The 112978-nt window shown below is 33.6% G+C and overlaps 11 protein-coding genes, 1 long non-coding RNA gene and 1 pseudogene across 13 annotated transcripts; 7 read left to right on the top strand and 6 right to left on the bottom strand.

Moving 5' to 3' along the window:
- Window positions 1–2806: 2806 nt before the first annotated feature.
- Window positions 2807–3900, bottom strand: LOC132307359 (UPF0496 protein 1-like). The gene has a single exon (XM_059805087.1). It carries the CDS (start codon window positions 3897–3899, stop codon window positions 3243–3245), a length of 657 nt encoding a protein of 218 aa, XP_059661070.1. The 5' UTR covers window position 3900; the 3' UTR covers window positions 2807–3242.
- Window positions 3901–7276: 3376 nt separating this feature from the next.
- On the top strand, window positions 7277–12914 carry LOC132310312 (protein DETOXIFICATION 40-like; annotated as a pseudogene).
- Window positions 12915–16851: 3937 nt separating this feature from the next.
- Window positions 16852–17601, bottom strand: LOC132309618 (uncharacterized). The gene is made up of 3 exons (XM_059807909.1): window positions 17370–17601; window positions 17082–17195; window positions 16852–16973 (listed from the first exon to the last, which is right to left on the bottom strand). The coding sequence occupies exons 1-3, from the start codon at window positions 17599–17601 to the stop codon at window positions 16852–16854; spliced, it is 468 nt and encodes a 155-aa protein (XP_059663892.1).
- A 7100-nt stretch (window positions 17602–24701) lies between these two features.
- On the top strand, window positions 24702–30140 carry LOC132307357 (protein DETOXIFICATION 40-like). The gene is made up of 7 exons (XM_059805085.1): window positions 24702–25403; window positions 26885–27516; window positions 28055–28111; window positions 28433–28671; window positions 28959–29077; window positions 29252–29338; window positions 29711–30140. The coding sequence occupies exons 1-7, from the start codon at window positions 25068–25070 to the stop codon at window positions 29777–29779; spliced, it is 1539 nt and encodes a 512-aa protein (XP_059661068.1). The 5' UTR covers window positions 24702–25067; the 3' UTR covers window positions 29780–30140.
- A 1944-nt stretch (window positions 30141–32084) lies between these two features.
- LOC132307358 (HMG1/2-like protein) lies at window positions 32085–34149 on the top strand. The gene is made up of 7 exons (XM_059805086.1): window positions 32085–32215; window positions 32344–32448; window positions 32551–32608; window positions 32959–33003; window positions 33262–33339; window positions 33472–33558; window positions 33862–34149. The coding sequence occupies exons 1-6, from the start codon at window positions 32166–32168 to the stop codon at window positions 33556–33558; spliced, it is 423 nt and encodes a 140-aa protein (XP_059661069.1). The 5' UTR covers window positions 32085–32165; the 3' UTR covers window positions 33862–34149.
- Window positions 34150–34911: 762 nt separating this feature from the next.
- On the top strand, window positions 34912–36475 carry LOC132310311 (uncharacterized). The gene is made up of 2 exons (XM_059808495.1): window positions 34912–35134; window positions 35707–36475. Exon 2 carries the CDS (start codon window positions 35716–35718, stop codon window positions 36193–36195), a length of 480 nt encoding a protein of 159 aa, XP_059664478.1. The 5' UTR covers window positions 34912–35134; window positions 35707–35715; the 3' UTR covers window positions 36196–36475.
- A 633-nt stretch (window positions 36476–37108) lies between these two features.
- Window positions 37109–40417, bottom strand: LOC132307356 (large ribosomal subunit protein uL6c). The gene is made up of 3 exons (XM_059805084.1): window positions 40268–40417; window positions 38967–39275; window positions 37109–37598 (listed from the first exon to the last, which is right to left on the bottom strand). The coding sequence occupies exons 1-3, from the start codon at window positions 40378–40380 to the stop codon at window positions 37262–37264; spliced, it is 759 nt and encodes a 252-aa protein (XP_059661067.1). The 5' UTR covers window positions 40381–40417; the 3' UTR covers window positions 37109–37261.
- Window positions 40418–54819: 14402 nt separating this feature from the next.
- Window positions 54820–61344, top strand: LOC132307355 (glutamate receptor 3.4-like). 2 transcript variants are annotated; one of them, XM_059805083.1, is made up of 8 exons: window positions 54820–55058; window positions 55231–55334; window positions 55620–55986; window positions 57189–58528; window positions 58858–59135; window positions 59700–59731; window positions 59863–60272; window positions 60628–61344. In XM_059805083.1, exons 3-8 carry the CDS (start codon window positions 55692–55694, stop codon window positions 61087–61089), a joined length of 2817 nt encoding a protein of 938 aa, XP_059661066.1. In that variant the 5' UTR covers window positions 54820–55058; window positions 55231–55334; window positions 55620–55691; the 3' UTR covers window positions 61090–61344. The 2 variants fall into 2 exon arrangements, with proteins under 2 accessions (XP_059661066.1, XP_059661065.1); XM_059805082.1 differs by lacking the exon at window positions 55231–55334.
- Window positions 61345–63523: 2179 nt separating this feature from the next.
- Window positions 63524–65891, top strand: LOC132307353 (septum-promoting GTP-binding protein 1-like). The gene is made up of 6 exons (XM_059805080.1): window positions 63524–64053; window positions 64192–64312; window positions 64445–64541; window positions 64652–64691; window positions 64800–64883; window positions 65409–65891. Exons 1-6 carry the CDS (start codon window positions 63697–63699, stop codon window positions 65571–65573), a joined length of 864 nt encoding a protein of 287 aa, XP_059661063.1. The 5' UTR covers window positions 63524–63696; the 3' UTR covers window positions 65574–65891.
- Window positions 65892–66036: 145 nt separating this feature from the next.
- LOC132307354 (uncharacterized) lies at window positions 66037–68378 on the bottom strand. Its single transcript, XR_009482216.1, has 3 exons — window positions 68036–68378; window positions 67625–67721; window positions 66037–67463 (listed from the first exon to the last, which is right to left on the bottom strand). It is a non-coding gene; the product is annotated as an uncharacterized LOC132307354 (long non-coding RNA).
- Window positions 68379–69097: 719 nt separating this feature from the next.
- Window positions 69098–76518, top strand: LOC132307352 (uncharacterized). The gene is made up of 2 exons (XM_059805079.1): window positions 69098–69517; window positions 76116–76518. Exons 1-2 carry the CDS (start codon window positions 69194–69196, stop codon window positions 76290–76292), a joined length of 501 nt encoding a protein of 166 aa, XP_059661062.1. The 5' UTR covers window positions 69098–69193; the 3' UTR covers window positions 76293–76518.
- Window positions 76519–79637: 3119 nt separating this feature from the next.
- LOC132307351 (glucose-6-phosphate/phosphate translocator 2, chloroplastic-like) lies at window positions 79638–81817 on the bottom strand. The gene is made up of 5 exons (XM_059805078.1): window positions 81231–81817; window positions 80772–80997; window positions 80442–80664; window positions 80090–80303; window positions 79638–79913 (listed from the first exon to the last, which is right to left on the bottom strand). The coding sequence occupies exons 1-5, from the start codon at window positions 81753–81755 to the stop codon at window positions 79902–79904; spliced, it is 1200 nt and encodes a 399-aa protein (XP_059661061.1). The 5' UTR covers window positions 81756–81817; the 3' UTR covers window positions 79638–79901.
- Window positions 81818–86118: 4301 nt separating this feature from the next.
- On the bottom strand, window positions 86119–92600 carry LOC132307348 (homeobox-leucine zipper protein HDG2-like). The gene is made up of 12 exons (XM_059805077.1): window positions 92273–92600; window positions 90669–90911; window positions 90229–90346; window positions 89839–90027; window positions 89260–89703; window positions 89066–89167; window positions 88661–88861; window positions 88373–88553; window positions 87998–88269; window positions 87530–87625; window positions 87030–87422; window positions 86119–86632 (listed from the first exon to the last, which is right to left on the bottom strand). The coding sequence occupies exons 2-11, from the start codon at window positions 90890–90892 to the stop codon at window positions 87057–87059; spliced, it is 2193 nt and encodes a 730-aa protein (XP_059661060.1). The 5' UTR covers window positions 90893–90911; window positions 92273–92600; the 3' UTR covers window positions 86119–86632; window positions 87030–87056.
- Between the last annotated feature and the right edge of the window lie 20378 nt (window positions 92601–112978).

Raw genomic sequence — 112978 nt, 5'->3', positions numbered from 1 at the left:
ATTTTGTAATAACTTGATATCACATTATCATGGTTATGTCTGGATTGTTTGATGTATTTCTTTAATTATTACATCAATTGTTGGATTGTGTGGTTTAATGCACCGGTATGAGACTGTGGCATTTTAGGGATAGATTAACCAAAGAAGTTAAGTCCTACCTATTTTATATAAGGGAATAGATTAACTAAAATGTTAAGTCATTCTTATTTTCAAGTCAGGTCAACTAAACAAGTTGAATGACTTATAGAGGATTACTGTAGATGATTAATTTTATTGGATATGATGGTTACTAGATTATATATATATATATAATTATGGTGCCATGATATGAACTTGAGTCTCAGGGTCAGTGGTTATGGCGTGTATATCGCTAGGGATGTATAGCTGGATATAGTGTAGTTGTGTGCCCCGTTAGGTCTAGGTACTCGTGCCCACTATATGTGCGTTTTGCATGATGCCTACTATTCAGGTTAAGGCAACCCTATAGTCTAGTGAGATTCCTTTAGTGTGTATTTATATATATATACATACTACTAGTTATTGTTGGATTGACTAGAATGTATACGTGTATCGAATCTCTGATTGGACTGTAATAGAGTAGAACTTGTTTGTGGGCCTGACTCACCATTATTGTTTTTTAGGTATTCGTCAAGAATAGAGATTGTTCGTGCTAAGCAGGGATCAGTTTACTTCACTTTTCCGGATTTTCTACATAAGAGTTTCTTTTACGTTTCAGTTTTCTAATGTAGACAATTATTGCTATCAGTTGTTCGGATGACATTTTTTAGGGGTCCACATAGTATGGATTCTCGAATTGTATATTTTGGAGGATCAGTTGTATCAGAAGAGTTTATTAACTAATGAAAATTTATTCTGAGGTTTTATTATTGGATTATCATTTTAGTTTCTTTTAAGCATTTTTTATTTATTCTTTTGTACTCTGTGTTCGTTTATTACCAATTTATTTTAATATCCTCGGGTATTCGGGCGTGGGACTGACCAACCCGCATTCAAAAATTCAGAGGTATCACATAAAACGCCCTATCCACATAGGTCGGTAAAACTCGGGCTTTTCATCTGAGGACATAGTCCCAAAGAATTATTTACATTCAAAGAGTGTTGAACCTTAAACCTCACACTTTATAAGGCATAAAAAGTCCAAGTATCTATCCACATAAATTATTTGTTTCATATAATATAATAATAATTCAAGGTATATATGTGCTCACATGTCAATGTTGTCAGTGTTGGTACTGCCTTCATTGGAGGTAGAGAAAAACCTAATTTTTGGAGTTCTTTTACCTAATTTTTATCTTCATTTTTATTTTTGAGGAATGTATGTCATGATCCTTTTTATAATTGTATTTTTCAAGCATTTCTGGAATGACAAACACAAAATACCGTATTATGGGATTAAGTTAAGTAACACCTCAAGTATTACCATAAAAGAAATTTCAAGAACACAAGGAAATAATAGGATCCAAGTCAATTCAAACATGAAAGCCACTAACTAACACATTGGGTAATTAACAAACTTGTGAATTAAGAAAAAAAAAAGAAAGAAAAAAAAGACAAACAAGGACAAGATTCTCTTCAGTACAAGAGAGGTTCAGCACAAAATTCAATGATTAAGATTACATCATTATTAGTGAATTTCACTAATAATCAATTCAATTTCAACCATTAAATTTAATATTGAACATCTTCTATGCTGAAAAGGATCTTTGTTCTTTCATTGATGGAAATGGAAACATGTTGAACCTTCTTGATCATGTAGATCATCATCAAAGTAATCCTTTTCGTTTTGGCAATATATTAATCATGAAAAATTACGTCTTCGATCTGGATTCTATGGAATTTAAAATGTTAGAATAATAAAATAATATATTAGGACAGAAAACTTTAAATTCCACTTGTATACCATCTTCTATAAAAAGGGAGGAGGTGGGGAATGCTCCTCTTATCTTTTTTTAATATAATTCATTTTTAAGAAAAAGAAAAAAGAAAAAGAAAGAAAACCTGAATTTTGCCGAGTCTTTCTCACTTGGACTTTTTTCTCTAATAATTATTGATAAAAATATTTTTCTTTGAATTAACTTAAAAAAAAAAAAAAAGACTAAAAACAAAATCTGTCTCTGGTGAGTGGGGAGTTGGGTGCAAAGAGCACCACGTAGGGGTGTAAGATTTACCTTTTCTAAAATACTTTATGAAAGAATGTGAATTTTGTCTCTTCAATTATTGATATGTTTTTAGGTGGGCGGTATTGTCAGGGTCAAATCTTAAGTTCCTCACCTTATGTCCCTTATGTTCAAATCCCTTTCTTCTTAATCTTCATTAACTCCTAAGTCTTTACGGATTCGATCCGTGGGATCAGTGACGGGTTAAGATTTGTCTATTTGTTGGCAGCGAATCCTAATCCGATTTGATCCGTGGCCACGCCTAATAGTAATTTAGAAAACATGGTTAAAAAATTAAAGAATCAAACAAGTCATAAAAATTTTAATTTTTATATTTATTATTTTATTTAAAAAATTATCTTCAAATTTTTTTTTTTTTCTTCCCTCTCAAAAAAAATTTCTGAGTCCTCACTGATGACACGGACACCCCCTACCTATATTTCTAACCCAGTCTCTCAAATTTCCATTTAGGCCAACAACAACAATGGGTGGTGATTCTAGCAAACTAAAGCAACAGCATCGATATTCAGACATCGCGCCTGAACTGATGGCCTACGGGGACGCGTGTCGACCCGGCTCAGTTCTTCGGTCATTCGATTCCATCCTCCAACAACGCTTCACCGGAGTCATCTACAACCTGATCAGGATTATAACTCTTAATTTTTTAGTTCTATAAAACATATACCATTTCAACTTCCAAAGAAAAAAAAAAAATGTAAATATATATATATACACATATATAGTTTACTTAATTACCTTTTTCCCTCCAGAAAAGGTTGCCCAAGAATATTATAGTAAAGTGCATATATGGTTTACCAATTAATCATTCTTGAATCAACCAACTAACAAAGTTAACAACTTCCAAATTTAGTGTAACACTCAGCAATAGTTCGATTAAATGAAGCATGCGAAATCAGTCTACTAAAGCTAGCAAATAATGATATTTTCATATAAAGGGGAAATTTAGAATCTGCATAGCCTAGCTCACAATAAAACTCATCCTATAAATTAATCTCAGTAAAAGATAAATATTTAGTAAATGGACCAAGTAATACATACCTAGGTTCACTTCTTGTAATTTCTGATAATCACCATGATCTTGTTCTTCCCCATCTCTATATCACCGCGACATTTATCAATATGTTTTCTCAAATCCTCAATGGAGTTCTTAAACACACGCAGCTTCCCCTGGATCTCATCTATAATCGGCGTCAAATTTTTCTCTTTTTCACAATAAAATTCACGTGTATGTAACAGTGACTTAACCTTAATTTCCAATTCATCCACAAGTACTCGAATGCTGTCCAACTCACATTTCCCAATGGAAGTCCCATAAACTACTGAACTCGTTTTCATCTTGCTCTGTCCTTCCACCTCATTCTCATACTTCTTCCAAAGGGAATTAATCCATCCACCCATTGACGCCAAATTCGACCCAGCCGCAGCCACAGCCGCCAACGCCGTCACAACCAGTGGTGAAGTAAGCGCGGTCGCCACAACAGAACATATCAGCACAGAGGCAGAAGTGACCCCAAAAAATACATTGTATACCATCCTCCAAGCCTTTATTTTGTTCGACTTCTTATCAAGCCTAATCTTCATAGCTTGCAAATTCTTTAGCATAGAACTTTGCCTTTGATAAACTTTGTTTAACAAGGAGGACAACCCCCCTTGCGTAAATGGGTCACCTGCAGTCTTGAAATCCCCCAGCTTCTTTAGCATCCCAGATGCCTCTTGTACTGATTTGATAATTATGATTCTCTCTCACATATTTTGATATTTCTATTCAATTTTTAAAAATACCCATTATATATATTTTTACGTTTTAAATTCAAAAAAAAGTAAATAAATAGACTTTCTTATTTTTTTTCATCCCACGTACACATCCATGGTAATTAAGGGTGTGTATATAATCCGTGAATCAGCGAAATCAATTAGATTTGTGCGGATCGGATTGCTATACTTACGAATTAGTGGCGAATTCAAAAAAATCGAATATATAACTCATGGATTGAGCCGTCAAAATCCGTGAGTCCGATCCATAAAATTTATATATATATTTTCAAAGAATATATTAATTAATTTAATTAGTTAATTATAATTTAATAGACTCAAAGATGTATTACTTAATAATTATTTAAATATATAAACTAATATTAAATTAAAATTTTATCCACTGTGTTATAGTTAGAAGATAAATAAATAATATTAATTATAAAAATAATAATAAATAATTTAGATAAAACATAATCTGTGAATTTGATCCGATTCATTGTCAAGTAAAAATAAAATAAAATAAAATAAATGCCAATTACTAACACGTTTTTTCAATGCAGGGTTATGATTTTGAGAAGACTTAGAATTTTCAAAGATATGCTTTGAAAAAGAGGATATATTATTAAAGCACATACTTCAATAGTTTTATATAGTTTTAATTACTTATATAAGAGAATGGTATTATTATTAGGCAAGTAATGCTCTTAAAAATTCTTTTTACAAGGAGAGTCACGTGCTCTCTCTCTATTAATTATTAGATGAAATAATTTTTTGAGACGTGTGAAAAATTAAATCAATTATTTAATTAATCTTAAGTAAAAAAATAAAATAAAAAAAAGAATTTATGACTATTCTCATGAGTTGGAACAGACCTAAGATATTATATGAGGGGGTAATAATGAATATTTTAAATAATTTTAGTAGCATACACCAATACCAAAAAGGAAGGTAGTCTTTTTGTACTTTCGAAGGCAATTATTTTTTTAATTCAAGTTCACACAAATCGGGAGCAAATTTAAGAGTGAATGTACAAAAATGACAAAATTAAATGACGTTAGAGCGAGAGCCCGGAACATAAAAATGATATTGTTACCAAGAATTTTGTGATTTAAATATCATCTTAATTTTAAAAATTAATTAAATAAATTAAAAACGTCTCCATCATTTGAAAAACCTGACAATACAAGGTACACAAACACACTGGATTATACTAGTTCAAGTTGACCAAACGTAGAACTGAAAATCAATAATTGAAATTCCACTCCACAAGACAGCTGTCCATATTCGTATAACCTTTTAACAAAGTGCGATTGCATACGTCATCTTATCTCTCGTGTCATATACATATACATACACATAACACAAAGGAATTCAAATACCACAAAGCCTGGGGGAATTGATGAAACTGACCGCTTGGATAATTAATAGGTGGAAAAGAATGCCAACCCACTCAGTCCAATCTAAAAACTTTTACACACCCGACCAATTTGGACTTCAGCATATAAAGCTTTTTCTCCTATCTAATTCTGTTTCAGTCAATAATGGAGAGCAATCCAAAATAAAAGGTAACACATCGCACGTAAAAGGGACCCACACAGTGAGAGATTTCTCAATCCCAATCAAAATACATTTATCAAAAGTAAATAAATAAAAAAGTTACCGGTATATTTACAAAGTAATTTTTCACATTTTAGCGTGAACAAATTGCGTGCGTGAATTTCAATAAATAAATAAAATCAATAGGTTTTACCCTTAATTTTTATGCTTTAGAAACTCATTAAATAATAGTCCCTCTACTTTAAAATAAATATCTTTTTTTTTTTAAATTTAATATTTTAAGAGAATAATTTTTATTATTTTTTTATTGTGTTAGTAGTGAATGAATTACTAAAGTGGAGTGTGAATTACTAAATTTTGAAATCAATGCATGAAATTACATAAATTTATTATTTTGACAAAACAAAAAATTATTTTGACAAAACAAAAATTAATTGAATAAATTTTTTTTTTTTACAGGACCAAGAAATAAAAATTTATGTTGAATAAATTGATTCTTTTGATCGAACTGAAAAAATAAAAAGTAATCATTAAAAAAATTATTTCTTTTAACATGAAAAAAAAAATCCCGAAAAAAAATATTTATTGAAGAAATTATATTTTTTGTCAACATCCCCAAAAGAAAAGAAAACAATTATGAAAAGAAGAGGATTATATATATTTTTTCTAAATTGAATAAATTATCTCTTTTGATAAGACCCCAAAAAAAAAAAGGTTATTTTTCTCTAATAAATTATTTCTTTTGACATACCCATAAAAAATTATCCAAAAAAAAAAAAAGTTACCTCTTTTGACTGAAAAAAAGTTAACTTTGTTGAATAATATCCCTTTCAATTGCGCAAAAAAAAAAAAAAAAAAAAAAAAAGAATAAATTATTTCTTTTGACCGTCAAAAATTAAATTATTTGTATGAAATAAATTATTTTCTTTGAAAAGACCTTCGAAAAAACAAATAGAAAGAAAAAAATAATAATAAATAAAATAAAGAAGGTAAAAAAAATGTTAAAGATGTATAAAGGGTAGTTATGATATTATAAATTAAGGGATAGTGCATTAATGAATTCAAGGACTTTCTTGTCATTTTCTTTATAAAAAAAAGAAGAAGATAAATGTAGTGCAACTGGAGAAAAGTGAAATGCGAATATATCTCCCTAAATTTAAAAGGAAAAAGAATCCCAATATACTACATACATCATCATATATAAGTGCAAAAACAAGAATTTGAGAAACACGGGGGAAAAAAAATGAAAAGATAAAATGATAGAACTGTAAAGGGAAAACAAAATTAGGATTTGATTGAAGAAGCATAATGTAACCATTTTTATTTTCAAGGAAATTTAAGGAAGGAATTTGAAGATTTAAAAAAAGAGTAGGAGATAATTTTAACAATTGAAAATTTTAGGGGCATATTATAAATTTATATACAAATATGAAAATATAACCCAAAAATAAATAAATAAATAAAATCGGACCATGGGTCCTGAACCAAACACTAGCTAACACACAAGTAAAAATGACAATTTTGTTTCAGTTTTATTCATATTTTTACTTACGTGCCAGTTAGTGATTAATCGGAAGTAATAATTCTTTTAATAATTTCTTATGTCTCCTGTTGAAAACCATAAACACCTCTTTATATAGAAGTAAAATTGCACCGTTTGACCCTCCCTAGAAGACCACGCAATGATGGGAGCTTGGTGCACGCTAGCCCTTCTATGCATATGAGTTTCATCAGCTTGTTTCTTGCATTATGATCAACAGCTAGGTATGGGAAGTGCAGTGGAGACTCTATGTGGACAAGCATATGGAGCTCACAGATACGAAATGCTAGGCATTTGTCTCCAAATATCAACAATCCTCCTAACTGCAACTGTTGTCCTACTAACTTTGCTCTACATTTTCTCCAAGCCCCTCTTGATATTACTCGGCCAGGCACTGACATTGCCTCGGCCTCGGCCTCGGCCTTGGCCTTGTACGTCTACGGCCTCATTCCTAAAATACACGCATACGCCATAAAGTTCCCAATACAGAAATTTCTACAAGCTCAGAGCATAGTAGCACCAAGTGCTTACATCTCAGCTGCCACAACAGCTCTACATCTGCTGTTGAGTTGGCTTGTGGTGTTGAAGATTGGGCTTGGATTGTTGGGCTCATCTCTGGTGTTGAGCTTGTCATGGTGAGGTGTTGTGGTGGGCCAAATTGTATATATAGTGAAGAGCGAGAGGTGCAAGTACACATGGGCTGGGTTTAGTGTACAGGCCTTCTCTGGGCTTTGGGGCTTCTTTAAATTGTCGTCTGCATCGGCTGTGATGCTGTGCTTAGAGACGTGGTACTTTCAGATTCTGATTTTGCTGGCTGGTTTGCTCGAGAATCCTGAAGTGGCTTTGGATTCCATTGATATTTGGTAAGAAAAATATATTTCTTTATTTTTGAGTTGAGTTATTTATTTAAGAATATTGAAAAATTCAATTGTCATCAAGAAAAACAAAATTTTGGTCGATAAGTCGATTCATTTCAAGTCTAAATATCACATTGGCTATTTTGTGTGAAATTATGTTTATGTTATGTTTGTGAGTCTGGAATTGTCAGTTTGAAATTAAAAGAAATTTAATTAAAACTCCTCTCATCCCAAATTAAATTTGCCCCGATTCAGTACTTTCAAATATAACATTACTCGTCTTAGAGCAACTCCAATGCTCTCTCATTTGGGCCTCTCAAACTCAAAATATGAGAGTTGGGTAAAAAAAGGCCTCTCCAATATGCTCTTATTTAAGCTCTCAAAATTTGAGATTCTCAAATTTCTTCTCATATATGGCAGCTGCCAAATTTTTTTGGCAAGCCTCTCATTTCCCAAAACGGTGCCGTTTCTTACCCATCATCACTCACTCGCATCTCTATATGTATATTATATATATAATATACATATATATTATATATAATATATATAAATTTCTAAAAAAGAAATTATATAAAAAAAATTAATTCACAAATAGTGGTAAAAAAATTATAAATAATTTGTTTTTTTTTTTTTTTTGGTCCTTTTTTGACCAGATATTTTAGATTTGTACTTCTTTTTAATTATGTTTAATTTTAGTTTCCTTCTAATGTCTATAACTTGACTTGGAATGTGCCTAATATTAATATTACTGATGCAAATATAAATGGTGGGAATGATAGTTGAAAAAAAATAATGGTTGTGTTAAAAAATAACATTTTGCATGAAATGTATCATTGGAGCATAATTGCTAAAATGTAACATTTTGGCACTGTAGCACCTGTCAAAATATAAATTTGGCATGCGAAAATAGGTTTTAGCATTGGAGATGCGCTTACAACATGCAATAAGTGATCACAAATGATGTCCTTAATGTTTTCTAATTGATATTAATTTCATTGTTGTAATTGCAGCAATACTATTTGGGGATGGGTATTTATGATCTCAGTTGAGTTCAATGCAGCTACAAGGTCAGTCTCTTACTCTATTTTTATTTTTTATTTTTATTATTATTATTATTATTATTATTATTATTTATTTTATTTTTTTGGGAAAGTGCCGTATAGATATCTTGTATTGAAATGATATGTTGACAATGTTGGAACCGGGGGTATTAAAAACATAAACTTTGGATGAGATTTGAAATAGATTCCGCTAATAATTTTTTACGGATCTCTAGACAAGCGCGTTTCTCTCCGCAAGAAGATAAATGTGGTATATTTACTTTCTGAAATCCGTTTCCGGATGAATGAAAAATTAGCTCCAAAGTGTGGTGTTTTGATAAGCCTAAATGGGTATGCAAAATGTGGGAAGTGTTTGTCCCACATGGAAAAAACGTTGAAACAAATTGAAATTTAAATAAGTTGAGTTTAGGATTTGGGCTTGGGCTTGGGCCTAATTGTAAAGTCCAGATTATTCTTTTTCGGAATTTTGGATTGGTCCTAATTTTGGGTTGGGCTTATTTAAATGGATTTCACAAATGAGTGGGTTTTTTGGGTGGTTGATTTTTTGAATTAAAAAAACTACTTTTTAGTTTTTCTAAAAGGTTACACTTTTTAAATTAAAAAACCATATTTTAGTTTTTCTAAAGGGTTACACCTTTTAAATTAAAAAATCACTTTTAGTTTTTTCAAAGGGTTACACCTTTTTCCGAACCATCATAACCCATGGTTGCATCCACTCGAAAAGGCACATTGCAACCTATTGGAATGGATGGGTTTATTGGTGAACAGACACCATGTGAACCATTGCAACCTATTGGAATAGATGTGTCTAGTAGTGAACAGACACCATATGAACCATTGCAACTTATTGCAATGGTTGTATCCAATAATGAAGAGATACACCCAATCCGAAAAGGCATTTTTGTTTCTATAAATACCCCCCTTTGGATCATTTGCAAGTGGTTCAATTTTCATTTTCTTCTTTCTCCCTCTCTAGATCTAGACTTGAACCCAACCCAAGTGAGTTCAAACCATATGTTAAGTGGTCCGAACCACTTAGACCCTAATCCAATTTTATCAAGCCATATTAAGATTAGTCCGAACCATTTGGTTCGGATTGCACCAAATTCAATATTTATATAGCATAGATGCATTTTTGAGTCAGAGAGAGTATTACACGGAGAAGGTTCGCCGTATCCATGAGTTTGTAGTGCTGCTACTGGTGGATGTAGACCGTTATAGCCTGAGAGATAGACGTCACTGAGTCCGTTAGCATCATAGCGGGGCGAATCTGTCTTAAGGACATAGTATCCAATATTAGCCTCAGTCCAGGTTCTTTATTTATTATTATTATTTTATTAATTTATCTTGCATATTTAATTAAATATAGAGTTGCATATTTAATTAATGATTTCTTAGCATATTGTTAATTATCTCATGACATATTAGTATAAGGTTTGTTATATCTTAAATGTCACATGAAGCATATATTTTACCAACAGATAATGATCATGACATATTGTATTTATGATCTTATGTTTGGTAGCATTAAAATGGTGGTTTGGATTTGGAATTGCAAGAAATTTAGCTAAAACTTTGAAGTAAAATTTCTTCAATTTCAAATTCAAGATGTTAATTCAGTGCTCCCAAATACAAAATTTGGGTATTCTGTTAAATTCACTGTGGCCCTAAAATTATTAGGGATGTCAATTTTTACCGCCCCGTCCCGCCCTTTTAATAACCGATATGAGAACACTTTTTATATCGTTGGGGCGGGTATGGATACAAATTTTGTACCCGTCACGGGTCACGGGGCAGGTAAGGGTTCAGTATACATATCCTAGGGGCCCCGCCCCGCCCCGCCCCACCCCGCTAAGCATATAACTATATTTAATATAAATATAAATATATATATATATATATATATATATATATATATATATATTTAATAACTTATTTTAATAGCTTACCCAGTTACCCATCTCTTACAATCTTAATTTGGGATGTAAACTTGGTATTAAATTTACTTTTGTTTTGGTTATGGTGGAAGTTGGAGCTTAAAATTTCTTGTGATTTGGTTGTATGAAACTTTTATTTTTGTTTATTATGTTCTCTGAATTATATTATGTGCATGTTATTTTTTTATTTTTATTGGGATACATAATTTCATTTATGTTGTGCCATTCCCAGGCTTTCCACATTTAAATAACAGTTCCAAAAAATGGGAGAAAAAAATTTGTTAGTGGGGCGGGCATGAGGGTACAGTATTTCCTAACGAGGCGAGGCTGGACATGAAAATCCAACCCGTTGAGGGTCTCAGGGCGGGTATGGACTTGACAAAAATTAAAAAGGGCGGGACGGGATTTAGGAAAACTCGCTCCAAACCCGCCCCATTGCCATCCCTAAAAATTATACTATATACTAATGGGATTTAAATTAATTGATGAAATGATGAGCAGTGTGAGAGTGAGCAATGAGCTTGAAGCTGGGCATCCAAAATCAGCTGCATTTTCTTTAGTAGCAGTGAATTTGATCTCCTTTATCATCTCTGTGATCGCGGCAATAACTGTGCTCTGGTTGCGCGATGTAATCAGCTATGCATTCAGAGAAGGTGAAATTGTGGCTAAAGCTGTCTCAGATCTCTGTCCACTTCTAAGCATTTCTCTCATTCTCAATGGAACCCGTCTTGTCCGGTATGTATTAGTATTGCTTACAAATTACTAATATGAACTTAATTATATGAAAGTGTATGTGGATTGGAGTATATTTCTTGGGTTGATGTGATATACTGTAAATGTTAACCATGAAGGTGGATGCGGATGGCAAGCTTTTGTTGCATAAGTGAACGTGGGCTGCTACTATGTGATTGGCGTCCCATTGGGTGCATTACTTGGCTTTTACTTCAATCTCGGTTCCAAGGTAAACTAAATCCTAACTAATGTCTGTGTGCGTGTGTGTATATATATATATACATTTTCTTTTTTTTTTGATGTATGGTTAATTTGTGATTTTGCTACAATTTGAAGTTTTTGATGGAAAATGTATTTATGTACCCTAATAGGAGTCATTTAAAAAAAAAATAAAAAGACTAATTATTTATGTATTTTGTAGGGAATATGGTGGGGGATGATAGGCGGCATACTTATGCAAACTATCATATTGATATGGGTCACTTATCTGACAAATTGAAACAAAGAGGTGACTTTATTTATTAATTGTGGTCATTCTTGTAATTATGGATCGCAAATTTCTTTAAACCATGTTCTACTGCAATTTCATACAGTTAAATATAACTTTAGCACATAGCTCAATTAATTCTTATCGTCTCGGTACACCAATAAGTAGAGTGGTATTAGATAGAATTTTTATATGATCTGTATTAGGATAAAAAAATGGTAGCGCTTCATATTGGTCCCCAGTTTACTTATTTATTTATTAAATGTGTTTAATTCTTGTTAATTAAATATCACATAAATTGAATTGCCGGTGGAAGAAGCTTTGAAGAGGTTGAATAAGTGGGATGTTGACAAGAAAGTACCGCTTTTAAAGGACTACTAGAAGAAGAAGCTTCCGTAACCAAAAGTAGCCCAGCATTGAAAATAGGCTTGAATATTGTTTTACTTTTATTTTTACAAGTACACCATATAAATTATAAATATGTTTTGTCTGCGTGTTACAATTTTTTTTTTATTTTTTTTATTGACAAAAAACACACACCATAATGCGGTGTGATAATTCATTGGTAGAGCATGTGATGATTATGGCCAAAGGTTCAGGATCAAATTTGCATTCCATCAACAGTTACTTTAATTTCAAAAATAAAAATAAAAATAAAAAACACACACACACACCCAATTTACATTTGGATTGGGAGATTTGGAGGGACTGGTAAATTGCGCCACTAAAGGGAGACGTGGCCGAGACAGAGATAAATCATAACAATTGAAAAAAATGAAAAAATTTATACGGCGGCAACAATCTAATATTTAATGAAAAGAAAAAGAAAAAAAAAAGAATAATTTTCTTTTCTGCAAAAACTTTCAATGTGGATTTTTTTTCAATACAATTTTATTTAATTTTATGTCAGACAATACTACTATGAGACTCTCATAGACTTACAATTTTTTATTTTCAATTTTATAATTATTGTGTCATAATGCTTGCATATCACGCACTTTCTTTTCTTTTTATTTCTATTTCTATTTTGAATAAGTTATGTCGTTTTCATTATTTATGATAAGTCAGATGTGGCCTGAGTCCCAAAACACATGCTAATTCAATTAATGGATGAACTTTGGCTGCGAGGATTAGATAAGTTACGCACTTATGAAAAATAAAGAAAGGAAAAGGAAAAACAAAAAAGTAAGCGTTTTCTTTTTCTGGAAACATGTTGAACCTACTTAATCAATCATGTAGATGTAGAATCATGAAGTAGTACAATTTGGATTTGGATTCCATTGCCATCATGGTTGAGTAGTGGTACTTGTCTCGCCTCAACAGCCCCACCTAAAATGTCATTTGAGTGGTTAGCAGTTGCTCTCAATTTAATAGAATATATATATTTATTTGGACAACAAACTTTAATTTCCGTTTGTATACCATCTCCTAGAAATTTTATGTTTTTTTTATTTTTAGTCGTTTTCACTTGGTCATCTTATCTAGGTACCAATGATTGGAAATCTTTTTCTTTTAAATTGATTTTTAAATGAGCGCACATAGTTTTGACTCAAAAATTAAGCCATTAAATGACTCAGGGACGAAATTATTAATGAATTAACCATTTAAGCCATTAAATGACTCAGGGACGAAATTATTAATGGATTAATCTGGGTTATAACTTAGGTACAATTTAAAAATAAAATAGTATTACTGTTCTTATAAGTCCAATTCATATATACTCAGTTATTAATACTACTCTGCCTCTTCCTATCAATCCAAATGTTGTCGTGTTTATCTGGACTATATGCTGCTACTACCCTTTTTTTTTGAACTCTTCCTGTGTTTATCTTTGATTTTTTTTCATAAATTATATTAATTAAAAACCACAATTGAAAAAGTTTACAACCGGTAGAAAGTAAAAAAAACATCAAATTTTTCATTTAAATTAGGACATAAACACATATTTCCTAGAATATGGGCAGTCTTATTTCAAAATCTGAGCACCTTTATCAATTAATAATTGAATGGATGTTAAAGATTCAATTGGATAATTTTTTTTTTTTTTTTAATCCGAAAAACGAATTTCAATAGGTACTTTGATGGTGGATAACAAAAATGTTCTTATACCTGATTTTAAGTTGAGATCTAAACTTGATAAATTAGGTCTCTAAATCCTCTCAAATCGGATTTTCAGTAAAAAATGATCCATTCCATGATTTTGTTGCTTGAACATAGAACTAAGACCATATTAAACACAGTATGCCTTTACCATATCTCACTTTTACAAGAAAATTGTCTAGTATTTCACAACTTTTATTGTGTTCATTTTCAAATTTTCATATCTTTAGCCCCACACTTTACAATCCTAACTCCGCCCCTATAGATGAGGCTAACTAATGATGGGATATTTTTTTTCTTTGAATTGATTTTAAAAAAAAAAAAAATGATATCTCCCACTTGAATTTGTAACGTTCACGTTGTGGTCGGGCTAACCTATCTATTCAGGTGGGCTCACTCGGACGCTTTTGAACCGAACACTTGACATGACACCAGATCAAGAATGAACTGAGTTTGACTCCGATACCTATTGTAATGGACATTTACAATCCAACCTAAAAACTTAAATTATGAGATACCACTAATATCTAATTCATATATATCTATTTTACTTTGCATCTTAATTCGATTTAAAACAAGGCACCCTTCCTAACATTTAGGCCTATTTGTTACTTACTCTCAACCTGAGTGAGATTGAGGAATGTAAGATTTACTCTCACTAACTTATGAAGAATGTGAATTTTGTCTCAATTACAAAAACTTTTTTCAACACAATGGTTTTGTGGGAATGGACATTGAGACTCCCTTCCCATTTTTATTTAAATTAATAAATAACTCTCACAACGATTTTAGAAAAATTTAAACTTTTGAAAAAAAGAGATATTATTAAAGCACATACTTTAATGGTATCATACCTTTTTAATTACTTGTTTAAAAAAATAGTGTTGCTTGGTAATCATATTCAATACTTAATTTTAAACTAATTAATTATGTTTAACACAATTAGAATCGAACTTTAATAGAATAATTGTTACTTAAAAATCATTTCATTTAACTCATCTCAAACTTATTTGTTTCTCATCACCCCAATTTAAGAATCAGCAAATAAATGCAATAAATTTCCACGAATGAAGGTTTTTTTTTTCTCTCATTCACATACATTTTTAAACCTTTTAGTTAAACCTGTTTTATTAAAATTAAATATCGTTAAACAAAAAACAAAGAAAGATAAAATAAGAAAAAGGAAGAGGGTGAGGGTGAGGGTGAGGGTGAGGAATGGCGAGAAGGCAAAAGCAAAGGTGAGCCACATAATAGTCAACTCACTCCAAAACCCCTATTATGTTTTAAATTCCAAAAACGTCATGGTTGTTTCTCCAGTTGGTTACAACCGAGAAGGGACTGCGGGGCCCACAAACAACGGTGGCCCCAGTAAGCCCATCATTTCGAGAAGGGATTGCGGGGCCCACAAACAACGGTGGCCCCACTTTTCTGCAGTACGAGTGAAAGTGTCAACTCTTCTCGTCATCTTTTGATAAACTATGAATCTGATCTACACCTTGTGTGAATATATATGATCCCATATATTAGCTCTTCGTAGGAAAAAAAATGCAAGTTTTACGCTGCAAATTTTAAAATATATATATATATTGGAAATACGGAGTATTATTTTTAATTATTACTTAAAAATTAAAACAGATTTTAAATTTTTCAATACTTAATTTTTAGTATATCAAACAACACTTCTTGTCAAACCCCATCTTAGTTTATTTTTTTTATTTTTTTGAGTAAATTAAAAACATCTACATATTATGAATATAATAGAAAATATACAAGAGAAATCAGCAATATAAAAAACAGAAAGATCTTACGAAATAATAGAGTAAGCACTCTTAATAAAATACGATCATGACAATCATATTTAATGATCATAATGAATGTAATTTCTTGAATGCAAGTTAAGGAATAATTTGATAACAAGGAATTAAGTTTGAAAATTCTATAAATAAAGATGGGTTGAGAGATGTAAAGAAAAAAGAAAGATGTCACGGGTTTAAGGGTGAGTGTTACGAAGAAATTGGAGAGTTGAATTTAGAGATGTAGTCTTAATCAACAAGTGAGTGAAATTTTGATATCTGATTGCACATTTTTTTTTTTTTTGATTCATACTGGTTAGAAATTTCTATTCATAAGCGTAACCTTAAAAATTGGTGAACCATATAAAATATTGTATTATGAGTAGATATGTATGATTGTTATCTCCCTGTGAGTGCATATGTATAATTGTTATCTCCATGTGAGTGAATATGTATGACGGTTATCTTTTTATAACTTTTGTTAATGCCATGTAACGATGTTTTTTCTATGTAATGAAAGAGGAATCTAATTTTCAATTAAACCGACATTTTATTAATATGATGTAAAAATGTTTTTTCTATGTAATGAAAGTGGAATCTAACTATCCACTAATGTAGTGTTTGCTGTACAGGAATGAAATGGAATGTAATTGAATGCCCATTCCAACCATTTCTTTATTTGGTATGCAATTAAAAGTGAGAATGACCATTCCATTGAAATGAAAATCCATTCCATAACTAAACATATGAAATAACCATTCCATTCCCAAGTTAATTTATTTAAAAAAATCAACTTCCCAAAAAACCCTCATGTTCCAAATTCAAAAACTACCACTACCACTGCTTTCCACTGCAGCCGCCGCCACTGACTTTCACCATTGCCCACCGCTTTCCACCACCACCTTTCACCACTGACACCGCCTTGCCGCAACCGCCGCCACCGCCTTTCACCACCACTACTGCCAATGCCTTTCACCACCACTACTGTCTTCCACGACCACCACCGTCATCACCTTTTACCACTGCCACCACCTTCCACCACTACCACCGTCATCGCCTTTTACCACTGCCACCACTACCACCATCATCATCACTTTTCACCACCCCCACCACTACCACCGTTATCACCTTCCACCACCGCCACCACTTTCCACCACCACCGCCGCTCACCACATGCACTGCTTTCCACCACCAGCCACCGTTATCACCTTTTACTACTGCCACCACCTTCCACCACTACAACCGTCATCGCCTTTTACCACTGCCACCACTACCACCATCATCATCACTTTTCACTACCCCCACCACTACCACCGTTATCACCTTCCACCACTACCGCCGCCGCCGCTCACCACATGTACCACTTTCCACAACCAGCCACCGTCTTTCACCACCACTACCGCCTTTCACCCCCACTACCCCTCTACCGCCTTCCATCGCCACTGCCTTCCACCACCACCGCCTTCCACCGCCGTCACCACCTCCATTGCCTTCCACCACCACCACCACCGCAATCGCCTTCCACCGCCTTCCATCATCGCCATTGCCACACCCTTCCACCACTACCACTACCGCCACCTCCATTATCTTCCACCACCACCACAGTCACCTCCATTGGCTTCCACCACTGCCTTCTTACACCACTACTGCTTTTCACCTCCATCATTATTGTCACCACCATCCACCACCGCCACTGCCACCATTTATTTTAAAATATATATTTTAATTAATTTAATTTATTTATTACTAAGAAGGATATTTTGGATAATTTAATTTGAAATTTATTACATTCTAAATTTTAAATTGGTCCAACCAAACACTAAAATGGTTATTATCTTTTCATTTTTACATATTTCATATTTATTACCAAACAATAGAATAAGAATGGTCATTCTATTTTCACTTGCATTATATTCTATTCTCATTTATATTTCATTCTTGCACACCAAACACAGCACAAGTAAATTACAGTGAGTTACTAATATATTAATTTATATTTTTTCTTACTTCCCAATACACACACACACACACACACACATATATATAAGGCCATCTGCAGCGGGCTAGCTGTAGCCCAAATCCAGTGAGCTTCAGCACTGTAGGCCCTCTAATACCGCGAGCCGGCCCATTAATACCGCGAGCCGGCCCGCAATCGCTGATTTTTTTTTTCTTTTCCTAATGCAAAACGGCTCCATTTTGCATTAGGCAGTTTTGTTTTTTTAACCAAACAGTGCTGTACAGTAGCCAAATAGTGCCTTGCAGAATTTTTTTTTTATTTAAAAAAAACCTAAAAATAGGTTATTTAGAGCTTTTTTTTTGGGAATAAAATAAAATAAAATTCATTAAATAAAAAATATATTGTTTAGGCATTGTTTGTCCAAAAAAAAAAAAAATTTTGGGCCAAAAATAAATTAAAAAACCTATTTTTTTTCCCTTAAAATTTGTTTTTATTTTTTTTATTTTTTTTGCTTTAAATTTTAAATGTGTAGGCCAAATAGTGTATTTGGCCGTTAAGGCACTATTTTTACAGTACCAAACAGTGCTTTAACGGCTATAATTTTAAAAAAAAAATTTAAAATTCAAATTTTACCTTTTTTTTTCCCTTAAATTTTGGTTTTTTATTAAATCTTTTTGTAATCCTTGGTCTGCTCCAAAGTTTTCATAGGATTTTGTAATTCTTGGTCTATTTATTTTTTTATTCCAATTTAGAATATTGTATTGTTTAAGTTATTTTTAATTATTCTGTTTAATTTGTTTTTTTTTTTTTTTTTATAATTCATAATGGATAATGTATTGTTTCAAGTTCTAATATTAATCGTAGTTTTTTTAATAATTTACAAAAATATTGTTTGATTGAAAAATATTGCCGTGGAGAAAATATAATCGTTTCGAAAAAGTTAAAAAATAATAATAATAATTTTAATTTATTATTATTATTTTTTTAAGAGCGAAAATTCGGAGAGTCTGATAAAATGCATATTTTTGGAGAGCGAAAAATATCGACTTAACTTTTAAAATTACTGATGTAATTTAAAAAAAAAAAAAAAAAAGTTGATGTAGCATTTTTAAAAAGTTAAAATTCGGCGAGACTGATGCAAATGACCTACAGATAGAGATTAGGAAGAGCCTTTGCACCAATCAGACACACTGACAATTTTCCACCTTGAGTAAATACGGCACCCCCACAGGCAATCAGCACACTGCTCAGAAGTACATTAATTTAAATCTGCTACATTAAAAGTTAGTGGACTCATTTTTGTCATTTAATTCATGAGGTGGACCCACCTCTGTGACACACCCATCATTTGAAACCCCGGTGGTCAGTACATGAGTTCACAAACACACGGCTTCGTCTAACATACTATTAGTAATTAATTAAAGTTAAACAAACGTGTCAAATTTGCATACTCAAAACCAATAATTGAAATCCACTTTACAATATTCATCATCCACCTTTGAACAAAAAGTGTGGATTGAATTCTCTTTTTCCAAATCGTGGGACATGCTTAACACAAAATTACAAGGGATACTACAATGACAAAAGTTCTTGCCTTACAACTTGTTCAAATTATTTTTAATAATTGTTGGGTTCATACCACGGAAGAACTGTATGTGTTGATGTTTGAAATGCTTTAAAATACTCCGACATAATTGGACAAAATATATATTTCATTCGTCTCATAATAAATATTTATATTTATATTTTTAATTATTTTAAAATAATTGTTTGCATTTCAAATTTAATATACTTTTCTTTTTTAACATTCTTATTTTATTCTTCTTATCTCTGAGTTATAAAAACAGTTAAAGTTTATGTAGACTCATTATATAATGGTATATTTAAAATTTATTTTCTGTCACTATAATTAAAGAATTATAATAAGCAATTCGAAACTCAAATTTATCCGATTGTTTTATGATATTTCCAAACTAACATAATTTTAATTGGATGTGTTCGACTCTCGAACCTTATATCATTACTCTAAATAAAAATAAAAATAAAAAAATATCAAGATTATCTTCTTTCTAGAAAGTTCAATTTCAAAAAGGAAGAATGGACTATTTATATATAGGTAAATTACACAAACCTTTCCGGTGTGTTCTCATAAATTACATAGATTTCTTTTATCTTTTTCAAAATTACACGGACCTCCCCTATCTTTTTTAAAATTACACGAACCACTCCTAGAAACGAAGCGTTGTTACACGGATCTCCCCTTCAAGTGACGAACAGTCAAATGACCAAACAAAATTGTGTAATTTATTAAACTATCCTCAAGTGGCGTTGGGAAATGACTGAACTACTCATGCCATATTGTGTGTTATTGTGCACTTTAGTGAAACTCAGTGAAAGGGTATAAAAACCCTTTTGTCCATCAAATGCGGTTTCTCTTCTTTCACTTTTTCTGGGGTTAAGTGTAAAAAACTTCCCTTTACTATCGATATAGTATAAATGTAACGACCCTAAACTGATACCTTTTTTTTGTTTTTTTTTTTTTTTTTTAAAAAAAAAAAAAAAATTTGGCATGATCTCCCCTAAAAAAGGAATTACAACCACCTGCTCAAATAAAAAAAATAAAAAAAATGCAATGGCCCTTCCTAGCCTTTCAAAACATCTCCAACCTGTTCCAATACATAATAAAATTAATATACTCCAACATCTCATCCATCCGTTCATTATACCTCAACATGGCTCATTTCATGGTAGAACATTTACATACCGTTTAATCCAAATTATCATAATTACAGTCCCAAAATATAGTTACAATAACAAGAGTTCACAAATCTCTATACCAAATATAACAAACTAAGATTTTACAAAAATATGGGACTTAATACAAAAATAGCAAAAAGAAGTCTTCTAATCCAAATTAGGCCTGTGGTGGAAAGTCATCCGCCACTTCTTTCCCGTTTTCTAAAAAAAATTATTAAATAATAGGGTGAGCATAAAGCTCAGTAGGTAGCACTTAAGACACGCATCTTGTGTCTATGTGAATCCATACAAAGAATAGATCAATAGGAATGGGGATCATACAATGTTGGGATAATACAACATTTCAACCAAACTTAATTGCAAGCAATGCAATGCCATGGAATGCAAATGCATACCGATGTCGCTCCCCATTTTCACATTTCAAAACCATCACTTTCAAACTGTTAATACAACCCGCCCTTTGGTGACTTAGTAGTGGCACGAGAGGAGGATTGGCTAGTGTTCCTGACCCTTGGTACCCCCGCGGCGTCATTATAGGGCCCAGCTAGCTCAACCACACTAAGGCGACTCTCTAGTCCCCTCTAGGCTATATTAACACTCCGACCCTTTGGTAACCCCGCGGCGACCGGGTTTTCATAAAACCATTTCGTAAAAACTCTTTTCCCAAAATTTCCCTTTTTGTTTCAAGCAAATTCTCCCATTTTCATGCAAACACAATGGTATGTACATGTATACATGTCCCATGCTTTCAATATTATGGCATTTAGAATTTTACACCACACAATTAATCATACATCATATTTAACATCTCTAAATGAAATATCAACACATTAAACACAACAAGACAACACAAAATTTTACACCACAAAATTAAGCATACATCATGTTTAACATCTCTAAATGAATTATTAACACATTAAACACAACAAGACAACCTCTAAGCATGCTTTTCTACTCATATTCATAATCATAAATTTTCCTAAACATTATTTATATAATCATTGAAACAATTAAGTTCCAAATTAAACATGTTTGTCATAACAAGAGAGATATAATTCACAATAGAGCAAGAAAAACATTGATTAAGAGCCCCTACCTCTAAATTGAACGAAACTCTTGAAAGTGGGTCTCTAAACTCGAATGCACAAATGAGCACCAACACTGAAATTGTTGGTACAACCGCGTAGAGCTCGTTGCGGGCTTCATTTTGCCTCAAATGGCACTTAAAAACACTAAGAGATGAGGGACTAATCAAAAGTTGAAGGTTGTAAAAGAAAAAAAGAAAACAAGCAGCGGGAGAGAGAACTGCCGAGAGAGAAAACTGGTTAAGGAAAAAAGATGGGTTTATAAATGCCTTTTTGTCACATGTGATAGTAATTGACAAGAGTGGGTCCACCAACTTTTACAAAATGTATAATTTAATCAACATTATATATATATATATATATATATATATATATATATATATATATATAACATGCCATAAATGTTATAGTAAAAAAGTCCATATGTAGTATAAAACCCCCATATATTATCAATTTGGTGTAATTACCCCTCTATTTGCATAAAAAGACATTAATACCCTTTTGTCAATAAAATAAAATAATATTAAAAAAATCAGGCAATGTAAAATTACCATTTTAAACAATTCCCTCCGTTTCACTGTGTCCAGAGCAGAGCCTAAAGCCACAGCCTAAACCCATTTTTTTTTATTATCCGCCGCATCTCCTCCATCTTTCCATCTCAATGGAGGTGCTCCGATCGTCACTACCGCGCTGGATAGCCACACCAACCAGTCAACCCGCGACAGACATCCACCATCCTCATCTCAACGACGATCGTCCTCGTCACTGAAGAAGCCTTTTCACTTGCTTCATCTTCGTCATCTGCATTTCAGGAACACACGTTTCCATCATCTCACAAATCTCGGTCATCATTGGCTTTACCATTTTCATCTTCTGGCAAAACGGTACCGTGGTTGTCATTGCATTGACCTAACCAGTCTCAACATTTTTGTGCGTAGATCTAACACGTATACACGCGCTGCACGTGCTTATCACTCTGATCTCTGGTGGCTGATACCCTTCACCGTTGGCAACCATAACCTGCTGCACTCCCTTCCCCATCTTTTTCAATGTTGGCAACTATAAGCCTGAAATGATTTCTAAGCCATGGTCGCCAAAGCTTTATAATCTCGCCGGCTTCGTTTACAGGTAATCAACAAATCCACTACCGGCACAATCATCGTTAGAGGCGCTGACTTATACCTCCGCTGAATGCACCGTGGAGTATTAGGTACGAAAGCTCTCCGGTAAAATCAAAGGCAATCTGAAATTCTTTTACAAGTTGGGTGAAAAATTTGCTGCACCAGCAGTGACATATCCTGTGGCGGTGACTTATCTGATGGCGTCTGTTTATCCACCAGGGTTGCAGGCGGCGGTGACGGTGGTGGTGGGGTTAGGGATGGTGGTTATGGCTGTAATGTGGTGAGGGGTGTAGGAGAGAAGCAGTCCCTTAGAAAAAGGTAGAATAAGAAGAGAAAAGGGCAAATTAGGGTTTTTAAATTTACTTTATGTCAATTTTGACCAAAAAGTGGTCCGAGATGTTTATTTGTACATTTTTACGAATTTTATGGATTAAAATGCACATTTTCAAAAAGAATGGACTATTTGTGCAAAAAACCTATATTAGAGAGATTTTTTTTTTTTACACTATCTCTCCCCAATGTCTCTTTCAGCCTTTCAATATTTTGACGATCTTATTCCGATGAGATATCGGAGCTCATCAATTTCAAAATCTTCCAAGCATTTCTCTATCTTTTCTTTTTCTTTCTTTTTATTTTTTTATTATTTTTTTAAGCTTAGTTGAAAACAGATGCTGATGGCTAGGGTTTCTCTATAAATTAAACCTATAATTCAAGGAATTTGTTAATGGATCGCAAATCCTTGGCAAATCAAGCCCTAATTGAATCCCAAATACCACCGTGGACTTTGAACACACGATTTTCTTCTTCCTCCTGAACTTTTAAGATCACTGCATTAAAGAACTTGAGAGAATCAGTAAAGTGAGTGTCATGGATGTGCAAAGACCATGTAAAGGCTTTACGTTACAAGTGGAACTTGTCCCACATCGGATTTGGATGGGGGTTGAAGGGGGCATAAATGGGTGGATATGTAGCACTACTCAAAGTTCGAGTTTTTGTGTAAATGGGCAAGCACCCACCCATTACAGTTGGTGTCAGACTCAGACCCAGTCCCTAATCCGGTGTTACGCCAAGCGTCTGGCCCGGAGTGCCTCCGGGTCTGTCCCCTGGTAGACAGGGTAGTCCGACCATAACTAGGGCGTTGCGCGAGTTCGGATGAGGGAGAATGTTACAAGTGGAACTTGTCTCACATCAAATTTGGATGGGGCTAAAGAGGGTATAAATGGGTGGGTATGCAACACTATTTAATAGTTTAAACTTTTGGATAAATGACAAACGCCCACTTGTTACACTCTGTTAGGAAAGGTGAAGGTTCTTTTGTAATTGCACATTACTTTAAAAGGTTTTTCACATCAGTAAAGGGTAATATTGGAATTCTACACATATTACGAATGTGGCATCAACAATTTCAGTCATTAAATAATGTAGAGCGTTAAAAAGGGAGATTTGTATCATTAGCTTTGCTAATCAAGAAAAGTTAAAGTAATTGTAAAAATTATAAAAGAGATTATGTAATTATGACAAATTTGTAATTTATACGGAGTATACATTAGCGTAACAAAAAAGAATTCAATTCGAGAAGCTTCGGCAGATAATTGATTAAACACGTACACTTTTTCCTTCCGCGGATAATTGATTAAACGGCCACGTGCAATTTAATATGTGGAAAAGTAATGCCAACTACTCAACCATCTTAAACTTTTACACAACAAACCAATTTGGACTTTTGTACATCAAGGCTCATTACCAATCCTACTAATACTATTGAGTAAAATTAAAAACGTTGAATGCCACGTCATTTTTATTCTCATTCAATCAAATAATGATGGAGCAACGCAAAATAAAAATGTTACACGGCAAGTGAGAGATTTTTAAATTCAATATATAATATATTAAAAAATAAATTAAAAAATACCGACATCCACAGCAAAATGACACGGGACGAATTCGTATTTATATATTAAAGTTATTCAAGTACCATCCACAAATGCCTCTTTAAATAGCTACATTGTTGAGTTTCTCTCATAAGTGAGAGAACTTTCATTTCCACAACCATCTCCGCCACCGCCTCAGCTGGCATCACTACCACCACCGCAACCACTCGCTAGCAACTGATTTCCACAACCATCTAAAATGCCTCCTCTAAAAGAAGGTGATTATCAACCAATACTAGAAAACAACCCACCACCTCTATCTGCCCATTCATCAGAGAGAAACATCGAATCAAGCAATCAGCTAGAGAGCATACTCTCCGACACAACCTTACCGTACTTGCAGCGTCTCCGACCGGCCGTATGGATCGAAATCAAGTTCCTCTTCCACCTCGCTGCCCCTGCTGTCATCGTTTACATGATTAACTATCTCATGTCCATGTCCACTCAGATCTTCGCCGGCCACCTCGGAAATCTTGAGCTCGCCGCCTCCTCCCTCGGCAACAATGGCGTCCAAGTCTTCGCTTACGGTCTCATGGTATTTCTTACTCTCTCTCTATCTCATCTCTTAGCCTGTACAAGTATTTGCACACATTTATTTAAATTGTCTACTCTGTATGTGTACGAATTTCCTGAAGTAAAAAAAAAAAAAAAAAATGTATGGATATGTAAGCTTATCGTCCTCATCCTCAGGCTGTCCAGAGAAACAGCAGCAGGATTGGGGCCACAACCAGGCTCTTAGAGAAATTATTATATGTTCCTAAATCTTCGATCTTGGGTCACTAGACATGCACGCAAATGTATCAATTTTGAGTCAAACATTTACTTGCACTTTAATTCCAAAATCATGTAATAATTTCTAATAACAGTAAAGTAACTTTAGTTTGGGACTATAACTCACTTTATTTTTAGATACCATCAATGAGAATAAACATTAATGCCATGCAGGTTATATGCACCCAAAAGTTATTTTTTTTTATTTTTATTTTTTTTGTCGGGAATTTAATATGTACCCAAAGGTTGCCAAAATAACAAAGTTCAATTGCTGTTTTCAATGTAAAAGTACATGTTTGCATTAATCGATGAAAAACTTTGAATTTGTGGACTATTTTATTTTGTGCTATATTATTGTCATTGCATGTCAAAAGTTATTTATTTTTATTTTTATTTTTTTTGTCGGGAATTTAATATGTACCCAAAGGTTGCCAAAATAACAAAGTTCAATTGCTGTTTTCAATGTAAAAATACATGTTTGCATTAATCGATGAAAAACTTTGAATTTGTGGACTATTTTATTTTGTGCTAAATTATTATCATTGCATGTCAGGGACACAGTTCTTGAATTGAATGAAAAATCATTAAAAAAGAAACAGACCATTATTTAAAGATCGACATTATAGAAGTTTATTATATTTGTCACTCTGTAGATCCACTAAAATCATACTATTATTATTATATATGTATATATATTATAGATTGAAAGTTCTGACAAAACATCCTTTACGTTGACTTTAGATGGATCTGTAAATCTGTATACGTTGTCTGTATATAAGAAAGAGGTCTGTAGCTCCATTTTAACAAAAACAGCAGCACAGAGTATTACATGGTTTCTTTGGCAAAATTATAGTTTCGTACATCCATATGTTAGGTTGGGTCTTGAGAAACTATTATATGGTTATGAACAATTGGTTTTGGGTCGATCACTAGTTGACATGCAAATAAATGTGTTAATTTTGTGTTAAAACAAATCAGGTTAATTAGTGATGGATCGAAACCAATGAACAGAGTAAAGTAACATGATGTCACGTGATTTAAAACTAAAAATGTCCATCACTAGTTGACATGCAAATAAATATGTCAATTTTATATTTAAACAAATCAGGTTAACTAGCAATTGATAGAAATCAATAAACACAGTAAAGTAACACGATGTCACGTGATTTGAAACTAAAAACTTACCTTTTTATGCAAAAAGTAAAATTGCATAGCTTGTTTTAACTTTTGCATTATGATCAACAGCTAGGTATGGGAAGTGCAGTGGAGACTCTATGTGGACAGGCATATGGAGCCCACAGAAAGGAAATGCTAGGCATTTATCTCCAAAGATCAACAATCCTCCTAACTGCAACTGGTGTCCTACTAACTTTGCTCTACATTTTCTCCAAGCCCCTCTTGATATTAATTGGCCAGGCACCGGACATTGCATCGGCCTCGGCCTTGTACATCTACGGCCTCATTCCCCAATTATTCGCATATGCCATAAACTTCCCGATACAGAAATTTCTACAAGCTCAGAGCATAGTGGCACCAAGTGCATACATATCAGCTGCCACAATAGTTCTACATCTCCTATTGAGTTGGCTTGTGGTGTACAAGATTGGGCTTGGGTTGTTGGGCTCATCACTGGTGTTGAGCTTGTCGTGGTGGGTTGTTGTGGTGGGCCAGTTTGTATATATAGTGAAGAGCGAGAAGTGTAAGTATACATGGACTGGGTTTAGTGTACAGGCCTTCTCTGGGCTTTGGAGCTTCTTTAAATTGTCGGCTGCATCGGCTGTGATGCTGTGCTTGGAGACGTGGTACTTTCAGATTCTGGTCTTGCTGGCTGGTTTGCTCGAGAATCCTGAGGTCGCTTTGGATTCCATTGCTATTTGGTAAGAAAAATGGAATTAATTTCTTGGCTTTTATTTATTTATTTATTTTAGAATAATTCAAAATTTAACTGTAATTAATGAAAACAAAATTCAGGTTGATTGATTTCAAGTAAGAGTACTACTACCTTTCAAAAAAAAAAAAAAAATGTCTTGAGTACGGCTATTTTGTGTGAAATTATATTTAATGGCATCTGTTTTACATTTCAAAAGTCAGTATTACAAAGGATATTAGATTTTTCTTTTTTGTTTACTTCTCTGAAAATCATATTAAAATAGATGGATTTGTTGCTTGATGTGGTCTAACTTTTGTTTGTCATGAAAACGTTTATGTTTTGTTTGGAATTGGCGCTTTTGAATTAGAATGGAAATTGAATTTAAATTAATTTTTTTTCAATTTTAAATTCAAGTCGTTAATTTGGTACTCCCAAACATATAGAGCAGCATTACTTACATTACAACAAGCGACAAGTGATTACAAATGATGTCCTTCTTAATATTTTCTAATTGATGTTAATTTCATGGTTGCTTATAATTGCAGCAATACTATTTCGGGATGGGTATTTATGATCTCAGTTGGGTTCAATGCAGCTGCAAGGTCAGTTTTTTTTCTTTTCTTCTCTTTATTTATTTTTCCGCGAAAGTGCTTCACATATAGAAATCTTGTAAAATGATATATTGATCATGACATATTGAATTCAATATGACCATATATTGTAGTTTCTTTTTAAGTGATTTCAAGTCAATTTTTTTTATTTTTTTATCTTCCCTACAGATATGTATCAAAACAACATGGTTTTGTGAATACAATACTCACTACCTTGAAAAAGTGGGACATATATCCAAGATGGATCGATTAATATTGTCCCTAAAATTATATATTACTGTGACTTTAATTTGTTGCTGATTCGAATTGCAGCGTGAGAGTGAGCAATGAGCTTGGAGCTGGACATCCAAAGTCAGCTGCATTTTCTGTGGTAGCGGTGAATTTGATCTCTTTTATCGTCTCTGTGATCGCGGCAATAACTGTGCTCTCACTGCGCGATGTAATCAGCTATGCCTTCACAGAAGGTGAAGTCGTGGCTAAAGCTGTCTCCGATCTCTGTCCACTTCTAAGCATTACTCTCATTCTCAATGGAATCCAACCCGTCTTGTCCGGTATGCATTGCTTACAAAATACTAATTGAGGTGTTTATTTACATGGTTGCAGCTTAGGCGGAACCTAGTTCAAATTTTCATGAGTTTGGACACTAATTTTCATGGGGGATGACAACTAATCCCTACCCAATCTGTGATTATTAATCCAACCAAAGTCTAATATGAACTTCATTTGAATTTCTAATCCAATTTCATAACTCAAAAACGTACTCTCGCATTTGCATATGAATGTGTATGGATTGGAGTACATTTCTTGGCTTGATGTGTTGTATATGTTGACCATGAAGGTGTGGCGGTTGGATGCGGATGGCAAGCTTTTGTTGCATACGTGAACGTGGGCTGTTACTATGTGGTTGGCGTCCCATTGGGTGCATTACTTGGTTTCTACTTCAATCTCGGTACTAAGGTAACTCAACTAAATCCAAGTACATATAGATATGGTCAATTTGTGATTTTGCTAAGCCAATTTGGCCAGGTCGACCACTCATGAAACCCCACAGTGTGGTGGGTCTCACATGAAAAATTAATAATAATAGTAATAATAAATTATAGTAGGACTAATTGTTTGTGTTGCTTGCAGGGAATATGGTCGGGGATGATAGGCGGCACACTGATGCAGACCCTCATATTGATATGGGCAACTTATCGGACAGATTGGAACAAAGAGGTGAGTTCGTCTAGTTGTTAATATTATTATTGTTTTTCTCGTTTATCTGGATTAATTTTTTTATTCATGTTCCGTTTGGGAGTACCGAAATCGGAATTCCAAATCCAAACTACAGATTCAGAGCTCCCAAACATAGCATTAGTACATTGCTAGTTAGGTTGATTCTAAATTTCTAATTGTCTCATGCACCAACAATATGGTGTACCAGAGAGAAATTTTATCCCACTGGTATTAAGATGGTGAAAAATTATAGTCTGTGCTTCATACCGGCCCCCCAAATAACTACTATTAGAGTAGAACATTAATTATCCTAGTAATTACCTTAATCTGTTTAATTCTTGTTAACTAAATATCACATAAATTGAATTGCAGGTGGAAGAAGCTAAGAAGAGGTTGAATAAGTGGGATGATGACAAGAAAAAGCCGCTTTTGGAGGGCTAAAAGAAAGCTTCCATGGGCGAAAGTATGCCTGCATTAATCATGGACATGCCAACGGAACCAAGATCCTCTGCTGTACAATAACTCTGGAATGTGATTGAAACAACGGATCATTGGTGGCCTTGGGAACAAAAGGTGGAACGGTCAAGTCTCCGTAAGAATAAACGAGCACTATGTATTATATAACAAAAGATTTTTTTATTTTTTTTTGATAAATAAGCGAGCACTATGGCATTGGAGGAGGAAAATCCTTCGAAAACCTATTTGTGTGGGCCTTTTTGTTTAGAATTAAATGTGACGGACAAAGAAAACTATGTTTAAGCTGGATAAGTGGAAAAATAGAGTTGGAAATCTTGAGCTACAATTGCTATTTCTCTCTCTCACACACACACTCATAAACATGCACATGCCAAAATAAGAATGATGACTATCAACATACTACTAATACTATGGCTAGTTTGCAACCAAAGTTTCTTTGTGTTTTTGCTTTGGTTTAGAGCAGAAACAATGTTTTTGTGTTCAAGTGTATTTAATATAATTTGGGAGTATGGTTTTGATAAAATATATTTATTTTGAAAAATTAAATTAAAAATGTAATTTTAGAGTTTTTTTTTTTTCAACAGTACTTTGTTACTATACGGAAGTAACTGGAAAAATCAATTTGGTGCTTCTGATTTTGATCTCTTTTCGAAAGCGCTCCGGTAATGCTCAAATCGCAACAAATTTTGATTCACACCACCAGCATAAGCCAAAAAATATGAAATATGATTGCCAAACATATCCTATATTTGTCAGTTTTAAAATAAATGCACACATATATAAATATACAAATATGAGTTATTGACAAGATTATGGCATGAGATTGAATAAGTTACTTGACTTTTATCAAGCACTAGTCTTGTTTATTTTTTAACTTAATTTGGGATTTATTGACGAGCATGTACAAGCTTAATTCTGTAGAAATTTGAATAACTTTATTATACTCCTATTAATGAACAAGCACGAGCAACACTAGTATATACCATGCTAGCTGAAAATAACCGGTAGTATATAATTAATGGAACAGTACTAAGTCAATAAAATGACATCTATTTTCTTAACTAACTATGTAATAATAGTATAATGTTCAAATACAAGCACCAATACTAAGAATGTCTTGGATTTGAGCTCCTAAAGTATGATAAAAATTTTGTTTGGCTTTAAATTTTTTGAAAATTATGTAAAATTGTTTTGTATAATAAATCTGAAGTACATTAATAATGCTAACATATCATGACACCTAAAAGAATTTATGTAAGATATTAATAAACCTCAACGAAGATAAGTGGAATTTACCCTTAAGTTATGTTAGGGAGTGTCAAATCGACTGTTTGAATTTAGAACCGAAAGAAATTTAGACTATATTTGATACAGTGGAAACAAAAAGAAAAGAAAGAAAAAGAAAGGAAAGGAGAGGACCGTGTGAACCACTTGTCCAGCTTGGTTAGCTAAGAAAAGAAAGAATAGTAATTTTGTTTAGGGGAAGAAAACTATTTTAACAAATTTATTTATTGTAATCCTACAAATCTTTCTAGTCCCTTTCTCTTGCTTCCAAAATTTTCAACCAAACACAAAAAACCATCTCCTTTCAATTCCTTTCTTTTCTCTCCATCCAAACTAAGCCTTTATTCAAACTTTGAACAAAATTTTCTCTAATTTCATATCTAAAACATCAATTCAGTGCTCTCAATATTAATTTTTTTTTTTATTTTGTTGCATTTATAAAAAGTTAATGTTGGAATAGAAAAATTATTTTAAGTATCCAATAAAATTTCCTATTTTACATGCTAAAAAGCCTAAAAGCCACTGCATTTAATTGAGAGGACAAATGGGCGAAGGCTATTAGTGGTCATTTAACCAAGTAGGAGCCATTTTCCATCACCCTTTGCACGTTAACCACGATCAAGTTCACGGAGTAACAGACAGTTTCAGAATGGCGTATACTCCGTATTATATATATATATATATCATACTCGCAGATGGAGAGTAAAAACACACTCTCCTAGCAAGTCAGCATTAGCCGCGCCATTTAATTCAATACGTGTCATCACTACCTGGCGAGTCATTCCACTACGACGGGTACGTTTATCGTGGATCTCCCTCAGTAACCACCATGCCTTCCAGGCTTCCATTGCTCCTTCCCGCCAAAACCAAATTAGCATCTAAATTTCAATTTCATTTCATTTCGTTTAAGTACGGCATGTACTGTTCTTCTATAAATACCCTGTACTCGTCGCTCATCTCTCATATCTCAACGCTTGCTGAGTTTGAAATTTTGAAGCTCTCTCTCTCTCGCTCTAGTTATTCACTCTCTCTCTCTTGATCTCGAGTCTCGGTTCCAGAAGACGCCATGAAAGGACTGAAAACAGCCTCTGTTGCTAACAAGAAGCTTGATGGAGAGTACGATCTGTGTTCTGATTGCGTTTCTACCGGTTTTTTGTTTCCGTTTTGCTTCATTTCTCGGATGTGCTTTGAAGTTTGAACTGCGATTTGTGTTTTTGTTGTCTGTTTTGATTTGTGTTATGAAGGATAATGAAGAAACGTAAGGCTGATTCAACCACGAAGAAGGAGAAAGCGAGCAAGAAGAACTCTGGTGCTCCGAAGCGTCCTGCCAGTGCTTTCCTCGTCTTCATGTGAGATTGCTTTTAGTGATTAATTCACGTTTCGTATGAGATGCTATTGATGTTGTTTGGTTGTTTTGTATACTGATTTTTGTCTGTTGATGTTGAATTTAGGGAGGATTTCAGGAAGTCATTCAAAGAGAATTTTCCTGACAACAAATCGCTTCCAGCTGTGAGTATTGAATTTCGATTCATCAGTCTCAGTTGATCATTTTGCTGCATTCGATTATTGAATTCTTTTATATGTTTTTCGTTTGGTTACTGAGAAACGGAGGAAAGAAAAGAAAAGATCTAGCAACTAACATTTTTTATTGTTTTGCTCTCGAAAATGTTGAAAACTCGAAACTAGTCTCTGTTGCTTAGAATCAGTATGACTGTTTAATAGAATTTTTTTTTTCCTGGACTTGCTATAGTTTTTATCACAAGAAGGATTTGGAACTTTTTCCATGTATTTCTTAGCTAGCAAAGCGGAAGTGTCCTGTCCACTGTTAGTGAATTGATTCCTGGATCTGTGCTTTTCAGGTTGGAAAAGCTGGTGGTTTGAAATGGAAATCCATGACCGACTCTGTAAGATCATGTAGTTTTAGATTTAATTAAAGCAATTGCATTGCAAAATCGTGAACAGAATCACGAAAAACAAGTTCTCTGAGTCAGAACGATCTATTTCAATTTCAAGTTACTTCACGCAGAGGCGACGAGTCAGTTTCAATGAAAATGTTAAACGTTTTCTTTTCCGTTGATAGTCTTCAGAAACTGATTTCTCTGTTTTTGCTGCATTTCTTCAAATCAATACTCTGAGTAACTGTAACTTCACGTTGTGTTTAGGAGAAAGCTCCTCACATTGCAAAGGCTGCCAAGAAGAAGGCAGAGTATGATAAAGCTATGGAGGAGTACAAGAAATCCGTAAATACTTTTATCACTATCTTATTTCTTCATTCCTCATCATTTTATTTCAATTTATGTTTCTCCAACCTGTGATACACTGGTACTGATTATGATTCTCTGTTTCTTTTTTCTTTTCTTCTGAATTATTAGTGTGTGAATGGAGAAGAAAAGCCAGAGGAATCTGAGAAGTCATGCTCTGATGTCCACGACGAGGTTGAACAAGAAGCCAGCTCTTAGGTATGGCTAGTTTTCATCATTGTTCAGATAACTTTTGTATGATTGTATTTCCAATTACTAATTTATATGCTTAGCTTGTGGATATGCTATATCACTCGTATAACTGTTGTATGATTGTATCTGAATTAGGGTCATATACATATACATATATATATATGTATGTATGTATGTATATGTATGTATGTATGTATGTAATTTTTAATCAAGGAAACTAGTTTAATTGGTTGAACTGCGGAACTTGAAACCAGTGTTTTACTATATCTCTACTTGATACTCTACAGTTTTATGGTTCTGATATTTCAGGTATAGGAAGGGTAAAGAGGTTGGTGAACAGGGATGGATGGATATGATGGTATAGAAGTATAAATAAATGTGGATATCTCTTTGTAAGGTTTTGGTTATAGTCATTGTAGCTTATTGAGTACAGTGGTTGTAATTTTTAGTGGCGTTGCTTTGAGAACTGTGTATGTTAGTTGCATTTTGTTCTATTTTCCATTGCCCATTACTTTAGAGGCAATTCTACTGAAGAAATTTACCAGTTTGGTGTATTGACTGTGATCCACATGTTAATATCTCTGCTTATTTGGTGTTTGATGATGGCATATATATTTGGAATCGGTAGATGAATTCTGAATTTTTCATTCCTCAATTAATATATAAAATTATTATTTTTTGTTTGGGTTACCTTCACAAGATTGGGGTTGTCCATCAAGTTTATTCTTTATGGCAGTTGGCTAAAAGGCTAAATGGTCTGTAGCACATAAGTAAGGCCACATTGTTCTTGGGCCAGCATGGTGTTTTGAAGCGAAACCTTTTATTGCGACTAAGTTTTGAACAAATTTTCAAGTCAAAAAAACTTATCTAAATATTGCAAATTACCTCTTTCCTCACATCGTTGCTCAAATTGCTACTATTGTCCATATGAGATTCTTGAAATATCCTCCTCTTTTCTTTTTTCTGTTTTTTTTTTTTTTTTTCTTTTTTTTGGATTTAACAAAAAGTATGAAATAAATATATATTTTTTTCCTTAAATAGTCCCTTGTATAGGAGTATTAAGTTTTTGCCGTTAAAATTTGAACTAGTTTTATGTAGGCTGTTGAATTATTAATAGTGGAGGGAGGCATCATGTAAGATCTTTTAAAAATTAAAGGAATTGTGATCTAAAAGCATCTTATTTGTGTAGTGCATTTTTATAACTGAATTTACTGACCAAATCACAAGGTTTTTGTGATGCATTAAGTGGGACCCAAGTGGGCTCCATTTGATGCATTTTCAGTGTGGGTTAGGCATATCCTCTTTAATTTATTTGACTGCCTTGTCCGTCGGATTCTGTTGATATGCATCGCCCAATTGCCCGCCAGTTCCGCCACTATAAAAGCCACCCACCAAAATATATATATATATATATAATTCAATAGGACAGTAACTGATTGTAGAGAATTAATATAAAAAGGGCAGTAATTGCATAACGATTCATGTTTATAGTCTCCAACCACCGTCGAGTTTCATAATAGTCTGGCAAATTCTCTAGCATTGTGTTACCTCATTATTACGATTTTGTTTGGTATCATTTATGGTATGTACTCAATCTGCCCTCTTTTCATTCCCTCTTGTTGTTTCATCTGTGTTCTTCATTTGATCTTAACTCACTTTTCTGTATATAAATCTGAAGATTACAAGAAACATCTGAAGCTGACGACTTCTTACAGGTTTAATGACTTCTGTTGGGACATAAAAAAACCAAATATTGTCCCTTTATTTCTTATTTTTACTAATTAGATATCTGGGTTCATGTCAATTTATACTTTTTTGGGCTAACACTCTAATTCCTCAATTTTGATGATTGACTTGTCAAAACTAAATCTCTGATGTTAAAGGCTTGTGAAATTGGGTGATCTATCTATGTTTGCTTGGATATTTGGCACTAGAATTCCATTTACATGGTGATCTGACTAACATAGCTTACCTATTTTCTAATAAATTCATGCTTTTGAGTGCTTATTGGTTATAAAATGGTTACTAGTTCTTAAAGAATTGGAACCCAGAAACTATCTTACAGTACTAAATATGCGTGTTATAGTTTCTCATCTTCTATATATTTTATTTTTGTTTGTGAGAAAAATCTAATCAGATGTTTGATTGGAACAGTAATAGAAAATGGTTCGCACCCTGGAAGACATGAGGGGTGTTGAAGGCTCCTCCGTCAGGGTTGGGGCCACTGGCACGGTCAGCACCCTCATGACACGGGAACTAGACTCCATGAAATGCACATCACAGAAAACCTCTTTATCTTGTAAAAGAAAACCCCCAACTGCCCCAGTTTCAGTCTCTTGTGGTGTGTGTAGTATTAAAAGGTCACAAGCAACAAGAATTTCATCTAACAATGCAACAACAAAAGGCAGCATGAGCCATACTAATCATACAAGGCCAGGAAGCAGCAGCACCCAGAGAAGAAGATGCAATGCGAGGCGTGCTGTTCATCGCTTTCCTTTGCTCGGTTCATCGGACAATTCTTTAGGTACAACTCCTGAGAGAGGCAAACCTGGGAAGAGAGGGTCTCATATTGTTGAAATTGTGGACTTGGACTGTGGGATATTCAATAGAGCTCGGTATCGTCCTATTACCAACAAACTCTAGAAGTTCAGGACTTGCATGGTTCAGTATTCTGAGTACAAAAATCTTAAGTTTTTTGTATTATGTTTTAGACATGAATATTGTAAGTTGGAGGATTCAATGCTGATATGCTCAGCAAATATGTTCTATATATATATATATATATATATATATATATATTTTAACAGCAACACTTGATGTTATAGACTTGGATTGAAGCATCCAATTCTCATAAAACATTAGAATTGGATGATTTGCATTTTTCTCAAGACTCCTTTCAGAAAAGATCTGATTCCTCTTATGTTTTTGACGAGAAATTGCTAATTGTGCCCACAGAGGTGGTTGGTCCGTGTCGCCAATGGCTGTAAGCTGTACGCTGCTCGTTCATCATTGTGCTTTGGAGTAACACAGATTACATATCCATTGAGAATCCATTTAGGTGGTTATGCATTATGAGGGCTTAGCTTTGGTTATACTTTTATCAAACACCTACTGGGCAACACCTAATAATTACCTGGGTTGGGTGTGAATGATCATAATCAATAATCAAATGGTTGGTGGATTCACATGCAATATGATTTATTAGTAAGATCAGTGTTGGCAATGAAATTGGCAAGATGATGATGAGCCAAAGCCATATAATCTAATTAATAACAAGAGTATAAAAGTATCTTCAATTCTAAGTTTAATAGTAGTCATTTTGTGCAGCCAACATTAATAAAAACACACACACACACAGTAAGCTTGTCCAATATCTATATTTCCAGGTTTGAGTTCATTGCATTTTATTTGTAGAAGTCAACTGAAGTTGCTACTGGCTAATAGCTTGAGGCTTAGGTGTGCTTCCTGTCCTAGGCTGTGGGAGCATATGGCAATATATTTAAACAAAGTCAACCATACTAATTGATCAATTAATATGTTCTCTTACCAAAAAATGTAATCAATTATAGACAAAATGATCTACCTGTTAAATGTATTGATAGTTTGATACACTTTGTGGTCATCAGTACATCTGATACTGCCAATGCAAATTAGGGTGCATCTGAATGAGTGGACAAAATAAATGTAACAACCACAAGAAAAATGTCTATTACTTCTTCTTTCCAGCTTTGCCCTCCTTTCTTCTTACTATTTCATCAGCATATTTCACACCTTTACCCTTGTAAGGTTCTGGGGGTCTCCACTTCCTAATCGACGCAGCAAATTCACCAATGGAACATTTATCGTATCCGCTTACAACAATTCTGGTGTTGTCTTCCACCTTTACTTGCAGGCCATCTGGGATTGCCATCCTAACTGGATGAGAGAACCCAAGATTCAGTACCAAGTCTTTTCCTTCTAGCATTGCACGGTACCCTACACCAATCAGTTGGAGTCTTTTCTCAAATCCTTTTGATACACCCACCACCATGTTGTCAGTAAGAGTCCTAAGCATAAAAATAACATCAAGAGGGTTAACAAAGGGTGTAGAAAACCCTATGACAAGGGTTTTTCATCATTTTGCATCTAACCTTCTCTAGTATTAGTGATAATGGAAAGTTTTACATTGTATGTGAGTCAACATACAATTCTTACAGACATCTATAGTGGATTCTCTATGAGTAAAGTACTTTCATCCCCTTGACTCTGCATTTAACTTTTTCCTATTATCGATTATAAAAGAAGTTCTACATTGAACCTCAAGGTTTTCAGCCCACCCAAAAGAGTACGAAGGGGAAAAGCATTGCTGACAGAAGATAGATCCCACTACCAATTATACCAAATCATGGAACAACAAAGAACTGCTATACTTTCATTCTTTCTTTTGTTTGTTACATTCATGCATGTCTTAAAAAATAAAAATGAATATTTCAAACAAGTATGAGGTTATGAGCATAATTGAAAGTTAGTCTAAACTCTGAAGAATATCCACACGGACCAATTTAAAAAAAACTAAAGTATGTGTGTATCTTTAATAATGATATAATCATAGAGATCCAGGAGTCCTGAATTATGTTCAACAAAGCACCTGAACTTCTGAAATATTCCATCAGTGCAATATGAAAGAAAAAGAAAAAACCAACGGGCAAATGGCCCAACGGTATCAAGCCCTACTTTTCAAAGGAAGGTCAGGGGTTCAAGCCTTTAGTGAAGGCATATATGGGTGTGTGAGTACCAACTAAGGGAAAAAAAAAAAAAACGAAAGAAAAAAAAAAAATCGTGCCAAATGAATAGGGTAACAATTAAGATAGACCACCTCAGACACTTCAACTTTCTTTCCTAATGAAAAATAAAAAAATCCAGTGCAAACTCAGTTGCAATGATAAAGTGACCTACTATACCCGGCCCACCCTTATTTGAAACCCTCAAAAAAGAGGGAAAAGAAGAAAGAAAGTGGAAACGTTCTCCACTGAATAGCAATATTCCGTGAGCATGAACTGTATTCTGAATGGGAAATTTTATAGTTCTCTAGTGTTTGGTTACAGTTTAAAGTTTCACAAATCGCGTAATTTGACAGAACAGAACAAAGATATAAAGCAACAACCAACTTACACTTAATAAAGAGTATGTTGCCTTGACCATTACTTTAGAAATTTCAAATATATAACCACCAATGGACCAATTGCGGGAATGAGGTCAGATATTTACATGGATACAATTATGACCATGTTTTGTCTGCAAAATTTCTTAACCTTAATTTTTGTTGTTTTGTAGAAGATCTTAAAGAAGATCTAAAATACAAAATACGGAGTAAAAAAATATGTATATGAAATTGCAGAACTGGTAGGCAAGCAAAAAATAAAGCTTGAGGGCACCTGAATAGACCATGCATTTGGTTGGCTCTTCTTGTTTCCACTGCTTTTTTTACCTTTAGGATCCCTGAGTCCTCCCTCTCAAGCTTCACTTCTCGTGGATAAGATATTGAAAGCTCTCCTAGAGGACCCTTTACTTTCAAATCCTGTCCTTCCAATGTGAGTGTCACATTTGCTGGAACTTCAATTGGTTGTTTCCCAATTCTCGATTCCTTGCATTCCACAGTCTTCCTCATACAACCAACACGAGTGACAGGAACACTGGAAACACGGATTCCATTTCTATTGCCCAGGAAAACAGATCTCAAGTTGCTGTCATGAAAGGAAAAAAATTATCTCAAAATTCTAGGGGGAAAAAAAGAAAAAATAAATCACTTTTGCAGTGTCATACGAAGATAGCACTTCTAGTAGTTCTACACTAGTTTCCAAGACACAAGACCCTTGTTAGAGAACAATCATCAAATAAACTTTGGTCCTCCTCTATCCGTAATGGCGTAATTAACTCCAGAAAGAGAATAATAGATGGAAACCATGCCATACGAGAGCATGCTAGATCGAAAAACTATGCCATGTGTACATCTACTATACCACTATCAGTGACTATAGAAGTCAAAACTTGAAAGTCGATAACGCCCATGAAATTCTTGACCCTGACTATTCTAACACTATCTGGAAGTCAAGAGAAAAAATGCAATGCACCATGTATACACCTTTCAACTATGCCATAATTTCTTATAACTGTGCCATTGTAACAAATAATAATCCTAATAAACCAACAAAGACAAACCCGCTTAAAGATTTCTCAGCCGTTTTCATTTTTTCACCATAAGAAACTCAACCCTAAAAAAAACCCTTCTTCAATAAAATACATCCATCTATTAAGCAGAAACACATAATATTTTGCTAAAAGAGGTAAGCATACCACAGTTCTGAGATCTCAGAACATTCAGTATCATATATAATGTCAATATAAATGGATTATAATAAAATTTGACATTTATTGACCAATACCAATCACAAATTTCTTCCCATTTTTCATATATCCAATCAGTAACAATTTTATCCAGGACGGGAATATCTCATAAAAGCCCCATATCTCATGCTTCTAGGCAATCAAAATCTTTATAAACTTGCAAAACATAAAAAAGGATTCAAGTACAACTCAAGCAAAGTTTTAATTGTGACTCGGATAATGGAATACCTCCGGTATACATATCAAAAAAATATTTTATCTATACACATAAATACATTTGTATATATGTTTATATACATATGTATAGTGAAATGAGGAATTGAGTACTCACCTGGTTTGGAAAGAAGTGGTGATTGAAGACGACATTGCTAATGGGTTCTGAGCATCAATCAGCTCCAATGTCGAAAGTGAATTCTTCAGTATTTTGGTGATGGGGCTATCCATATGGACTGTTATCCGCTGCGACAACCTTCAAAGTGACGTAATTACCCTCCAATAGAATCAAATTTCCAATGTACCCTTTTATTTATTGTTTTTATTATGGGACAATTGGGTAACACTTTTACCACTTATTTGAAAAAATGTGCAAAAAATATCCTTAATTTTTTCATATTGTGCACAAATATTCCTTAATTAAAATCTGACATAAATTAGTGTTGTTATACTCCAATTGCCCTTTTAATTTTCTGAAAATGCCTAAAGAGTATATATGTTACTAATATCATAATATATGGGTGTTATGTGCACATTACCTTATAATTTTTAAAATAAAATAAAAACATTTTTCTCTATTTATATATCTAAACTTTTTTTTAAAAAAAAACTTTGAGAATTTGTAGAATAAGGATTTGAATTTTTTGAGATTTCTATTTACTGTTTTTATTTTCTTTTTTTCGTACCAACACTGTTAAAAAAAATTCTCAATATTAGTGTGCACTGATTTTCGGAGTTTGAAGCAGATTTGTTTTTTTTAGTTTGCACTTTATTTTTGTTTTTTATTTTTTATTTTTATCTTTATTTTTATTTTTATTTTATATTTTTATCTTTACTTGTCCATTGTCTCCTCCAATAGTGTCATTTTTTGTCATTTTATTAAATTATTTATTTTTATATATTTTATAAAGTGGTTCAGTAAAGATAATTTAGTCAATTTAGGATTTAAATTTGTCTGAGGACCTATTTGTGCCAAATTGAAATTTTAAAAGTATTTTTTATATGTGAGGATGTAATATACACTGTAAGTATATTTTAGAAATATTTTTTATAATTAATATTTTTTATTATATGTATATATATATATATATATATTCAGTAATATTCTAGGTTCAAATTTTCTTAGGCCCCAGCCCCCAGCAAATCATTGAAACTAAGGATATGTGAACCATGTATTTTCAAGTCAACAAATTGAGCTACAAAGTGATAACTTTCTGAAACACTAGGTTTATTGACCAACTCTTACTTCTAATAAAAATGTACAAAGAAGAAGAAAATGCTTTTGAATGTGTGGAAAACAAAAAAAAAAATACATATTGCATGTCATTTGACTTGTACATATGGATCCTCAAATCATATTATTGAATTTGAACAAATATCATGGAACAAAAAAAAAAAACGCCCATATGTTTTGAATGTGTGAAAAGTTATGATTTCTGAGAAAAACGAATGTCATATGGATCTCAAGTCTCATGGAACTTTTAAAAGAATACCATATTGCATGTCATTTGAGTAATGATTTTGGACTATATTTTCTCATTAAATTTCATCTTATACTACTAAATCAGGATTTAGGAGGTATTATTATTATTATTATTATTATTATTGTGAAAAGTGAAAAATCCATACAAGTCAGTGTGAAGATGCAAGATTGAATACAAGAACTGTAATTTGGCACAATTAATGTTAATTAAGGATGCATTCAAACGGATTAATGATGTATATATATATACATGTTATGTCTTTTAGTTAAAAACCTTCTTCTTCTTTTTTCAAAATTTTCATGATAATTAAAAAAGCATCTACAAAGTAAAGAAAATATGTGGTTATGATTTTTAAATATTTGTCAATGTTGATTTTTGAGTGAATAGTATTCCGATGTGGCATCTCGATTTAAAAGCAAATGTGGTATATAATAAGTAATTATAATGGTGTTCATTTGTTGGCCCAATTTTACTCTCAATTTCTTTAATCCATCCATATTTATTAGACCATCTCCAATGCAAAATGTCATTTTTGCATGTCAAATCTATATTTTGAGTGGAGCTATTTTTGTGAGTGTTTATATTTTATTTTGCTCGTTTGCCTTGTTAAAAATAAATAAATAAATTTGAATCATAAAATCCATGTTTGTGTGTGGGTGACCTGAATAAATAAAAATTGAAACCAATATATGCTAACACAAATATAAAATGAAGTTCTTTCTGCAACAAGACGAAGTCGCAGAACGTACATCATAGCCCTATATCTAGATTAAGCACTGAAATCTCAATAGAAGTTGCTTTGGGGGTTATTCACGAGTTACACAACTTTAAAGTTCAAACAACTCTTTAATGATCTGAGCAGATCAATCCTAGCAATACTAATCTTAGAAACCAGAGATGTATAAGCTTCATGAGGTTGCACTGTCTTCATCATCATCTCCATCACCTTCAGAGTCCTTTGATTGGTCAGTGTTGTCTGACTTCTTCGATGTCAAATGGCGTCCAGTCATAGAATCTATTGGATGGGTGTCTCGTGGCCCTCATTTGCGTCCCATTGCCAGCATTGGTGGAGGGGGTAGCAACCCTGCTTTGAAAAGTAGGCGTTTGACAGGGTTCGAAGGCTAGGCACCAACTGATAACCAATATCTGCAGAAAGATGAAAAACATCACAGCGGAATTAAAAAGGAGAACAGGGGAAAACAACTTTTGGAGTAATTAGAGTTTTGCTTTAAATTAATACAACTGAGATCTAGGTATCAGTCTCCATTGGTATCATGAATGAATTTGTTACAAAGTAAAGTACGAAAACGGAGGAACGTTTTCAAAAGCTAGGTTTATTCTTTAAGGCCAAGTTTGGTGTGATGGAATGGGGGTGGAATGGAATGACCATTCCACTTTCTCATTCCTTTCTCTTGTTTGGTGTGCCACTTTGAAAGTGGAATGATTATTCCCTTGTGTTATACCCCTAGTTTTAAAAATGATAAAATTGGAATTTCAATTATTTTTATTGCATTTTTACGTGACTAGTTGCTTAGGTGTTTAATTGTTTTATTTGATTTAAATTGTTAATTGTGTATTTAAATGTTAAATTAAATGTGTTGTTTTATTTTTAAACGAACCTGGACTTGGATAGGATTAACGGACTGTTTGGATGGAATAAATGGGTACAGTTTTTACCCATGGAAGTATATACATGTATATATGGGTATATACGTATATAGGGTTAGTTTTCATTATTGGTATTTATTAATAATCATAATTTGATATATATTATAATTTTAGGGTTACGTATATTCTGTTGTATCGTATAGGCCGACTAGGTTTTAAAGAGGTTTTCAGTTTATGATTTTAATTAGGTTTTAGGTTTAGGGTTTTATTGACTTAGGATTTGGAATTAGTTATAAATATATAACTTATACGTCTCTAGGGTTTGAGAACCCTATTCACAACACAGTGAAGGTAGAACATCATAACAGAGACTTGTGAGAAAACTGAACGTGAGAAAATTGAGCGATAGCAGTTAGGGTTTTGGCCAAGGATTATAGGCCGGACCAAGGAGGAAGGTTGAGGGATGTTTGTGGGTTAAACCAAGAGTGACAGAGAAGGGTCAATGGAACTAAGGTCGCCGGAAAAACCTAGGAAGAAAACGGTGAAAGGTTTCAAATCAAAACCTTTAAAGAGGCAAGTTCTTCTCATGAGTTAGTCTCTAGGGTTTAATCAATTAATAACTGGAATTTATATGTTTATTATATGCTTATTTGACGATCTGGTTGTGTTGAAATCATATTTGTTGTAACTCATGCATGTATGTTTTCGGTTCTGTTTTCTTAAGGCATGTGAATTATGTTGTAATTTCAGTTACTGTTTTTGCTTTCAATTACTGTAAATGAACCATGAGATTTTTACTGGGATTGGATAAGACTCCTAAGATCAGTTTGTGAAGAGGAACAGAGGGGTTGTGATAGAACTGTTGTTGCAAAAATAGTTTCAGTTGTGTTCCTAACGCGTGTTAGTTCAGTAGCAAATTTAATCTCTGTAATTGATTTTAATTGTTGGTATCAAACCATTGGGATGCTACTGGGTATTAATAAAACACCTAAAATCAGTTTTAGAAACCAACGGAATGATAGAAATAGGTCGAAGATGAAGCAGAAGGTCGTAATCGGAGAAGAAACTGGACTGGAGGCTCTCAAGGGGAAGAGAGCCGGCTCTGGAAAGCCAAGAGCCGGTTCTCCTTCAGCAAGAACCGGCTCTAAGGGTGTTTGGAGCCGGCTCTAAGTGGGAAAGAGCCTGCTCTTTTATTTTAGAGCAGGCTCCAACATTTTTGTGCGTTCTGTGAATGGGTTTTACGAACTGTTTGATATTGTGGGCACTGTTTGAGCTTTTGAATGGTTCTAGTGGGTTGTGGGGACTTCACAGAGGGTCTAAATGGTTAACTCTAAGTGTTATTAAACTCATTGTTGCATGGTTTAAGTCTCTATGATAAAGGATGAAGCAGTGTAAAAATATACAACTGTGCATGCTATTAACAGAAGAAAGGAACAGAATAGCTTGATTAAATTTCAGAAATTTAATGAGACTTCACAGAGAGATTAAATAGTTAATTTTGGGTGTGATTAAAACCTTGAAATGATTTAAGTTGATTTTTTAAATCAATGGGACAAACAGTATAAAATTAATAAATTTTCTACGCTGTTAACGGATGGAAGACAGATTAATTGCTTAATTAAATTTTAGCAATTTAATGGAATCCAATATTTTAATAAAACTTGTTTTTAAATGCATGATAAGGTTTTATATTGGTTTTGATCTATGTATATTTTGGATGCTAGTTGTTGAACTGTTAAATAATACATGGTTTAACTCTTGGATTTAGATTGCTGAAACTTAAAACACTTTTCTGCAATGATATGGATATTTGGTTTTGGATTGTAAATTACTTACTTATTATTTATATATTGTAATTTACATGGATATGGAGGATTGTATGCACCGGTATGGGACGGTGACATATTAGGTATGGTTAGCTCAAAACGCTAATTCCTACCTTATGGATTTTAATTGGTGAACAGTTTTACCTGTTCGATCAATTATATGAATTTTGTAGATTGTATGCACCGGTATGGGACGGTGGCATACTAGGGACAGACTGATTCAAAATACTCAGTCCTACCTATTTTGGAATAAGGGTATGAATTATAAAAAAAAACATAATTCTCCTTATATTTAAGTCTGTGCAGTTGAATAAGCTGAACGACTTACTGGATCTCTTATATAAGTCTGTGCAGTTGAATAAGCTGAACGATTTATTGGAGTTCCTATGGATGGATATGAATGGATTTTAAATATATGATTATGGTATCACGAGATGAGCTTGAGTCTCAGACTTGTTGGTTAGAGTGCGTATATGCAGTGGATGCGTAGCTGGCTATAGTAGGTTGATGTGTACCTTGTTAGATCTAGGTACTCATGCCCACCTTTGGGTGCGTTTTCGCATGTTACCTTCTATTCAGGTTGAGACCCCTACTGTAGTTCAGTGAATATCCCTTAGTGTGGATATATATATATATGTATGGACTAGAGAGCTATTGTTGAGATATCTAGGGTGTATCTGCGTCTCGAGTCACTGTTTGGATTGTAGTTAGAGAAGAATTTGCATGTGCGCCTGACTCACTCTTTTTTTTACAGGTGTTCGTTAGTTCCAGTCTTAGAGCTGGATCATGCTGAGCAGATATAGTCATTCACTCCACCGATGCTGTAGGACTTTGTTTCATATTTTAGGCTTTGGTTTTATTTCCAGTCATTTTGAGTTCAGTGGGATATTTTAGGGGTCCACTAGATAGATTCTTGAGTTGTATAATTTGGAGAACGATTTGTATTCGTGGAGGATCAGTTGTAATAGAATAGTTTATTTATCAATGGAATTATTTATTCTGAAGTTTCAATTATTGAATTATCATTTTAGTTTTCATTTCAGCAAATTTTATTTATCTCATTTGTTTTAATTGTATTCTGTATTCGATTATTGCTAATTGGTTTGATATCCTCGGGTAATCAGGAATGGGCCTGGCCAACCCGCATCCTGAAATCTGGGGGTATCACACCTTGGAATGCTCATTCCAGCTTTTAGGTGAAATGACCATTCCTCTTTTGGACTCATGGAATGGCCATTCTATTCACACTAAATTAAAGTAATAAAATGCAAAGACCAAAAAAACCCATATGCATTCTTCGCATTTTCTCTCTATACTCTCTACTCTCTCTCCTCTTTCTCTCTTCATATCTGTACACCCCCTCTCTCTCTCTCTCTCTTCATATATACATATCTGTACACCCTCTTTCTCCCTCTCTCTCCTCTTTCTCTCTTCACACTTCACTGTATACCATGGAATATATATATATATATATATATATATATATATATATATATATATATATATAGCTCTTTATTTGCCTTTTTCGCTCTGCAATTTGTTCTCACCGAAACCGTCTTGCCATGGGATGAAAAAAAAAAAAAAAAAAGTGGAGGGTTCGGAGAATGGAATAGATGAAAAACAAAAAAATAGAAAAGAATAAAAGAGGTTCGCCGGCGTTTGGTCACTGGATTATGCCGTCTGCACTGTTGCTAGTTGCTCTCTTTCTTTATGGATTTTTTTTTTTTTTTTGTTCCGCTCCACCCACTGATTCACTTGCAGATATATATATATATATATATATATATATATATATATATATATATATATACAGTATATAAACATATACTTCGTATATCAATTTAAATACACACACACACACACACACATATATAAACTCCTATAACATCACCCACCAACTGTCCCATAACATCACCCACCAACTGTCCCATACCATTTTTGGTCAATGGCCCAAGCATCTATTGGTATAATTTAGTCTTATTATATGATAAGAATATGTTTTAAGATAATTGGTATATTACAAGCAAGGAAATTTTGAATAAACTAATTTACAAATCATTCCATTCTAGCTTTTTATTTGATCTAACCAAACACAGCAATGAGAATGGTTATTCCATTCTTTATTTGCATCCAAACAGTGGAATGAGAATGATCATTCCATTCTTACATCATTCTCATTCCATTCCCACTTGCATTCTATTCATGCGCACCAAACTAGGCCTAAGAGTGATAAGTTGATTATGCGATGCCTTGTGCATGTTTCACAACATGGCCGGGAATCTAATATGATACCCAAAAATATATTTATAATAATAACAATAATAAAAACAAAATTGAGAACATAGGATACTTATATAGTTTATGTATGATTTAGACATCCAAGTAATATTAGGTTGAACTTCTGGACCACATAATTTCCAGTACGAGAAGTAGACTTGAGAGAGATGCAAGAAATGGAAACAAGACATGAGTCTATCCATTTCTACTCTATAGAATCTATGCCAACAAAATTCAGCGTGTTTCTTATCAACTCCATCATAACTGGCAGACTGAACCAATCCATGAACACTACACGCATGTTTCCCTCAAAACACTTATCTTCTTTGCAGAATGGGTTTCCTGGTCATCGTTATGCACCATTTCCACAAAATCCTTTATAAAAAATGCACGACAGTGCAGATGAAACATAAATTGAGAAATGAAGCTTTCATTTCCAGGCAATTATCCAAGCAAATCTTTGAATTTAGGGTGCGGCTGGAAGGGCCAAACAACCATAAAGAGAAAAATAATATCTGGAGTAACAAATTTAAAAATGTGACTACAGAAGAAAATAAAAGCTAAGACTTCATACTTCATAAACCATGAAAAAGAAAATCATACATCATTGAGAATTCTAAGAAGCAGAAGGACCTCGTGAAGTGATTGCAATTTTGAGAAAGATAGAGATTTCAAAAACAGGCTGCTTATGGAGAGAACAAATAATTCAGTAGTGGTGGCATACCTCACACTTGAAAATCCATATAATTACTTGAATTGAGCATTAGATTAAACAGCTACTAAAGGAATCAATGTTGGAGTTAATGGATCCTTAGCTAGTCATTCAAGAATTGGTCATTGAGGGGCTTTGAAGAGCAAAAAACTTAGTATGGTTGGCCAGTTAAGTGGTTGTGAGGTTATTCTTACTTCAGCCTATGAAAAATATTACATGAACTTCTATTGAATAACTCATAAGCTATGACATATATAGGAAGCTTGTTTCTAGATAGAAGTCCATTTAGTATCTTAATTTTAGTAGGATTAAATAATGCCAGTGATCAAATGGGTAAAGTTTAGAAGGCAAATAACTTGCAAAAGGAAAATTTTCTAGTACAATTTCAACACAATTTATTCTATCACTAATTATACAACGGTTCAGATCAATTTGACGAATAGATCGATGGAAACCTAACATTTGCTATGATGAGAGAAGTAACTAAACTTCATGCTAATAAAAAAAAACTCTTTACTTCAATGGTTTGACTCAACTTATCTGGGTTGGTTCACTCCTTGCTATGGTACTTAAAAAATTAAATTAAATTAAAACCAATTCTAAAATTAATTCAAGTAAAACTCTGAAACAAATATGCTAGGTATGACGGATTGCAAAATTTATGGTCTTTTCTGGTAACCATTTCTGTAGTAACAAAAAAGTTATACTCTGTAGATCAATTACAAATAATTTGATAATAAAAAACAACAGGAGTATCATTATTAGAGATATAAATATATCAAACCTAGATCTAATAGTACCACCGGAAACAAAATGGAATCTAATTATAGTTACAGAACACTTCATTAGTAGTTCACTTTTTAAGTGTGTACAAAAATCTCAAAGATTCATCAAAATAAAGAACATATAAATTCGAAACATATAATGACTAACAAGTGTGAGAAAACCCTGGATTGAAGAACAAGTTGGGTAATGAAAATTTGAGAGAAACAGAGAGACGAATCATAAAAAATTTCAACAAAATTTATAGATCTGAGAAAATATATATAGACACACACACACACACACACACACACATACATGTATGAGGATGAGAGGGGAAGAGAAAATACAGATCTGAGAATTTACCCGGCCACCATCGATAATCATTATCGTTGCAGATGAGAGGGAGAGAGAGGTCATTGCAGATGGATGAAAGCGAGAAAGAGACGGTAGGGCAACGAAATAGAGAGACCGATAGGATTGAGAGATATAGAAATAGTTATTGTTATATATTTTGTTAGATTTGACACAAGAAATGACAAAGGTAAATTTTGGCACCCCATGCTATATTTTGAATTGGCAGCCCCATTGGAGATGCCTTTAGAGATGGCAAATTACGACACGACTCCTCAACACGATTCGAGATAAACGAATTTGGATTGACCTTAAACAGGTTCGGGTTATAAACGGGTTGACACAATTAACCCGTTTACTTAACCGTATCGAATTAGAGTTGAGTGATTCAACACGTATAACCCATTTATGACTTATTTAACTCAATATATTAAATTAGAGTTAAAGGTTTCAACACGTATAACCCATTTATGACCTATTTAACTCAATATATTATAATCGTGAATATGACATATGTAATATATTACCTGTTTAAACCCAATTACTATGGATAGTTAAGTCATTTCAACATAAACCTTGTCTACGTCTTATGATTTTTCTTCTTATTTTGAATATTTAGGTTAATTGTGACAAAATTTTTCTATTATTTATTATTTGATTAAATATTAAATGTCTCATTTTGATAAACAGGTCATTAAATGGATTAACAAGTTTACCCATTTAATAAACAGGTCGGGTTAATGTTGAAAGTTATTGACACGATTATTAAATGGTTCGAGTTTGGATTTACCGATTTAATATCCTTACATCGACACGACATGATTATAACCTACGAACACACAACCCCTAATATTTATCCCTATTCTTTGATCCAATATTATTTCAAGTCAAATTTTATAACTTCAAAGATTGTGAATGTATTTACCCTTTTATTGCCATTAATCTAGCCACATGATTAATGTGGCAAGCCTACTACTATATAAAAGGCTCACAAAGTTTTGAGATTTTCCACAATATGTTTTTACAAATTTTAATCAATTATATATATATATATATATATATATATATATATATATATATATATTGTAGTGATGTGGTGAGTAATGAGTGAGTAATATACTCACTTTTAATTATTGTTTTGAAATCTAATTATATGATTAATTGAAGAGAGAGTTATTTTAAGAAATTATCATTCCTTTAATTATGGTTAAAAAAAATTCCTTTAATTAATATTAAATGTGAAATTACAATAAAGACTAATTCCTTAAAATAAAAAATCATCTATTCTCAACCGTGCAATTAATTTATGTATATGAATTAGCAGTTAAAAAATTTGGCAAAAACAAGTACTTACTGAATCATCAATTGCTTAGCCACTAGAAGAAGAAGAACAGGAAGACGAAGAAGAAAAAAAAAAAAAAAAAAATTATGGCCAGACCTATCACAACAGGATAAGAAAAATAAAATACAATAAAAAAAGCAACCAGACACCACCACCGATGTCATCCCCACCACAATAGAAACAAAAAAAAAAATAAATAAAAAAAAAAAAAAATAACCATTGTTGTTTTTATCTCACCATTCTCATCTATTTTCTCCTCTCCTCTCAAACTCACTTTCCTTTCTTTACCCATCTTAATCACAAATTCAACATTGTCACAGCCACAGGTCCACAACCACTACTATCTCACGGCAAATTTTCCTTAATGAGGAGTGGTGCAATTTACCCAAAAAAAAAAAAAAAATAACACAGTAAGAAAGGCGGGAACGAGAGAAATCGGGAAGAGATGGCGGCTAGGTACTAACATAAAAAAATAAAAAAAGTTAGAGATTAAGGTAAAGAGAGAGGTTTAATGATGATGATACTTTCGTTAATTATTATGATTAATATTTTGTAAATTAATTAAATTAAATAATTAGAGACAAATATACCATTTAAAACCATAAGAAGTGTCATTGTTAAAAAAATCGTTAACCTGCGTTTAAATGATATTGACTGAAACTTAAAAAAGGTGTAAGTGTAATTTATCAAAATAATAATAATAATAATAATATGGTTAATTACACTTGCACCCCCTGAGATTTGCCCTATTGACAACCAAATAAAAGTTGACCTATTTTTTTAACAATGACCACCCCTCAAGTTTCATAAAGTTAACAAATACACCCTCTGATCTTCTGCACATGATGAATTGACATTATTGTCCTTTGACTTGATAGTTGACCTATTTGGACTATGAAATTACCTTTTTAACCTTTACAACTCAATTTATTTAACTAAACTACCCTTTCATGCAAAAAAAAAAAAAAAAAAAAAGGTATAATTAATTATATATAACTGTAATATATATACATACACACACATACATGTATGGAAGTGGTGGTTCGTGTGAATGGAGGTTAGTACTACTAATATTAAATTCAGTATAATATAATGTAATATGAAAAGAGGAAAGTGGGACAATACCACTTGCAATGTGATTTTTTATTTTTTTATTTTATTTTATTTTTTTTGTGTGTGTGATATTTGATTCACACAACACCAATCCAAATTTGTTATATTAAAAATATAATAATATTTACATAAACTATATTGGAGGTGGGTATTTGATAAAACTATGGGTTATTGTCAAAACCAAAACAAAATTTGTACAAAACCATGTAGGGTCACCTCGTCTTCAATTCTTGTTCTCCAGCGAATGGTCTTGGTGCGAAGCCTCAATTTATTGTTAGGAGACCTGTAGGTGAGAAAATCTCCCAAAAAAAAAAAAAAAAAAATTACAAGTCCAGCAGCAGTACGTTCCCGGCGGATTCTGATCGAGCAGGTCAGATTCCGATGACAAACACAGTACGCAAGACCAAAATGATACTTGCAGCTCTGATTTGCTTCTGATTTTCAATTTAAAGAGAGAGAATGGTGGCTATGATTTGAGATCGTCATGGGTTTGATTGGGATTGTTGTGGGTTCAAATGGGTGGCGATGTGGTGGCAGGAAAGGTGAAAAGCGATAACCGGCGAGGTGCGAATGCCAACACGCCGGAGCCGAAGAGGACCAAACCCAGAAAATGCCGGCGGAGGCTGTAGGGATCCAGCGTATTATATTTATGTGTGTCTGTAAATGTACAAAATACAGTGTGTGAAGAAAGAGGAGTATTTGAGTCATTTAAATACTCTCATATTTTTAATCAAGGATTATTATTTTTTAAAAGGGTAATAATATCTTTTTTTATTTTTTTAGGAATTATTTAGCTGCAATTTATTATAAGGGTGTAAGTATTCAAAAAGTGATCAACTTTTATGTGGCTGGCAATAGAACAAATCTTAAAGGCTGTGAATATAATTAACCCATAATAATACTAAAAGAAAAGTACTTGTCCATCCTCCTTGTCCGGAAATAAAAGAAAAGTACTCCTTGTCCGTGTCCATGTGGATATAGTTGTAGTGTAGGTCGATTGTGAATTTTTGTGAGGGCTAGCAAAATATCTCCACGCAATGACAAAGACAAATTATAGCCTGGTAAATTGATACTTCCTTCTTTTGCATATTTGTGGGGTCACTTGTAATTAATTATGGGTCCATGATCTGGAAAAACATTAATTATGCTTTATTATCATTTTTTTTTTTTTTCCTAACGATCCTAATCCTATTTATACCTGCACATATAATTATATATATATATATATATATATATGTACGTATGAAGATGTATTTCTTTATGGGATTCTCTTCTTATTGGATTCTCTGTGGCGGGTGAAGTGAGTACGAAACCTGTGCTTGAAAGCATAACTCTTTACTAATCTACCTTTGGAATCGTTGGTGTTCACCAAAATAAGAGACAAAACTGTTCAAATTTTTATACTCCTAACAAGTTTCATGTCAATAAAAAAAAAAACAATTAAAAAAAATATTAAATTGAATTTTTTTTTTATTTTTATTTTTTTTTTTTATTCATATTAGACATTTTAAGCACACAAGGAGAGAAGTTGTTCGCACTCCATTGCTACGAAAAAAAAAATTTATATGAAAACTACATCAAATTCTTTCGGAATTTGGCATTGGAAAAGGAAAATAAATGGGATTGAATTTTTAATAAAATTTTATTTGTTTGTTTGGAATTATATACATTTTTCACAGGCTTGACCGAGGAAGATGATGAAGCCGAAGAAACCGTGTCGTTGACTCGCTTGTCGCTAGAGCCTGGATGGTTAAGACAGATTTACAATTTAGGGAGAGAATGAGAAAGAGAGATATAGAGAGAGAGACAGAAATTAGAAAGAGAAGTAAGGAAATTCAAGTGAATAGCTACCAAAGTGATGGAGAAACTGAGAACGACGGAGTCACGACGGTGTGTGGGTGTAGATCTGGGATGGTGAGAGGCGACTTCAAAGTTCAACCGCAAGAAACAGAGTTACAGAGGCCTGAGACGGTGTGTGGGTCTGAGAAGATGAGAGACTAATCGGCAATACAGAAGATGAGAGGACTGAGGAGGCGATACAGATTATAGAGGATGAGATGACTAAGGAGGGGACGCGAGGCGGCTTCAAAGATCGGAACTTGAGAAGGTAGGTTTAGGTTCACTCTTGAGTTTTCGTGGTTTACATCAGGTGACTCAAGTCAATAAGTCAATGATCAGATACAAAACAAAAGCACTAAGGTGAACCATGTGGTGAGTGACTGAGTGCTGCCTTTGAAGTGGTGTTACTGGTGAATGACTATGTAATTAATTATATATATAATTAAATATATAATCATATATATATAGAGATATATATATACAGTTCGGTTTGGGTCCTAAGGATTTTCATGTATGAGTCTGGAATACTCATAATTTCAGATTTTTAAAACCGAACCGAAGTCCTGATTCGGTTTTGTTCTTTGGTTCCATAATTTTTTTGTGCACCTTATGCATATTACATATTTAGGGCTACGTTTGGTATCTTAAAAATAATAAAAAATTATAACATTAGTTACGAAAAAAAGAAATGAGTGAATAATGTTAACGTTATAGAGATTCATTGTTGGATGAAGAAAAAAAGAAAAAAAAAAGAGAGAGAAAATGATAATAATCATGTTTTGTAAGAAAATTATTTTAATAATATACCACAAAATCATTTTTTATAAAAATAAAAATAAATTTAGTATTGAATTTTTTATTAAAATATTTATCTTTTCATCCATTTCCTTTCATTTTCAAGGATGATAACAAAATCAATTCATCAAACTTTCCAAATCCTTTCACTTCCTCTATTCTCTCTCTAAAATTTTATACTGAACACGAGAAAAAGAAAAAAAAAAAAAAACAAAGCATCTCCCCATTTCCCTTCTTTTATTTTCATTCCATTCATTTCTTTTAAATATATATATATATATATTTTATAATTAATCCCAGTTTTTTTTTTTTTCGAATATTTAATCCCAGTTTAATTAGTCAAATATTATTTTACATGTGACGTGGTAATACACCTACAAAAAAATCGTGTTTCACATTGGAAGTTTGGGACCCAGTTTCAAAAATTGAGTATTAAAAACGACAATTAAAGAATGTTTGGACCAATCACCATTTGCTGACGTGGACTTATCCCAATCATTAATTCTTTCTTTAATTTCCAATTTTTTATTTTATTTTAATCATAACATAAAAAAATAATGTATGCATATCTCAGTCTCTGTAAGTTCAAAGCTAGTTGTTGGAGAATAAACAAAGTGAAGAAAGATTCTTGACCGACCTTGCAAGACTCTTTTAAGCTTCTAAAGCTCTCTCTCTGCTACATGTGAAAGAGAATTTGTTCCGTTCGGTGGTTTTTAAGCGTTTTATGTATGTATTATGTGTAAATGGACTCCAAATGTTCAACGATCTATCAATAGACAATAGGGTGTGGCTTTCAGGTAACATTCATGTCACCCAACAACTTCTTCGAAACTATGATGATTAATAATTGTGTCCTTTTCTTTCAATTTCTTATATCATCCATGTGGGTTCTTTAATACTGATGAATATTAACCTATTTTTTAATATATTTATTGTTTGTATACATATACACACATACTGTGTGGATAGCACAATAATGGGTATGTGAAAAAGCAGCTGCTGAATCCGCAGCCAAAATTTGCAGCTTATGTCCACCCACGTGAACCATCTGCAGATTTATCAATTTCCTTTGTGTGAGTTTGATTATTTCCCATTCTGAATATAATAAATGTTTTACTTCTAGTTTCCCATGTTCATACCGGTATTTACTATCCAAGTTGCTCTATATATCTTGGATTTTAGATTCAGATCGTTGTATTTTTGTTGTTTTCTGCTGATTAATATTTCATATTCTATATCTAACTTTTGTTATTGAGATGGGTACTAAGAGTCTTAGAATACCCATGTTGGGAAATCCTTGTACTCTCTGTCTCCAAACTATGTTGTAAGCTTTATTTTCATGCTACATCTGTCAACAGGTGCTTAATTTCTTATATTGATGCTAATATGAGCTGAAGAATTCAATCTGTCAATTGCTGGATTCCTAAGTAATGAAGGACTCTGTATTCACGGGGAGAAGATTAGTGGTGTTCATTTTTCTTGTCTGGGTGCCTATGGAAGTCATGGGTCAGACTGGAAATGTTAGTAGTGTCTCTTCTTCAAGGCCTAGTGTTGTGAATGTTGGAGCTTTGTTCACTTTCAATTCGGTTATTGGACGATCCGTGATGCCGGCGATTGCAGCTGCATTTGCTGATGTCAATTCTGATTCGAGGGTTCTTGCCGGGACAAAATTGAATATTATTAAACATGACACCAATTGCAGTGGGTTTCTTGGAACTATTGAAGGTAATCTCTCAACACAGAACCTTTAACACATGAATAATTGATTGTTTTCTGTTTAAGCTACTGATTGACATTTCCTGTAATTGTTATTGGGAAGATAACTCTTTATTTGGGGCATCCAAAAATGGAATTTTCCATTGATTTTATAATTCAGAAGATGCTTTAGAAGGGAAATTCTAGTCTTTTGATTGAGGACTGCACAACTTATTTAAAATAGAGACCGTCTATATTAGTTGTCCTTGTTCCAATTGAATTTGCAGTTTTGAATTTCAATTGTCTGTTCATGTATGACATTGTGTTATGTTGCTTATAAAATTCCAGTATCAATTTCTTATAAATGCAATACTTTTTCATCAACTATAGTTTTGGTAGCATATTTAAAGTTGCCCTATATTTCTTCTGCTGGAGTTGTTCCTAAGTATTGACTTGAAAATGTTGTCTAGCCCACCTATCCGCAATAAATGAGAAGGCATCTGATGAGTTGCAAATTCTTTGTGAGTATGATCTGTATAATTAGTAAATGATGGGCTTTAGCATAAATGATTATTATTATTTTTCCTTTTCTTTTCATTTGTTCTTTGGTTGGCTTGATGGCCCAGCCCTGGGTTGTTTATCTATGCCGGCTTGAGTTGTCCACTTGTCCTTGGTTGTTCTTTTGTTCCATTGGTGTGTTATCTCTAAAGTATTGAATTTTGATGCCAGAAATGTCGTGTAACGTTTTTTTTTTTTATCTTTCTTTGCAATGAAATTGTGCAGATATTGGTATGAAGTAGCAGCATATTTGAATTTTATGACTTACTAAAAAACCACCTATTAAGTATGCCTGTCAATTAAGTTGATAAACAGCCTGAATAAATGAGAGATACTGGGGTGGAAGCATGATGATAAACAAACTTGTTTTGGTTGTAACAGAACAAGAAGCACTTCTAAAAGATTTGGTCTGCTTGATTTACAAGGAGCCATAATATAATTAACTCAAAGATACTATGAACAGTCTTTAGCACTTTATGTCTGAAATTGTACTTTTGTGACCATTTATCAATAATAGTAACTTAATTATGACCAAAATCCCCTTTTTGTAAATGAGAATTGGGGATGGATAAAAAAAAAAAATTGTTTCACCAACTGCTCTCTCTGTCTCTCTCTCTCATACACACATTAGAATAAAGAGATGCAAATTTGACCACACTTCCTTACTCATGTAGCTTTGCAGCTGATGGAGAAAGATGTAGTCGTTGCAATTGGCCCCCAGTCCTCTGGAATAGCACATGTTATCTCCCATGTTGCTAATGAACTACATGTACCACTCATATCATTTAGTGCGACAGACCCCACTCTTTCTGCATTGCAGTACCCATATTTTCTACGCACCACACAGAGTGACTATTTCCAGATGTATGCAATAGCTGATTTGGTTCAATTCTATGGGTGGAGGGAGGTAGTTGCCATCTTTGTAGACGATGATTATGGTAGAAGCGGGATTTCTGTATTGGGTGACGCCCTTGCAAAGAAGCGCGCCAAGATTTCTTACAAGGCTCCCTTTAGTCCCGGATCCAACAAAAGTGATATCATTGACTTGTTAGTTGGGATAAACCTGGTGGAATCTCGGGTTTATGTTGTACATGTAAATCCTGACTCTGGTCTGACAATATTTTCTGTAGCAAAGAGTCTTGGAATGATGGCAAATGGCTATGTTTGGATTGCGACAGATTGGCTTCCTTCAGTTTTGGATTCGTCAGAATTAGTTGATGCTGACACAATGGGCCTCTTACAAGGGGTTATTGCTCTTCGCCATCACACTCCAGATTCTGATCTCAAAAAGAGATTTACATCTAGGTGGAGAACCATAAAAGATAAGGAAACCTCGAGCTTCAATTCTTATGCACTCTATGCTTATGACTCTGTTTGGCTAGTTGCCCATGCCCTTGATGCTTTCTTTAATGAAGGTGGAAACATCTCTTTCTCTAATGACCCAAAGTTGCACGACACCAAGGGAAGTGCACTGCACTTAACATCACTCCGTATTTTTGATGAAGGCCAAAAATTGCTCCAGAAACTTATTGCAGTTAACTTCACAGGTCTAAGTGGTCAGGTTCAATTTGATCCAGAGAAGAATTTAGTTCGTCCCGCATATGATGTGCTTAACATTGGTGGAACAGGATCACGCAGGATAGGTTATTGGTCAAATTATTCTGGTCTCTCTATTGTTGCTCCAGAGATCTTATATAAGAAGCCCCCAAACACTTCTGCCAGTAATCAACAACTTTATAGTGTAATATGGCCTGGTGAAACTACAATACAGCCTCGGGGATGGGTGTTCCCCAACAATGGGAAACCGTTACAAATTGCAGTGCCATACCGAGTAAACTATCCAGAATATGTAACTAAAGACAATGACCCCCCAGGGGCGAGAGGATACTGCATTGATGTCTTTGAAGCTGCATTGAAATTGTTGCCTTACCCTGTTGTCCACGAGTACAAACCGTATGGAGATGGTCAGAGAAACCCTGTCTACAGCAAGCTTGTGAATGACGTTGCTGAAAATGTGAGTACCTGCTTTTAAATTTATAATCTCGAGTAGTGGTGTAATGTATCTTATTGCTGAATAGATTTAGGTTTGTGACAGCATCACTGAACAACCCCCTCTCCTAAAATAAATAAATAATATAAAACTAAAAACTTGCAGTACTGCATTGACTTTAGCATGAATCAAATATTGTGTGTACATGCGCTTTGCTTGTGTGTAGGTAAATATATCCTCTGTAGGACTATTTGGGGTAGGTTTTGTGATATTTGTTAGTGTTGGTCTGAGGTTTTCAAAGTCATTCTGAAGGATAGGTTGCAGTAATTATCCTGATTTACTTCACTTTTCAGAAATATGATGCAGGTGTTGGGGATATTACAATTACTACAAATAGGACAAGGATTGTGGACTTTACACAGCCTTACATGGAATCTGGACTTGTCATAGTTGCTCCTGTCAAAGGGAGAAAGTCTAATGCCTGGGCTTTCCTCAGGCCATTTACGTGGGAAATGTGGGGTGTAACTGCTGCCTTCTTTCTTTTAGTGGGAGCTGTTGTTTGGATTCTTGAGCATCGGATGAACCATGAATTCCGTGGTCCACCAAGGCAGCAACTTATGACAATCTTTTGGTTAGTATCTTTTTAACTCATCAAGTCTTCTGATCTGAATAAAGCCACAGCATGTCTTACGGGAAGATAATGTCAAAGCATTTGATTGTTGGACTTGGATTTTGCTCGGGCTTGCACCTCCTTGACATAGCATGAGACCTTATTTGCTAAAACACTATATGCGGGTGCTATACCTCCAATTATAAAGATATATAAACAGCCATGGAAAAAGGAAACTGATGAGCATAAATATGAGTTGATTACCTGAATATTTTATAGTAGACTATATAATGGATGGAGACATAGGTACTAGGTTATAACTCTGAAATTTTCTTACTTTTAATTAAATTAATTAAGAGGCAATTTTGGCTAGTGCTACCCAATTATCCTTCCTGGAAATGGTCCAGGTCACATGAATGACAGTATAAAAAACCAGGTTAGATCCTAATTTAGCCTTGCCTTCTGGTCGACCCTTTTTTTAAAGTACACCTACTTCGTGTTGTTATATGTTAAGTACTCATGCTAAGATTGATTCTATTCTTGTCTAGAAAAAAGAATACTAAGAGATGGTTTTTAACCTTGCAGGTTTAGTTTCTCGACAATGTTTTTTGCACACAGTAAGTAAACAACCCTAGTCGCTTATGCTTTCTTCTTTTAAGTTATCACATGGTTTTTTCTAGTTAATTGTGATGTTGGGAAATTTTTGCTTGAAACTTTTAATATTCTTCACTGTTTGGACTCAATGCAGAAGAGACCACTGTCAGCACCCTGGGACGCATGGTGTTGCTCTTATGGCTCTTTGTGGTTTTAATTATCAATTCAAGCTACACAGCTAGTTTAACATCAATCCTGACGGTGCAGCAGCTGACATCACAAATTGAAGGGATTGACAGTTTGATTTCAAGTAACGTACCAATTGGAGTTCAGGATGGGTCATTTGCATATAACTATCTGATTGAAGAACTCAACATTGCACCGTCTAGACTCAAATTCTTAAGAAACCAGGATGAATATTTGACTGCCCTTAATCAAGGTCCAAACGGTGGTGGTGTAGCTGCCATTGTTGATGAGCTTCCTTACATTGAACTCTTCCTGGTCAACACCAATTGCAAATTTAAGATTGTGGGACAGGAGTTTACAAAAAGCGGATGGGGATTTGTAAGTTCCTTCACAGTATAAGATTTCCAGATGCAAATACTATGGAAATTAAACAGTGCGTGTTAGATGCTGCCTATTTTATTTTGCATATACTAAAAAATACAACATTGATTTAAAAATCATACTAATTTATGCCAAATTCGTGTTCCTTTTCCTTATTCTCCTCTGCAATATTTGTATAATCTTGATTGATGGCTGCACTGAAAGCATTCAATTGGTTTTGGGGTCCTATAAAAGAGAGATATATTAGATTGACAATATATAATTGAACCATATTCTTTCTGTATCATGCACTATTAGTCCAAATTTACGAGTTCCTCCATTATGATTCTCAAGTTCATTTTCTTCCACTCAGGCATTCCAGAGGGATTCTCCTCTTGCAGTGGACTTGTCAACTGCCATTCTTCAACTCTCAGAGAATGGTGATCTCCAAAGAATCCATGATAAATGGCTATTGAAGAGTCAATGCTCGGCACAAACCAACCAAATTGACCAAAACACTCTTGGTCTCACGAGCTTCTGGGGCCTATTCCTTTTATGTGGCGTTGCTTGTTTCATTTCTCTTTCTGTGTTCTTCTGTAGGGTGTGCTTGCAGTACCGCAGGTATCTTCCCGAGGATGAGGAACAAGAGATTGAGCGGCCTGAACCTGTAAGGTCTAGACGCACACTCCACGTAGGTAGCTTCAGGGACTTGATTGATTTTGTTGATAAGAAAGAAGCTGAGATCAAGCAGAAGCTCAGGCGGAAGACTAGCGATTCCAGCAACAAACAAGAAGCTAGCCCGAGCTCTGATGGGCAACCCAATTCACCTTCCTAAGGAACATTTGTTCTTGGGCTGCTGATTTTTTTATTTTTTTTTTGTAATTTTAAACCATTAGTCCTGCACTTGGGTGAGTATATATGATCAGTATACAAAAACTTGTATTATATGTTGCTATGATATCAAAGGTTAGGCAGCTAGAATGAAAATGTCATCTATATATTCCTATATTACTCTCTGAAAATCAAATTAAACTTTTGATTTTTAGTTTTTCAATAATCAAAACTTTTAGCTGATTTTAATTTTTATTTATATCTGCTTGACTTGTTGATATCTTCTTGAATGGTATTCTCAAAGAAGATCTTGTTCCCATTTACCGAACATAATAATGTTAATGGTCTTTGTGGCTCCCATTAAGCATGGACTTTCAAGATAGATGACCAAAAAGTATTGTTATTGTTTTAGATTTGTTTCTTGGAACTATTGATTTGAGGCAACATTTAGTTTGACAAAGGGGTGTAAGAGGTTTGAGGCTGAGGTTTTTGATCTTTTGGTCAGTAGCCTATAAATAAAATTCTATAGTTAATTTTTTTTTTTTTTTGGGGATAATTATATTTACCTTCCCTATAGATTGCCTAATTAATAGAAACCTCCTCTATAGTTTCAAATATAACACTAATCTCCCATTTTAGTGTTGATTTTAACCAGAAAGTGTTAAATGACTATTATAACCATTGTACTTTGTTAATTTTTGATGTAAAATATCTATTTCTTTATAAACAAAATAGTTTTTTCAAACTTTCTAAGGATATTCTTGAATTTTAAGTAAATATTGAACATGACATCAGAAAACAAACAAGAATGTGAGATTTTATGATAGGAGAAATCATTATTACAAAGACTTACACCTGAGGGGAGGTCACTATTATATTTGAAATGAGGGGGAGGTGAGATCCTGTTATTTAGGTAATTTACAAGAGAGGTAAGTGTAATTATTCCCTTTTTTTACATAGAGTTTTAAAAAAAATTACTATTTTTATTTATTTAAAAAGTTTAAGCAAATACACCCCTACGATATTTGTCCTTAGTCTGAATTCTCAACCTCCTCTTGAGGAGAAAAAATATAACCATTTAAACTAATAAGAAGATCAATTTGATTACTCTCCAACTTGAGACACATCATATCATATGATTCATCAATTTTAATAAGAAAGTTGCATTCCCAATCATGCAATTTCAAAAGATTTTAGAAGATCATACCAATTAAACAAGAGAATAATATAACCAACCTTCACGGTTGATTTAATATAGAAATTTCAACTTTTTCAAATCACCACCAACCTATATCATTCATTATTCAATTAATCAATTTAGTTGATGGTCTATTACTAGGTTCTATTCTATGACCCATTTTTTTTTTTTTTCCATCAAGTGGACCACAACAGAATTTCCGTTAGAAAATTAGGAGAAAGACAAATATGTGCCATGAAAACTAGTCCTCGTGGCAGATTCTTCTACAACCATTTGTTCTAATTGATGGAACCTAGAACATGATTGAATTGACTTTTAATTTTTGTGGCCATTTCTTGTTCTAATTGAATTCATCTTTATATCTAGGTGGCCTCCTATCCTTTTACCTAACACTTTATTGGTTGCAAGAGATTTTTATATCAAACTGTATCCTGTGGTCCTCTTTTGCTATTGACAAGAGCAGATGATTCAATTATACGAGAATACATATTAATTCTCAAACAGTTATGCTTTGGAATGGGATGGATATTTCTTGAGTACTTAAGAAGATGAATCATGATTTCAACTTTTAGTGTAGTTTAATTTAGCCCACCACATCATTCCATTAAATTCCTCCATACAAATCTTACACTGATAATGAGAAAATATTTTTAAAAATAATATAAAAATAAAAATAGCCAGCATCAACAGTTACTCAACAAATTACTCACACATACACTCTTTAACGTGTCTTATTTTGATCTCTTATAAAATTTGACGCGTGTGCTCAACCACACTGTCAACATTTTGTTTTCGGTAGACCTTTCAACCAAACTTTATAAAATGACAATTTTATTCTTTCCTAATATAAAATGCAATTAAATATATTATTATAATATAAAGACATTATTGACTTTTCACACTCAATATATCTTTTGAGCTAGATAAACGAGTTCAAACACTGAATAGGCTCCCCGAATTTAATTTTTTAAAACCTTAAAAAAAAATTGATGCAATTTATCTAAAAAAAAATGAAACACTTCAAAGATAAGATGATTTTCACAAAAAAAACATTTTTGTTTTTTGTTAACAAAGAGTGTTCCTATCCCGATTGAGACAAGTCCCTTCTTCGACTTGTGCCCGCAATCATGGGAGTCACACCGTGTTATTAAACATCTTTACACGTTGAGAGACTTTATGCCAACTCTATGATGATTCACAAACCTTATGTTCAAAATAACCATCAAATGAAAGCTACAAAAGCCAAATAAAAGCCAATTAAGCCGGCAAATTTGACTATTTTATTGTTTGGCCCCTAAAACCGGTCAACCGTCCCCATGATGCGGCCTCCACAAGAAGTGAGAAAAATAGTGAGTTCTAAAAATACCAACACTAGAGAAATATGAGACCACAATATGCCAAGCTACCATTTTCATGGCCACTAGAGCTCTTGAGGCCATCCGTAGCATGACTCAGCTTTGCCGAATCCCATTGCGCTTCAAGCTTAGAAGACGAATCCTCCGACGAGTCTCCATCCTCCGCCGCCACCTCCTGATGCTCTGGAGCCAAGTCCTCTCCTGCGTGATTGGGAAGTCGGTCCATTATCGACCACTACCACGCGCCACCATCTCTTCCTCTTCTTCTTCCCCCTCTCCGGGCGCTGTCAAGTGTGGATTTGCACCCGAGGACTCCCCATCCCCGAACTGCGATCACCACAAGGATTCTTCGGATTTGGTTGCTTTGAAGATCAGTCTTTTGGGTGATTGCCAGATTGGGAAAACTAGTTTTCTGGTTGGTCTAATTTTATGTCTATGACATATTTTCTTCCACTTTCCTGGCAACCAAACAAAGCATTATGTTTTTTTAGTAGCATTGTTAATGTAATGCTGATCATTTTTCTTTGACTTTCCCTTTTGTTATTCATCAAAGACAAAGTATGTAGGGAAAGAGAAAGAGCAAGAAGACCTCCAGAACACAGGATTGAATCAAATGGACAAAACACTGTGTGTTAAAGGGGCACATATTACTTATAATATCTGGGAAGTGGAAGGTATGTATGCATGCAAACATGTATGTGTTTATATATACACACAAATATTGTATGTATAAATTGAAATGCTAGCACAATCTTTGTGGCAGATGAACTGAGATTAATCTATCAATTAATATTTTGATGGTGTAGGAGACGAAAATACTCAGAACAATGTCCCAATCGCTTGTAAAGACTCTGTAGCAATGTTATTCATGTTCGATCTAACAAGCCGATGTACTCTAAATAGGTATATTTTCAGCTATCTAATCTTTGGTATGTTATGTGAAATGAGTGTAGGATGATTTACCTTTTGCCCTTGAGAATCCTTCACAATTATTTTCCTGGAATTGTGTGCAGTGTCATCAACTGGTATCAAGAAGCAAGGAAATGGAATCAGGTACTCACATTTCATTCTCTCCCATGTTCTTCATTTCTCTGCATTTCACTGTGTTTCAAAGATCATGTCAAATTTTATTTCAATAAAAATATTTCTCGATTGTTGCAGACTGCAATTCCGATACTAATAGGAACCAAGTTTGATGATTTTGTCCAACTGCCAATAGATCTGCAATGGACAATCGCAAGTCAGGTAATATTTTTTAATCTATAAATGAGCAAAATGGTGCAAGTTTTTTCAGAAATCTTCATCTACAAGCCACACAAATGAGAAAATATTTTGAATCAGTTCACATCAAAATGTAGAAAGGCAGTTTTTATTTTTTTATTTGTCAGAATGCTGGGAAAAAAGAAAAAAGAAAAAAAAGTTACAGAATATGTATCATGTGCTATTTTTACATTGTCAACGACAAAATAATACAATGATGATGTAAGTTAGAAAAACCATAATCAGTAATTCAGCAAGTGTAAACAAACGAAAACACTAGTATTGAACATGGAAAACAATTCAAACGACTTGGGAGAAAAAGAAAAAAAAAATTCCAAGTCAGTTCTTGAGGAATAAAGTTCTTGAACCATATGAAAAAGCAACAGATGGGCAAGTCCTCAGCTAGAATTTAGGCCATCATATATTACTAACGTAAAAACAGTACAGAGCTTTCTTGGAGAAAGGTCTCAGTAGGCAATCTTAACAAGTTCTGTATCTTATTCTCAACAGGCAAGAGCATATGCAAAGGCCTTGAATGCGACACTCTTCTTTTCAAGTGCGACCTACAACATCAATGTGAATAAGATCTTCAAGTTCATCACGGCAAAGCTCTTTAACCTACCATGGACTTTGGAACGTAATCTGACAATCGGGGAGCCCATCATCGATTTCTAGACTTCACCTTGGATCAGACCTCCTGCGGATTGCCAATTAGCACGTATAGAGATTGTTTGATCCTACAATAAGTGTTTAAATCAACCAGTCACTGGATCTGTCAGTGCTGTCAGTTCATAGTGAATATTTGAGTTGTTTCCTTTGACTATGATGGAGAGGAATTTAGAGGTGCAGTGCATGTCCTCATGTAACTCTGTGTCATTCCAAGTGTAGAAAGAGTTCTGTGGAGTAGGGGGAAAAATGAAATAATCACACATTAGTCTAATGTAGCTTATTATTTGATAAATGCAAGCCATGGAGGTTTATTTTTATTTTTTATTTTTTATTTTTTTTAAAGGAAATATATGATACATTTTCTCTGAGTGAATAGAATTGTAAAAGGTATTCTCTATGAAAATAATAATAATAATAGAAGGACGCTAGAGAGAAATCTATCAAGAAAAGTGAAGAGTGACAATTATGAGATGAACGGCAGCAAAAGGAACTTCAAGAGATGTGCAGATGCAAGAGTGAAATCCAACAGAAGAGAGCCAGCAACAAACCAAAATTACATAAACATCAGGTTATTCTTCTGCCGATGGCATCGTTATTAGAAGAGCGGGTATGGCACTTGTGCTCTGTGAAAAGGGCGTGGAACTGTTCTTTGGTGTTATATTATTTACTAGAACAAGTTTTTTTTTGTGTCAAAGATGTGTTCAAACACAGTAAGTGCATTTTCAGAACATATAAATACTATATATATATATATATATATATATATATATATATATATTTTGACTTAATTGTTCTAAAAAAACATGACTTCCTGTCCCTGTAGACTGCTTGGTTGTTCGGTAAGTTATACTTTCAGTTTCCCTGTCTTGTAATAGGTTAGATTTTTATAACCAATAAAACAGGCAAGAAGAAACATAAGGATTTCTCTGTCAACAAGTTCCAAGCAACCAGGCAAACTGTGACACTCCAAACTCAAAATTGTGAGTTGCCAGGCATTAATTGTACATCAACAAAAAAATGCACAAAAATTCACAGTTCTAAGCTCAAGTTACAAGAATACCCAAATAAGTGTTAAAAGTATATTGTCCATTTTGGTGGTAAGAGATTGCCCTCAAATGCTTGGTCCTGCGAGTAGAACACTCAAACTTCGGTGACCATTTGGAAGGGTTTGGAAGTTCATAAACTGCTTACCATCAGATTGTGACAATTGTATAATTGAATCAACTACATCACGTTTATGGCATAAAATTTCTGAAGAAGGAGACTCATTTGTACAGCAGATAAAGGAACCACATTAAATACATGATAGAGAAATGCAACAAACTAAATATGTGTGAGATAGATAAATAAAAACTAATTTGAATGTTATTGTGCTCTGATCTTTAATAATTAGAAGTCAAAAGCCAAGATGTGGGTGGACTCCAAATCGATATATTTGTCATATACTATTCATAGGTTAAAAGCTGAAAAATCAGTATAAATCCCATATAACATATATGCCATCAACAACAAAAACTAAAAATTACTTTAAAATCCAATCTAAAAATGGAAATAAGGGCATTACTCAAATTTCACTTGTGTCTTTGGGGAATGCAGTTGCAAATAGTAGATAAATAAAAACTAATTTGAATGTTATTGTGCCCTAATCTTTAATAATTAGAAGTCAAAAGCCAAGATGTGGGTGGACTCCAAATCGATATATTTGTCATATACTATTCATAGGTTAAAAGCTGAAAAATCAGTATAAATCCCATATAACATATATGCCATCAACAACAAAAACTAAAAATTACTTTAAAATCCAATCTAAAAATGGAAATAAGGGCATTACTCAAATTTCACTTGTATCTTTGGGGAATGCAGTTGCAAATAGTAGAAGGCTCTTTTGGTTCTTCCCTGCACATAAAACATTTGATTCATTCATCAGAAACAAAAATACTTCAGAAAGTAAATTACAGATTCCTACAATCAATACAGTGAATTAAATGTATGGAATTCCAACAACCGAAAACCTCAGCCAGCAAAGAAATTTAATGAAACATAATTCTGTCATTTACCTTTCTGGGGTTCTATGTGATGAATTACAAATCATTTGCTATGTTTCAAATAGAACCCAAAACAAAAGGGTGAAAAATGGGTGGATTCAAAACATGCCTGCATAGTACACAAGTAATATAAACTTAAAATATGAAAAGAAAACAAATTTACAACTCCGTTTCAGATTCATCAATCCATATCAAGGAAACACCCATATATGCAAATAAAAAACAAACAAAGATGAATCATGTAACTTGGAATTGGATTCAAGTGGGAGCACATTGTGATTGATTCACTTTCGCAATTCAAATATTAACACCAACCCACATTACCCACTGAGTATTCTCCAATGCAAGTATGCATATATGTAAATAAATAATTCATTGTATAAGTATATATGTATAAAGAAGAAGGTTTGAAATGTGGAATACTTGGATGACATCTTCGGGTGATCTGTGAGCCTCTTTGGGTGTCAATGTTCTCCCTCTGGAATGCCCCATGGGCTTTATCAGTACTCGTAGATGTTCTTCACTCTCTCTCTCATAGATCCCCTCTCTTCTCTCTCTTGATGGGAAGCAGAAATGAGGATTTCACTCCGACGGCTGGCAATGTTAATGGGTCGGACACATTACCCAGACCCGACCCATCATTTATTTTTATTTTGACTTTGAAGGACAATTATTTTTTTGAGAAAGGAAAAAAAAACAAATGGACTATTAAATTGGGATGGAAGGAATATTAAACATAATAATTTTATTTTTGGGTAATATATAAAATTCAGATAGATAAGTATGAAATTTATATTTAAATGTAAAATATTGAGTAATTATTTTTGTGTGAAATAATAATAACAGATCTTTGTCAAATAAGATACAAGACATCGAATCCTGTTTAAAAGATTGAAGTACAAATAGACTCTAAATCCAAATAAATTTGTTAAGAATTGATTTTTTTTGTCTAATTTATCATTGAACATGCACTTTATTCTAGAATATGGATTTTTAAATTTTTTTTAAGACTAAAAAGTACAAATAAGTGCCATTTTTCCATTATAAAGGCGACCAATTACTATATAATCCAAAACCAAAATTTTGTTTTAAATATTCAATAAATTTTAAAATTAGTTTTTTAAAATATAAGAAAATGTTTAAAAGGCTTCATATAAAAATAATATTTTAATAAAATTTTCATGTATTTTTCATTGTATGTGGCAAAATTTTCAAAGTCATGGCAATTTTCCACTAAAAAAAAAAAAACTTCTTAGATTTCATTTTCTTTTAAAAAAAAAGCTTTCCAAAATCGCAAATTAATTAAAAATTCAATATATAACAACATTAATGAAAGTTATGAGGACATTTTACTCTTTATAAAAAACGCTTAATGCTTAATCTTCACAATTATATATATTTATTTTCGAATATGATCAATTTTCTGACGACATGGTCATAGCAATTTTCACGCTTCTACACTATTTAATTATTTATATATAATCTGTTGAACATTCAACGCTTCAAGATCCTCTTTTTGCTACTCCCAAAACTGTACAACAAACGGAACCAGAGTGAGAGAGAGAGAAACAGTGATTCCAAATGGGGGCTCTGATAAAGCTAATAGACGCAATACTGTTTATCTTCTTCATGGTCTTCCCTGTTTTAGCTCTGGTTATCGACTCCCAAATTTGCTTTCCTGACAAGTACTTCCCTGACAACCTCGTCGATCTCAAGCTCTGGTACACACGCGAGTATGGGGATTACTTGGTGGACGAGAAGCCCAATTTCTTTGTGGGTATTGTATGGCTCGAGCTTCTCTTCCTCTGTCCTCTCTCCATCTTCAATCTCTTCGGTATTATGGGTGGCAAGTCTTGGTTCAACACCACTTGCTTGGTCTATGGCGTCTCTGCTTTCACTTCCATGGTATGTTTTTTTCAATTCTCTTCTGATTTTCTGGTGTTTGTTTTTCTTGTTTTTCTTGTTTTTGAGAAAATGAAGTGGTTTTGCAATATGCCTTTACTGCTTTGGTTTGTGTTTGGAAATTATTTATTTCACATTTTTTACATACTATACTTGAATTGAGTGGACAAAATGATGGTTGGTTAGTGTAATTTTCTAAATCTGGATCTGCCCTGCTTATTGAGAATTGTGATAATTGTTTTAGGGCTATATTTGGTGCATAGGAATATAATATCCAATGGAATGGAACGCCCATTTTAGCTTTCCGTTCATTTTCCACCGTTTGGTGCCACAATGACAACGAATTCTCTTGGAATTACCAAACACACACAATCATCAATTACTCACACACAACACACACACAAAATTCAACTGTAGTCACCAATCACACAAAAAAAAAAAATTTTTATAGTAAGGTTAAAGTGCCATTTACTCTATCTTTATGAAGTAACAAATAGATATCCCATTGCATTGTAGAATTGCAACAAAAAATAAGCTCGTGCTATGTTTGGGAGCACCAAATCCGCTGCTTGGATTTCCTCCAATTACAAATCCAAGGTGCCGATTCGGGGCTCCCACATGCAACATCAGTGAATTTATCTTATAAAATAAAGTCTTCTATCACATTCTATATATCTTGCTGATTTCATCTTGTTTCTGAAGGGTTTCATTTTCCCAAAGGGTGTTGGGGATGAATGACTTGGGTTTGATGGAATGATCATTTAAGTTTATTAAATCGTTTCTGTTTCAAAATTTTAATTCTAAAATACTACAATAATTAGGTTTAATAATTTATAAAAAATTAAATTGTGATATAATAATATAGTAATTGTGACATTCGCCGTAAATAAAGTTATAATAAATATTTAGCAAGAATAATATATAATAGAATATCAAATATTCTTATCGATAAATATAAAATGTACAATGAATCATGAAAGGGTCAACTCGAACTCGACGCATTTATAAATAGTTGATATCGATTTAGTTAAACGGTCTAAAAATCTCGACCCCAACCCTTAAAATTCACAACGTGGTTTATGGATCGGGGTAAAAATTTCTACTGCTAGCCAAGTGATTTCTCAAGTTGTTTCTCTCTTTCTCCTCATCTCACGCTCTTCTCTAAACAAATTACTCTACATTCCAACTTACCTTCCTCTGTTGTGTTTCTTCATCTTTCTTCAATTCCTCCCTCCCTCTCTCTCGAGGGAGGAGCAATAAGCCTTGAAAGCAGAAGAAGAACATTCGAAAAGATCAAACCCATGCAATATAGGAATCAATCAGAAGTGTACTTAACATGCTTCCAATCTCCATAGTGCCATTTGAACCTCATGACTCCACCGCCTTGACATAGACACGTCACTTGGCTCCAACTTTGAAATCAGAAGATGTGAAATAGAGGAGTTACAGAACCACTTGCCATAGGCGACCTAGCTGCCTCACAAACTGCCTACGAGAGACTTTCTGACCCGAAGCACCACCCAAAATGTGATGAATTTTTAAACTTGCATATCAGTGGTAGGGAGGCTAGGAAGTGATGTGATGAAGGTTATGGAAGGGAGAAGAGCCGTGAGAACAGGGAGGGGGAAGAAGAAGAAACTAGAGTTGAAACTCACATGGAGAGCTTTCTCTCTTTGTAATATATAGAGAGAAGCTCTCCTCCCCTAAGTTCTCCATGAAGGCCTCTCATAATTAGCACATTTCTTGATGAGATGACTAGTTCATCTCCAGTGTGGCAAAGTTATGTTGATTAAACGTACTGTGGAGTTGGAGGGCTTTGTACAAAAAATGGTGGATTAAATTTATGTGTTTATAGGAGCATTTCTGTAGGTCATACCCTTGAATGTAAGTAGGCAAGTTCTCCTTCTAGAATTCAGCATGGTTTGGCCATCTGACTAATTTCCCTTATTAGCAAAATATGTGATCTCCAGTGGTATACCTACCATGAATGGAGCTAAATAAAATTGGATACACTTATCCACAATTAAGAAAGTTGAACCTTTTGTTTCTTCCATCTCCGGGAGCAGATTCTCTTAAGTAAACTTGTGCAGTAAATTTGCAGTGGGACTCATTGGTTATCCAGTCGTTTTCTACATGAGTAACATGTCTTGCGGCCTAAGCGAAGAGGGTGAGTCACTCCTCATACTTTACAAACTCTCTATTTTTTTGTTCTTTTTTTTTTTTTTTCCCCCATTTTCTTTTCCTGGGGAATTTCACTGCTTTCAAATTGCCAAAAAGACAAGCTTTGTTTTCAGTCTCTCTCTCTCTTCTTCTCTTTGTATGTTCAGTTCTCTCTCATATCCATTCTCTTCTATCTTCTTTTGTTTCCTTTAGTTGACAATGAGTTGCAGACTGATAAGCTATAATTTATTGGGTTTTTCATACCATGAAAGGATGAAATAAAGAACTTCTGGTTTAATAGGAGATTTGATCCAATTCGTCCCCCACCCCAATTCTCTCTTGTTGCCCAAGGAAGGACTCTAGAGGGAGGGTGAATAGAGTCCTTGTCTAATAATGGCAGATTTAAAATTTATAGCAATGCAATTTTAGCAAGCTACTTAACACAAATATGCAATTTCATATAGGCAGAATTATAATAAACAAATTAGTAAGTTGCAGCAAGTATAAACTGAAATGCAAAGAGAAGAGATAGAGAAATTGCAAACATAGACACCGCGATTTTAGCGAGGTTCGGAAACTTCTACTCCTTGGCTCAAGACCCCTCTTGAGACTTCCTAATCCACTATGGCTCCTCCTTACGGGTGGAGAGCAAACCTTGTCTTTAAGCAACTCCTTGCTTCACCTTGTTAAGAGACAACCACTTTAGACTTCCTTTGGGCCAAACCAACCCTTACAATAGCTCTGCTAAGAGAAACTCCTTCTCTTAGTCTTTCAACATATTTGATAGAAATATGGAAGTGTTACAAACTCTCTCTCTCTCAAATATAAGATTACAACTCACTCTAGAGAATCAATGAATACAAGTGAACTTCACTCTCTAAGTATGATGTATATGAGGGGAATAATTATAGAACAACAGCTCTGTATCTAAGTGTAAATCTCAGAACGAAAACTCTGAATGAATGTCTGAAATTGCTCAAGAAATTCGCAGCTTCTCTCTCTCTCTGTTTTGGCTATGCAAGCTTGTGTAGGAGAAGATGATTGATTGTTTAGAACAAGAGCTCTATCAAAGAGTAATATCAGAATAAAAGCTCTATAGAATGGTAGAGCAAAAGCTCTCTTGGATGCACGAAAATGGCTCTCACAGCTTTGTCTTTTTAGGCTAAAGCACACCCTTTGCAGACAGCATATATCAGCATATATAGACTCTTCGTTGGTCAATAGCCGTTGTAAACCCTCTTCTAGATTAAGACATGTCAGTGCTGCATTTGGCAGAGAAACTTCATTTGACAAAGAAACCTTATTTGGTAGAGCAGCTCTGTGCATTGAGCAGACATCTAATTTGGAATTATGTATTTGGCCCTTTCATAGACAATATAGCTGTTGACTTCAAGAAAGAAACAATTCAACACAGCTAAGGAACAGTCAATATATCAATATGCGCATGGGTGAGAATCTGCAGAGTCATAGAGTAAGACATGGACTAAAAGACAGAAAAAATCTGTAGCAGCTTTATTTGACTCACCAAAGAAGTCGACTTAGTTGAGAACTAAGTCGGCTCAGTTCAAGAACAAGTCAACTCGGTTAATAACTGAGTCGGCTGAGTTGTGTAATTTCAAGGTTCTGAAAGTGATTAGCCTCGGCCTGATTGAGTTGACCGGGTTGAGAAGGGAGTCGGCTCAGTTGAAGACTGAGTCGGCTGGATTGAAAATTGAGTCGGCTAAGTTGAGGTTTTCAATTATGCAACTCTCGGCCAATATGAGTCGGCTGAGTTCAAAGACTAAGTCGGCTCAGTTGTATTTTAGCAGAAAATCAAAATTGTTTGTGGTCTGCAACAGGCTTCTGCACAGGACTTATGTACACAGCTTATTTCCATTGAAAACATTTACTTTAAGTTTACAATGTAAATAAGGAAGTATCCCCCATTTGGATTCAATAAAAAATATAAAAAAATTGAAATCCTATTAAATCAAAATGTGAAAATTCAGTTTTAGTACAAATTGGGGTTCCCGGCAGTTTTGGTAAAACTTGATCCTCCATGTAGGCTCATGTAGAATTGATGAAAAAATCCCATAAAATCAGTTTAGGCTATTTGAAGTGTAAGGAGTAATTACCGGGAAAAATTATCTTGGAAAAATGTTTTCTTCAAAAATTCATTTTTCACACTTAGCCAAAAACACAGTTTTCATGATGCGCAGACAAGGGTCATAAAGTCTGTTACCAACTTATGGTAATGAAGGCTTCTCATGCCTTAATCGTTGACCAATATGAATCATGTGATTGATGTGCATGGTCTTAGCATTTCTAGCACAAGTGATGAGTTCTTTATAAGTTTATGCAAGCTTGAACTAACTCATTCTTTTAGCAAAGACTTCATGTGTCAATTATATGAATGAAGTGCATAGTCTATTGTTAATGGATATAGGAGCATATGAATGATGCATGATATGCATGGTCCTATAGAGATGAGCTTCAAATAGATTCATAAATACCTTGACAATAAATTCTAAACACTCACCAACCTGTCTATCCCTTTCTTCATGCTTTGTCTATGATCGTGTAGGCTTTTAGGTAGACTTGCTTCCTTCCTTTATTTGAGTTGCTTTCTTGCTTGTTGTAGTCCAAGCTATCTTTGGATGGAGTTTGCATTTGGTTCCTTGCAACTTCATTTTCCTTTGCTTTCCATAGATGTGATCTTGAGTAATGGAATACTTGGAATGGTCTTTACGATTTTCATTGAGGTTCTTCTTTGAATGTAAATCATCTATAACAATGTAAACATTAGTCCTTAAACACCATTAATGGTTTGTTATCATCAAAATGCATAGATTGTCCTTGGATGGAATCCTTATGGTCAACATCTCTCTCTCTCTCTCTATATATATATATGGGACACATATCAAGACCCTCTCTAATTTTGGTGGAATGGTATATTGTTGGACACTTGGACTGCCAATCAGCTGTGTAATTAGAATGAGCCTTTTTTTTTTTTTTGATTCCTGGGATTTACCTATATTGATGATGCATAAGTAGAAATTTGCAATGAGATCGTTGAACAACCCAGAGAAGAGAAATTCTTTATCTGCTTATCACATCAGTTCCATCTAGAATAATATTGTTTAAAATTCACTGCAGAAGTTGATATCTAAAAGAAACAATGAAAGCAAATATGGAAGAGAGAAAATTGTTCAAAGAGAGAGGGAGAGGGAACAAGCCTAATAAATTTTTTTTAATGGAAAAAAAAAAAAAAAAAAAAAAAAAGGAAAAGAAAAAGAAGAAGATGATGGAAGCTTGACACCCGTTTCACAATGACGGATGCATTTATCAAGGAGAAATAGTTGATGAGCTAAAATCACACTGCACAGTCTACAATATGCTTTTACTTTAAAGGAGCTAGATATGGAGGGGAAGTCATCAATTCCCCTACAATTTTTCATGCATTTGATTCATATTCGCTTTAGGTTGAGAAGTGGGCGGGGGGTCGACTTCTGGAAGGATGTGTGGTGTGGGAATCACTTGCTAGAGTCCATCTATCCGCGTCTATATCAGATAGTCGTGGACAAGGAGGAGTTGGTGGCCAACTTTTATCGCCTTGATAGTGGGAGGTTGTTTTGACATATTTAGTTTGGCCCATTCCGGGATTTGGAGCTCGGAGACAATGGTGAGTTTCTGGTTGTGCTGTATCGTCGGGAGCTGGGATGTGGTGGGGGGCGGGGAAGGGGAAGGGGTTTGATGTTTGGTGTTGGATGGAGGCCAATCATGGGATTCTAGAGCTGCGTTCTTTCTGCAGGAGTCTGACGGATGTTTGCGGGCCTTCCTTTCCTTGGAAGGCAGTGTGGCGCACCAAGGCACTGCTCAAGGTGTCCTTTTTTTTGGTTGGACGGTGGTCCTAGGGAGGATTTTGACCATTAATAATCTGGGGAGGAGGGTTCAGATGATGGTTAATTGGTCTCTTGCATTGCCTGGTAGCTCAAGATTGTTGGGCTATGCTTTTTCCCCTTTTTGCCCTTTTTTGAGTTATGCCAGAGTCCTGCAGAGCATGCTTGAGACTTAGGGAGGGTGTGCAGTGAGAGTGGCGCCCTAGATACTTGGAGGGTGGCACCCTTTTGCCTATGGTGGGGGCTGTGGCAAGAGTGGAACAAGTGGTCCTTAGATGGAGTCGATGTTCCGGTTTGGGTGCTTAAGTTCTCTGTTCTTTATACTTTAATTTTTAGGGGTTCACGGATGGAATTGTAAATCAGTGGAGAATAGTGTCTTATGTGGATCCATCGATTGTATAGCAGACCCCTTGGTCTAACCTTTGCTCTTATTATGTGCTCCCTGCACTCGTTATTAAAATAGTGGAATGTACATGCATGAGGCGAAGAACTAATGAAAGTGAAAATTATAGAAGAAACTGTTGTGCCTTTTTCCTTTTCCTCATAAATTTTATGCATCTCAGGTTGCCATATTAGCAGAACTGATCGGTTCCCGGAAGGCATCGGAAGAGTTATTGATGATGTACTACCCCTTCATGGGTTTTGCAGTTTTAGCCATTCTGCGCGGCCTGCTACCTCACTCTGGCAAGACTACCGCAATGGGCAAAAGACCTGCATTGAATAGGAAAAAGAAGGCTTGATGTCTTTCAACTTGGCGACTGATATTTTCTGTTCCTCTCATCTTTAGAAAATTTCCCATTCCAGTTTTTTTGCAGTTGGCTGATTTAAGTTCATTATGCATCAACTGAACTGAAGTTATGAACAAGAATCATTTGTAAATTGATTTTGTTACAAGCTACGATGATATCCACAGAAGTTTGAACAAATGCTGGTTTATGATGAGTTCCAATTATGGCTGTTATGAAATTGATGCAAGTCTGTATATATATATATATATATATATATATAATAATCATTAAGCAGGGTAAAATACCAAGCTGTTCATGTTTGTTTGCGTGAAAATACATCTTAGTTCTTATTGTTATGCTGCGATTGTTTTCATTAATTTAGGAATTTATAGGCTTCAAGAAAGAATTATATTATTGGGTTCTCTCTTTGTAGGCTTAGCTCCATAAGGTGATCTTCATATATATATATATATATATATATAGTTTTTATTTTTGTTTTTCAAAGGTGGTCTTCATAAATCAAGTGGTAAAATAATACCCCTTTTAGTTTCTCAGGAGATCATTTTTTCTTTCTCCCCTTGAATAAAGTTTCAATCATCTAACCTTCAACTTTCTTCTCTTATTGGTTCCCTCCATGCATCTCTTATTGGTTCATCCTAATATCAGTAGATTCCCATTTTTCTGAATTCACATGCATGTGTATTTGGAAACTCAAAACCAAATGGATATTGACACAATTTGATTAATTACATTTACTCGTAAAAAATACCAAGTCAGTTGATTTTTTTTACAGTTTTGCACAATTTTTACTAGGGAGTTTGATTCTGGGTAGTCACAACAGCCCTTGTAGCTGTCTAACATGGTCTCAACCAAAGTGATTACATTAGTATGCAAACAAACAGAAACAACTTGTTCACATGCTTGATTTAACCAGATATTTTTGGTCCCGATAGAGACGGTCTGGACGGAGTTTATGCCCTCCGTAGATGCACCATCAATGCAATAAAAGTTTATGATCAGTCACATTCAGTTCTCAAAGTTGTTGTTGAATTTAGCTGTGAACATGGGAAAGTTCCAAAACTTGCAATGGCAGATCCAGAGGACTTGATGAGTAGGACGGACAGATGTGTGCAAGATGATGATGATGGAAGAGACTATGACACAACAAATCATCTTCAGTTCATTCCAAATATTGCTAAATGTTAACACGGCTAGATTTCATTTAGGAACATGTAAAATGACTTGATTATACGTGTGGGAACACTCACAGCCACAAATTCAAAGGTCATACATCGCCGCCCCAACTCTCTCTCCCTCCTCTCTAACTTTCTCTCTCTAACAGGTTTGTCTTTTCACTCTGCCTCCCTGTTCCCTTTCACATAAGTGGGGAGATAAAGGCCGCCTCTCGCTGCTGTAATAAATTCGGTGCGCTCTATGGGTGTTTTTTTACGCCAGTTTTTTGTTTTTTCGGTTAGATCTGTTTATGTTCGGTTGGTTTTCAGATCACATGGGCAGATTTGTTGTTTTCTCCGATTAGATCTCCGGTCTAGATTGGTTTTGGTTTTCCTCGTCTCGATTTAATTTTTTTTTCCGTAATTTGATCTTGTGTGGAGTTTATTGGGTGTTGGAGCACCTTGTGGTTGTAATTTTGGAGTGGTTGCTGTGTTGATGGCCAGACTTTTCGATCTCTCCTGTTTGTTGCGTTCTCCCATGGTGATTCTGTTTATAAAGTGTTGGGTTCTGTTTCTTCCATAAATTTGGAGCCTGTTCTTTATTTATTTGTTTTACTTTAAAATTTATATATATTTTTTTTTACTTAATTTGATGCCTTTGTACTATCATCTTGACTTTTGACTTTTGTGCATGTAATATGTTGCCAAGAAAAATCACTTTGTACTCTCAAAATTTGACAAGTATGAAAATGATCTTCAATTACTGTAAATAGGGTCCAAAGTAAATGTATATATAACATGCGGTTTAGGAGATGACATCTGTAAATATGTATAATACTAAAATTGGAAAAAATAAAAATAAAAATTAGGTTGAAAAAGACATGCACAAGTTGGTTGAACTTCAATTGAATGATTTAGAACATGAAAGCAACTCTGACGATTGTTATGCAAACATGGTGGTGTTATGTCATATTTTTATTCAACGGCTTAAATTCATTTGAAATAGAGTCAATGGAGAATATGATTATTTATTTATTATTATTATTTTATTTTATGTCACAAAACAACATTGCATAGGCATCACAATTTCATAGACAAAATGAATATAATAAGAAAAAAATTATCGCACAAGGCAGGCACTAACACTAATATCTCGAATAGTATATATTTAAACAGGTAAAATAAAATTTGATCAAAAAATGAGGTAAGCAGATGATATTATTAATTGGCTTGTTTCTGATTAAGAATGAATCTTCTCGAATTTCTCGAATTTATTTTAGAAAATGTGTGAGCATATCTATGCTTTGAGGGATATTTCAATTGAATTAATTCTGATGCAGATTAAAAAAAAAAAAAAAGTCTGATCAGTGGTAGAAGTATAAATTGATTTTTAGTAAATTGATTAATATTCAGAAATTGCAAGTTATTTGTGAATGGGGATGAGAAGCCCCACCACCATGGGCTTCATTTAATTAATAAGCCATGGACAGGGAAACACTAACCATACTTAAAGAGATTGCTGGTGATATAAAAACTACTGAAAGATCATTTTGGTTACAATATGATTTCAATGCAGTTGATAAGTAACTGAGATTTTAGTTGAAGTTTTAATACTGTAACTTTTTAAATTTGGTCAAATTTAAGTATTTAACTGTTGTTGTCTGTTTGTATTATTTTAATATGCCAAATTTAAGGTCTTTTTGGTGCTGTATTGGAATTTGGATCAAAGGGCAACGTTAAAATAAAAAAAAATAAAAAAAATGCAGGTAATTTGATGAAATGCCGAAACTTAGTCTATAATCCAGCATTTAGGGTACCCACATGGGTTAAGTTGTAATCAGATTAAGCCCTGAATTTGCTAGGTCTTGCCTGGTGCACGTGACTTATGAAATGTTGCGTGTCCTAATGTAGATTAGTCTCATCTGTAAGGGTGAAAATACTTTCACGGTATATATATATATATATATCCAGCATTTGGAATTATGATTGAGTTCAAATTAATTTTTAACTCCATGTAGCTGAATATCCAGTCAAAGTTCAACTCTGAAAAATGAAAATTTGGTCCACCATTATAATCACTATTTGTTAATATGAAAAATGTACTTGATGATTGAAAAAGCGAACAGTTGGATGTTATAACACTGAATTCATCTATGCTGAAAAAAATTCTGATGCCTTGTTCAGATTGAAAGTAACAAGCATGGAATGTTTCTCATTAAAGTAGAATCATTTTACAAGCCTAGTTGACATAAAATACAATAATCAGACTGAGAAGCAATGACAAGGAAAATGAAGAGGCATAAATTTAAATTCTGCAACATAACTAACTGCTCAATACATTACAGCATAGAGAGAAATCTATATTATACATCTAAGCCCTCTTTTAAGTGTAGAATTATATTGTTGATGATTCTCAATTCCCATAGTAATAATGCTCTAGCCGTCCATTCTACTGCTTTGCCTGCAAAAAAAATGCAGTAAATGCAAACGTGTGAAGTTAAAGCAAACGACACAATATTAAATGTAACCAGGTTCGAACACTCGACCCCTTCTTTGAAGAGGAGAGATCATACCATCTGAATAATCAATGTATTATGAGAAGTCGTATTCAATTGTGAAAGAGGAAATCAAATATACCTGCGAATATAGGAAAGTTCCGAAAATTGCAATGGCAGCTCCAAGTGCATTGATGGGGCGGATAGGGGTGTGGAAGATGATGATGGAGGCGACTATGACAGAAATCCTCTTCATGGTGTTCCCAATGCTAAATGTTAAGGGTGAGATTTCATTGAGAGACATGTAGGAGACTTGATTGTAGAGGTGATAGAAAACACTCTGGGCCACCACCCACCTAGAAAACCGCAATTGAGAACATCATTTTAGCAAATGATGCCAAAGAAAACGATGTGTAGCTACTCTCCGCTTTATGTTACACAAGCAAACAGTTTTCAAAACGCATCTACACAATTAGGAATGCGGAAATTCTTACCATACGAATTGGGGTCCAATCATAATGACTGCTCTATGCCAGCCAATTGCCCACATCTGAGGACCCTCCACAGCAATTGCAAATGGGGTGAGAATGAGAAGAGAGAGCATAGAAAGGCAAGCATAGTAGTTCATCCCACCCACAGATTTTCCCTTCATGCCTTTCTTTGAGAAAATGTTCCGAAAAACAAACGCCAAGTTCGATATCATAGCACCCATAAATCCTAATATAAAAAAACAGCAAGTCACAAAATTCACGAGTTAATACAAAAATTAGTATAGTATACAGCAGACAAATACAATTCAAAAACAGTACAGTTTTCTTGCTCACCAGTCATGTTGAAATTGAGCTCGGTGACCGCGGTAAGTGCACAACCTCCGATGATAGGCAGGAGTGACAGGTACACCGGCATCGGAAAAGCCTCACCCATTAGGAATCTCGAGACCAAAACACTGAAAGCAGGCTCACCACTCTTGATAATGTGAGTGAATGAAACTGCAACTTTGGACATACTAACTGTTGCAGCCACATGCCCAATTGTATGTGCCATAGCAACCTATACAACAACAATAACCAAAAGCACACCATCAAACAATTAAAATCCAAAATCAAAGAAATAGAAAACTGTACAAAAATCTGCTCTGTTGATAGTTTTTTTTTAGAACTATTTTTTGAAAAATGTTTGTTAAGTGTCATTTATAATTTTTTAATAACTGTATTTCTGAGTGACAAACAAAGCAAGCCCATAGAATGTAATTAAAAACTAAAACTCATTCTTTCTTTGCTTACAGGAAACAGAGTTTTCCAGAACTCGAAATCGGTCTTAGGCGCTTCAGCAATCCTTGCAGCCCATGAAACCAGCATGATCAGAGACCCCATTGCCAGAGACAGAGTTGAAGTAAGCCAAGGGAATGGAAAGGCATTGAGGACCTTCTTGTTGTAGATATTGAAGACGACATTCAAAGCCCACCATGTTGCAAAGTAGATGCCAATCTTGAGCTTCTGAGCAGGTTCTTGTTGAGCATGTTGCTGTAAATCGATGTTAATTTGTATGGGCTGTGATCTTTGGGCTTCATAAGCATTGCATTGGATTAAAGACACTCGAGGTTTTGAATCTTTTGGTTCATCAAAGTAGCCGAGACCTTTAGGAGACGAAATGCGGAGAGATTTGTGTGGTAGAAGATTGGTTTTGTTGGAGTTTTTGAAAGCGAGGTTGGAGGGATTGGATGAGAGAGATGTGGAAGCCAAGGATTGTTGTTGGAAGTGATCAGAAAGTGTAGCAGTTGCATAGGATTGCTTCAGAGAGCAAGACATGTTGTTAGTGTGTGACTGTGTGTAAAATGTAGTGTCTTAAAATATACCTCCTCCTTTGCTGTGTGTATTTGTAGTGTTTCTTGAAGTGGTGGGCAAAGCATGGAAAATGACCCTTGGGTCTGTGGAGGGTTAACTGTAGTTGTGCTGTCTATCAACCGACCGCAAAAGGCAATTCAAGTGGATTTTCTATTTCTGTTGCCAATTTGGATCTTTGCTGGACGGCATGGTAGACGGCTGTGCTTAACACACAAACCTTTGGTGCAGTACAATGTCTTGGAATATTTCGGAACAATGCTCATTGGCCTAATTGGTAGAGCGCTCATATCAGGCGTTCCCTAATTTGTTAGGGACCAAAAAAAAAAATAATAATAATAATAAAAAGTCTTCCCATTTCTTGAACAAATTATTATTTTTATTTTATTTTATTTTTAGTCCAAACTGTTTGTAGAACTGTTGAAATAGCAAGTGAAGTCAATGATTGGGCTCTTATTGACTGTAGGTTTCATATCTCAGGTTGAGTTAGGCCTGGTCCCTAATTTCATTTAAAATGAGTTGTGTTTCTGTACGATCAGTGGGTACTGTGTGTTACAAGAGATTTGTATTCAAAATCTATTGTTGTCTCAATTTGAATTCAAATGAAAAAAGTATTTGAGTATAAATTTTTTAATTAGCGCAACAAGCAACCAATCCATGATCAGAATCCGACCCATCCCACTGGAAAAAAAAAAAAAAAATTTAAAATAATACTAATAATAATAATTTGTCCGAGTTTTTGTTATAAACTGCAAACAGTGATTGGAAAATAATGTGTGGGTGAACTTGGATTTTAGAGAGTTCTGGACAAAAGAGAGAGACTAATCGAAAGCCCAAATGGCAACCAAAGGGAGTCGAAAGCCCAAAAGGTAACCAAAGGGAGTCGACAACCCAAAAGGAAAGCAAAGGGCCCAAGAAGAGCAAAACCGAAAAAAATAAACATCTTGCTCGTGGATTACTTCAGAAATAAGGATATGGCCCATAACAATTTGAATTTTGACTCGTTATATTCAAGATATTCAATATTTATTACTTTTTGACAAAAATTTCTATTTTATTTCTACATGTCTCAAATTTTCCCTTTTACTTCATAGTAAATTAAATTTCCATACCAAAATTTTAATAGAAATTATAATTTAAAATTTTATTTATAATCTAGAAAGAAATAAATGAAAATTTTCGTTCAGCTTCAACAGTTCAATTATGTCAAATATATCCAAGCACTAAAGACCTTGTGTTTAGTGATATTTCCTTTACTACTCACCCAAAGTGGGTAGTAAGAGTTCAAATTTTCAAATGAGCAAAATAGGTATGTGTGAGTCTCTTATATATATATATATATATATCCAAGCATAAGGTATTGTATCTATTATGTCATTAAAGGTACTACTCTAATAAATTTCTATTTTGATGTATCACTGCAATTTGTCTAACCATTTATTTTCCTATTGTGACTGTTAATAGTAATTCATAAGTAAATAAGCAATATGCAATTCCAACCAATATATCCAAGCATAAGATATTGTATCTATTATGTCATTAATAAATTTCTATTTTGATGTATCACTGCAATTTGTCTAACCATTATTGTATCACTGCAATTTGTCTAACCATTTATTTCCTATTGTGACTGTTAATAGTAACATTAGTAAAGTAACATAATAACTAAATAAGCAATATGCAATTCCAACCAATATTTATTTAGTAGAAAATTTAAGGGTTATAGAGATAGATATCATCCACATTCATGCCATTAAATAAGATGGGCACATCATACAGTGACTGACAATTGTGACACTAAAATAAAATTTTCACTTTATTGAAAAGAAAAATATAAATAAATAAAAATAAAGAACATTCCTCATGGCTTGATTACAAAGAATATGATGTTGGTGTGGTTGGCTTTATTGGCACATTGGGCTTGTGGTACCAATATGCCTGTCCCTTTCATAAACTAGACACCAAACACTATTAAATAATTATTTTATTTTGAAATTAAAATGTGGACACTATAATGCATATAAAATCCAATCTGCAACTTATATATCCTGCATCGATATCATTATTAAAAGAAGTCCCCATTAATTGTCAGATTAATTACATTTCGTTAGGTGAAAATTCTAATATAAGAAGTAATGAACTCAAACATATAAGTAAGACCCATCATTATCTATCTATATATATGTATAAAAGAGAGAGAGAGAGAGAGAGAGAGAGAGAGAGAGAGAGAGACTTTCAAGCATGTACATCTAGTGATGGATAAATTAAGGGTTTTGATAGTTGTTTTTTAAAAGGTAAGTGCTAGTATTATTTACCTACATTAAATCTTGATATATATATATATACACACACACTCACATATTGTTATATACAGTCAATTTTATAAACAAAGTAATATTTAGGCACAAACAACAAAGCAAAACATTGTAACAAGCTATCAAGTACATGATTCATGTTTCAATACTTCAACATGTTTAAGGGTCCATTTGACATGCGTTTTATTTTAGGCGTTTTATTTTTGGCTAAAACAGAAATAGTTTTTTTGCAGTATTAATATTTTGAAAAAAAATCAGAAGCACGTTTGGAAATGATGTACATTTGGGAACGATATTTTGTTGTGGAAATATCGGAAACAGAAATAGAAACATGCAAAATATGGTTTTGAGTCATGAACAGTTGTCAAAATAAGAAAAAATAATTTTTTAGTGTTTTGGTTTTGAGTCACTGTTCACGAAGTGTTTGAGCACTGTGTAAAATAAAACAAGGCCACACCAAACATACTTTTATTGCCATAATCGACATTGTAGTTTGTAACAGTCCAAAAATAAAAATAACAAAAACAAAACGCATGTCAAACGGGGCCTAAAGATTTACTATATCAGTGTGGCTATTTATGGACGGTAAGAAAACATATATTGCTCTAATGGATCGACTTACAAGGTGAATTGAATGGTTATAAATCTCAATTACCAATATTGTGCCAATGATTGGAACAAAGACCTTCCATCAATATTAATTTGATCCTTGACTGATGTTCATAGGCCTTGATTGTAGTCCATTGTTCTAGTGGAACAATTGAATAATTAATGGTGCCATCAAATGTATGATGTGACGTTTCAAATTTTCACAAACCCGAATGTGTCAATGTGACTCGAGAGTTGATCCGATAACGGATTCGGAATGAGGAAGCAAAAAAATATAAAACAAAGTCCTTAGGGATGCACAACATCCTTAGGAAAGCCAAGTGACTTTCCATGAAGTCACAGAGCACAACGAAAACAAAAGCGAAAGCAAAAGACTGAAAATGGACTAAGTGTGCCCCAAGGGCAAAATAGTCAAATCACAATTAGAACAGAAAGATTTGACTCCAAACAAGTCAAATGAGGTTCATACAACCTAATCTAATCATTTCATAACATTCCCAGAGGTTCTAGAAACTTTGGCCAAGAATCCCACAAAACACTCCTTTTCGGTTGAAGAAAAATCTGACATTGTCTCACAAAAAGATGAATAACTCACATTGTGATTTGAATCTGAGAATGGAATTGGTACTATTGGAAAGCTGACTCAAAATTCTTGAATTTAGGCTCAAGAATGACCCCATTTGGATTAGAAATGACAAAGTTATGACAGTTTGAAATTCGAGAAACAAAGCTAGCCAAAACAAGTAAGAGCTGAGAACCAGGGGCATTTAGGTTGACCGAAATGTCATTTCGGTCGACCGAAATGAACCCAATCATTTCAGTAGACCGAAATACAAGGGGGAGGCTACCGAAATGAAGCCCTGAGCTTCGGTAGGCCGAAATAGGGAACCGGTTGATCGAAACAAGGCTAAAGCTACTGTAAAATGCATTTTCAAGGCTTAAATGAACTTTTTTGGACAAAACACAAAAAAGAAACCCCTCTTTAAAATCACGTTTTCTAGATGACCATAATGAAAGGAAAATTTATTAATAATCTCTATTCCCATATTTCTAACAAGTTGAAGGAAGTGAAGCAACTTAAAACTACACTAATCCTTTTCATAATCATTAAATAAACTCAATATTAGTAATCTCTATTCCCATATTTCTAACAAGTAAAGTAAGGTATTATTTTCTCCGTTTCTTCCGTCCAATCAAAGAAAAAGAAGGAATGAGTAGAATGACATTAACTTTAAGTTTTTTCAAAAGATGAAATCCTACTTTCTTCTTTCCCTTCCATTTAATTTTTATCATTCCTACCAAACTAAGCATTAATGTTTACCATTCAAACAAATAAAAAAATTAAGTACTACAAAAACAAAGTGAGAAAAATCAGTAGGCAATAACAAATTAGTAAAACAGAGATGGACTCAGAATTATTAGAGCAAAATATTTCAATAGATCTTAAAATGGGGAAAAGGGGTACATGTCTATTACAAATTTAAGCTTTTCCAACAACCAACACTTTAAAACACACAAACAACAAGGGAACAAACACCAATATTACATAACTGAAATAGCACAATACAAAACGCCCTAGACCTAAGACACGAAAATTAAAATGAAAAAGGTAAATTGAAATTCTCTCTCTCTCTCTCTCTCTCTCTTACTCTATATATATATATATATATAATAAATTCTTCATATATCTTTTACATTGTTTGGAGAAGTCAATACCCGAACCCATATCATCCTTGCAAACTAAATCAAGCTGAAGGGATGACTCCCTGCACACGCACCAAACACCATGCATGGTTCAAAAGGAACACACACAAGGTGCGTTCTTGACTTCTTTCCATCTTCTATATATATAGCTCAGTATCCACCATCTTTCTCTACCATTTTCCCCTTTTCCTCTCCTTATTTTGCTCTATTTTTTTACTGTAATAACAGAGAAGAAAATTCAGTTCGATTTTTGCAAATAATTCAAAGAAAAAAAAATTAACAATAACATTAACTGATGAGTAGAGTAGAGATAGAGAGAGGGGCATGGCCTGCTTGGTTCTGTTTTCTCAAAACGTTTTCTATTTTCGAATAACTAAAAATCAGAGAAGTGTACAGAAATCTGTTTGGGCTTTCTAAAAACTAAAGGGTTGTTATAGTTCTCTAAAAACCTTTTTTTTTGTTTGGTTTAGCTTGAGAACTACTTTAAAAAAAACTAAATCAAGCAGCCGAAGAGTATGCTACTAGCCCTACAACTAAATTTAGAACAAAAGCCAAAAATTTATTAGTGAAACACTAACATGTGATATACATTTCCATGACTAATTAAATTTACCTGCAAATTGAGTCTTATTAATGAAAATCATATGTTGTCGCCTGGCACTGCAGCCTTAATCCGATCCACGGTACAATTGATGAGGTTGTTGACAGTCGCGACAGATCCAAGAGAAAGCTTTGCAGTAGGAGCAGAATCGACCAGAATCTGAAACGCGACAGTCAGTAGAGTTCCACCGGTACCAGCATGAGTGATGCCTCCTGGATTCACTGTAGGTCCATCAGGAAGTATAGCGAATCCTGAGGGAAGAAGAGCCACATAGTCCGGGTCTCCACCGCATAGTACCACATTCATTGCAGTAATATCCACAGGTGCATAGATGACAAATGAGGCTGTTGGGTCACTGGAACTTTCTTGTAGTATCAACATGTTGCTCTGGGTTGAATTGACACTCTGCGAAAAGTTTTTATATAGGTTTAGTTGGTCATTCAATGTTGAACCAATTAACAATAGTGATGAGAATGTAAATTGGTTAGTGAGAAAATGAATCTGCAACTTACATTGACTCGCAATAGTGAGACACAGTTACCAGGTTCTCGGCCATTAGCAATGTGTGCCATTTCTTGAATAGCTCCTCCATTGGAAAGAATGTCCCACTGTGATTGCAGGCATTAAGAAGTGAGAATTACATTTATTATTATGAAATTTCAAGAGATTTTATAGAAGTACATATTGATGAATTATCAAATGTTTATATATGTTGTTCATGCCATGCAACATATCTATAGTACTCCTGAAATTATAACTGATCTACAAAATTGAGAAAAATCCAAATTAATTTACAAAATTGAAGATCCATTACTACTGTTTATGTTATATTATTATCAAACTTTTACTATTTCATGAGCCAAATAAAATGAGTTATATATGACTAAATGTTTTTTTGATCCAAATGGCTCACTTAATCTAAGCATTTTTATACTATAAAGAAGAAGAGGCATTAAGGCTTCAGAATTAACATTATATACCGCATTCCGGGAGTTCTCATCACGGAGGAAATCAAACACAGTCTTTGGTGTAACTGGAAGCCAGAAAGAAGTAGCTGCACTTAGCACAATGCCAGGAGGACGGCCGGGATCAGCAACGCTCTTCCTGGTCATGACCCTAATATCATCAGCTCCGCTTCCAGATAGCGTCGTCCATGTGTGAGCAGTTGAAGCATTCACTCCAGCACAGAAGCTTATTACCATTCTCTCAGCCAGCTTCAACATACTCTTTCTTCCTTCCGTAGTTGTTATCACTTTGTGATGAAAAAAATAAGGATTGTTTCAACATCAATTAGTCCAAAATTTTTATGTCAACATAAAATTTGTTGAGACAATTAGTACTTGCAGTGTAATCACCTGAATGACAAATATCGTTGGTTGGAAAATTTGTTGCCAAAGCACTTGCAAGGCGCTGACATTGTCGATCAAGAGTGGCAATCCAACGCTTTGCCCCAAATGCAAGACCAGAGTGAACTAGGGGCTTGTATAAGTTATGGACACCGCGATCGTCTACTTCAACATGCTCAATCCATGTAACCTAATGGATACATAACCATTTGAAAGAAGAAGAAAAAAAAAAATAATAAGAAGACTAACAATGAAGTAAACTGAAATCACAAGTTGAGTACGTTTAATTGTTGTTACCCTTGAGTATCCATTGGGCATTTCTTGAATGAAACATCCAGATGGCCTTCGCCGGCATCTCATTATTGGACTAGGGCGTAAACTGTCCAGAGAAACATCAACCACTGCCCATGTGCCATCACCATGGTGTTTACAGTACCTAACAAAGTAGTTCTCACGAGTAGGAACAATCGGCGAAGGGACTTGAAATTCAGCAGTCATCTGAAAAATCAAAAGTTTATTATGTACTATGTATTGATCAGATCCAAATTGGACATTTAAATGTCAGAAAATAATTTTCAGAAACTATCAACCCAACAGATTTTTCAACAGTTACTGATCTAAACATGCCCTAGAGTTTCATATGAGCAAAAAAAAAAAGTCAAATTTACAAAATTGATAGTGAAAGTGAAATAAATATTTTACCACTTGCAGGGCACCATTATAATTTCCTGCTACTCCAGTTGATAGGACTTCAAGGGTCATAGCTCTTGAGACGATACCAGAAAACACAGTCGACCATTGATTCTAATTATTGTAAAAGAAAGTGAGAATTAGGTCTAGTATATATCTTCATAACAAAAGCTATTTAACTTTATAAAAAAAATCAAGGGACATACCACATCCATAAGAATCTCAACAAGGCTGCTGTGGTTCATTATAACAACACAAGTTTCACGCGATGATTCGCATCTGAATCCAGTAGGTTTGGGGCCGATTCCTCTTGGAAATATCCTCATGTATTCATCTTCATTTAGCACATAGGAGCTGCTATCAATTACTGGCATCCACAAAGGGTCACCCATTTGTGCCATTCGGGTTAGTTCCTCCATGGCTGCAACCGCGAGCTCGATTATCATTGGCTTATCGGCCTCAGTAGGACCACCACTGAAAGACTTGAGTAGGTCTCCTGCTCCATACAGGTCCTCCACGAGCCCTGTCTGCCCCCCAAAATGGTTAACCCCAAGGTCAAGTGCACGGGGAGTAGCTGGTGGTGAAAGAATAGGGTAGTTCACCAAGGGCTTGCCAACATACTTTGCAGCTATGGCTGCAATGCGATCAATCTAAAACCAAAAGATTTAATCAAAAAAAAAAAAAAAATTGTAACATTGTACATCAACGTTATAACATGCAAAAAAGAAAAAGCAAAAAAAATGAAACAACTATGGACAGGTATGTTTATTAAGTACTAATAGTACCTCTTCTCTTAATCGAACATTTTCTATGCGGAGATGATGTTCGTCGAATGACATCTCTCCAATGGAAGCTGGGCCTCCACAATTGGGACAAGAGGCATTGCCAAAAGCTTCTCTGTACCTCATGTTGTCAGCACGAAGCTTTTCGTTCTCAGCTCGGAGTTGATTGTTTTCAAAGCGCTCATGCTGAGTCTATGTGTCATTAAAATTTCACCAAGAGAGATTGAATTTAGCAGAAGAAATTAACATGAGTAAGGTTGACTAATGTGAAACCACATTCCCTAGAAAAGACTAATTAGACATCGTAACGGTCCCTCCTGATTAGAAAAGTACAAATCATAGAAAATGGGATCCAAATTAATTATGGTATGTAGAAAGTTTAGACTGGAATACCTTCATTTGGGTGCGTTTGTTTTGGAACCAGAATTTGACTTGCAACGGCTCTAACCCTAATTCACGGCTCAGTTCCTTCCTTTGCTTGTCATCTGGGTGTGGACAGTCCTTGAAGAAACTAAAACCACCAAAAGTGAGAAGGTTTCGAGATCAGTTTTATTTTATTTTTTTATAAAAAATAAACAATGTAAAAGCAACCAATAAAAAAAAAATATATATATATATATATAATATATATAGAGATTGAATACTGATGCTCTAGTCGATAATTCAGACCTAACACATCAGCTGAAGGCCTTTATGTTATTAGACATGTTTAAGTGGTCGGGAATCATTAAGCCGAGCTTGAAACATATCTAACAGCAAATAAGCCGGCCAGCAGCTTATCTTTTAGGTTCGATTGAAATAACATTTTCCGTATAGATTTGCTAATATCTTACGACTCCATTTCTTGGATCTGATGCTGAGTGTGGCGGTGGTATCTCTTCTTCTTCCCCGGCTGATTAGGGTCTTGATCATCGCCGGAGGCACCATCTTGGTTCTCACTGCCGGATTTGCCGTCAAAATCTTCGTCTCTGATAGAAGAGAAATCGGTTTCGGATGTGGCTGAACCCATGATGAGTGGGTGTTGAAGCTGTCCTTCCATCATGTTTGGCTGGAACATATCTTTAAAGAGTATTGTTCTGCAAAATAGAAATAATTAGCACTCAAAATAAAGAAAAACAATAACAACAACATTTATATATATATATATATATGTAATAAATGTATATACACACAAACATAGAAGCTAAAACTGATATGGAAATAAAGAAGAGAAAACCCTATCTGATATATAGATAGGTAGTGTGAAATTGAGTGAGCTACAAAAAATTACAGTGTAAATAGAGCTCTATTTTGGTTATCAAAGAAAACCCATGTTGAAAAATGTATGAAAATGAGTAAGAGGCACTTGACCAGGATTAATTTGTAGGGCTAGCTATAATCTCTCTCTCTCTCTTCCCAAGAGAGAAGACCTCAACGCGTTTTTCGAATTTCGAGATGGATTATTCTTAGAAAGGCAAATTGACTTTTACTAATACCCCTTCACTGGCCTTGTAAACCATTTAAAGAAGAAAAATAAAATAATGGTCTGATCTATGTGACATCATGTTACATACATACATATATATATATATATATATATATATATATATATATTGATATAGAGATGGTGATGTCTATGTCATTATGATATATAGAGATGGTGATGTCTATGTCATTATGATATATATATATATATATAAATGGTGAAATGAAAAAAAACACAAGCATTAGTCATAGAAAGTTACAAATTAAGGTTTAACAAACAAGTACTAGTGAGAAGGAGTTGACTTGAACAAGGGTTGGACCTGATGGATATACAGATCCACCAACATACCCATTACTTCCGGTCATCCCAAAAAAAAAACCCTAAACAGTAAAGACGATGTGAGAGAGAGTGTGAATGTGTGGGTGCACACACAAATATATATTCTATCTCTGGGTTGGCATTGTTTTTCTGTCGGTTACTTACAGGGTTGTTTTGAAGTTCTAGTTTTCTCACTCTCTCTGGAGATGTATTAAGAACCTAATTAGTCGGAAAGACTCGAGTGAAAAATCAAGCACTCTCTCTCTATATATAAGATATATATATATTTTTCGTTAAGTATGTGTGTGTGTGTATATATATATATATAATATTTCTCACACAAAAATTTTCTACCTGCAGGAACAAGGTAGTAACGAAAATATATATCACACATGAAAAACAAATCAGAAAGATCACAAATGGTGGATTTGAAAAATCAGTGAAATTAAATGGTGGTTTTAAAAAGAAGTTCTTCACCAAATAAGATACTTAGACCTCAAACCCTATTCAACGGGTTACATCACAAATAGACTCCAAACTCAAACAGACCTTCAAGGATTGGTATCTAAAAACGAAGAAATGTGTATCACCATAGATATATACATATATATATTTGAAGTCAAAAGGAGTTGACTAATTGAAAGAAGAGAGTACTTTGTGAAGCTAGATAACTCTTCGAGAGCTCTTATGAAAAGAGAAAGCTTAGATCTGTTTGTGCACTATTTGAGCATGGTCTGGTCGGTATTTATAGGGCAAGGGGTAAGAAGCAGCCAAACGAGTACAGATGGAGAGATGAGGACGAAATAGAAAGCGATACCAATTCAAAAAACAAGTCAACAAACCAGAGAAGAAGATAAGGAGGAGATGAACAAGAGAAAGGAAAAGAAAGAGAATCAAAATCGAGAGAGAGAGAAAAGAGAATGGCCGGAGAGAGAAGTAGTGGAGGAAAGGGAGGTGAAAGGGGGAAAAACAGATGGAGAAAAATGTGGCAGCGAGGAGTTATTGCAAGGTCTAGAGAGATGGTGCATGGCATTAAATGGAGAAGAGGTGTAATTGCTCTCTCTCACACACACACACGCACACAGTAGAGAGAGAGAGCGTTTGGTGTTAAATTTTCCTACGGGTATACGGTGAAAAGAATGACGGCTACCAAACTATATACTGTAACTTATATATTTCAATATTACTTCCGGCCTTAATTGTTGGGAATTTGCTTTTCAATTCTTTCTATAGCATCATGATATATAGTTTTTTTCTTTCAACATTTGAATTGTGCTATTTTAATACGTATCATCAAAAGATGAATGAACAAAATCTTCTTTGCAGTGACCAATAGACGACGTTTACACACCACCTTTGCACTGTGCGAGGGTTCGAGTATGGTAAAAACAAAGTTACTATGTGAGTTACTTGTCGAGACAACTAAATAAATACTACGTAAAATAAAAATTGTTTTAGTACGCAGAATGTAGTAAGTTAATAAGTTAAAGTCATTGTAAATTAAATTTATTGCGTATAGATTACTGATTTTGTAAATCTTGTCTATCTCAAAAAATTGTCCCAATTCATTAGTTAAATGTAAAAAGTTCATGATAAAGAATTCTTAAGAATATTACTCTATTTAAAATTATATTTATGTAAAATAGTATACCGAAAATGAATTTTTAAATTGTCTAAGCAACAAATTATTTATTTCAATCATGGAAGTTACTAGTGCCATATATTCAAAATGTTTTGTCACCAATTTTCTTGACATTATAAAATGATCGATGATATTACATTTACATGCAGAACAAGTGGTGAAAAAGAATGCCGAAAAATTATTACTTCATAATTATTACATATTTCTCGCACAAACGACAATATATATATATATATATATATATATATATTTGGTAAGTAGGATAGGATGTATTAAAAAATATATATACCACCCGGATCCGTCTTAAAGTAGTTGTCCACTTCGAAAATTCTTGAGTCTCAATTTTTGTAAGTCAAATTTTCTGAAATTAACATCTAATATGGGACAGATATAGTATATAAGTATATAAAAAGAATATGACTAAAAATGACCTCAAATGACTCAAAGATAAAAAGTTGTAGTGAGTCAAAATTTTTGAAGTGGACAACTAATATAGGACAGGGGGAGTATCAACTTAGGAAGATGCGCCCTAAATGGCATATATGTGATACGAGGCCTAGTCAAACAATGTGGTAAAAATGATTAAAATAATTTTTTGAGAAGTTGCTAAATGATTAACTTGTGCATCATAAATAAATGTTAACGTTGCTCTAAGGTTTGATCCCTCGTTGTTTTTACCCCATAATTGCTTAGGTCGAATATAAAGTTAATCATCCAAAATGATGCCTCGAAATGATTTTGAACGTTGATAAATAATAATGACGCAAAACGATACTTTGAAATGATTTTTTTGAAAAGTTGCTAAATTATGCATCGATCATAGATAAATGAGAGTGTTGCGAAAAGATTCGATCTCTAGTTATTGTTACCACATTGCTTGGTTTAGAGATCCCGACTCGGAAATTCGCTTCGTACAAAACGACACATCGAAATGATTATTTGCCGACAAATAGTAATGACAGAAAATGGTACTTCGAAATGATTTTTTTTTGAAAACTTATGTACCAATCTTAAATAAAAGAAAGTGCTGCTAAAAGATTCGATCCCCGGTTATTTTTGCCACGTTGCTTGGTTCAGAGAGAAAAGTTAATCATAGAAAATGACACATCATAATGATTTTTTACATTGACAAATAGCAATGACGCAAAACGACACTTCAAAATGATTTTTTGAAAATTGCTAAATGATAAAATTGTGCGTCAATCATAATTAAATGAGAGTGTTGCTAAAAGATTCGATCCCCTAGTTGTTTTGTCATGTTACTTGGTTCAGAGAGAAAAGTTAATCATACAAAATAATACATCAAAATGATTTTTTTAAAAGTTGCATGATCAATGATTAACTTGTGCATCGATCATAAAATAAATTAGAGCGTATCTAATAGATTCAATCCACATTACTCAGTTCAAAGATAAAATATAATCGGATAAAACGAATGGAAAGAAGAGGCACATAGTTGGTACAAAATTTATCACAGAGCGGCATCACACATTTAAATTGACTTCATAGAGGTTTTTAAATGATTACCATGTACGAACGACAAATTGTGAATCCAGATATTATGACATAATATGAATAATCAAAATGGTTTTACGTTATGTAGTTGACCTTTTTTTCAGTAAAAGGTGAATTTTGTATTGATGAATTAAAGCAAACTATACAACTGAGGGAAAAACCAGCAGCAAAATCGCAACCCAAATGCATAAAAAACTCTACAAAGACCATAAGCCTATAAAATAGAGCCGCTAAGTAATTGAAAGAAGGCTAATAAAAGCTAGAACAAGATAAAAGAATTTATAATTTAACAAACTAAAAGAGCAAAGAACAAACAATATAATGTTCAAAAATACCTCATTACCTCCAGTCCAAACAATGAACTCAGTGATCAACGCAATTAGGATGAAGCTATTCTCTGTCAAGAAATTTGAATGCCCCTTTGCGAAAGAAATTGCAGCAGATTGGAATCTCCCAGCATCATTTTATGAGCCTGACCAGTCAAACCCCTTCTTCCATTTCGCAACCACCCAACTGACACAAACTCCTCCACCTCTACCACCACCATCTCTTCCACCGATCCCAACTGCCCAACACCCCCCCAACCATAACCCAGTAGTGTGGATACTTTATGGTTTGTTGATTCATCCCACCCGAGGATGTGATTGAAGGTAGTTAACTCTCTGGATGCAGAATGTTGTAACCTAGGCTTTTAGGCCTAGTCAGGCTTTGAAATTCCTTGTAGGTTTCCTTAGGCCACTATAGTGGACATTTTGTTTCTTGTGTCCTTACCCAGTAATGTCGGCTGAAAGATCTCCTTTGTAATTACTCTTCTTTTTAATGAATTACTTATTTACCGAAAAAAAAAGAACGAAAATGGCATTGGAAGAACAATGAGAGATTGCAACAAAGGGTGAGAGACAAAGAAGCGAGCGTAAGGAATATGAAGAAAAACTAATGAGGAACTGTCGAGGGTTTTCAATCTGTATTAAACTGCCAATCAGATAATAAAGCTTTTTTTTTTATAATATGCTGGGATAACTAATTAAGATGGGAAAGGGGGACCAATAATTAAAGAGTGTGAGAAAAAAAAAAATAGAAGAAAAAGGAAGCATACATCATGCTAGTTACTTTGTGTTTCAGGAAGTCAAAGGAAAACATGGGTTTCAAAGATTAGCAATCCAGGAAACAAGAGAATACCAATCCGAATGATCAATTTGAAAGCCACATAGAGTTTGGAAATGAATCAAAATACTAGAAGAAAAATGGCATTGGAAGAGTGGGAAATCGTGACCTAGGGTAAAAGACAAAATACGTAGTTGAGTGTTAAGAATATGGAGAAAGGCGAATGAGGAATTGACGAAGGTTTTCAATTTGTTTTGAATTGCCAACCATAGATGAAGCATTCTTTTGGAATATGATGAGGAAACCAATTAAGATGAGAACAACTAAATGAAAAGGCAGGAGAACCAATAATTGAATAGTGCGAAAAAATTTTATATGGAAAATACATCCATCTTACTAATTAGTTTGGGTTTTAGGAAGGCAAAAGAAGAGAATTAACAATGAAAGATTAGCAGTCCAGAAACAATAGAATCTCAATAGGTAGGATCAATTTGAAAACCACATAGAGTTTGGAAATGACTCAAAATAATTGAAGAAAATGCATTAAAAGAATATATGGGAAATCGCGACTTAGTGTGAGAAAAAAAGTAGTGAGGCAGGAACATTGTCAAATTATGCTTGTTGTGCTCTAGGAAAGATGAATCCTATGACCATATCTTCTTTAATTACATTTTTCCAAAAGAGTCTAGCAATTCTTTCAACACAATTGTGGTATCTATTCAAGTAAACAAAGTGTTATGGCAATTGCTGATTAGATTGCTAATTTTTGGAGCCCTAACTCAAAGTTTAGCAAAGCCATGGCTTAAAATATATGTTTTACGGGGATCATTTACTACCTGTGGAGAGAGACAAAAAATCGTACTTTCTAAGGGAAACACTTGACAGCAGTAAAGGTCTGCAAGTAAATTGAATAGTGTATTAGGTGCAAACTCTCCACTATTAGACACTATGATTGTACTATCTCGAGGGTTGTCGCTGCTTACTACTGGAGCTTTATGAGCTCTATGATAAGTGTTACACCTCCTTAGTAGTGCTTTGTATTATGGTTTTTGACTTTTTCCATTGCTTTGCTTCTGTTGTTGCTGCTGCTGTTAGTTGTGGTAGCAAAGTCTTATTTGGAATGGGTCGATTTTAGGGTTTATGGGTTTTGAGGCTTGCTTTTTGGGCTTTGTAGTGCCTTCAGGCCTTTTGGGCTTTTGCCCCTCTTTTGTACGCTTCCTCTATTTATACATTGAATTACCAAAAAAAAAAAGAAACGAGTGCTAGGAATATGCAAAAAGGCTAACGAGGAACTGTTGAAGGTTTTTAATGTTTTTTAAATTGTCGAATGGCTTTGTATGAGAAGGAGAAAACCTTGATGAGATAAAAAATTTAAAAAAAAAAAAAAAAAAACCAAATAAGTAACCAAAAGAGTGTCATCTTCAACTATAGAAAATCCCTTTTATTTATAACCGAGGATCTAGCCCTGAGAATAAAGCAATGCTTCTGGCATATCGATATAAGTAATACTAGATAAATGTTTCAATACTGCTTTAAATGTAATTATTGTACCACTAGATGTTATTACATTAACAAAGATTTCTCAACATAATCAATTATTGCTCTTTGTCGAATAAACGAGATTAATTGTATATATAGTTCCTATTCAGTATCCTTAACTCCGAGAATTAAGATTTAAATGAGTTACGTTGGGTAAAATCTTATAAGGATAAGATTTTAAAGACAATTTATGGTTTTTTACACTATTAATTGGATGGCCAATATAAATTAATTTTCTGTTGATGCCTTCCATATACAGATAGATTAGAGTTAGGGTTGGAAAAGAATTGAACAACTCAACTAGGTTCGAGCTTATTTACTAAACAAACAAAATGAGATCTTAAGCTTGTTTAACAAATTAGTCGATTTCGAAAACCTTATGACTTGACTTGTTAGGTTCGCGAGCATGTTCATACACAAGGTTGCTAAAAGCTCGTGAATCATTTACTAGTGATTTTTTAGGTTTACAATTAACCAAATGTATGTGCTTGTCAATCTTAGTTTCAAGTTCGATCTTACAATTGAAAATAAGATCGAGCTAGAAATTTGTTAAATGAGTCAAACTCAAGCTCGACGTGTCAAGATCTGCCTTACCATGTGTAGATATTATTCGATTTGCACACTCTTTGTGTTCACAATTTTCAAAACACATCTACATGGTTAGGGGATAGCCACACACACACACACACATATATGTAAGTGCCAACAACAACATCTTCCCCAAGTGATGTGGGTCGTCACAATCATCCCTTCTTGGAACCTAATGTTCTCGCGGCCGACCCATATAGGCTTGTGCACACTCCCCCAGTTTTGACTAGGGATTAGCTCTGATATATATCATTTGTCATGATCCACCGCATTCTATGTAGATATTTATCCGCTTTACACACTCTTTGTGCTCATATTTTCAAATGTGTCTACACAGTTAAGAGATGCACGTCCACAAATATAAATGCCAATTACTCCCTCATGTAACATGGGACGTCACACGACCAATAATGCTCAAACCAACTTTTTACATGTTTGAGCTCCAAACTTGATAATCAACTTAAGATCAAGCTCGAGCAAGAGATCAAGCTCGAGTTTCATCATCAAGCTTGAGTTAAAACAGGTTATAGTTTGATTCAGCTCGGTTTATTTATAGCATTAACTACAATCCTTCAAAATATTGTTTAAATCTTTTGCTTTAAAATATCTAATCGTAAGAAGTATAATACTTTTTCAGTGCAAAAATGATTTTCAAAGGAAAATGTTTAGTCACAAGTTCATTTCCAAATCATAGATACTTATTTGCAATGATATTATATTTGTCGCAAAAATAAATTAAGTCAGCAATAAATATTTGGTTGCTAATAAGCAATGAAAAACAAAATACCTTCGTTGCTAATAGAAACAATACGTCACTAAATATTTGAGTGACATTGAATTTGCGACACATTACCTCTCGCAAAAAAGTTAACCTAAAAAATCAAGAGTCCCATTTAAATATGTAATAAAAAGTACGTAAGCACAGACATACAAGGCTCTACGTCAAAGGAAATAGTTTCTTTTACAACTTAATTTTCAGCCCGCCTTATTTATTGCAATATCGTATATCTTAGGCTTTAGGTCTAATTAAACACGAAATTTATTTCTATCACAAATGACATGAAATATATGTAGCATTTAAAAAGTACATAATTACAAATTAAAGGTTCATAATTATGTTTGATCAAAGATTATGTTTGGTGTGAAAAATAAGCTGAAAATGAAAAACACAATTATGGCTTGATAAAAATATACTATATATATTTACCCAAAAGTTTCAAATTTGTATTAAGCAAAAAAAATACGTTTCTCCACGCATATTTGAATACTGTACACGTATACTACGGGTACTTAAAATCTACACTATTGCTAATACGTTCACTAGTCAAAATACATTTTTACTGAAGCTAATTGCTTCTAGAAGATAAAACGCATATTAAAAATATTTACAGTTTGAAACTAGATTAAACCGGTTTATTTATTTATTTAAAATGTTGAATATTGGATAAGTATGAATTAAAAACCCATTCCAGGGACTGACACTATGAAGTCAAACAGATTTGTCTTGATTTAAAATATATATAAAAGTTTGATTTTAAATTTTGTCTGGCTTGAGAATCTCTTTAATTAAGAAAGAAAAAAACAAGATTTACAGATAAGCATGAACTCTGTGGACTGAAACCGATATGTAACGCATGCGTTTAACGGGTTTGAAGGTAATTAATACACACTGACAAAGAAACCGTCATATGCTAAGCAAAATGATAAACTTTTAACTTAATTTGTGCCATCTTTTTGACTATGTAATGCTTAACCGAACCACACTTGAGGGCAGCTAGGATTGATGAAAAAGTGGTCAGTTTGGATTGATTGATGAAAAAGAGGTCAATTTGGATTTATTTAAATTAATGTGATAGAGATTTCAAGGAAATCTTATTTTGCATTTGTTATACTAATAAAAATTAAATAAAATAATAAAAAAAAGTCAGGGAAAACAAAAGAATTTGAAGAGAGGAGAGGGGTTCACACTTCTTTTTTTTTTTTCTTTTTTTTTTTGGATATTTTATAAAAAAAATTATCAAAATTAACATTCAGGGAACAATTTGGTACAAATTTTCAAATCATACCTATTTTATATGCGCATACTAAATAGTAATGATTTTATTGCACATTTTTTTTTTTATGTAACATGGGTAATTTTTGCAATTTTTCACAAAAATAAAACAATCTCCACCTTCATTTCTCTTTGCTATCTTTCCAAACAAAATTTAAGGTTAATAAGTATATTTTTATTTCTATTAAATCATTAATTAACCAAATATAACAACCAACAGGCCTGTGGTCAGGCTCCTATTTCCCAAAAGGGAGGTCAGGAGTTTGAACCTCAATGGCAAAAAATTAACCAAACACGATGAGAAATTAGATCTGTCATTTTCTTTCTTGGCATTTCTTTTCACTATTTTTCTCAAAAATAATTTAAAATTAATACTATATTTTTCTTTTTTATTCATTCATCAATCAACCAAACAAGATCAAATGTTAACCCCATTCTCTCCCTTCTTTTCTTTAATCTCATTAAGTTTTCTTTTAATTTCCTCCTCCTGTACCAAAAACAACCTTATTTTTTTTTTTTCTTCTTTTTTTAATTTGTTTCCTATTATCTTTTTTTTTTTTTGATGATAAATCTATCCCATTTTGTAACAGGAGAATCTTTACTTTAAGAAGGAGAGGAGATATCACTCTATTATAACTTTATTTTAAATTTCTTTCATGTTTTGCAAGAAAAGTCCACAACTCACTCGTCTCTCACAATCTGTTGTTGACAAATTTAATATTTTTCTTTTTTAATGTAAACATAAATAAGGTTAGCTAATGATTTGGATTCAACATTAAAATAATACTAATATTTGAAAATATATATATTAAAATAAAAACTCTTTCATTTTTGTTTTCTATTTTGTTTTATTTTTGATGGATATATCAGAGTAGTTACTTTTGTTTGAGTGAGATTCTTTAGATTCCCATTCAGCGTCAACCAGATCATTTATCTATAACTCTGCAATGTTCCATTAAATGACTCTGTCCTGACCCACGCAGGGTTTTGCATAGCAAATGGCCATTTATTGCACTCATGCCTCTCTTGCACATGCTTTTTAAACCATTTTGAATTCAATTCAATTGTGGGAAACTTTAAAAATATATATATAAATAAATAATCTCTGTTAAATATTTTATTCAAATATTTCAAAAATTTAAAAGCTTCTTGGATTTTATTTTTTTTTATAAATAAAGGCATAAATAATTGATTCATTAGAGTAGAAGACCAATGTCATGCACCCAATATGACATTGGAGTTCGTATAAATTTAAACCCACCCGCCAAAAATTGTTCTTATCCTCATTTTCTGTCAAAGAAAATTTAAATTTAAATTTAAAATAATAAATATCAAGGTCATGCATGTAACTGACTCAGACAAGCCAATGAGAAATGATGGACAGTCTTGCACAACTAAGCGAGGATCATTTGTGTTTGCCAGACTTACATCATTTAATGAATGGTTATCTTAATAAAAAATATTAATAATAAACTTGTAGCTTACCCGTTTAGAATAAAAAAACTCTAAATTTGAGTCAATTATGGTGTGTTGACAAGTGTAACACAATCTTAATGTGAGGCCGATATCTTACTATGATATTCTCTGTCATCTCTTATATATGTTTCACAAGTATAAATCTTTCAAAAAATAATACTCTCCCTGTCCCATAATGCTACGTTTGGTGTGCAGAAATGTAATAGAATGCAAGTGGGAATTGAATGAGAATAGGAATGGAATGGAATGGTCATTCTCATTCTATTGTTTGGTTGTAAATATAAAATGTGTAGGAATGAAATGATAATAACCATTTTAGTATTTGGTTCGACCAATTAAAAATTTAGAATGGACTAAATTTCTAATTGAATTCTCTAAAATATCCCTCTTAGTAACAAATAAATAAAATAAAATTAACAAAATGATATTCTCTAATAATTTTTTAAAAATAAATAGTAGCAGTGGCGGTGGTGGATGGTGGAAAGTGGTAGTAGTGTAGGTAGTGGTGTTGGAAAGCGGCAGTGGTGGCAAAATTGGTGGAAGTGGTGGAAGGTGACAGTAGTGTTGGTGGAAGGCAGTGGCAGTAATGTGGTAGTTGTGGTGGAAGAAGATAGTGGTGTGACTATAATGGTGGTGGAAGATGGTGGTGATGATGGAAGGTGTTGGCGGTGATGGAAGGTGGTGGCGGAAGGTGGTGGGCGATTGCGAAATGTGGTGGCAGTGGCGGAAGGTGGTAGTAGTAGCGATGGTGAAAGGTGGCGGTGGCGGTGGTGAAAGGTGGTGGCGGTGATAGAAGGTAGTGATGGTGGCGGTGGTGGAAGGTGGTGGTGATGAAAGGTAGTAGAAGGCGATGGTGGTGATGGAAGGCGATGGCGGGGGCGGCGTTGGTGATTGTTGAAGGCGGCGGCGATGGTGAAAGGTGGCGGTGGCGGTGGTGGTGGTGGAAGATGGTGGTGGTAGTGAAAGGCGGTAGCAGTGATGGTAGTGGTGGTGGTGGAAGGTGATGGCAGTGGTGAAAGGTGATGGCGGCGGTGGTGGTAGAAGGTGGTGGCGGTAGCGGTGGTGAAAGGCGGCGGTGGTGTTTGCGGTAAACAGTGGCGGTATCGGTGGTGAAAGATGGTGGCGGTGGTGGTCGTCGAAAGTGGTGGACGATAGTGAAAGTCGGTGGTGGTGGAAGACAGTGGTGGTGGAAGGCGGAGATGATTGTGGTGGAAGGTAATTGTGGTTTTTAGACTTAGAATATGAGGGTGTTCTGGGAAATCAATTTTTTTAAATAAATTACTTGGGAATGGAATGTCCATTCCATAGGTTTTGTTGTGGAATAGATTTTCATTCCCATGAATGAATTTTCATTTCAATGGAATGGTCATTCTCACTTGAAGTTGTATATCAAACAAATGAATGGTTGGAATGGATATTCCATTCCTGCACACCAAACGTAGCATAATAGTTAGGTGTTTTGGGAATGACGAGTCACAGTTTCTAAAATACCCAACTATTATAAGACAGAGTTTTCAACGTACTCAATTATTATGGGACAAAGGAGTACAATTTTAATGTGAGGCCCATATCTTATTTTTTATTATTATTTTTTAATAGTAGAATATTATCATCAGGTCCACTCCAAGACGATTATATAAGGTCTCTCTTAAATTAATTTTAAAATCAAACACATCTGAATGTATTTATGTGAATGAAGAATAATGTCATGATAACATTATAGTTGTTGTCATTTTCCACTCACATACTCTCGTGCTACAGATTATTTTTAAAAAAATCATATTAAAATACCTTATAATGAAATTATAATAATTAGTTGAAGATGACATTTCAGTATGGTAACAAATGATGAAAAATAAAAGTGATTTAAAAGTTTACTAAAACGTGTAAATGAATTTTTGTATAAAAATTTAACAATATAATTTTTAATTCAAACCTTTCTCTTTCAAAAAATAGAAAAGAAAGAAAGAAAGGAAATAAAAGAAAAGAAAAGAAAAAACATAATTATAGTTTTTTTTCTTTTCAAATAATTAAATAAATAAAATTAACAATTGCACACACACTTGTTGTATTTGCCCCTACTGAGATTTGAACAATTCAATCTCTCTTTCACGGAGGAGAGTTTAAACCATTTAGGCTAGTGCCTATTGGTTTTATCTTTTGAGATGTTTCAAGATAAATATATGCTTTTATGTTACAAATTTTTAACTTTTTCAAATCATCCCTAGGTTTTATGTAAATCAATAAAGTAAAAATTTTAAATAAAAAAGTGCAAAAAACATCCCTATTGAATCACATTGTGCAAATAACATTTAAGATAGAATTTGTCTAAATTGCTTTTATATACATATTGTTTAAAATTATGTCATTTTTTTTTTAAATGACGAAAATGGACACAAACCGAAATGACGTCGTTTATCACATGAGGGGGTGTGATATGCACTATAAGTATGTCATAAGGGTGTTTTTTTACCTTTATCCTAAAAACTATTAATGTTTTGAATTTGAACAGCCATTTGTTGTTATGTAAAAAATTGTATATATATACATATATTTATGTGAAAATTTATTACAAATTCTAAAGTTTTAAAATTAAATGTATATTATATATACATAATGAATAAGTATCTTTAATTCAATTTTTATTTATATATTTAACGAAAAATAATAACTAGATTAAATTTTAATTAGGAATAATTTTTTTCTTTAACTAATTATATATATATATATATATATATATATATATATATATATATATTTCATACGATATAACTATATATTAATGTGACAACTATGAAATATTAACTATATATATATATATATATATATATATATATATATATGTATATTTAGATTTTTTTCTAATATCCATTTGAGTAGTAAAAGATATACATATGTTAGAACTTTCTCATCTATCAGTGGTATTAAGTTATAGAAAATGTAAAACTTTTAACTCAAAGAGAGATAATACATTGTTAGTGAAAATAGATAGAAAGAATTTTTTTTATTTCTTTTGAAAAATGTGAGAAAATCTTTAAAAGTGGGTTAAATATAGTTAGTGTGCAAATAATATCCCTCTACTATGAGAGTATTAGCATACACATCCCCTTAGACATTTTCAAAAAAATAAAAGGAAAAAACGAACATTATAATAATAATTTATGTCAGATTTGTATAAAAAGCAACTTGAAGGGTGTTTCGGCATTATTTTAAAGAATAAAGAGGTTAATAGTAAAGGGGTATTATTTTAATAGGATTGTTATTAAGCACTATAAGAGTCACAAATTGTTATGCGGAATATACTTTATGGATATTTTTCACACGTCACACATATTTAAAATATATTAGATTCATTTGTTGTTCTTTTAAAAAATAATACATTAAGGCTTCATTTATTTCGACATAAAATATTTTTTTATTTTTAGTTTTTCGGTGTTTGGTAAAGGTTTACATCGAAGTTCATGTAGAGTCCATCGGGCAGGGTATGTAAAATAACTTGTCGAAAATTGATGAATAAGTTATTTTTATTATATTTTAATATTTTTTTTCTTTCGTAAATATTTTACGACAAGCAAATACCAAAAAATAAAAAAATATTTTTTAAAAAATATTTTACAATCTAAACAAACGAAGCCTAAATATATACTATTTTACAAAGCAAGGGTCAGAGGAAAGCCAACATTAGGAGCAGTATGAATCTCTAAGTACCATATAAACTAATTATTATATGATACAAGTGGATCATGTCTTTAAATTTATTTTTAATTTTTAATAAATTAGGAGAGGAGAATTTACGATCAAGAGCTGAACAATTTACAATAGGAATATGACATGATACTCGAATAATGAGTTTTAAACAATTGATGTCCAAATGGGAGACGAAAAAATTCTCATTAAAGTGGATCTCGTGCAATAAGTATACTACTGGTCATAATATTTATTCTCCACTTCAGTTATTTAACAAATAAATTAAAAAAAAAAAAAACTAAATCATTCTTCAAAGGTAGAGAGTTTGTAGATATTTGAAAACAATGATTCTCTCATTTTTTCTTTAAAATAAATAAGTAAATTGTATTTGTACAAAACTGCGATGTCATTTTTGTTTAAAATATAAATAATGCTATTAAAAGAGTTGTGTTATAAGTTCTCTTTATTCAACGATTGAATTAATTGAAAGATTTTTTGAATGACTTATTATTATTATTATTATTATTATTTTTCCGTATATTAATAAACCTTCTCAATTTCATGGTTAAACAAACAATTTGTGATATAGTACTTAATAACATTACTGTTAAAATATTAAGAGACCTCAAAAGAGTTTTTTTTGAATGCCTATAGCTAATTAAAGTTTCAATAATTGCTTGTAACATCTTTGACCATACTTAAATATGTAAATGGATTTAGATAAAAAAAAATAAAAAATAAACTAGTGTATTACAAATTTAGTAAGTGAAAAATTAATAATTATCCGATCACTATTTAAATATTTTGATCCAATTTAAAGATTTTTTTTTTTTTTTGACCCTTTAAAAAAAAAATTATGTATCTAAAAGTGACAAAGTGTATAATATAAAGAAATAATGAAAGAAGAGATGATAATGCACTCTCCTTTTAATTAATTTTAACACAATACTCTTAATATTTATTTTGAAATTTATGAGCTAAAGGCACTTTTATCTATCAATATCGACTCGGAATGAAAACAAACACCTTATTTATATAACTTAAACTTCATTAACTTCCTGATCAAAATAGCACTACTCCCATTAACCTTCCTGTCAAAATAGCAATTTTGGACGGGTGTATCCTCTCTGCTCTTGCAATTGTTTAAAAATTTTCATCCTATCCCCGTCCAAAACCATCTAAATAAGGGCATTTCCACCTAATTTCTGACCCATTTAACTGTTTTTTTATACCTGCGGGCACCTGCTTCGCCCCACCCCACCCGTTTAGTTCCATAATTTATCATTTTTTTAATTTTTTTTTTTCCCTAAAGTGCAATTATATAACTTTAGAAAAAATTTATAAAAAATGGATAATCAATAATTTAACATAAAATTCAAGAGTATAAGCGCTCTTAATCCGTAAGATTCTGCTACTCTTTAGAATAAGTAAGAAAGTGAATAAATAACTTAGATTTTATAAAACTAACTATATATACTAACAAAATAAAAATAATTTTGTAATTTATATATCTAAACTGGACAAGACATGATAGGTGACTTCACTTTGCCCCTGCTCTCACCCCGTCCCAAATCTATCTGCGCAGATTTTTACTAATAAAAATCATTCTAGAAAACCTAAACAATTTTTCAAAATTGCTATAAATGTAGCGGATAACCGTCCGCATCCTACTTGGTAGTCACTTTACTTTACATAGAGTTTGACGTGGTGCAAGTTCTGATTTTATTCTAATTTGAATAACAAGTCTAGTCAACTTTAGACTTAAATTACGAAATTGTCAACCTTTTCTTTTCCGAGCAAAAATTAGTACTAACAATTAGAGTTATTTTTTAATGAGTTGATCAGGTTAACAATGTGTTATTTATTTTTATTTTTTTGGTTAAATGGTAAGTTTTATAAAGAAAAATGTGTTGATCAGGTTAACAATGTGTTATTACCAACGAAACGTATATGAATTCATGGTATCTGCATAAATAATCCACGAGTTACAAAATTAGATCATAAAGGATTTGGATTCGATTACCCCAGGCTCATTAAAATCCAATATGTTTACAAGTTTACAATTAATGTAAAAACAATCCAATAAATTTATTTTTCTTGCGACTACAAATTTAAAATTAGTTCAAAGTTTTAATTAAAAAAATTTAAATTTTAAATTTAAGTCGCGGATTCATTGTTTCAAGACACAGAACTTTACATTATCACATCTATTTTTAAGATATCACGCACGAACTTATTAACACAAGTTATTAGAATATTTTACATCCAAATGCCAAATTTAACCTTCCTTGCTTTCCTCTTCTTCAATTTTTTTTTTTGTGACTCATTAATCATGTTATAGTTTTTTTTCTTACTTTAGTTTTTATATAGGGTAAAGTGCAAAAAAACTCTTGAACTATATTTAAATTTGCAAATGAGCCCCCTGAACTATATTTTGTGCATAAAACTCCCTAAATTATCACATTTTGTTACAACATATCCCAATTTCTATACTATATTTCATTAAATGACCATAATGTCTTTTTTTTTATTGAATTACATTTAATATATTTTTCTTATCTAAATAAATTATGAAAAAAATTACACTAATTTGATGACATATTCCACTAAATTTGCATAACTTAATCTTTAATTTTTGAAATTAATTATTTAAATAAAAATATTCAGTAAATTTTTTAAAAAAAAATTAATTATTTTTAAAATTTTAATGAATATATTACATGAAAAGAAGGTATTTTTTAAAAAGTATTTTATTAATTTTTCATCAATATATAGTGTATGAAAAAGAAGATTTTTTTTTACAATAAAAATGTTTAACTTGGTTATAATAAGTTTTATTACAAATAATAAAGTTTTAATAATAAGTTAATCAATTTAGAAAATAGTAGTTACAAATCTATTTCTTTTTTCTTTTTTCTTTTTTCTTTTTTTCATTTTTATGATAAATTGATACTATATTAAAATTAAGGTAAATAGTATGATTAATATTTATATAAGAGAAAAGATAATAAAAATAATTTAAAAAGAAATTAAAATTTTAATGAGAAAGGGTAAAATAGTCTTTTATGATGAGTTTGACCTTAATTACAACAAATTAATAATTCAGGGACAGTTCTTAATTTAGGGGATTATTTACAAAAATGCAATAATTTAGGAATTTTTTTTGCACTTTATCCTTATATATATATATATATATATATTTATGAATGTTATTCGTGCAAAAAAAAAAAAAAAAAAAAAAAAAAAAAAAAAAAGGGGTCTCCATCACTCTAGTAGCATAAAAAGTAGAATTGTCTCCACCTCAAAACGACGTCTGCGTCACACCTCTGTTCAATAAAAAAGTTGTCTTTTCTGGAACTTTGATTACAATGTGACCAAATCACGATGGGCCAACTGCCATAAACGTCATTTTCCTTAAAGATTATTGTAGATACCGCTTTTATTTCTAATTCAAAAAAAAAAAAAAAAAGGTGACGATGGAATAAAATATATTTGAACCCAGAATGTCCAGGTATTTTCTTGTTCTTCTGATGTAATTTAACTTAATTAAATGCCACAAGCATATATGTCCAATTTGGACAGTGTGGGTACTTTTTAAGTTTTTCTTTTTCTTTTTTCTCATCAACTTTTTTTTTTTTTTCCCCTCTTTTTCTTTTTGTACAAATTTTTTATTTTTTTAAATTTTTTATAGATACTTTCCTTGAATCATATCAATTGTCGTTTGTCGTGTTATTTATTAGTCTGTATGTACCGAAATTGTTATGGATAAATCAATAAATTTATTTATTTATTTAGTTTTAGGAGTTGAAGAACACCCCAATGATATAATCTCTCTACTCAAAGAAAACTGAGCAATTCTAGGATCAGGGATGGCACCCCCGATTTTATTTATTTTTTTAATATATACTCATAAAATATTATTAATGTCTCCTAAAATTATTATAAAATTTCAATCTTGCCCCGTTACCTAAAGATCTGGTCTGCCCCTATTTAGGATGAACAACATGAATTAAAATCAAAAGCTGTTTGGGTAAGTGCCAGCACTCCTCCTAAAAAAAGAAGTGACGGAATTAAAATTGTTTGGCTGTATTTTTATTTTTTTTGAAAATTGAAGATTCTTTTAATTTAATAATTTTTGGTCTAATAGGTTGAGGGGTAAATTTTAAGGACAATGATTCTCTTCAGCATTAGAGAGGTCCTGCACAAGTAACAATTGTTGAGATTATATCATTACTAATGAGTCCCATTTATTTAATGGTTGTTACCTGTGTAAGATCTCTTCAGCGCTGGAGATGATTCTTGTCCAAATTTTAAATACGTGTTGTCATTGTAAATTATACACGTGAGTTAGTTTTGCACAATTTGAGATTCGAAATCAAGAATATCCGAGTTACGCGTGTGTTTGAATTTTCATTTATTTAGTGGTTATCTGTGCAAGACTTCTCTAACGCTAAAGAGGACTCTTATCCAAATTTTAAATTCGTGTTGTCATTATAAATTATACACGTGAGTTAGTTTTGCACAATGTGAAACTCAAAATCAAGGATGTCCAGGTTACGCGTGCGTTTAAATTCTATGAAAAATAAAATAATTTATTCTTGATGTGGTTGGAAGTCGGAACATCCACACACTCTTTCTATGTTGACTCAAATTTGTCTTTGGGTGATGTCGGAGAATGTGTCAAGGTCTCGAAGGCAAAAGCTAGTGGCGTACTGACTCTAACCATTGACTAAAAAGGTCCAGTTGAAGTTAACCTTAAAATGGATGGTAATTGACTGGGCCACAACCTGGTCGATCATATAACTGGGTCAAGTCACTGACGTTTAAAACCCACCCAGACTTTGAAGCTCTCTCTCTTAAACGCCGGTCTCTCCCATTGATATACAAGCTCACCTATATAGAAAAGTCAAACAAATTTAATTTCTATTTGATTGACTAAATATCGTATAAATTATAGATTATGTTAAATAAATATATAAACTATAGATTGAAATTAGTAATAGTATTTAGAGTGTGTTCGACAGCCATCATAAATTCTATGGTTATGGTATGTATTTATGTATATAATTAACTAAAACAAAATAGAGATTTGTTGAATGCAATCAAGAAGTTATTATAATTTAGAAATTAGTGTAACTTATAATGACCGATTACATAATGGTCATTCTATTTGTTGTTTAAAAATTACTGTTGAAACTTATAACGGCGATTAAAAGATTTTTTTTTTTCTTCAAAACAGGAATGGTTAAAAATTAAATTAGATGATGGTCATTTTATTTGTTGTTTAAAAATTAACGGTATAACTTATAACGAGGATTAGGTGATGATCGTTTCATTGTGTTGGGAAATGTACAAGTTTTAATAAGAACATAAGAACAAGCTTTACAAAGAACAAGAGAACGACTTCTTACATTTTTTTGCAATTAACTCCATAGCTTGAAGAAAAGCTGACTGGTCCATCCACCATGAAAACCTCCTTCCCACCCCTTCCACCACCACATCCACAACCACTTCTGGATCAACAACCACCTACCACAACCATCTCCCACCACATTCCACCAACAATAACACAGCTTACACTACCCACTATGAACCCACCCACAAACCAAATAACTAATGAAAGCAAGGATGCTACAGATACATATTCTTCATCTGATGATGAGGTATCTCAAGCTGTTAAATTCAGGGCTGATCTAAATGTACTCACACGTGAAATGGACGCTATTCAAGAGGTGGTCAATATTCTACAGAGAGATAACCATCTGCTCAAAAGCAAGCTTAAAGCTCTGCAGCCTAACATGGACCATGAAGCTGAACTAAGGAAATCCATTGCACAGACTGAGGAAAAGAAGGAGCAAAGGAAGCAGAGCAAGGTTCTCAAGGGGAGAATGCAGACCACTGAAGATGAGCACCCTACCGTTGTGCAACAGGAAACTAACAAGATGAAAGAGGTAACCTTACAACCTAGACACTCTTCTCTTACACACAAGAAGCACTTTACAAAATATGGTCCTACATACAGCACACTACCTGCACCTTCTCACTTCCTGTCTCAAATTACCCATGTTACCAGCCCTGGTAATCCCACTTCCATTGTTCCACAACCTTCACTATCCTCTCACCTCCATTTACCAACCTTACCTGAGGTTCATCCCTCGGAGGTAGGGTTGCCCCTCCATTCTCAGACGAGTCATGTTCACACTCCCCAAGTGCTTATAGTAAGTGGGCCCACTCCTCATGTCACTGTTTCAGAGGACAAAAGAGCACATGGGTCAACAAATCTTACTTCTATTCTTTATAAGTCTTCTATTCATTCCTGATAAAGGAAAGATGTGTGCTGAATTACCTAATCTTATGGTCAATGAACTGTCAGCCTTTCCCCCTCTTGTCACTTCCAACCCCATTTCTCTGGTGACAAACCAATTAGCCATTACCCCTACTCTGTCAAAGCCCCTTCTTGACACTTCACTTGTCATACTTACACATGAAACTTACCAACAAAAACACACTGATGGACTACCAAACAAACCCTTGTGGGCTCATGTTACTGCTGGGAGAAAGAGCAAACTTGATTTTGAATTTCTTCAACCAATGTCTTCTAATGGGTTTATCTATGTGGACCCACCTGCAAGTGCTAGAGATGAGGGTATTGAGGAGTGGAAATCTAGTATTATTGGTTATTTCCTCCAAAGGAAACTAAGTTACAAACTGGTAAGCAGAATTGCTAGAAACTTTTGGACCAATAAGGGCTTAACTGACATAATTGCTACTGAAACTGGTTTTTACATCTTCAAATTCAAATCTGAAGTTGAGTGCAAAATTATCCTGGATGAGGGTCCCTGGTTCTTTGCAAAAAGTCCTCTGATCCTGAAACAATAGCAACCTAACTTGCAGCACTGTAAGAACTCAAACACTTCCATACCAATCTGGGCATTAATTCATAATGTACCATTTGAATACTGGAATAGCAAGGGCCTTAGCAGTATTTCAAGTGCCATTTGTGTCCCCCTCTTTGCTGATGCAATTACTGAAGCAAAGTCAAGGCTATCTTATGCCAGAGTTTGCATTGAAGTTAATGCTTCTATGGAACTAATTGATCCTGTTAATCTCAAAGTTGCAAGAGGGTGAATTTTTAGAATTACTTGTTACCTATCAATGGAAACCACTGGTTTGTCACAAATGTCATACTTTTGGACATTCTGAGGGTAATTGTCTGAGTCATATTCCTTGGGTTCCAAACAGAGGGGAACTCACTGGAATACTGCTACCTAAGAGAGATCCTAAAAGAAATCATAAAACTCAATGGAGGAAGGTCCAACCAAAACCAATTTGCATACCCCCATCACAACCCCAACCCACACCTAAACCTTTACAGCCCACACCCACTACCACTCAGGCCACACTCACTACCATACAAACCACCTCTGAGCCATGCACCAATCCCATTACTACTGAGTTAGCTCAACAACCCATCCCTGAGCCTTTCACCAATCCCCCTACCACTGATAAAATACAAAATTCCATCACCCATGCTCATATAGCCACTACCACTATAACTATTAGCAAACCTGAAATCACTTTTAATACACCCATTAATCCATATCCTAGATCATCATCATCCCCGCCCTCATCCACCAATTCAGCACAATCATCCAATCGATTCCAAGTTCTAGCATGTCAGGATTTGGAGGATGAATGTGTGTTTATGCCATCACCATCTATTCCTGAAACCAAACTACATCCTGTTATCAACCCA

Source organism: Cornus florida, unplaced genomic scaffold, assembly GCF_030987335.1.
Source record: "Cornus florida cultivar Cherokee Brave unplaced genomic scaffold, ASM3098733v1 CherokeeBrave_3.0.0_Hap2_Chr05, whole genome shotgun sequence".
In the NCBI taxonomy this organism is placed as follows: Eukaryota; Viridiplantae; Streptophyta; class Magnoliopsida; order Cornales; family Cornaceae; genus Cornus; species Cornus florida.
Note: the sequence above shows the minus strand (reverse complement) of the source record. Positions and strands in the feature narration are given on the sequence as shown.

Coding starts and splice junctions, on each gene's coding strand:
- LOC132307359 (XM_059805087.1), bottom strand. CDS start 3,899: ATGCTAAAGAAGCTGGGGGATTTCAAGACTGCAGGTGACCCATTTACG.
- LOC132309618 (XM_059807909.1), bottom strand. CDS start 17,601: ATGGAGGTGGCGGTAGTGGTAGTGGTGGAAGGGTGTGGCAATGGCGAT. Junction 17,196..17,369: donor TGTGGAAAGTGGTACATGTG/GTGAGCGGCGGC, acceptor GGTGGAAAGCAG/TGCATGTGGTGAGCGGCGGT. Junction 16,974..17,081: donor TGGTGGTAGTGGTGGCAGTG/GTAAAAGGCGAT, acceptor CATTGGCAGTAG/TGGTGGTGAAAGGCGGTGGC.
- LOC132307357 (XM_059805085.1), top strand. CDS start 25,068: ATGCCTCCTCTAAAAGAAGGTGATTATCAACCAATACTAGAAAACAAC. Junction 25,404..26,884: donor TCTTCGCTTACGGTCTCATG/GTATTTCTTACT, acceptor TATGATCAACAG/CTAGGTATGGGAAGTGCAGT. Junction 27,517..28,054: donor TTGGATTCCATTGCTATTTG/GTAAGAAAAATG, acceptor TTATAATTGCAG/CAATACTATTTCGGGATGGG.
- LOC132307358 (XM_059805086.1), top strand. CDS start 32,166: ATGAAAGGACTGAAAACAGCCTCTGTTGCTAACAAGAAGCTTGATGGA. Junction 32,216..32,343: donor AACAAGAAGCTTGATGGAGA/GTACGATCTGTG, acceptor TGTGTTATGAAG/GATAATGAAGAAACGTAAGG. Junction 32,609..32,958: donor ACAACAAATCGCTTCCAGCT/GTGAGTATTGAA, acceptor TGTGCTTTTCAG/GTTGGAAAAGCTGGTGGTTT.
- LOC132310311 (XM_059808495.1), top strand. CDS start 35,716: ATGGTTCGCACCCTGGAAGACATGAGGGGTGTTGAAGGCTCCTCCGTC.
- LOC132307356 (XM_059805084.1), bottom strand. CDS start 40,380: ATGGATAGCCCCATCACCAAAATACTGAAGAATTCACTTTCGACATTG. Junction 39,276..40,267: donor ACCACTTCTTTCCAAACCAG/GTGAGTACTCAA, acceptor CTTTCATGACAG/CAACTTGAGATCTGTTTTCC. Junction 37,599..38,966: donor CAAATGCATGGTCTATTCAG/GTGCCCTCAAGC, acceptor TTTTATGCTTAG/GACTCTTACTGACAACATGG.
- LOC132307355 (XM_059805082.1), top strand. CDS start 55,692: ATGAAGGACTCTGTATTCACGGGGAGAAGATTAGTGGTGTTCATTTTT. Junction 55,987..57,188: donor GTTTCTTGGAACTATTGAAG/GTAATCTCTCAA, acceptor TTACTCATGTAG/CTTTGCAGCTGATGGAGAAA. Junction 58,529..58,857: donor TGAATGACGTTGCTGAAAAT/GTGAGTACCTGC, acceptor TTCACTTTTCAG/AAATATGATGCAGGTGTTGG.
- LOC132307353 (XM_059805080.1), top strand. CDS start 63,697: ATGGCCACTAGAGCTCTTGAGGCCATCCGTAGCATGACTCAGCTTTGC. Junction 64,313..64,444: donor TAATATCTGGGAAGTGGAAG/GTATGTATGCAT, acceptor TTGATGGTGTAG/GAGACGAAAATACTCAGAAC. Junction 64,884..65,408: donor AATGGACAATCGCAAGTCAG/GTAATATTTTTT, acceptor TATTCTCAACAG/GCAAGAGCATATGCAAAGGC.
- LOC132307352 (XM_059805079.1), top strand. CDS start 69,194: ATGGGGGCTCTGATAAAGCTAATAGACGCAATACTGTTTATCTTCTTC. Junction 69,518..76,115: donor TCTCTGCTTTCACTTCCATG/GTATGTTTTTTT, acceptor TATGCATCTCAG/GTTGCCATATTAGCAGAACT.
- LOC132307351 (XM_059805078.1), bottom strand. CDS start 81,755: ATGTCTTGCTCTCTGAAGCAATCCTATGCAACTGCTACACTTTCTGAT. Junction 80,998..81,230: donor TCTGGAAAACTCTGTTTCCT/GTAAGCAAAGAA, acceptor GTTGTTGTATAG/GTTGCTATGGCACATACAAT. Junction 80,304..80,441: donor ATTGGACCCCAATTCGTATG/GTAAGAATTTCC, acceptor GCGGTTTTCTAG/GTGGGTGGTGGCCCAGAGTG.
- LOC132307348 (XM_059805077.1), bottom strand. CDS start 90,892: ATGTTCCAGCCAAACATGATGGAAGGACAGCTTCAACACCCACTCATC. Junction 90,347..90,668: donor CAGATCCAAGAAATGGAGTC/GTAAGATATTAG, acceptor TGGTGGTTTTAG/TTTCTTCAAGGACTGTCCAC. Junction 87,626..87,997: donor ATGAGAACTCCCGGAATGCG/GTATATAATGTT, acceptor CTGCAATCACAG/TGGGACATTCTTTCCAATGG.